Source organism: Callospermophilus lateralis, chromosome 3 (genome assembly GCF_048772815.1).
Source record: "Callospermophilus lateralis isolate mCalLat2 chromosome 3, mCalLat2.hap1, whole genome shotgun sequence".
NCBI lineage: Eukaryota > Metazoa > Chordata > Mammalia > Rodentia > Sciuridae > Callospermophilus > Callospermophilus lateralis.
The window spans coordinates 177,566,168-177,690,235 of NC_135307.1; the positions used below are offsets into that span (position 1 = coordinate 177,566,168).

Consider the following 124,068-nt stretch of genomic DNA (forward strand, 5'->3'; position numbering starts at 1 on the left):
AGGTTTCGATTAGCCATGTCTGCCATGGGTGCCAGAAATATGGGGTAGTAGGCGTCCTATATCTGCCATTCAGGCTGGAGCCCTGGGGCTCTCAAGGAGGCAGCACCGCCCCCTAGGGGCCATTTCTTGTTAACGCAGTAATTGGGTTAGCGCTATTCGCGTTTACAGGGCAGGGACAGCCTCTCACCAGGAAGAACTGTCCCACCCGCATCCCCCAGGACTTTCTAACGTCCTGCCAGCCATTCTCGTCAGGGAAGAAAAAAAAAAAAGACTTGCTTCAAATTCCTTGAGCCTGGAACCTGACTATATTTCGTAGACCAGCACGAAGCACTCCTGCCCACGGGAACACCCGGGAATGCACCTCACGCACACCCAGGGGAGGACGGGCCTGGTTGGCTCAGAACTTTGCCAAGAGCCGGTGGCCATTTTAGAAAGATCACCCCCTGTCCCTCGTGGAACTGATTCGTCTTTCTCTGTCCGCATTTTTAACTGTCACTGGTTCTGCATGTAGGTGCCCTCGTCTGCATGCTCCGTTATGCCGTCTGAGTGGGGGTTGTCCCCGCTCTTATGCCGCATAATATGTGTCATTGTGTAAATTCCTTCCTTCTCACTTCTTCTTTATTTTTGCTAGGACTTTGTTATTATTATTTTTTTTAATTATGTGTGTAGGTAGGGAACATCTATGAATTTTATTTCAGGCGAGGAAAGGGGGACATTACAAAATATTTGCTAGGACAATGGCATTTGGGGTCCAACGGGACTGGGTGGGTTGGAGAGCGACCGTGTCACCCCTCCTTGGAGGGCCCGAGGCTAGCCTCCGCCCGGGGAAGGGGTAGGCGAACTCACAACTTCACAACTTCAGGAAGAGCTGTCTCACTTTAGAGTGGCGGGGAACGCGGGGACAGGAGACCAGCGAAGGGCGGTGGCTGCGACCGACCGTGGGATGGGAACGGAGAGGCAGGCAGCTGCCACGGGGCTCCGGGGTGTTTTCTAGAGGAATCTGAGCAGCCACCTCGCTGGGAACCCCAGAGGGAATCAGGCCATCCGCAGAGAGGCCGGACCGACTGCGCTGCCTCCCACCCCAGCCCACCCCCACCCCAGCCACCGGAGACCCCGCCCCCACCCCCACCCCCACCCACCGGAGACCCCGCCCCGTCTGGCCAATCCGAGGCCCGGGGCCCAGCAAGCCCCCGCCCAAGCCCGGTGGCAGAGGCTGCCGCTCCTTCAGAAAATGATGTGTCTGTTCCGAGAAACCAAATATCCTGCAATGAATCCAATTCGATTTCACAGGCACATGGAAACGCGATCCATCTTAAGTGTCCTCTGCGAACCTCCAGCCGCAGATAAATATTTTATTCCATCCGGGCAGTCCCAGGCGGAATACCAAGCAGCACCCAGCTGCCTCCCCGGCCCTGCCAGACTGTTCTGGCTGAGGAGGGCTCTGAGACGTAGCCCTGGTGTGCCCTCTGGCAGGCCGCTTTTCCTTCCTGAGTTGGCCTGGCTTCACTTGCAAAAGGGGTTTGCGACACTCCGGCCCCCACCCCACAGTGCTGAGCGAGGAAGGACTGTTTTTATTCATCTGACATGTAGTCAACTGAGCAACTGCTATGTGCCAGCATCGGGGTTGGTGCTGGGGACCCAGCCTTGAACAAGACAGGCCCATCCAGGGGTTGCAGAGCTCACAACGGGAGAGGAGGGGCAGAAAGACCACTTTTGACAGCCAAGTTTTGTAAGAATGCACTCAGGCATAAAAAAAACAAAAACAACAACAAAAAAAAAAAAAAAAACACCAGCAGAAAGGCCTATTATAGACCAAAGGGTCAAGGAAAGTCTTCCCCTCCTTCCCCAGGAGACTTTTTGTCAAGATCTGAATTGGAAAATGGTTTCCAGGAAGGTGGTTCAGCAAGGGCAAAGGCCCTGAAGTAACCAAGTGCTTGGTGAGTTTGAGGCTCAGTAAACCAGCATTGCTAGATCTAAGTGGGGAGGAGCTGGAGACAGGCAGGGCAAGGGTAGGGGACTGGGTTCCTGCTACACCTCTTGTTCAGCAAGGGAATTAAGAAACCATTCACAGCTGCAAATGAGTGGCAGGGTCACCAAGTCCATTGTGTTTTGGGTCTAGATCCTTCCTGAGTTCTACTAATGGGAATTGGCTGGCAAAAAGCAACTAGCTGGCTCTTACCCAGGGTACTTCTCCACCTGAGCACAGTGGTTTGGGGTTCAAATCTCAGCTCCCCACTTAGCAGCTGGGTGAGCCTTCTCTGGGCTCAGTTTCCTTCTCTATAAAATGAGGTGGAATTTCTTCTACCCAGTAGATCTGTTAAAGGGTCTAATGTATGTCAGGAGGATTGTATGCGCCTAGCAAAAGACATAGTTGCTGTTACTACTGTCCTCATCATTGCATAACTCATTTGCTCCCTGGTGGCCCTCTGTTACCACCCACATCTTCCAGTGGCTCAGAGAGGGATGCAACTTACTCAAGTTCACACAGATGGTGGAAGAGCTGGAACTCAAAATCCTTCAGATTTTGTAGCTAGTGTTATTTCCTGCTTGCCACTCAGGTCTGTGATAATCTGGACCATGGTTTAAAAAGACAGCACAAAGTGGGTTAGAGCCCAGAGATTCATCCTCTGAGAGAAAAAGCCAGAGGAAGGGTGGCTTTGCCCAGGGCTGGGCAGCTGGCAGAGGAGGAGGCCAAAGGGCCATTGTGTGCTACTTTAACAGAACACTGCAGACTGGGTTACTTCTAATGAACAGAAATGTATTGGCTCACAGTTTTAGAGGCTGAGCAGACCAAGGTCAAGGGGCTAACATCTGCATCACACAGCAGAAGGGGGAGGAGGGCCCTCCTCGTGACAGGCCCCACTTTCAAATAGCATCACAGTGGAGTTTTGGAGGGGACAAATATTCAAACCACAGCAGGACACCATTCCTGCAAGGCCAGCCCAGAGCACAGGGAGTTTATATCTTCTGTAATCCCAGAGGGCACGAGGAGAAGGACTGACTGAGCTCCCCAGGGGTGGATCCAGCCGGCTGCTTCACCAGGTCCTGAGCCACCATCCCTGGAAGTACACAAACAAGAGCCAGCAAGTCTCCACAGGAGATTCCTACTGCTTATCTATTGCTGCAAAAATTACCCCAAAATTTATCAGCCTAAAGCAACAATAGATATTTATTACCATATAGTTCCTGTGGGTTTGAAATCCAGGAGCAGCTCAGCTGGGTGGTCCTGGCTTGGGATCTCTCATTAGGTTGCTGCTAGGATGTCAGCCAGGGCTACAGCCACCTGAAGGCTTGATTGGAGCTGGAGAATTTGCTTTCAAGCTCACATACAGAGCTGGTGGCAGTTCTACGTGGGGCTTCTCTAGCAGGGGAGCAAGAGACTCGAGAATAAGATGACAACTGCAATATCTCCTTTATTTATTCATTTGTTTATTTTTATTTTTATACACTTGGGATTGAACCCAGAGGCACTTTATCACTGAGTGATTTTTGTTTTTGATTTTGAGACGGGGTTTCATGAAGTTGCTTAGAGCCCCACTAAGTTGCCCAGGCTGGCCTTGAACTTGTGAATCTTTTTGCCTCAACCTCCCAAGTTGCTGGGAATAATTACTGCACCAGTTGCAATGTCTTTTATAACCTAGCTCTGAAAGTAGTGTACTGTCAAGTCCACAATATCCTCTAATTGCACAGGTCAACCCTAGTGTCCCTCTGGGAGGGGACTGACTAGGCAGGAGTGTGAATGCAGGAGAACTGCTGGAGACCATCCTGAAGTCTGTCATCACAAGACTGGGCAATGAAACTTGAACCGTGCCTTCTGCCTCAGGTGTCCCCTCCCCACCTCAGTTTCCCCAGTGTACCATGGGGTTGGAGCTGGGGGCTCCTGAGCTCCAGCAGGCCCGTGGTAGGGTGAACTCAACATTAGCACCTCAGGTGGGGGCACCAGGGACAGGGATATGGAGGGGACAGTAGAGGCCCATAGTCACCCCAGCATTCCTAGGGACACAGAGGTAGGCTGCAAGATGTTCCCTCAGAGAGTACCATCCCTCGGCACCAGGCCACCCCTGCTGTATCTTGGGCAGACAAGCTACAACCGTCACCATCCCTCTGTTCCCAAAAACGTTGCACATAGCTGGGATCCTGTGTCATCATCTCCTCTTCCAGAGAGGCTTTTCTGAGCGCCCCCTACACAGCAGTGCCTGGGGGGGCAGGTGTGAGGGGAGTGGGGAGGATTGGGCGTGCATTGGTGGAATTTCTGGGCGTGACACTGGTGTCCCCACAAGGAGCCCAGCCTAGCTCCCAGGAGGTATTTACAAATGTTGATGAATGAATGAATGAACAAATAAAACAGACAGTGAGGTAGGTGCCCCCAGCCCCACGGGGCCCACGACAGTTCATCCCAGTGCACAGGGTGGATGCTCTGGCAGGTTCTGCATGGCCCAGAGTTCCTGGCGCTGGAGATGGCTGGCAATGCCAGTGAGCAGAGCAAGGAGAGCCTTTGTGGGGGTGACGGAAGCTGGGCCTGCTGCAGTCCCCCGGGTGGACAAGGTCAGTGGAGGCCAAGAACACACACAGCAGCCTGGAGGAGGGCCACCTGGGGAGACCATGTGGGGTGGTGATGCTGCTGCGGCACCAGCAGGAGCCAGGGACCAGGGCCCTTGACCGGAGCTGGAGTGGTTCCTTACTAAAGGAGCACGTGGGTGGAGGCAGGAGGGGTGGAGAGGGGTCAGGAGCAGGGCCTGGGTTTGAATCCCCACTCTGTGACCTTAACAAGTTACCAGCCCCTGATGGTCGGTCCCCTCATCTGTAGACTAGTTCACCTTCATGGGGCCATTGGAGGTGAGGACGGGCTCATATATGCCCGCGCTCGGAACAGGCTGTGATGGATACACACTGAGGCTGAGCGCTCTGGCCGTCCTGTGCACACGCTGGGGAGGCTGGGGCGTCGCTGGAATACCACAGGGGGTGTCCCAGCGGGTGCAGCAGCAGGGGAGGGTTGCTATTTTTTGAGCGCATCCTGGGCATGTGCTATTTTAATAACAATGAGGAATGGGGCTGGGCCCGTTGGGCCAGAGCTGGTGAGGATCCACCTGCACTGAGGACACGGGCGGGAACAGGGCTCCATGGCCTGTTAAATGTGGGGAAGGGGGGAGGGTGGCAAGAGGACACCCCAAAGTTGACACACCCACATCAAAACATCCAAGCTCACAGGTGCTCCCAGCTGGGGGCCTGGGGGGGCAGGGAACTGTACCAGGCTAGTCCCAGAGAGAAGGGTGGAAGGTAGGCACAGCCTGGGGGCTCAGCCTCCTCAGAGGTGCTCAGGCCGTGAGCAGAGCCACGATGGGGGGGTGTCGGGGGCACCCACAGGCTCAGCCTGGAGGTGGCTGTTAGAAGCTGGGACCGCCATGGTTGCTCAGCCCCTGTGCCACCCATCAGCCCCTCACCTTGGCATGGAGTTGGGTGGAGGTGAAAAGTTCATCCGGAGGTCACGGTAGATGAGTCACCGCTGCTCCTGAGACACAGATGCTTGTCTCAGTCAAAGGCCTGGGGAGGGTGATGGGCACCTCCCAGGGCTGGCCCAGGGCTGGCCCCCTGGTGTTGACTCCCCTCTTAAAAGTGGGTGTGTGGCTCATGGCAGGGTGGCTGATGCTGTGGATGGCTGTGACCCTTGAACATTGTAATCACCAAGTCCTGTGAGTGACCCCTCTGCCCATCCCTGGAAGATGAGGGGCAGGACTCAGTCTCCTTCACCTAAAGACCCCTGTTCCAGCCAGCCCCAATCTCTGGGAAACGGTGGCCCACAGATTGGCAGGGGTAGCCTGAGAGCACATGGTGGGGTAGGGCAGAGAGGGGTGGAGAGCAGCAGGGAGCCCGCAGGAATCCAGCAGGCCCAGGTGTGAACCCCAGGTCTGCTGCTTGACAGTCAAGTTCCTTACCTCTGAGCCCTCGTCTCCTGTCTTTCAATCAGAATTATTAATACCTTGGTCTCAGAGTTCCGGGGAGGTAAAGTGACGTACTTTGTTAGAGGTGCCAGTGCCCAGGAGACCCTCAGTGAGTGGTGTTTCCCTTTAAAATGTGGTCCCCAGTGATTGTTCTGTGTTGTTTCAGCCATTCATTCATCTGGCTTTTATTAAGCATCTGCTGTATACCAGACCCTGTGCTGGGGATGCAGACATGACTCAGAAATGTCTTTGCCCTCAAGGGGCTCAGAGTGGGAAAGAAGATTCTGGAGCTGCTGGAGGGGTGACTCAAGCACTGGGTACCCCCAAGGGTCAGAGAAATATGGTGAAGGAAGTGGCATTTGGGCTGGGCCACAGGATAACCCAGAGTTCCCTTGTCAATCAAGGGAAAGAACATGACAGGAGAGGAAGTGGCAAGGGGGCGTCTGGATCATCGGGGCGTGTCCCAGGAGCCCCAAAGGGCCCTTTGTGTGTGGCCTCCTGGAGGGAGGCTGGTGAGGAGGGGCAGGCAGGGACAGCCCTGGGGCCCAGGTCAGGGCGGGTGTAGGGCTTTCCTCAGACCCTGAGACAAGGAAGTTCATTGGGGAGCTGTTCTCTGGAAGTGGGGAGGGGAAGAAAGGGGGTCAGGAAAGGATTGTGATCCAGGCAGCTGCCACTGTGGACAGCAGGGCTCAAGCCTACCAGGGACCCCTGGAAAACCCCAGAACGCACAGCCCAGGAAACAGACGCTGGGTGTTCATCCCCCAGCTCCCTGTTTGCCTTTGGTTGAGGGTGGCTCCTAGGGGCCTCAGCTCCCCAGGGTCCCCACTTTCCCTGGGCATAGCCAAGCTTGCTCCTATAGGGAGAACCACGGTTGGCGGTCTTTTGCAGCTCCCATAGCATCTGCAACAGGCTCCGTCCTTCCTTTGCCTCTTAGGGAAGAGGGGCCAGCAAATGCCTGTCTGGGGGAACCCACCCATCCTCATGAAGAGTTAGGAGCCCCCTGGAGAGGACTCCCTCTTCCCCGGGCCTCCAGGGCTGAGGCAGTGTCCAGGGGCCCCTGGGTCAGGGCAGGCCCACTCGGAAACCTCTGACGGCTCCCAGGAGATGGATCATTATTTTTTTTAAATAAATTTTTGCAATTAACAGTATATTTGCACAGATCAAAATTCTAAGGACTAAATGCAATGTCATATCCTGGATTGGATGCTGAAACAGAAAAAGGACATTAGTTAAATTGGTGAAAACCAAATAAAGTCTAGAGTTTAGTTAATAGTAATGTACCAATGTTAATTTCCTAGTTTTGACAAATGTACCATTGTTATGTAAAATGATAACATTAGGGGAAACCAGGTGAGGGTTACACAGGAACTGTCTGTACTGTCTTTGCAACTGGAAATAATCTAAAATGATTCCAAAATAAAGGTTTTTTTTTCTTTTTAATTCTAAAGAAACAAAGTAGAAAGTCCCCATCCTACCCTTTCTCCCACCCACCCTGTTCCTAGTTTCTCGGGCACCCGTCCACACATAAACAACTATGAATAATACCCTTTGCCCTCTCTTGTGGACAATAGGTGCCATACTGCAGCAAATGCCCTGGGTGCCCTGGCCCTGCTGCCTCCAACTCCCCCATCTGCTGTATGCCCACTGCTTCCTTCTGGAAGCACCTGGAACCTTCCAGCAAAGGGCTTTCTTTCAGCCTGAATGAGGCTGGTGAACGTGCTGGGTAGTTAAGTCCCAGGAGCAGCCCTCAACCATCGTGGAGGGAAGCCAAGAATATCAACCCCGGCTCCCTTGCCCCTCGGGGAACAGCTCAGATTCATATTCAGCCTGTTGAGCAGCGTCCCGCAGCCTGGAGCCTCCGTGCCCAAGCTCAGCTGTGCAGCCTCTCTTTCCTACCCCACCCCTAGCTACCCCACTGTGCTCTGGGAACCACCTCCCCGACAGACTCAAGTTCATGTCTAGAGGTCTGCTTCTTCGAGAACCAAACCCAGACAGTTACTGTGCCCTGTTCTGTTCCTCGCAGTTCTCATGACCGGAGGTTTGGGAGCGCCTAACTGCCTAGCCTTCCAGAGTGTGCAGGTCACAATTTACCCAATCCCCCAAGTACAGACGTTTGGGTCATTTTCAGGCTTTTGCTATTATAAACATTTTAAGAAAAAAAAAATCCACAAAAGCCCCCACCATTCCTGACTGCCCTGTGGTCAGCTGCTTCCCTCCACCACGCCCTTCCGCCACGTTGTTCTGCCTCACTTCAGGCCCAAAGCAACGGAGCCAGCCCACCATGGACTCAAACCTCTGAAAATGTGAGCCAAAATAAACTTTTTTTTTTTTTTTCTAAAAAAGAGAAAAGAACCCCACACAAGCCAGCCTGGAGCAACTTATCAAGGCTCTGTCATAGAAGAAAGAAAAGGAAATCCCCTCACGTCCACCATTCCCCATGTGCATGAGGCAAGGCTGCTGGGTGGTTAGTTCCTAGAAGTGGAATTCCCAGTGCAGTGGCCTCCCAGGTCCTGCTCTATCCTGACGGCTGATGGCCTCCAGTTTAAATTTACTCCAGGCAACTGGCCCTCCCCTTCCAAGCCCACGCTCACCCCAAGGCCTATTTTCTGTCCCCTAATCCTCCCTGTGTCTCTCACCCTTGACCATGAATTTGTCTGCTTTTCCCATTTAGAAAAATGCTCTTTCCTAGACCTTTACCTGTTGAAATCTAACTTGTCCCCAGAGATCTGGCTGAAATGCCACCTGGTCTGGGGAGTCCTCCTGGTGCCCAGTGTGACTCTCTCCCTTGGCTGGGCTCACCCTGGCTGGGCTGCTTCCTGGGATTTGTTGTTCTGTGTTGTCTAATGGCTGTGTGTATTTCTGCCTCCTGCACTTGGCCCCAAGCTCTTGAAGGGCTGGGACCATATGAGTCAGAGCAGGCCCCATAAATGCTGGAGGAATTGAATTAAATGTGCTGGCGATCGCTGCCTTCTGATCATTTTGTTCTCCTGTTTGCCAGCTCGACCTTCCAGGATGGTCCCTCAGTGGCGGCTGGAATAGAACAAGCCAAAGCAGGTGGCCTCTGGGATCCACCTGCCCCACAGTCAGTGCTCTGAGGTCAGAGGGCAGGCCCTGTGTCCTCTGCATGACCCCTCCTAATGGTCCTCTCCCAGCCAGGTGGTGGGTGATTTTGGGGAGCGAGGAGTTAGAGGTTGTGTCCCCTGAGCGCAGCCCAAGCCTGGAGCTATGTGAGGTGGTGGAAAATCGGCTGTGTTTCCTGAAAGTGGAGAGGCAGTGCAGGTTGGCAGTGCAGGCTCTGGAGCCAAACAGCCTGGGTTCAAATTCCAGCTCTGGCACTCGTGTGACCTTGTGCAAATCATTTCTTTCTGGGTCCCAATTCTCTCTATATAACACTGAAACTAATAAGACCCACTTCAGATGGCCGCCAGGGGTGTCCACGAGGTCATTCATAGCAGGTGCTCCTGTTCATGCAGGAAGCACAGCATAAGAAGCTTCAGAGACATCCTGACTCACAGGCTCCCGGGTTCCTGTAACGACCCAGCTCCTCTTTACTGAGCACCTGCCAGAACCTTCACTGGGTACTCTGCACACACCCTCACTGAGGCTCACGGATGCCCTGCAGGTGAGATATCTTTTTAAATTTACAAAACGACACTCATCAAATGTGCTGTTTGAACCTGTTTGAAGTTAGAATTTCACGCATTAAGAATCCTCCCGTGCTGTGCACCCATCCCCCACCCTCTGTTCCAGAACTCCCTCCTCACTCCTAACAGAGACCTCACACCTCTGACACTCACTGCCCACCGGCTCCTCCCAGCCCCTGGAAACTACTAATCCCCTTGGGGAGTCTTGTTGGCTTGCAGTGCTGGGGACTGAACCCGGAGCCTCAGCCTGCTGCGCAAGGGCTCTACCACTGAGCCACACCCCGGCCTTTTCATTTTTTTGTTTTGAGACAGGGTCTCGCAAAGTTGCTGAGGCTGGCCTTGAACTTGCTATCTTCGTGCCTCAGCCACCGGAGCAGCTGGGATCACAGGTATGTGCCCCACGCCCAGCGTGATCTACTTTTTGTCCTGTGGACTTGCCTCTCTGGACGGGTCCTGTAAATGGGATGGTACCGTCAGTGCTTTCTGTGTCTGTCTTCTGTCACTTAGCCTGGTGGCCTCAAGGTTCTTCCCTCTGGTAACATGTATCAGGACTTCATTTCTTTTCATGGCAGAATAATATCCTACTGCGTGGCGAGTGGAGCATCCAGACTTCTCAGGGGAGGAAACTGGCTCAGCGAGGTCCCCGCTCTGGGCAGAGTGGAGCGACATTTATCCCAGCTTGGATGGGGTCCAAACCCGTTCTCTTCCCCCACTTCAGCACCACTGGTGGCCAGTGCTGTCCCACTTGCCCCCTCACAAGGCCCCACACAGTTGGGAGCATCGTTTTCATTTTCAAACAGAAACCTGAAATGGAGGGGCGACTGGCCTAAGGCCACACGATGAGTTAGTGGACTAGATGTCCCAGCCCCTCTAGCACAGCAAATTCTGCTTTAAAATGGCAGGCAAAGGGGCCCTGGAGTCCAGCCAGACCCTGCTAGGACAGGAAGATCAGTGTCTGCCCCTGTCCCCTTTCCAGCCCACAGCTGCCCTAGGAGCTGTCCATGAGGCTGACAGGCACCCGCTCTGCGCTGTGGCCAGCTGCCCCCGCCAGCCCTGCTCAAAGGCCTCAGGAGCATCCACCCCAGGGTGGCTTTTGACTTTTATTCATCAGCAAAAATTTCTGCCAGCCAGCACCGCCCCAAGGTGGCCTGACTCTGGCTTTCCAGGGGGGCTATGGCGCCCGGGCAGTCATAACACAGTCATGACACCAGAGCCCTCTGCGGCCTCCACCTGGTGTGTGACCTTGGTGGAGCCCAGCCTGCGCCCACTTAGCAAAGGGAGCACAGGAGCTGGGACAGGATGTGACAGGTTTGGAGCTGAGCAACCTCCACAACCCAGAGGCTCTAGAAAGGCTTCTGTGGGGACTGTAGGGGGTGGAGACCCCATCCCAGTCCCCCTCCAGCTCCATGCGGAAGCCATGTTCTAGGCCCACAATGTCCCCAGAGCAGGCTGCGCTTAGGCAAATGACCTATCTGCACTGTCCCTATGGTCACTAACCAGACATGGCCATTGAGTACTTGAAATGTGGCTGGTATGACTGAACTTTTCCGATTTGATTCTCTTAAATCTGATTAACGTACAGCAGGTCTGGAAGATTGGGCCCTGGAAGCACATGAAGGAAAGAGGGCCCCTCAGAAAGTGCCTGTGGCCTTTGTCGGTGTCAGACCTCCAGTGAGCTCTGGCCTAGGCGTCCACTGCAGATGGGCTGGGCAGGTGCTCCTGTCCCCCTTGATTGTCCTGGAAACACTACCCCTGCCCCCCTGGGTTCCTGGAGCCCGCATTCTGGAAGCCCATGTTCCAGGCCTCCTCTTGCAGCAGCAGGACTTTCCCCAGCAACCCCCCCTCCCCCAGAAACGCCAGAAAGAGCTGGAGCAGGGCACGGGGCTTGGAGGAGGCGGGAGGGAGCTGGCCGCCGGCATCATCCTGTCACCCTCTTGTCCCCCCAGATCAGGCTCTTCCTAGGTAGATGTGGGGTGGCCCTGATTCCTCTAGGACTGAGAGGGCCTTTGCTCAGGAATCCAAGGAAGACGCTCAGACCCGACCCATTCACTCCCTCTCGGCCGCAGACCCCTCTTCCTCTGCCCTGTGTCCCACAGTCCTTCCTGCTTGGAGTGACGTATAGTCCCTCATCCAAACCATGACACCTTTGAGAATGAAACAGCAGTAACCACAGGGAACTCGGGACCACAGGAGAACACAGGCAGGCCAGGATGTGTCACCCTCTTCATGTGGCAGCATTGAGAGTGCCAGCTCTCTGCAGGGTCCTGGCTTCTGGTTCAGAGGGAGACTTGGGGCAGCCGGTGACTCCTCAGGATGGCAGTTCCCATCATGAGTGAGGCCAGAGGGGGATTTATCCCCCATTTTCAAGGTTAGGGAAGACGTCTTGGATGAGGATGTGTCTCCTCTGAGCTTCAAGGTGTCAAGCAGGGAAGGAGCTAGGGACAGTGTTTTCAGGAAGGTCCTGGGGAACAGAAACACCTGCCCAGCCCATCTGCAATGCAGACAAGGAGAAGCCAGAAAGGCACACGGTGACAACCAACCCCTTCTCTCCCATTGGGCAGCTCAGATCCTCTCCAGCTCCCTCCCTCTGACTACCTCATTCATTAAGCAGCATTTTTTTTCCTTGTGGTACTAGGGATTGGACCCAGGAGTGCGCGACAATGAACTACACGCCCAGCCCTTTTTATTATTTATTTTGAGACAGGGTCTCACCAAGATGCTGAGATGCTCTTGAACTTGAGATCCCCCTGCCTTAGCCTCCAAAGTCACTGGGGTTCCAGGCGTGCATCACCATGTTTGGCTTCATTGAGCAACTTTCTATTGTGCACCTACTATGTACCTGCTCTGTGCTTGGCACCAGGGATACAGTGGAAAATGAAACAGGCATGTGGTTCCTTGTCTCTCAGAGCCCACAGATCATGGAAGACACTAATCAAGAACATAAGGAACAAAGCAACATAACTAGAGAGCCTGATAAGTGTTTTGGAGGAAATCACTGAGAGCGTTTGGAGACAGCAGGATGGGATGGAGGAGCCTCCTTAGAGCCAGGTCAGGGGAGGCCTCTGAAGAAGTGATATTTGAATGAAGACTTGAATCAATAGAAGCAGCTAGGTGTGTAAAGAGATCAGAGGGAAATGTTCAAGTAGGGGGACAGCATGGGCAAAGGTCCTGTGGCCACAGGGAGCTGGGGATGCTGGAGAAAAAACTAATGAGATCAGCATGGCTGAGTGAGGATGAGGGGACTTTCACGGATTTAGAGGAAATGTGTAGGGATCCCATCTGGTTTTTTCAAGGACAACTTTATGATCGGCCTCCTTAGGCTCTTTGTTCTGAGGGTCTAGGAGCCTCTAGTCCTCGCCTCTGTGTTTCCTCACAGATGAGTGCTGAGCAAAACCTCAGCTGAGGCCAAGCAAGTTTAAATGGGATGTGGTCACAGATCGAGGTCCCTACTGTGCTCCTCACCCTCAAATCTGTGCCCTTGCCCCAAGGAGCTGCAGTGGCCACATCCTGGGCTCATGTAGAGTCCACTCTCAGGAAGGGCCCAGGAATCCTGCCCTAACTTGCTGCCTCCAAGCAGCCGAGGGACCCACACCAGGGTCAGTATCAGTCACACGTCCTGGGCAGCCAGTGCCTACAATCTGGTCAGCCAGACAGCCAGCTGACTGAATGTCACGCTTTTCAAACAGTTGCCATGGGCACAAACTTAGGCTGGAAACAAGTCAGACCTTGACTTTGTCAGAATGAGAGCCTGGGAGCTCCGCGGTGGGAGTCCACTCCTCCCGGCTGGTGACGTCACCACCAGTTTCTCCGCCAACACGGGAGCTTTAGTGACCTGCTCCCGAGCCCAGCCGTACGACACACATGTGTTCTCACGTCTTTCTGAGGGTGGGAAGCCCAGGAGCCGCCCCACTGCTCGGCCTAGGATCCCTCAGGACATTACAGTCGAGTTGGCAGCTGGGACTGGGCCCTCTGAAGTGGCCTCCTAGGTGGCTCACCCACGTGGCAGGCAGGGCAGGGCAGGGCAGGCGGCCTCAGCTCCTCCCACATATACCCCTCCTTGGGGTGCTGAGCACCTACCACCACAGGGCGGCCAACTTGCCCCAGAGAGCAAAGCAGAAGGTGCCGTGGCTGTCCTGACCTGGACTCAAGCCACACTCAGTCGTTTCCACAGCACCCTGTTGTCCCACAGGCCGCCCTGACGGTGCATGAGGACGTGCCTCCTGGAGGTGGGCGTCCCCGGGGCCAGGTGGAGGCGTGGGCTTACCTCCCACCAGCCAGAGCTGCCTCGAGGCCCAGCGTGCCCCACCATCGTGCCCGACGGTGCCCATGGTCGGCCCTGAGGGCAGGTCCTTAGGACTGGCTCGTTTCCTGGCCCCCTGAGGCCTGCCCCACTCTGTCATTTCAGGCAATCTTTAGGAACATCTACTACATCCAGGCCCTGTGCTGAGTGCAGCGCACCCGTTGTGCTGTCCCGGGCCACTGAGGGCACGCATCTGGTGAGATGGCAGCGAGGGACTTTGGGACTGTTGGTCAGTCGGTCGAGGTGGCCTCCCTGGAGGCAGCGGTGAGCTGAGGCCCAGATGAAGTGAAGGAGAGTCGTGTGGGTCGGCGGCCAGAGCAGGAAGGGCTAAGAGTGGGAACTAGTGAGCCACGTTCAAGGACAGACTAAGGCCCCAGGGAGAGCAGGTCGGCGCAGGGCCGGGAACGGCCAAGGAGAAGCTGGCTTTCCTCCCAGGCCCCGAAGGACCCGGGCGAGAGGGGGTGGGAGCCCGGCCCTGGTGGGCTGAGGGGCGGCAGGACATGGGGAGTGCTGGGGACATGCTGAAGGCCACGCTGGCAGTGAAGTATCTGTTGTTGAACGGGACGTGGGTGAGAGCCAGGGTGGGTGTGCGTCCTGCGGGTCTGGGCCCAGCTGGCTGGAGAACAGGGTGTCAGGCGCTGGCCTGGGCAGGCTGACATGTCACTCAGGAGTTAGAGAGATGAGTCTGGTGTTCGAGAACACGACTGGGCAGAAGATATGAGTTCAGGAGTTGTCAGACACAGGTGGCGTTGAAAGCCTCCGCAGGGAGAGATCAGCGCCGAGGGAGGGTGTGCCGAGCGAGGAAGAGCACCTCTAGCCGGGAGCGGTGTCAGGGGAGAGGCAGCGAGAAGCGGAGCAAGAGCTGGAGAGGAGGACAGGGGGCGTCCAGAGACAAGGCACGGCTCAGCCTGCCCCTGCCTTCCTGCACCCCTAGCCCAGGCAGCACCAGCCCTGAGTCCCACAGAACTTACCTTTGCCCTTCCACACATCATGTAGAGGTTCCTACATGGAACACTCAGCCGTTCCACTCCTTCATTTCCAGACCTCGTCACTCAGTGCACACCACCATGACCCGCTGTACTTGCCCATCTCTCCTCCACTGACAGAGCTCAGCATGGAGCAGGACTCTCCCCTCCCTTCATTTAGACTCTACCTCTGTTAATGCAACCTTAAACAGAACTAACCTCTCAAAGAGCGGCAAATAGAGAAGATATAAGTTGTGAATGGTTAAAGGACCTGAACTGCTTAAAGGAAAGAGCTGTAAAGAGGGAAGCACAGTGTGCAGTATCTGAAAAAATGATTTGGGGTTAGGTCGATGTGGGTCTTGTTTGCCGCACCAAGGAGTTTGGACTTGAGGAAGGAAGAGGGGGCCGCAGAGAGTTGTAAATCAGGGTAATGATGCAGCAGGTGAGTTGTGCTTCGGGAAGAGCCATGCTGGGCTCTGTTCCTGGCCTTGTCCCTAATTAGTGTTCGCTGGCCTACTCTGGCTCCAAGTCAAGGTGGGGCGGGGGGAGGCCCTGTGCTGTGGCAGGTGGTGAGTAGCTGCTGCAGACACAGAGGCACCGCAGAGCAGAGAGGCCTCCGGAGGCGCAGCTCCGCTGGTTCCTCCACAATTCCACGATTCCACAATTCCACGAGGGCAATGAGGCTTGTATTAATGAGAGGCAATTACAGGCACGCGGCCGGCCTAAGTATAGCTCATTGAAAAAGGCAGCCCGCTGTGCCCCGCAGGTCAAGGCTGCCTATTTTAAGACCTCCCCAAAGCTGAGGCTCCTGCCGCCCCTGAGTGTTGGGTGACAGAGGAGTTGGCGCCCAGCGAGCCAGAAGCCCCAACTGAGGGAACCAGAGTGACGACACTCAGACCATCTTCACACAAACCCCCGCTGCCTAGAGGGGGACACTGAGGCTCAGAGCGGGGAAGGGACTAGCCAGTGGCTACAGCAAGAAAAGAGCAGAGCCAGGATTTGAATCCAGGTCCCTGTGCTGTGCAGCTGCCTCCACCTGAAGCCTTGGGCTGTCCCCAAGAACACAGCAGAAGGTGGGGAGGAAGGGGTGGGGACTGACCTTGATCAGGCACCAAAGTGCCACAATTCGTCCTCAATATGATCTTGAGAAGGAAGATCATCTTGCCCATGTCATAGAAGAGGAAACTGAGGTTCAGAGGAAATCATAAGACTGCCAAATGTCCTGCAGGGAGGAAGCAGAGAAGCGGAATCCATTGCCATCGTGCCTCAGCAGGCTCCCCAGGAAGCCTGGGGGACCTGAGTCCACAGCAGACGTTCCCAGGAGGCCTCAGGATGCACAGGGGGAGATGCAGAATCGGGCAGGGGAGGCGGCGGGCCTCACTGCCGTCCCAGAGTCATTCAGGAGGAGACGGGCCAGCTACCCATCCTAGTGCCCAAGCAACCACCAGTGATGGGATCAGGCTGCCCCTGGGAAAGGAGTGGCGCCCTGGAGAGGCATCTCTCCTTTGGCTGAGAGCAATGTGCAGCAGGAACGTGGCCGAGAACAGTGGTCTTAGCAGCCAGGAGCTGGAGAGCATTAGTGCGAGGGGACCTGGGTGGCCACAGGCATCCCCTGCAAGTTCATCTCACTCCACCCAGGGAGCCCTCGGCAACATGGACTCAGGGGTGCTGGGGGAGGAAGTCCCTCAGGGTCAATGAGGCAGGAAAGAGCAGGTAAGTGGTCCCACCTGGGGAAAGGAAAACACCACCCAGAATCTGTAGGTCCAGGTGCGGGGCAGAGACGGCTGAGACAGAGTGTCCAAGTTTGAGCCCAGCCTGGGCAGCCTAGTAAGACCCTGTCTCAAAAGAGAAAATAAAAGGGCTTGGGGTGTAGCTCAGTAGTAGAGTACCCCTGGATTCGATTCCCAGTACCAAAACAAACAACAACAGAAAAAAAAAAAAAAAAAAAAAAAAAAACCTATAGGGAAAGAACAGGAGAAAATACTTGCAAATCATATATATGAAAAAGATTTGATATCCAGAATATATAAAGAACTCCTCAAACTCAACAACAAAAATGGCCAACAACCCAATTATAAAACAGGCAGAAGACTTCAATAGACATTTCACCAAATGAGTCATACAAATAGCCAATAAGCACATGAAAAGATGATTCACACCATGAGTCATCAGGGAAATGCAAATCAAAACTACACTGAGCTGGGCGTGGAGGCACACACTTATAATCCCAATGGCTCACGAGGCTGAGGCAGGAGGATCTCAAGTCCAAAGCCAGCCTCAGCAATTTAGCAAGGCCCTAAGCAATTCAGCAAGAACCTGTCTCTAAATAAAATATAAAAACAGCTGGGGATAGATAGGATTCAGTGCTTAAGCACCCCTGGTGCAAAAAAAAAAAAAAAAAAAAAAAAAAAAAGAAAGAAATTACAGCGGCTGGGAGAAAGGGGAAGATTACAATTGCTGCTGAATGCACACAGGGTTCCTGTTTGGGATGATGAAAAGGTTTTAGAAATAGATAGTGGTAGTGTTTGCATGACATTGTAAATGAACAAAATTGTACATTTTAAATGGTTAAAATGGCAAATTTTATGTTATTTATATTTAAAAATAAAACCTATGGGAAAAAGGGACTCCATGGAGACGGAGAGCACACTGGAGGCTGGGAAGGGGCCTTGGGGACGATTGCTTAGTGGGTACAGAATGGTACAGAATTTTCTGTGGGGTTATGAAAAAGTTTTAGAACTAGATGGAGTGGTCATTACATAGTACTGTGAATGTACTAAATGTCACTGGACTGCACACTGTAAAATGGCTAATTTCATGTTATATGATTATCTCCTCGATTAAATAAAAAGGGGGAAAACTATGGAGAAATAAAATCTATGAGCTGCAGCCAAATAGGCATTCAGGGGGAAACTTTTAGCCTTTCTATGACATATTTATTGGAATATAAGGATGTCAGAGAGTGAATGAGCTAGGTTTCCAACCCAAAAAGGTGGGAAAAGAGCCAGACACAATGGTCCACGCCTATAATCCTAGCTACACAGGAGGCTGAGGCTGGAGGATAGTAAGTTTGAGGCTAGCCTCAGCAACTTAGCAAGACCCTTTTTTAAAAATAAATTTTAAAAAAGAAAAGGCCATGCCTGGAATCCCAGCAGCTCAGGAGACTGAGACAGGAGGATCGAGAGTTCAAAACCAGCAACAGCGAGGCACTAAGCAACTCAGTGACACCCTCTAAATAAAATAGAAAATAGAGCTGGGTATGTGGCTCAGTGGTGGAGGGCCCCTGAATTCAATCCCTGGTACCCCCCACCCCCAAAAAGAAAGAAAATGTCCCGGACCCAGCTTTGACGGAGATGATAGGGAAGTAGTTTCCAGGAAGCAGTTTGAACCTCTAGAACTGCATTGTCCAATCACAGACAATAACCTAGCAAACAAGCAAGTGTGTAGGAGTTTCCAAGACTGAAGAGAACTATGAAGAAACTGAGCAGGGCAAGGATCCTGGCTGACAGGTGGAGAGCAGAAGGCGGGCGAGGCTGGCGGAGCTGGCAGGGCCCACTTTGCTGAGGCACCTGGTCCTGCCTTCCTGTCTTCCCTCCTGTCTGCACCTCAGCTGGTGGAGTCAGCCCCAGCACTGTCCTCTGCTGGGAAACCCTGGAAGCCAGCTAGTCCAACTTCCCCATTTTATAAGTAGGGAAACTGAGGCATGGTGACTGCACCCAAGTGCCACTGCTTTGTGAGGCCTTGCTCTGTTCTCAACTCTGAGAACTGTTCCAGGCTGTCAGTGCTTCATCTCAATTTGGAAATGATGGGCTGTGAGCTTATGGGTCTCGTCGGTCAGAGGCCCCCAACACCTGGCCTGAGTTCCATCTCAGATTTAGTGAGGGATAGAGCAGATTTGGACAGAGGGTTTATATTTGACATAAGGATTCCTCTGCTTATCCAAGTGAAAAGTTGGAAAACATGTTCCTACTGCAAGTAAGACAAGCCCCTGCCTGGGTCCCACACTTTTATTTATTTATTTGGCACCTGGGATTGAACTCAGGGGCACTCAACCTTGCTAAGTTGCTGAGGCTAGCTTTGAACTCATGATCCTCCTGCCTCAGCCTTCTAAGCTTCTGGAATTACAGGTATGTGCCACCACACCTGGCTTGGGTCCTTTTTTTTTTTTTTTTTCCAGCAGGGCTTGAACTCAGGGGCACTCAACCACTGAGCCACATCCCCAGCCCCATTTTGTATTTTATTTAGAAACAGGGTCTCACTGAGTTGCTAAGCACCTCACTATTGCTGAAGCTGGCTTTGAAATGACGATCGTCCCGTCTCAGCCTCCTTAGTTGCTGGGATTGCAGGTGTGCACCACTTCGATCAGTGGTCCTATTCTTTAAAGGCCTCTCTGACTCTCTGAAGGGCTTTGTTCTTTCCCATAAGACAAGAATTATTCAGGAGACCAGGGGACATGCCCACTGAAGCCCACATTCCCCCTCTAGGCTGCACCCTGGATACTGGGGACCCTGGGATTCTCTGTCTAAATGACCCTAAACTGCTCCCAGGGTCAATGTGGGATCTTCCCAGGGGAGACCAGATCTCCTGGGGACCATTCATGCTGCTGGAGCAGGTGTGGACAGGGCCTGGACTGGGTTCGGATACACTGGGCACTGCTCCTCATGATGAGAGACAGACTCCACGGTGGAAAAGGCTGGGGCGGGGGCTGTCCTGTTCCCACCCCGCCCTCTACCGTGGAATTCAGAGGATGGGGGAGCTCTGCTCACGGGCTTGCGGGTTATGATGGAGATCTATGCATCCGGCCGGGAGAGGAGAGGTGGTCAGCCATCACCTCACTGACACCAGAGGGCGTGGCCTCCGCATGGGTTCTCCTCCTCCACCCCACCTGGCAAGGGTGCCCCAATGCTGAGGTCCGTCCTTCCTGGCGCTGAGCCGCTGAGCCCCCTCTGTCTTCTCTCCCTAGGACAGCAGCCGCCCGGGAGCAGTGACCCGGGCGCCCCGCTAGGGCAACGGCCGCGCCCCACGGGCCGGGATCATGAAAGGCCTCGGTGACAACCGCCCCCGCCACCTTTCTGACAGCCTGGACCCGCCTCATGAGCCCCTGTTCGCAGGGCCTGATCGCAACCCCTACCTGCTTTCGCCCACGGAGGCCTTCGCCCGCGAGGCCCGCTTCCCCGGGCAGAACACCCTCCCAGGGGACGGTCTCTTCCCGCTCAACAACCAGCTGCCGCCGCCCAGCAGCACCTTCCCCCGCATCCACTACAACTCCCACTTCGAGGTGCCAGAGGAGAGCCCGTTTCCCAGCCATGCCCAGGCCACCAAGATCAACCGGCTGCCCGCTAACCTCCTGGACCAGTTTGAGAAGCAGCTGCCCATCCACCGCGATGGCTTCAGCACCCTCCAGTTCCCCCGAGGTGAGGCCAAGGCCCGCGGTGAAAGCCCTGGCCGCATCCGCCACCTGGTCCACTCTGTCCAGAGGCTTTTCTTCACCAAGGCACCCTCACTGGAGGGCACAGCAGGCAAGGTCGGTGGCAATGGCAGCAAGAAAGGTGGCATGGAGGACGGCAAGGGCCGGAGGGCCAAAAGCAAGGAGCGGGCCAAGGCTGGGGAACCCAAACGGCGCAGCCGCTCCAACATCTCAGGCTGGTGGAGTTCTGATGACAACTTGGACGGCGAGAGTGGCGCCTTCCGCAGCAGCGGCCCAGCCTCCGGGCTGATGACGCTGGGCCGCCAGCCTGAACGCACCCAACCGCGCTACTTCATGCATGCCTACAACACCATCAGCGGACACATGCTCAAGGCTGCCAAGAGCAACACTTCCGACCTGACTGCCCCACCACCCCCGCCAGCACCCCCCGCCACCTGCCCGAGCCTTGGGGTGGGCACTGACACCAACTATGTCAAACGGGGCTCCTGGTCCACTCTGACCCTCAGCCACGCCCATGAGGTCTGCCAGAAGACCTCGGCCACCTTGGATAAGAGTCTACTAAAGTCCAAGTCGTGCCACCAGGGTCTAGCCTACCACTACCTGCAGGTGGGTGTCTGCCAGGGTTGGGGTGGAATGTGGGCTGGGGATAGGGGCACTAGTTTTGAGGCCTGTCTTGTACTGCAGATTTACTTGGGAAGTTGCTTCATTCTGAGCTTCAGCCATGAAATGGGCTTCTGGTAGTACCTTCTAAAAGAGGATTCATTTGGGCTGGGGTTGTGGCTCAGCGGTAGAGCACTCGCCTAGCACGTGTGAGGTCCTGGGTTCGATTCTCAGCACCACATAAAAAAAATGAATAAAGGTATTGTGCCCTTAGAAGACAAATCTAGAAACTGTGCCACCTCATCCCCCTCCTGCCTCCTGCCCACCACTTCCATCAGACTGGCAGCTCCTTGAGGACAAGGACCACATCTGATGCAGCCATGTGTCCCTGGGTCAGGCATGGAGGAAATGCTCAGGAAATGTGGGAAGGGTAGACGGACAATTCTACGAACATAGTCCTGATGATCAGGATGCTGGGAGAAGAGTCAGAGTGGGAGGTGGCCCAGCACTGAGGGCTGCCAGCCCTGGGGGCCTAACTCAGCTGGGGGTGTCCCTTCTTTCACAAGCTAATGGCTATGGAGGCTGATGTACCAAGGCCACACAGCTTCAAACTGGCAGAAGGCTCAGAAACATCACTGCTGCTGCACAGTCCCAGGGGCTCTCAAGGGCAGGGCGAGTGGCTGTGAAATGCTGGTTGGGGGTGAGGGTGCAGAGCCACACCCAGGAAACAAATCACAAATGAAAGGCCCTGCCTCTGTAGGTAGTGAGCTGCTCATCCAGGGGGTGTGCAAGCAAAGACCTGGTCAGCCCTGGGGAAGTCATATTAAATGCGTTTTGACTGAGATGAACTTCAAGGTTTGACAGAGCCCTGAGTTCTTGTCATTCTGTATAAAATTCCAGAGACAGACTGGGGGAGGGGGAGATTTTTTCTTTTCAATAGGAGGAGATTGAAAGCTAGGCAGCTTTTTAACTGTATTGGGGCCTCTGGGGCTTTCAGTCTGCCTCCTTAGTTTAGACATCAGGGAGCATGGTGCATGGCCTGGCTCCCTCTCAAAACAGTGTGGTTGGATCTGATCAGGTGGAAATGCATCCATAACACCGTAACTGGGGCTTGTGCTGCCTGCTTGGGTGACAGTGAGCAGGTAGTTAGAAACACAGTCTGAACTTTGAAAAAATGCCTGAGAGCAATCACCTCAAAAGAGAAAACATACATTTTAGCACATAGTTTCGGAAGTTTCAGTCCATGATCATTTGATTCTCGTTTCTGGGCCTGTGGTGAGGCAGAGCATGGTGGCAGGGAGCATGTGGTAAAGCCAAGCAGTTCACCTCATGTTAGCCGGGAAGCAAAAAGAGGGAGGAGAAGAAAGGGGCCAGGGACAAAATATCCCCTTCAAGGGCACACCCCCAGTGATCACTTCCTCCAACAGCGATCACTTCCCCCACCTCCCAACAGTCCATTAAGCTATGAATCCATCAGTGGATGAATCCATTAATGAGGTCAGAGTCTTCATGGTCCAATGACGCCCAAAGGTTGGGGGACATTTAAAATCCAAACCGTAACAGATGCACAAGGCCTCATTCCTTGTGGGCAGTGGGTTTGGGGAGGTAGAATTTGCAGACCCTGGTGACTGGCTAGGCAGTCAGCAGGGGGAGTTATGAGAAGGCTGAGGGGGCCTCTGGGGTGGGGTCATCCCAGACGGGACCCTGTCACTGGCATTGAGGGCATAAAGAAGGTGGGTGCCTGTGTGGGAGTGTGCATCTGTGCCATGACAGAGGGTGTGGTTTGCTGTGTACCCTGGAACATGTGGTCTGGGTGTCTGGTGAAGTGTGCAGCCCTGGCAGTGGCACCTGTGTGTGGCAGGGAGGACACAGTGAGGTGGGAGCATGGTGAGAGGTGTGTTCAAGTGCAGGGGTTGCTGGTGAGAGTAGAAGTGTGCTGTGTGAAGTGCGCCTGCTCTGTGTGCTGGTGTGTCCAGGTGAAGGGATGCACTGAGTGAACCAGCTGCCGGTGTGTGTCACTGAGGAGTGTGTGGTGTGCTGGGGGCACTTACTAGGAGCCTAGAGAGGAGGGTGTGCCTGCTCTGTGTGTGTTGAGATATGTGGACACAACAAAGCCCCAGCTCTGAGTGCTGCAGCATGGAAGCGCTGAGATGTGCATATCAAGTCCTTTGTGTGTCCGAAACAGTGTCACAGGAGAGTTAGACTGTGCATTGCCCCAGAGCAGCCAGCAGAGCCTGCCCTCAGAAGGGCAAGAGGTCCCCTCAGCTGTTACCTCCACCATAACCTCTGGAGACCAGCCTGCCCTCAAGCTGTGACCTCACTTGCCTCTATCCTGGCCCTGTTCCCTGGGTGCAGCCCCTGGGCTCAGATGGTAAACAGCCCTTTTTCCAGCTTGCCATATGGCTGCCACTTCCAGGCAAACATTCTGTTCTCCACACCTCAGTTTCCCCATCTGTGAGGCAATGAATGTTGACTCTGGGTCCCCACCCCCATGCTGATGTGCCAGGGACCCCTGACCCCCATTCTAGGGTCAAGCTGTGCTTTTGGGTCTGGAGGCCTCTCTGCTAGTGACTTCCCTCCCTCAGGCCTGGTGTCATCCATGCAGTGGGATCACAGGCCATCCCCTGGGATGACATAATGAAATGATGGGAGGCAGTGACTGCTGTCGAGGCCACTGGGACCCCAGGGCCTTGGAGTAGTTTTGCTGGGGCAAACCCAGCCTAGGATCCATAGAGGGGTTCAAGACTCATTCAAGGGCATGCAGTAAAGCTGGGACAGAAGCGGTTCTTGAACCCAGAAATCCCTCCGGGCCCAAGGCTCTGCTCCGACGCTGTGGTTTCAACGACAGTAAAGCAGCATAGAAGACCCAACTCCCCGAGGTGGGGAACAATCCTTCGTGACCCATTTTCCAGGTGATGAGCCGGGGGCCAAGCTGTCCCCCGCACTCCTGCAGAGTCCTAACCCCCGATATCCCCAGGTGCCCGGCGGCGGTGGAGAGTGGAGCACCGCGCTGCTATCCCCCCGCGAGGCGGATGCCACCGCCGAGGGTCCCATCCCGTGTCGGCGCATGCGCAGCGGCAGCTACATCAAGGCCATGGGTGACGAGGACAGCGACGAGTCTGGCGGCAGCCCCAAGCCTTCACCCAAGACCGCAGCGCGGCGCCAGAGCTACCTGAGGGCCACGCAGCAGTCACTGGGAGAGCAGAGCAACCCACGCAGGTGACCGTGCCGCCCCGCCCCCTGGGGGCCCGCCCACAGGCGAGCCCTGCCCTCTCAGTCCTGCGCTCTAAAAGGACCACCCTCGTAACGGGAGCCCCGCCCACGTGCTAGTCCCGCCCCTTCAGGTGAGACCCTCGTGCCGCGAGCTCTCACCCGGGGAAGGCCTCTCTCAGCAGGTGCAGACAAGCCCCTAGGTGAGCCTCTGCAGGTATGCCCCGCCCCTGGAGCCTAGCCTCCCTCTCCTGGGCCACTCCAGGAGAGCCCAGCCCACAGTGAATCCTGCCCCTCCACCTCAGATCCAGGCAACTGCTCCTGTAAGATCCATATACTTAGGTTGCTCCTGCACTCATCTGATAAGTTGTCCCGGAAGATCCCCACTATGAACCATCCATGAGTCCCACCCACAGTTAAGCCCTGACCACAGGTGAGCCTCATCCTTTGGTAAACCCCGCCCATAATGAGAACCTCGCTGGGATGAACGGTCCAGGTAAACTCCGCCACAGGAGCCACATCCCCAGGTAAGTTCCACCCCACAGGGGACTGCCCCAGAGGATCCTTTCTTCAGCTTGGGCACCCCAGCCCTTCCTTAGTGAGCCCATCATATGTCCTAGCACTGCCCAGGGAAGGACCCTCTCTGTGCTGGGCTCCAGAATTGGGGAGGGGAGCGAAAACAGAGTCAAAGAGACATAGCCAGCCTCTGCATGTCCCAACACTCTGCCTGGAATTCCACCACTGGAGACTTGGGAGAATGAGAGGAAGCAAGCTTATTCTGGTCTTCAACTCCCGGGGCCTGAGCCAAGGCTTATTGGAGGAGGTAGCCTGGGCCTGAGGGAAGGGAATAGCTCAGGCAGGGGACAGTGAGACAGGAAGTGGGCAGTTTACTCAGAGCAGTCTGGAATCTGACTGGGGCAGAAGGCAGGAAATGGTCTCCAGGTTGCAGCCATCTCTGAGCCTCAGTTTTCCAGTGTTTAAGTGAGGGGCTTAGCAGAATGACCCTGAGGCCCTTTCTAGTCCTGAGAACTTGCGATTCTATGAGTGACCAGTGAACATTAAGGTGGAAGAGGTGGGCAGGACCAGGGCATAGGCCTCGAGTAAGAGGAAACCAGTAACAGTAACGGCTGCTCTCTATTAGCATTTGACTTGCTGGCCACTGCACCTACCCCAGAGCACGTGATGCACATCTCACCACAACAGGCAGGCAGTGTCGTCCCCATTTTATTTGTGAGGAAGCTGAGACTTAAGCAAGGGATGGTGACTCGCCCCGGTTCACCCAGTAGAGAAAGCTCGGTTCCAGTCCAAGCCCTCTAGGTCAGTAGTCTGAACCTTCGGATGCTTGGATGTTTTCCCTGTAGAGTAAGTGTTGGTGGAGGCCTGAAAAAGACTGAAGAGCTGAAGCCATAAGGGATTAGTGATGAGTCCTCTGGGACCTGGAAGAAGCCACCAGGTCATCATAGTGGAACTAGGTCCTTCAGGCAGGCCTGGTCAATGCTGTGGGTATAAAGACACTGTTCAGTCTCTTTAGTTGCCCCAGGTTAGGGGGAGCAAGAAGGGGAGTGGTGGAATTGGGCCAGGCTGAGCTGGGCCAGGCTGAGCTGGGCCAGGCTGAGCTAGCGATCTCCCTTAAAAGTCAAATATAAGCTTGTGCTGCCACCTAGTGGCATCAATGGGCATGACAGGTGAGGGTCACCTGCTCACTACAGGTAAACAGATAAGGTCCCCAAAAGCTGGGAGCTCTCCCCTTGTTCATCACCCCCTACCCTCTCAGGCTGGCAGGGACTTCCATTTTTCCCTCAGTCACTGAATGATCTTGGCCAGTCTTTAACCCTCTGGATCTCACTTTCCCAGGCTGAACAATGGGTGGGCTGACCTCCTATCCTCCCCTACCCCTTGCCCAGGAGTCTGGACCGCCTGGATTCAGTGGACATGCTGCTGCCTTCCAAGTGTCCAAGCTGGGAAGAGGACTACAACCCCATCAGTGACAGCCTCAATGACTCCAGCTGTATCAGCCAGGTGAGGTGGCTGGAAGCTCAGTGGGCTTGGGAGAGCCCCAGCTCCTGCCCAGGAGGATACTCGTCCAGGCCCAGCCCTTCCCATCTGGTCCCCGGATGTCTACACTGTGCTTCTGTTTGGCCTTTGTTCCTGAAGCCACCTCTGTATGTCTCTCTGCTCCACTGACTGTCCTGTGGCTGGAGAGCATTGTCACAGGGTCTGATACACATCTCCTGAGCTGGGGATCCAGGGAGGACACCTAAAACTGCTGCCAGTAGGGGCTCTAGCCCTATCAGCTCCTACTGGGTTCAGAGCCATGGGGATAGAAAACAGAAGGTTTGGGTTCAAGTCCCATTCTTGTCACTGATGGTAGGAAACCAGGTCAAGTCCCCTCCCCTCCCTGTGCCTGTTTCTTTTTTTTTTTTTTTTTCTAAAGAGAGAGACAGAGAATTTTAATATTTATTTTTTAGTTATCGGTGGACACAACATCTTTGTTTGTTTGTGGTGCTGAGGATTGAACCCAGGCCGCATGCATGCCAGGCGAGCGTGCTACCGCTTGAGCCACATCCCCAGCCCAGCCTGTTTCTTGATTTAGGACAAGAGGATGGTAATTCCTGTTTCAGTGTTGTGAGGAATAAATAGGATGAAAAACTTAATATGTTCAGCAAAGCACGGCTCTGTTTATGCTTATTATTATCATCTTGCTGTGTGACCTTGGGCAAGTTACTTCTCAACCCTGAGCCCACCTGCTCAGTGGGAAGCTTGACATCCAGGGCCCAGCCAGCTCTGCCATTGATGGGGAGAAGCACACTGCTGCACTTTTCACCTGCCTGCAGCATTCTCACCTCCCAGCCACCCCAAAGATGGCCTTTTTATCCATAACCCCATTGCCCACATGAGGAAACTGAGGTTCAGAGAGGTGAGGTCACACAGCTAGGAGGAGGGAAAGCTGAGCAGGGACCCAGTCCCTGCCATGTGCACGATACTTTAGTGCTTGCGGAGGGAGACAGCTGAGGCTGAGGGCTCCCCGCGTGCCATGGACAGGGAGATGAGCCCAGAGAGGACAGGTGTGTGGGCAGCAGTGCAGGCAGCCTCCTCTCTAGGAGGGAACAGGCCTTGGCCCCTCGGGTATAGGTCCAGAGCCAGGGCCAGGGGACCCCTTAGAAGGCTTGAGAGCCTGGCTTGGAGCTCGGTGGTAGAGCGCTAGCCTCTATGCCCAGCATCACAAAAAAGAAAGGGAGGAAGGAAAGCGAGAGAAAGGCAGGCTTGGGGACTCCCACCACTCCATTATTCTTGGCCTGGCCAAACCCTTCCCCTAACTCTCCAAACACCTGTCTGAATTTGGACATGGGAAGGGGTGGAGCACCGCAGCCCCTGAGCACTCTGCCCCTAACACTTTCATCCAGGCCCCAACAAGTCCCTCCTGCACAACTGTCCTGGCCTTCAGACCTGACCCTTCCAAGTGTTCTTAGCAGTCAGGAGTGGCTTCAAGCCCTCCCAGGGCTCCCACATCACCCCAAGGGAAAGCCACGGTCATCCCTTGGACCTGGGAGCCCCTCTAAAACCCAGGCCCTGTCTTCCTCCCAGGCTCTGTCTCATCCTGCTCCAGCCACGCTCGCCTCCCTTCTGCTCCTTGCACACCAGGGCCACACCTCTTCCTATCCAGGTCACAGTTCTCTTGCCAGGGAGTGTTCTGCCCTCAAAATCTTTGCACAGCTGGCTCTCAGATTAAATGTCACTTCCTCAGGAGGCCTTCCTGGGTCACCACAGTAGCTTCCCCCACCCCCATGCTGTTTCTGTGCCCTGCTGTAGCCTCTCAGTACAGGAATTATATTAGTTTATTCACTTAATGTCAGGTCAGTTCTTACAACTGGGATCTTCCTGTAGGCAGGGACCATGTTGTCCTATCCCCCAGCCGTGTCCCTCACGCCTGACACATGCTCAGTAGGTGTTTACAGAACAGGCACGTCCCTCCCTAACTCTCCCATATCGTGTTATCTCCTTCCTGGGCCTTCTGTTTCTCTGGGCCCCTCTGTTTTTCGGTCTTATCCCCATCCTTCACATTGTCCTCCAACTCTCTCAAGTGTGTATCCATCTCCATATGTCTCTCTGTGTCTCCATCCCTTACCTGTCCCCAGCACCTGGAACACCTTTTCCTTTTGACTACACAGAAAGTCTCAAGGAATGGGCCAGGCTGGGGACTCAGGCAGATCTCACCCATCGCTCCTTGCCCAACCCTGGCTCTCTCCTAGTCCAGGATCCTCTGTCTCCTCCCCTCCCCAAGCCCTGAGGTTTAACCACCTGAGCTGCATATGTAGCCCCAGAGTCAGAGATTATCCAGCCTGAGGAGGAGACAGCTCTGGGTGCCATCCCTAATCTGCATATCAAAGTGGGCTGCCTGCTCAGGGGGAGAGGCAGAAAAGTATCCATGGTCCCAGGGGCTAGACCAAGAAAAGGACTTATAAATAGCAGATCACAAGTCCTCAGTAATGTCCAGCCCCAGGAATGAGCCTCCCATCCCTAGAGGAAGCCAAGTGATATCACCTAGCATCTGGGCCCCAGCCATTCTGGGGAGGAGGTTAGATCAGCTAACCTTAAGTTCCCTGGCACCTGAACCTGAATCACCCAGCCCAGCCCCCACCCTGGCCCTCCCATAACCCTCACCCTCTCTTTCCTGCAGATTTTTGGACAGGCCTCCCTGATCCCCCAGTTGTTTGGCCATGAGCAACAGGTCAGTATATTCACTATTCTTATGCATCCAAATCCAAAGTCCAGGGCTAGGCCTTAGGTCTGCGTCTGAATGGGCCTAGCACCAACCTGGGCAGAACCATGACAGGAAAGCCCCTCCAATGCAGATGGAATTGAGACTCACATGGGTATACTGACCCTCCACTCACCACTGGTTGCTTCATTCCTCCGTGCCTTAGTTTCCTCTTCAGAGAGAGAGAGAGAGAGAGAGAGAGAGAGAGAGAGCGAGAGAGCGCTAGCGCTAGATCCTATTGGATAAGAAATAATTTCAGGACAATAGGAAGTATTCCTTAACAGTCCTCTGACTCCCTTCCTCCCTCCCTCCCTCCTCCCCTCCCTCCTCCCTCCTCCCCTCCCTCCTCCCCTTCCTCCCTCCTCCCCTTCCTCCCTCCTCTCCTCCCCCTCCCTCCTCCCTCCTCCCCTTCCTCCCTCCTCTCCTCCCCTCCCTTCCTCCTCTCCTCCTCCCTCCTCTCCTCCCTTCCTCCTCTCCTCCCTCCCTCCCTCCTCTCCTCCCTCCTCTCCTCCCCTCCCTCCTCCCTCCTCCCCTTCCTCCCTCCTCTCCTCCCCTCCCTCCTCCCTCCTCCCCTTCCTCCCTCCTCTCCTCCCCTCCCTTCCTCCTCTCCTCCTCCCTCCTCTCCTCCCTTCCTCCTCTCCTCCCTCCCTCCCTCCTCTCCTCCCTCCCTCCTCTCCTCCCTTCCTCATCTCCTCCCCTCCCCACAAGCCTGGGGAGACTGCTTTGTTTGGATAGGGGGCTGCTGGGTCCCTGCTCCCAGATTCCCTGACAGTCCTCTTCTCCAGAGCCCCAGCAGAACCTTTAAGGATTTGGGGGTGTTGAAGTGAATGAAAAGACTTTTCAACTTTACAAAAGTTGGCAGAGGCAGCACAGTCATGGCACTGCCTGGCTGCCCAGAGGGTCCCCCTCCCATGAACACTTATCCTGCTCCTGGAAGAGGTCCCCTTTCCCTACTAACCCCAAGTCCAGAAAGTGGGGCAGGAAAACTGCTCTGAGCTCAACCCCTCATTATAGCCAAGAGTGGACAAAGGGACTTGTCCAAGGTCACATATCACACAGAGCAAAGCTAGGATCAGACCATCTCCTGATTCCCACTGTAGATGCCTATGTGTCCCTCTCCCCATGTCATAGAAGCTATGTGTTCCTTTTGAACATATTATTCCAGAGAGTCTTCAGGGAGCCCACAGTGGGCCAGGTGACCTCTATATCCCCCTAACTGCAGTAGGTTTGTGATAAGAATGTGATGTGTTAGCATATAAAACCCCTAAGACAGTCCCCAGCACACACAGGCCAGCAGCACTAACTAGCTGGCCTCCCTCCCTGCACCCCAGCTTGAGAACATTTTTTTTTTTTTTTGGTTTGGGAGATTGATTCCAGGGTACTTAACCACTGAGCCATATCCCCAGCCCTTATTTTGTATTTTACTTAGAGACAGAGGCTCACTGAGTTGCTTAGGGCCTCACTAAGTTGCTGAGGCTGGCTTTGAACTTGCCATCCTCCTGCCTCAGCCTCCCAAGCTGCTGGAATTACAGGCGTGCACCACCATGCCCAGCGCTTAGGAGCATCTTAACCAACATTTGTAAATCCTTGCACACAGCCCATGTAGCTGCTTGTGTTTACAGGTACAAGTGGCCAGGTGCTTACTCTCCCAGACTCTGTTCTAAGCACCAGTTAGTTCACTGGATCTTGACACTAGAATCAACCCCATTTTATAAATTAAAACTGAGGCACAGAATGATTTAAGTGACTTGCCTGTGTTCAAATTGCAAGGAAACAATGGACCCAGGATTGAAACCCTGGCAGTCTGGTTCCAGAGCTGTGCTGTTATGGTGTAATCCCAAAGCAAGGCCTCCTTGTTTGCCCTTGGCATTCACAAAGGTCTCCCAAAATACCTCAGTTTGCAGCTTCGGTAAATAAACACAGTTGCTTTAATACCCCCTCCAAGTGAATTTTACATGCCGTGTGGTCTGTTTTAGCAGCTCTGTTCAGTAGAACTGTCTACAGTGATGGAAAATGTTCTACAATCCATGCGTGTCTAAGGTAGCCACTGGTCACTAGTCACATGTGGCTTTTGAGCAAGTGAGAAAATGTCACTAGTATGACTATGGAACTTTATATGATTCTAAATAAATAAACCTAAATAGCCACATGTAGTTAGTTATATTAGCACAAATTTAGACCTTTGCAAATACCTTCCAAATTGGTTGAGGATCCACTTAGTTGGTTTACCTGATGCACACCCAGACTAGTGCCCAGCCCAGACAGTTCTGTTGCATGCAGGTAATAAGGACTGACCCAGAGTGCACAACGATGGCCTGAGGTCACACAGCTACTCAGCTACTCCATTGATGAGATCCATCCTTTCCTCCACATGATGCTACATCAGCTGGAACTCTCTCCTCCTGGAGCCCTAGGCTCCCCTCAGGGCCTCCACCTAGTGTTTATGTTTGGCCAACTGACTCCCCAATTTATATTGTGGTCCCCACTTACCAACATATCCTGAGACACGTGTCCTGAGTCAGAAAACCATTCCAGAACCCTCAGAGAGTGCATGTATGAGAGCCCTCTATGCTCATGCCCCCAGCGTCAGATGTACAGGGTCCTAGATGACCATCTCTGGAGGAAATGGACCCATCTGTTGAGGTTGAACTAGATGTGAGATGGCAACAGCATATCCATCTTCACTCTCAATACTGTCCCTGGCAGACGTCACTAATCAATCCTCACTGCTACCACCTCATTCCAGACTTATCTTTACTCCCCAGGCTATTGCATCAGCTTCGTTTCTGGCCTCTGCCTCCATTCCAGACACCCTCCCCAACATCCATTCTATATCCTGGGGCTAGAGTAACTTTCCCTAAATTATATTTGGAGGGTTGCTTCTGCTCCTTCCTCCCTGGTGCCCCTGAAAAATGTCTTCCCTTCACTGCCCCTCATTTTCATTTGGGTTTGCTTTTGGCATTTTCCCCCCTTGTAAAATGAATAAATCCAACAACAAAATGGTAAATATCCAGCACACCTACTGCTGACCCCATGCCAATATCCAAGGTAGACATTACTAATTGATGATAGATTTCTTTCACCCTGAATTGATATAAACTTAAACTGGCTGATCAATATGGACATGCTAGCAAGCTAGAATCCAGTTAACATCCTGCAATAGTCCCACTTTCTCCTTGCTGTAGGCACAGGGAAATTGAGGACCACAGAGGTGAGAGGAGCTGTTCATTTCTTAAGGGCTCAGAGTGAGGTGGGAGGAGGGGTGGGCTGTGGTGAGGTCCACCAACTGCCCAGCCCTGCAGCTGAATGACCAGCAAGCATCCCTTCCCCCATAAGGAGCAAAGCTGGACTGACGCCTGCCTTTGCCTGGACAGGTACGGGAAGCAGAGCTGAGTGACCAGTATGAGGCAGCCTGTGAATCAGCCTGTAGCGAAGCCGAATCGGCAGCGGCGGAGGCTCTAGACTTGCCCCTGCCCAGCTACTTCCGCTCCCGCAGCCACAGCTACCTGCGGGCCATCCAGGCAGGCTGCTCGCAGGAGGAGGACAGTGTCTCCCTTCAGTCCCTCTCCCCTCCGCCCAGCACAGGCAGCCTCAGCAACAGCCGCACGCTTCCAAGTGAGTACGGCGGTGATGGGGGGTGTTGTATTTTGTTTTTTTCGAGAGGAACCACGCCTGGTGGGCCAGTCTGGGGGACTGCGTGGGAGGAAGCCACAGTGGGCTGGCCGCCCTGGGAAGCATGGTTGGGAGTGAAGGCAGAAGGCCTTGCCCTGTGCTTCTGATGGATTGGTGAACTGGAGCTCAAAGGAAGGGTGGCAGAAGCAGACTGGGTGGGGTTGGGGGTGCTTAGACTCCTGGCCTTGGTGGCTTCCCCGCTTGGAGCAGCCGGATGCTGGTAGGCAGGCTAACTGAAGTGGGCCTGCTGTTGGGATTAATTAAGGAAGCAAATCTTTGGGAGAGTAGGACCTGCAGAGAGGGCAGATCTGTGTGGAGCCTTCTCATAGGGAGTTTCAGGTCTCTCACACAATCAGGGAGAAGCCACTCTTCCTGATTCTTGTTCTGACTCCTCTGAAGATAACCCATGTGTGATCGGAGGAAGAAGGAACACTGTGTGACCGAGCAAGCCGTGCAATAATAGAAAAGTCAAGACCAAGAAAACACAGCAACATTTCTGGTTTAATAGAGAGAAGAGAGAGATTTGAGCTTATTCTAGGTAGGCAGTTCTCCTCCCTGAGCCTTAGTTTCCCCATCTATAAATTGGGGATATAAGCCAGACCCCCAGAGAGCTCTTAGGTAGCTAAAGCTCACTGTCACCCTCCTATCATGTAGGAGCCAGGAGGTTCTATCTAAACACTCTGTGGTAGGAGTGTGACAAGTGTGGCCCTGGTTACTGGATCTTAGTCAGACTTGCTCCCTGACAATCAGGGCAACTGGGGCTGGATTGTTGTAGAAGAGATGGCCGTTTCATGGGCTCAGTCAGTGTTTGATGTCGGTTAATGAACTTGAATCCCACAGATATTCTACACACAGGTAACCAATTTACTGATTAAATGAGCTGATCTCTGTAGGGGGCACAGCAAGAAACAACTTGCCCTGACTATTGCCCTTTAAACCCTTCCGGGTCTTCCTGCCCTGTCCCTGGGTGATATGTGGAGCAAATCCCTGAGCTCTTCTGGTCACTTTAAGAACTTTAGGATCAGTCTCCTTTTCAGTTATTAAGAGTCCTTTCTGATCCAATTTTACAACTTCAGCTTCGTCCAACTCAAATGCCAGCTACCTGTGGCTAGGGCCAGTCATGGGCTGGGAAGCCCCCAGTGGAAAGCTGGATGGTGGTCAGTGTCTTCTCTCTGCCTTGTTCACCAGTGCTTACTTCTGGTTTCTCCAGGTGGGATGGGAAGGAAGGAAAGGCAGATGGGGCAGGTGTTGTGTGGCGCTGGGACTCTCTGAATGACAGGTGCTGACCCATGGCCTGAAGGGCCTTCCTTGGGTCTTCTTTCCTGACGCAGGCAATGCCCTTCACTCCGCTCCTTCTTATTTTCCCTCAGCTTCTCTCTCTGGTCCCCATCTCCCCACTCAGCTTTTTTATTTTATTTATTTATTTATTGGTACTGAGGATTTGACCCAGGGGCACTTTACCACTGAGCCACACCCCCAGCCCTTTTTATTTTTTGAGACAGGATCTTATTAAGTTGTTCAAGGTCTCATTAAGTTGTTGAGGTGGGCTTTGAACTTGCAATATTCTGCCTCAGCCTCCTGAATCACTGGGTTTACAGGTGTGTGCCACCATGCCCGGTTCCATTCAGCCATTTTGCTAGGGACCCTGGCCTGCTAGCCAGGCATCTGGGGCAGAATCCTCTGACAACAATTCCAGTCCTACTTTCTCCCTTCATGATCACTTAACCATGTGAAGATAAGGGCCCTGTCCCTGTGGAACACTGAAGTATGGACTGGTCTGCTATAGCCTTCCTTCTAGACCTGCTAACAGGGGTAGCCCTGCCAGCCTCTCCTCTTTAGGGGGTCTCCAAGCCAGAGCTGAGACCATAGTTCTATGGCCTCCAAATCCAAGGAAGCCCTGTCAGTCTCTCCCAGGCACTCTGATGCAGTCCCATGAGAGCCTCTGGTAAAGAATCACATTCCCCACATTTTCACATACCTGAGAAGCTCTCTAAACATAATGTTAGCCTGAAAGGACAAACAGCATCCCCAGAAGTTCCCTGAAAATAAGCCTTCACTCACCAATTCCCTCAAACCCCAGTTACTCATGAATGGACTGAAGGTACATGATAGGCTACATGTCCCGTAACTGTTTAGGCCCCTCTATTGGTCAGCTTTTGCCTCAATAATGCTGCATAACAATCAATCACAAACTCAGTACAACACAATGACATTAACTTCTTGCTTGCAAGTTTGTCAGCTAGGATAGCTGTGTTCCACATCTCCCATTCTCCTCCTGGGACCAAAGAGTTCTCCTGGGATCAGTGGCCTAGCCAGGGCATGTTCTTATAGTGGTAGCAGAAGGCAAGAAAGCAAGCCTAACCAGCTGCACAAGAATATTCAAGGCCCTGACTTGTCTAACATCTGCTAACATCCTAATGGCTAAGCAAGTCGTATGACTGAGCTCAAAGTCAAAGGATGAAGTACCCTCTCAGCCTTGTGTGAGACTGTACTTACATGGCAAAGGATGTGGATACAGACAGGGGTAAAGAACCAGGGTCAATAATTCAATCTGGCCAGGCATGGTGGTGCAAGCCTATAATCCCAGTGACTTGGGAGGCTGAGGTGGGAAGATCGTGAGTTCAAAGCCAGTCTAGCAAAAGCAAGGTGCTAAGCAACTCAGCGAGACCCTGTCTCTAAATAAAATACAAACTAGGGGTGGAGATGTGGCTCAGTGGTCAAGTGCTCCTGAGTTCAATCCCCAGTACCCAAAAATACAAAATAAAAATAATAATCCAATCTGCTATAGTCCACTCTCTTGGCCACAGTTATTCACACCCTCCCACATAGAAAACACTATCCACAAACCCCCCAAAGTTTCATCCAATCATGGCATCAAGACCTCATGACCTCTGTCAGGTCTGGATGTGGCTCCTCTTTATCAGTTGACCTATTATCTAAAAAACCAAGTCATCTACTCATAGCCCAGCCTCCCGCAGGCACAACATACTTTGGTAAAACAGGGACAGTCTAACTACAGTTCATACTCCTGTTCACTGCTTCATGGCAAGTCAGAAGTAATTCTCAACAAATTGTCAGGAAAATACTGTGGGATAGGGTATATTCCTAGAATATCTCCTGTAATGGAAAATATGCTCTTTGGGGCAGCTGAACCCCTTCCATATCCTGTTTCATACCTGAAATCTAGAGCTAAATGTTTTTTCACATCTAGAGCGATCTCAGTTCCTTTAACCTAAGCTGATCAGTGTTATCCATGCACCTATCTCAAATATTATGTGTTTTCTTTCTTTCTTTTTTTTAAGTAAATTCAGTCATATTATATATGTGTGTGTGTGTGTGTGTGTGTGTGTTTATTTTATTCTTTTTTTTTTTTTTTTTTTTTTGGCTAAGGATGGAACCCAGTGCCTCACAGGTGCTAAGCAAGTGCTCTACCACTGAGCCACAACCCCAGCCCACAGTATAGGTTTTCTATGTTCTCCATGTGCCAAAGCCACAGCCACAATTAGGTCTGAATCATGACCACGCCCTCTTGACTTAATTATGCCTTCTTTAGGTATAGTAGACTTCTTCGAGACCATTCCCTTAAGCTTTCTGGGTGCTCTTTTGACCTGATGGTACTAGTGGTACCTGGAGAGTGTTAATAAAAGGTGTTATAACCACACCCTGAATTTGGTTTGGTTCCCATTATGTATCTTAACCAGTATCTTAACCTTAGTTTGATCTTTGTCCCCAGGCTGTATCTTAATTTGAGAATGATTTACTGGCTGGAGAAACTGCAGTTAACAGACTTATTTACCAGCTCAGCAAGTTCTGGGCCTTCTCTATTTAAATACTCTCTACAGATTGGCCATTTCTTTTGTGAATTCCTCTCTTTCTTGTGCTTATCAAAAGCAGCTAAAAGGAGTCAGCTCTTGCTTTCAACATTTTGCCTGGAAACTATCTTTCCCAAATCTATCTGTTCTCCTCAAATTACTGTAGATGACAGTGTCACCAAGAGTTTGGACCCACACATAATCCCGAGGATCTTTTTTCAAGCCCCTTATCACACTTCACTCACTGTTTACTCACCACTTGGTCCTGGAGCTAATGCAACATAGTTTCGGTTTTTATTGCTATCACACTTCACTTTGGGTACCAATTTGTATCAGTCAACTATTATCACAGTGATGCTGTGTAACAAGCACATGATTTCAACGGCACACAATAATAAGCATTTGTTCTCATTCATGAGTTTGCAGGTCAGCTGTTTTTGCTCTATGTGTCCTACATCTTGGGACCAAAGGGTGCTCTGGAATCAGTGACCTAGCCAGGGCTTGTTCTTCCCATAGTAATGGCAGAAATATTCAAGGCAACCTTATTGTGCAAGCACATTTCAAGTTTCTCTCTGATCCAGGTGATCAAAGTAAGTTACATGAGTCCAAAAACAAAGTCCAGTAAAATATATTCCACTCTTAATGAAAGCAACTGTGGTAACAGCAAACAACGTGACTACAAATAGGAGCTGAGAATTGAGGCCAATAATCCAATCAATCACAGCACCCCAGCACATCCCATATGTATAATACAGCTGTGGACACTAAATTTAGAAATGTGGGGCTCCAAGTATTCTCCATTTGGGGGCTTTAGCCCAAATTAAGGTAGTTAAGAAGGTATCATTTAGCAATGTCTCATGGCTACCCAGACACATGTGCCCATATGGACCTACTTATAGACTTATATCAAGTCTTGTACTCCTCAATCTGTATGTGGTATGAAAACAGATGTAAAAACATGTGCATACTGATATTCTTATATGTACACATATATACCCAACATGAACATACACCTGCATGCACACTCCTGTACATGTGTCTCCTCCAAGGCCCATGCCCCCCTTCCAAACCTTGAGGAAAGCATGCCTTTGGTGTACACTGGAACCACCAAAAAATTTGCCCTCCCAGGTTCCCCTCAGCACCCACTGCAGACCACTGCAAACTTGCCCTTCCTTCCTCTACCCTCTCTTCCCCTCATGCAAACAAGTGAACTCACCTACCCCACAGGGTAAACCAAAGCCACCACATTTTTAAGTCTGTGACCGGAACTGCAGCTGGCTCATGTGGCAGTTATGTACTGAGGAAAGAAAGGGTGCTCTTTCTTCAGGCACTTCACTGCCATCTGCCGAACAGGGGTCATGATATACAGTTTCTGTTATAATTAGATCCATTACTTCCATCTGCCAGGAATTTGTCATCATCATTCTATAACTTGATTATGTCTCTATTATGGATGGCAACCCCCCACCCATACATGGCATCCTTAATCAGCATAAAACTTATACAACTATACCTGGCAGTCCTACCCATAACCACCTTCTTCCACGCAGGTAATCAACACACACAGGTCCACCCTCTCTCAGCCACTATCTCCCTGCTCAGAAGGCCCCCTTCCTCAGTACGGTCTCCAGGGAGTCATCCCTTAGCCCACCCCCCACACACACAGGGTTATTCTGAGCCCCACACTGCTGAGTGGAATGAAAGTTCTTTGTCTCTCTCATGTGAGCACATACGTGCACAGACCAGACGCAGGCAGTTGGAGAGACGTGGGTGAGGACTGGTTATTGAGGCAGTGACAACCTGGCAGAATGTGAGCGCCCACCCACCCACTCAGAGCTGGCCGGCTTCCCAGCTGCCAGGGCTGCCACTGCCACCCCTCCCTCCCTGTTTCTGACCCAGATTCCACATTCCAGAAATAGCTCTGGCAGGTGACTGGCAGGCGGGGCAGTTCCAGCTGGGACAATAGGGAGAAGCAGCAGCTCAGCTGCTGTCTGTGCCTCTCCCCAGCCAGAGGACCACCTGGGAGGGAACACAGGCGCTGTAACCCACAGTCTACCCCCATCCTTCCTCTCCTCTCTGTAGGCCTCGGAGAGGAAGAACAGAGAAAAGCCTCCCTCCCCTTACTCTGCCATCTTCCCTCCCCACCTCCTCCCCCTCCCCATCCATCTTTGCCTTCTGTCTCTCCCTTGGCCTGTTTCTCTCCCCAACTCCTCTCTTTCCAGCCCCCACCCTCTCTTCCTTCCTTCCCTCTCAGTTTCTGGCCCTCCCCACCCTCCTTTCTGTGTCTCTCCCACTCCCTCTGAATCACACTGGAAGCTGAGACATTACCCAGGGGCCCGACAAGCATGATGTTGGAGGGCTGCTGAGTGGCACCCCGGCTCCTGCTAATAGCATCCTCTGCATCTGTGTATGTGTACACTTGTGCACATATGTGAACACACATACACACAGGTGCACACACTTGGGGTTACTCCCTGGCCATAGGAGTCTTGAAGCTGAGCTGGGATAGCTTCCAGGCCCAGGAAACACTTGTTCCCTGCTCAGGGGCCCCGAGTTCTAGTTTCAGCTCTTCTCTGCCACTCTGAGCAGATACATCCCCCTCCCTGGCCTTACATTGGCTATTTGTGTTTGTGTTTGTGTACCTATCTGTCACCAAGTCACAGGATGATCTGCCCTCCCTTTGTCCCTTCTCCCAATCCCCAGAACTCTCATGGTTTCTTCTCTGACTCACTGCCCCTGACTCCCAACATTGATATTACACTGGAAGGGAGGCTGACAAAACCCCTCCAGTCAACCTCCTCCCCTAAGTCTACCCTGCAGCCCGCCCTCCCCAGTCTCGGGTTATTACCTTGCAGGCTCCTGTCAGCTCAACCCATCTGATCCTCGAGTGCCAGGGCTAAAAGGAACCTCAAAGACCATCATGACCAGAGACTGCAAACGGACTTCAATTCTTGTGTCATTTCTGATCCTCAAAGCTCAGGACTGAGATTTAATTTAGTTAAGCAGATAAGTGTGCCACCATTGATTAGTGATGTCTGCTGTGGCCAGAAACTACCCATATCTGCCATTCCTGATTTAACCCAGTTACCCCAACATACAACCAAGGTGGTCACTCACCAAGTAGGTCAAGGAGCTGTTTCCTCTTGAGTCTGCCTGATTTCAAAGCCTTTTCTCCCTTGTCCTATAGAGCGGGGCTCGGATCCAAGGTCATGGTAAATCAGTACATATGGTCATGTAGCAACTTGGGCAGGATGAATTAGAGAGGCTGGTGTTCAGGCAAGGAACAGTAAAACCTGGGGAGAGTCCATAGGGTCAGAGGGGAATAGGTGAATCCACGAGGCCTTCCCAGAATGAGTGATGAGGCACCAAAATTCCTTACTGTTGAAAAGGGGCACTTCTCCACAGAAAGCCCAAGAGCAAAAGATAAGACTTCCTCACTGGGCTCCACCAAGTCTTGGACCCGGACGCTTCTTAGTGCATACTGGGTGCTGAGTACATAAAATATGACTCTTCTCTCATTTTCAGCACATCGTAGGGGGGAAATTGTGATAGTGGGCAGACCTACTGTAGGAGCGACCTGAGGTATGCAGGGAAGCAAAGGACCTGGACTGCAAGAGGAGAGGGACGCTAAGGGCACGAGGAACTGGCTGATGTGGGGGCAGTAATAGACACAGCTGTTATTTTTGCCTTTTTCTTTTAAACGAGGAGGATAGGAAAGAGCAGGGAAGTTGAATGGTTCAAGGTCACATTGGCTTCAAGTGGTTGAGCCGAGATTGGAGCCCAGGGGACCCCATCTCCACGATCCCAAGTGCGCACAGCTACCGGTGGAGCGGAGTGGGCAACTAGATTCACCTAGGAAACAAAGTATAGGACTTGAGGGCTAATCTGACTATGTATGAGGGCCGAGAACGCCACCTTAGGCGGTTTTCTGTGAGCCTCGGTATTCCCGGCCACACCAGGACGAACTAGTGTGCCTTTCCGCCCGCTCCACCTCCAGCCCTAACAACGCATCGCGTTCCAGATGGAACCGGTTTGGCTGGGCAATTCGAGGGGCGGAGCCCCCAGCTCGGGCATGCGCATGCCGACGTGGGTGCGCGCTCCCTTCCAGGCCCGGCCGGCCTGGGCGTGGGCCCAGTTGCGCGCCTGCGCACCGCCCCGCCGCGCGCGCGCGCGCTGGGCCACCTGCCGAGAAGGGGCGCGCGCCCCCGGCCAGCCCGGGAGTCCCGGGCGACGCGCGCGCGGCTGACGCGGGAGGCGTGGTGGGGCGGAGCCGGCGCGGGGCTTTAACCCGGAGGCCCCGCCCCTCGGGCGTACAAAACCGGAGCCTCGGGCCGGGCCGCGTGAGGGAGGAGGGTGAGTGCCCGCTGCTGGCCGTAGCTGCCGCCAGTCCGTCCGTCACTCCGTCCGTCTGTCCGGTCCACGTCGCCGCCGCCGCCTCCTCAGCCCGGACGCCCGGGGCCCGCCCAGCGCCGCCCGGAGCAGCCGCGGCCCCGCGAGGAGACGGGCGCCGCCCCCGCCCGGCCCTGCCCTGCCCCCGCCCTCCTCCCGTCTGTCCGTCTGTCCGCCCGTCCGTCCGCCGCCCCCCCACGCGCTTCCGTCCTTCTGTCCGGCCGCCAACCCCCCGGCCCGTGTCCCCGCTGTGCCCGCTTTGTCTCTCCCTGGCTCGCTGTCTCTTTGTCTCTGCCCTCGCGCTCGCACCCGGCCCCTCCCTCGCTCCCGGATCTCGGGTCCCCCTCAAAGCGCTCCTCTCATCCCCCAGCCTCCCTTCCTGGGCGCCCCCAGATCTTTCGGGGCCTCTCCTTTAGAACACTTCCACTGTCCCCAAGGCTTCCCCTGAGCTTCCCGCACATCCTCCGGGGGTGCTCCCTTCAATCTGTACTCCCATTCCCTGGGGTCTTGCCTGCTCTGAGCCCCTATTTCCCCCGGAGCTTTCCCTCTTCTGGGTGCCCCCCATATCCGGCAGGGCTTCCTAGATCCCTTGGGCTATCCTTGGGACCCCCAATATCTTCCCAGCCCGCTGACTTGAGAGCCTGTCCTCCCTGGATTTGTTCCCTGTTGCTGTTTCTCCTTGTTCTCTCGGGCTTCTGAGCACCCCCACCTCTCTCTCTGGACCGGGGTCCCCTGCTTCGCTCTGCCTGCGCCCCACTTCTGCCTCGGAGTTCTCACCACGCTATGTCTCTGGCGCTGAAGGCCCCCCTCTGAGCCGGGGCTCTTAGCCCCTCTTGCTTTCTTTCTGGTCCCCTGTCTCCCCTTTTCTCTGCTCCCTGTCTCTCCCTCTCCCTTCTTCTGTTTCTGCCGGGTCTCTGGGTCTCTGACCCCCATCCGGCCCTCATGGCTTTGTGTCTGGAGCTCTTGAAGCAATGTGAGTGGTGGGGAGTCCGTGTCGGGCCAGAGTCGGAGTCGTCCCGCAGGCTGGCCGCGGCTGAGGCTCCTTGGGGTTGGCGCTGGGGCAGGGGCTGGCGCTGTGGCAAGAAGGCTCTGTGGCCTTCGGCAAAGGGGTCAAAGAGGGAGGGGCCAGACTGTCTGGCAAGGAGGGAGAGGGGGCCTTCTTGCTCTGAGGCTTCTGCTTTAGTTGCTTGAGTGTGTGTGTGGAGGGCGCACCGGGCTTGGCCCTGCATGGCCTGGCACTTTTGATCGCTTGTGGGCAGGCCTGGGCTATTTTGAAGCCAGCAGGATGTGATATCACTTGGGCGTTTATTTAGATCGACTGGGGGTGGGGGCTGCGTTCTTGCCAACTTGAGTAATGAAGTTTTGCAGGGGGGTGCGGCCTCCTAGGCAGCTGGGCTGTGGCGTCAGGTTTGTGGCCAGAACTTTGCAGGCCACCAGAATGGGTAGAAGAACAAGGATCTGTGAGACTTGGTCTTGCTGAAACTTGATTCAAGATGAATAGGGGGAGGAATTGTTCCTAATTGGGCAACCTCTGAGTACTGAGTTTGTCTAAGACCTCTGGAGCCTTGGTTCTGCCAGCTTCAGAAGGTGTGACCTTGAGTGAGACCTTTGACCTCTCCAAGCCTCAGTTTCCCCATTTCTAAAAAGGGAATCATTGTGTGTGCTAGACTCACAGGGTTGCCATGAAAAACAAATGAAACATCTGACATGCTTTGTGAACTGTCAGCCTATCTTTAAATGGAGCCCCAGAGGTGGGGAGTAGCTTGCTCTGAGTACATAGCTAATATCTGCCAGAGGTGGGACAGAGATCTAGCCCAGGACCCCACAGTCCAGGGTTCTTTATTCACCACTCCACTACCACCTGGTTGTTCAGAAATACATCTGCTCTCTGAGAGCAGAGAAATGTCTGTCCCTTATTTATGCCTCAATTCCTGGTTGCTTTTCACTGGTTTGTAAAGATAGGAGGATGTGTGTCCAGATAGATGTCTTTGCTTGGGACAGTTGGATTGTCCATGTGCCATCTCATTATTGTTTAAGAATGGGACAGTTGCACTTGGAAACAAACTTTGTGGTTGGGAGCCATGGCTACTTTTCCTTCTTCCACTGTAGAGTGAGAGAACAAAGGCCCCACAAAGAAAGGCTCCACAGAGGGCTGAAGTTTGCTGTCAGGGACCCTAGGATGTCCTAGAACTTTAGAGCAGGGAATCAGACCAGCTATTGTAGCTCCCTAGTCTTAGAGATGAGGCTATGAGGGCCAGAAGGGCCAAGGACCCATAGAGGTTTCAGTCAGTACCTTCCCTTGGGTGTTGGCTTCCTAATCTATAATATGGGAATAGGAATGCTTGTCCTAAGACTGACTGAAATTATGGAATCCCTAAAATTCTGTCAGGCAGAGTGCCAAGGTTCTGATCCTGACTCTGAAGCCAAAATGCTATGTGACTCTGGAATTCTGTTTTTTCTGCTGAAAATGAAGATGTTGGGTGGCATTGCAATGGTGCCTCATCTTACATTTTTAAAGTATGCTTGATCACAGAGCAAGGAAAATGTGCTGAATGATGCCACGTGTATGCTGATGCCATGCTGTAGGGTTTCGGAGGAGAGGTCCTGTCTGGGCAAAGGGATCAGAAGGACTTCAAGAAGGATGTGGCAGTTGTGCTGAGTCTCTATACAAGGCATGCTCTGCCTCTTACACAGCTTTTCCAGAGAGGAAATAGTATGAGGTTTAGAGCCACAGACACCTGGTTTTAATCGGTCTCCACCACTCACTGCCTCTGTAAACTTGGACAGGTTACTTTCTTTGAGCTTCAGTTTCCTCATCTGGATTCCAGATAATCATTTATACTCAAGATTGTGCTGAGACTCAAATGAAATTTATATATATATATATATATATATATATATATATATATATAAAATAAACATACCTGGTACCCAGTAGGCAAGTGATAAATGTGAACTCTCCCCTCCCAATAATATCTGGGTTACTTTCTTCTTTGTGGGAATAAAACAAAGGCCCAGCCTCTCTCCTCCTGGTGGTTGGGGCTCAGGTAACAGGGAAAGCACTTTCTGACTCTTCTAGTAATAATAGGAATAACCCTCTAATCTGTCTGGCTGTGTACGGCATTGTGTAACCTGCCCGGCTCTTTCCTGACTACTTTTCCTCAGCAATAGTCCCAGGAGGAAGTCAGAAACCATTGGATTCTCCCTCTTTCACAAGTGGATGGAGAATAGAGGGCTCTGCGTGGGATAGGGACCTACTCTGGATCCCACTTAGGCTCAGGGTAGGCTTGGAGCCCATACTGCTTGTGTGTTTTTCTCTGCAGCCCACAGCTTTCCTCCAAGTTTACTGCTCCTGCCTGGTAGCCTGTCCCTCAGGCCGCCTTCTCTGGCGTCTGTTCCAGACATTTTCCTGGTCTCTGAGCTCATCTCAGATTTAAAGGAGGCTAACTTGAGGCTGGGTGGGGACTGAGTCACCACCTCCCCTAGCTTTCTCATCCTGAGTAGCAACCAGATGCACCCTGAGGGCCACTGCCAGATATATATTGGTTATAGACACCACACACTACAGGCTTTCCTCCCAGAAGCTCTGATGGGTTCCAGAATGTGTCTTGCTGGGCTCTTGGGAAAGGTTACAGTGGGGTTCTGAATGAATTTCTTCACTCCCCAAGGAGTGAAAGTGAAGGTTTTGCAGCAGGAAAGCAAGCTTTATTTGTGCGATATCCTCCCCTCTGTCCTCTTTTCCCTTGGAGTCCCACACTGTCAGGAAGTCTCACCTGGCACTGGGATCCAGCTGTCAGTTCAGTCCTAGGCTCTTACCTGGCTTACTTAAAGTTTCACCTTAGCAGATTACTTCACTTCTCTGCCTCAGTTTCCTCTTATTTAAAGTTCAGAGTCCTTGTCTTTATGAAGTTAAGGTTCTTGAGCTCTATCTCCAGAGATTCTCATTTTGCAGGTTTAGGGGCATGTATCAAATTTTTATAACAGCCCTCTAGAGTATTCTAGGCTGAGAGCCTATTGGCTGCACTCTGGGAAGAATGGCACTGAGGGTATCCTGGGTTTTTATGACAGCTTGACTTGTCCCTGCTGGGTGACCTTGATTGGTTTCTGTACTTCAGTTTTCTTCTCTGTCCAATTGGAGGAATGGAAATACCTAGCTCACAGGTTGCTGTGAGGATGGGAATTCATGTAATAAGGAGCCTCAAGAAATGGCAGTTATCATTATCCTTATCTTTGTTTTGGGTAGAAGCAAGTCTCCCTTCCCTGGCTTGGCCTTGGCAGCAGACACTGTCAGACCTGGCCAGAGTGAGGGTTATGGAATGGAACACTTGAGCAGGAGTGAAGTCCATTCATCAGCAGGAATTTAATGAGGCTGCTCAGGTGTGTGGTGTGATTACCTCTTGGCTTCCTGCGTTATCAAGTCCTGGTTGGGGCTGCCTTTCCTCACTCAGCCTGAGCTGGAATCAGCTGTGTTCCTCACCCACCCATTCCAGAAACCAAAGCTGCCTTAACGACAAATAAAATTCGAATTCTAGAGTTAAAAGATGATTGTTTCTTGCTTCACGGTAAGAAAGCAGGCCTGGGTAGGGATTGGATTCTCCCTCAAGGGACATGGCTTGGATCACAGAATAAGATCATGCCAGGGCCAGGCTAAAGCCACTGCTCGGCCTCCCTCAGGTCTCCTTGACTCCTGTGCATTGCTAACTTGGATCACAAGGTGGGGAACTGGAGCTCGCAAGTCTGCTTTGGCCAGTGAAGTTTCCTCACAGGACAAGAGAAGTGGTCCCAAGTGGCTGGAGCTAGGCTCAACCCAGCCTGCAGTAGAACTGGGCTTGGGATGCACTCTCTTACCAGGAGCCTGCCCTTCCAGCCTGGGCCAGCTTCTGAGAGAAAGGAGAACAGACAAGGCTTCTGCCCCTGGGAACCTATAGTCTGACTGGAGACAAGGCCTACAATTATGAGAGACTGTGTGACAGTCTGTAATTAAGCGTCTGCTGAGGAAAGACATTGTCTGAGAAGGAAGAAGTGAGTGTGAGCCAGAAGAAACAAGAGCCCTTTGAGGGGGCTGGATTTGCAGAGACAGAGGGTGGAGCTGGCATTCTGGAGAATGGTTTGTTGGAGGCAGAGGGAGGAGGGGCTGGAAGGTAAGCCTGGATTTGGAGAACTAGAGTGTGCTAGTTTTGCTGATGCCTCACAGCACTGGATGGAAAATCTAGGCGGAACCAGGAGATTGTAGGCAATGTTGAACATCAGCAGAAGAGCAGAGGCATTGGGGAGCCATGGAAGGTTTTAGAACAGGAGTAGAGCAACTGGAGGACTTTTGATTACATGAATCAGGATAGGTGAATTGGAATGAATAAAAATGACGACAGGGAGGAGGCTTTGCAAGCATCCAGGAGGACGTGGTTCTGGTGGGGCCCACTGGAGTGGGAAGAGGCAGATGGAGTAGTACTAGAGGATCTTGTGCTCCCTGATAGCCCTGGGCCTGATGGGCCAGAGAGAAAGATGTTGAGTGTTACTGGTTTGGGGCAGGAAATGGTAGTCTGAGTACATTTCTTGTGCACCTGCTCTGTGCCGGCTCTATGCCAGGGCTTCTAAAGGCATTCTCGTGAAATCTGTACAACAAGCCAGAAGCAGGTGGACTTATCTTCCCTGTTTTACAGATAAGAAAAATGTGGCTCTGACCCAAGGCTGACTGTCTTCAACCCTGGTTCTTTCCACAGTTAAGCTCTGCTTCCTATAGAGGAAACTTCTGGGGTTAGGTTCCTAGGGATTCTGAGCATTCTCGCCTGTTGGATAAGGGGCACATGAATACCTCCCTTAAAGCCCACAAAACTACTCTCTGAAGATCCTGAAGATTAGAGTTGGGTGCCAGCTTAAAATTTCTTCAAGGTGAAAAAAATCAAAGGAGCTGGAGGTCCTCATACCAGCAGGCTTGTACCGCAGGCTGTGTGTGAAGCCTCCAAAGCTGTGTTGCATGTGTGTCTAGTCCAGTAGTGGACATGTCCACCACTGGGCCTGGTGGAATTCTTGCCTAGTGCCCAACAGAAAGGGTGTTCCCTAGCTCAGCCAGGGAAATCAGTCACCCATAGAGGCAGGAAGGGACTTGTCCCAAGGTGTTTCGTAAGGAAGAACCAGGTGATGGAGCCCAGGTCCGATTTCTCAGGCTACAGCTAGGCATTGACAGAAGACAGAGAGGACTGGTACTTACCAAGTAGCTACTGTGGAAAGCAGCAGTGGTTGGTCACAGTGCACAGCCAAGAAATCGATGGTTTGGTCAAGCTCTCCCAGCTAGCCATTCTCTTCTTTCTGTGCAGCATATGCACCCCTGAGCGTGAACTTGGTCATGAGGCAAAGCAACCACATAGTAGGCCTATCCCCAGGGCCCCCTCATTCCTTTCCTCCCTTGTCTTCAGAAACACCCCTAGCATCCATATGCCAGTCTGCTTTGGCAGGTTCTCTTTGAGCCCAGCTGTATGCAAAGTACAATTGTAACTGTAACCATGTTTTCATACCAAATTCTCTTTTTTCGGGGGATACCAGGGATTGAACCCAGGGGCACTCGACCACTGAGCCACATCTTCAGCCCTATTTTGTATTTTATTTAGAGACAGGATCTCACTGAGTTGCTTAGCACCTCGCTTTTCTTGAGGCTGGCTTTGAACTCACGATCCACCTGGCTCATACCAAAATCTTTTTTTTTTTTTTAAGTAGGTAATGGCCTTTTATTTTATTTTTTTTAATATTTTTTTTAGTTGTAGTTGGATATAATACCTCTATTTTATTTATTTTTATGTGGGGCTGAGGATGAACCTAGGGCCTCACACGTGCTAGCAAGTGATCTACCTTGGAGCCCCAGCCCCAGCCCCACATATCAAAATCTTAACAAAGGTTTTGAAGAGGAATAATTTGCCTTTGGAACAGAAACAGCCTAAAAAAATATCATTTGGACATTGGAACAGTAGACTAGAGTGATCTGCACTTCTCTCAATTGTGGTAATTCATTTGATTACCATTTGCAAGATGGTTTCTCATAAATTTGCTCATTCTTTTTAGCCCATTTTGTTTTACAAATAACTTTTTTGGGGGGATGGATGGTTCTGGGGATTGAACTTGACAAGTGTTGTCCACTGAGCTACATCCCTAATCCTTAGCCCCCCCCCCTTTTTTTTTTTTTGGAGACAGGGTCTCACTGAGGCTGGCCTATAGCTTGCAATCCTCCTGCCTCAGCCTCCTGAGTAGCTGAGTTTACATCATGCACCACCACATCCAGCTGCAAAGCTCTTTTGTCCACATTATCTCAGTAGATCCTTATATAACCCTGGGAGGTCATTACTATTCTTGTCATCTTCATTTTCTAAAAGAGGAAACTGAGGTTCATTCATAGAAAGTGGCTTACCCTAGCTGAGCTGCTCATTTATTCAACATTTATCAAGTGCTACTGTGTATGGTGCTCCTGAGCCAGCCCTGGGGATACACTAACAAGCAGAGTAATCTTGGAATCTTGAAGAGGTATCTGACCTCTCATAGTGCAACTACATTGAGCTGTGGCCAGGCTCCACCCATGGGTTCCTGACCTCTACCCTGGGCTCTTTCCCCTGCACACTCCTTTGGCTTGGGCTTGTGGATTTAGACTGTGAACCCTCAGCCTGGAGTATGATGGCAAAGTAAGCTGAAGTACATTTCTAAAAACTGAATTTCAAAAGTAACAGAAGAGGTTTTCAGTAACGACTTAATTATTGACAAGAAGGTGATGAAGGGCATCTCAGCAGAAAGCCATCTGCTCCTTTTCCCTGTGGGACATCACCCAAAGGCTCCTTTGCTTAAGATCCTTGCCTGACTTTTCTGCAGCCTCAGAATATTTGATTACGGTCTGCACAGATGTGGAGCCCTATGGCCATGTGCTGAGCTGGGGACCTTCCCTGCCTCCTTTAATATTAAATGAGATGAAATAAAGGTGGGTCCTCAGATAGCGAGTCTGGAAAGGACTCTGGCTTAGCTCCCTCCCTTCTCAGGAATGGAAGGAAACCTAGGAGGAAAGGGACCAACCAGGATCCTGTAGTAGAGACATTCCTTCCCCTTTCCTACCAGCCTGACTTCATTTTCCCAGTCCCTCCTGGTAGGACCCCTTTCATGTCAAATGTACATGTTCAGCATTCAAAGCCACCTTCAAGGACTGGGAATGTGGCTCAAGCGGTAGCGCGCTTGCCTGGCATGTGTGCGGCCCAGGTTCGATCCTCAGCACCACATACAAAGAAAGATGCTGTGTCCGCCGAAAACTAAAAAAAAATAAGTAAATATTAAAAAAATTCTCTCTCCCTCCCCCTCCCTCCCTCCTTCCTTCCCTCTCTCTCTTTTTTTTTTTTCTTAAAAAAAAAAGCCACCTTCAAATCCTTCTGTCCTCAAGGCCATGTTTGCCTTTAGAATTTTCCTTGACACCCCTGCTCAAGCCCTACAGTGTTTGGGCTGCCCAGTATACTCTCAGAGGACACTTAAAAATCTAAATACGGGGCTGGGGATGTGGCTCAAGCGGTAGCACGCTCGCCTGGCGTGCAGGCGGCCCGGGTTCGATCCTCAGCACCACATACCAACAGAAATGTTCTGTCCGCCGAGAACTAGAAAATAAATATTAAAAATTCTCTCTCTCTCCTCTCTCTCACTCTCTCTCCTCTCTCACTCTCTCTTTAAAAAAAAAAAAAAAATCTAAATGCTTTGGGGCTGGGGCTCAGCAGTAGCACACTTGCCTGGCATGTGTGAGGCACTGGGTTTGAGTCTCAGCATCACATATAAGTAAATAAAATAAACGTCTATCAACAATTTTTTAAAATATTAAAAAAAAAAATCTGGGTGCCTGAGTCCTGCTCACTAGAAGTCTGATGCCAGAGATCTAGAGGGAGGTATTTCTGGGTACATTTTTCTAGAGTTCTTTTTTGTATGTAGGAGTCAGATTTTTATTGCAAATAAATATATATATATATATATATTTTGAAAATTCAAACTATTTGTTATTGGTGCTGGGGATTGAATTCCAGGACCTTGCACAGGCTGGGTAAGTCCTCTACCACTGACCTGTTCCCCAACATAAATTTCAAACTTTAAAAATAATCTACCTGATGAAAAAAATTAGTGTCCATCCCACCCAGATGCCTGTATAGTCACTGTCACCAGATTTGATATTTCTTTCCAGAAATTTTTTGCATACATTGGGCAGCTATGTCAATAGAATCCCTTTTTATTACCCAACTGACAGCATCTCCTCTACCTGCTGCTCTGTATCTTGCCTTTCCCACCAACATATGTCTCCATTGCAGCTTATTCCTCTGTGGGCACACCCAGGTCCATGACCTTTTTCATAAGCATGTGCTTTTCGTTGATAGTAGACTACTGCTTACTTGTTGGTTCCTTTTCTCTGGGACCTTTAGGTTGTCCCCAGCCTTGCTGCTATAAACAGTGTTGCAGTGAGCACCTTCCCTACATGTCTATATGCATGTGTAGCTGCAAAAGCCATTCCTGCAAGTGAGATTGCTATTTCTGAGAGTCTGTGCATTTAAAATTTTTTCCAAAATTTTCGAATTGCTGCCTTTTCCATTCTGAAAATGCATATGCATATTTTTAATTTTTATTTTTTAAATTTGTTTTAATTAGTTATACATGATAATAGAATGCATTTTGACACATTGTACGTAAATGGAGCACAACTTCTTATTCCTCTGGCTGTACATGGTGCAGAGTCACCCGGTAGTGTAATTATACTCGTATATATGGTAATAATGTCCATCTCATTCCATTGTCCTTCCCATCCCCATACCCCCTCGCCTCCCCTCACTCCCCGCCTCCCCGCTTCACAATCCAAAGTTCCTTCATTCTTCCCCACCCCCACTCTCACCCCCACCCATTATGCATCAGCATACACTTAACATAAGAGAAAACATTCGGCCTTTGGGTTTTTTTTTTTTTTTTGGGGGGGGGAGGGTGGCTTATTCCACTTAGCATGATATTCTCCAGCTCCATTCACTTACCTACAAATGCCATAATTTCATTCTGTAAGACTGAGTAGTATTGCATTGTGTATATGTACCACATTGAAAATGTATATATATTTAAAAGCACTCCACCAGATTCAAATTCATTTCCTTGGTTAAGAAACCACTATCCTGCTGGGGATGTGGCTCAAGTGGTAGCGCGCTCGCCTGGCATGTGTGCGGCCCGGGTTCGATCCTCAGCACCACATACAAACAAAGATGTTGTGTCTGCCCATAACTAAAAAATAAATATTAAAATTCTCTCTCTCTCTCTCTCTCCCTCTCTCTTTAAAAAAAAAAATAATAATAATAAAGAAACCACTATCCTTGGGCTGGGGATGTGGCTCAAGTGGTAGCACGCTCACCTGGCATGCGTGCGGCCCGAATTCGATCCTCAGTACCACATACAAACAAAGATGTTGTGTCCGCCGATAACTAAAAAATAAATATTAAAATTCTCTCTCTCTCTCCCTCCTTCTCTCACTCTCTCTTTAAAAAAAAAAAAAAAAAAAAGAAAAGAAACTACTATCCTAATCCAGCCCACAGTTTTACAGGGGGAGCAAGGCTGGAGAAAGAAAGGAGTTTGCCAGTGTTGCTCAGCAGCCCATATCCAAGGAGATTACTCTCCCTAGTAAGGTGCCCGGGGAAGGAAGTAAGCAACAAAAGACAGAAATAGATTGGAGCAGAAGCAGGAGTGGAACCAAGATAGGGAGTGAGGGGACTCTGTTATGGGTACCTTGGGACCTGTTTTGATATTTGGAAATATCAAAACTGTTGATAGTGACTATACAGGCATCTAGGTGGGAAAGACACTAATTTTTTCATCAGGTAGTTTATTTTTTAAGTTTGAAATTTAGGTTGGGGCACAGGTCAGGAGGCTCCAGGGACAGACCCTCCTCCCTCCCACTAGTAGTCTTTCATGAGCCTCTCATGTATGTGTTGTACTTGCTTGGCAACAGCTAGGCAGGTGAGACACTTAAATATTTACCAAGCTCCCGAATCCCCATGCTGGCTTGGCCACTGCCCCTGCCTTCCTCTGAGTCTCAGTTTCCCTCAGCTGAATGTTTGGGAGGCTGTACTTGCCATTTTCTTGTCTCTGGGCTCTTACAAATATTTGATAAAGCAGCCAGTGGGGAATATCCTAAAACAGATTTCCATGCAGTGGTCCTAGCTAGGTGTACCATGTAGATACTCTAGGGTCAGTTTGAAGTTTGGACCGGTCCCAAGTGGGCTGCAGATGGCCTGATCAGCCCTGAGGCTGGGAATTCAAGGGCAGCCCATAGCAGGTGTCCCCTCTCACTGTGCCAACACATGGTCCCCTGAATTTGTTCTGCCTTCTGAATTTGCTCCACCCAGTTTGCCCGAACCTTTGAGTGTCAGCACAGGATGAAGGAGCTCATATGGCAGATAGGGGAGAGGTAATCCAGGAGACCAATAGGATGTCTACACTGCTGCCAGAGTTTGCCTCCTCTCACAGGCTAACAGTGTGCTTTGGGCCACCCATGGCTCATCTCTGCAGCTCCTGTTTATCCCCCAGTGGTGTTAGGACTGAGGAAGGGAAAGTCTGATGTTTAAAGTCCCTAGCTTTGTTCTGCCCTCCCATTTTGTCAGTGTGAAAACTGAGGCCTGCCCTCTTGTTGGGATTAGAAGCCAGGTGTTCAACTCTCCCAGTCCTTAGTGCTCACCATCTTTTCCACGTTCTCTCAGCCTTTAGTTTCACTTTGGAGTCAAAAACCAAAGTGAAAGAAAACAGCAAAGCAGGAAGCAGCAGCTTCAGACCCAGTCCAGGCTGGGGAAGGGTTAGGGAACCAAGGCCAAGCAGGCCTCACTAGGAGTGGAGCAGACCTCATCCCTACCCACTCCTGCCCTGGTTCGGGAAGCCTGGCGGGGCTGGGTGGGGCCCCTCACGGAGAGGCGCCAGGCTACAGACAGGCGGTGGCGTCCTGGCCGGGCAGCCTGGGAGTGGGCCAGTTCCTCAGTGAAGTCAGCCTCACCCGGGTGTGGTCCCACCCCTGGGCCCCCCAGGTGGAGAGCTGCTGCCTTTTAAACTCCCATTTGGCTGTGAGGACTGAGCCAAGCCTGGCCTGTGTTGACCAGGGAAAGAATCCCAGCTTCCACAGAACAGTTCACTGTCCCTGAAGGTAAGAGTGAGTGCACCTCTCTACTGTGAAGACCTCAACTCTCCGTCACTGTGGCCAGTGTTTCTTCTCAGGACCTAGCTGTCCCGAAAACCTTTCTACCCTGGTCCTGGTTTCAGTCTCCGGGACTTAGAGAGGACAGGGATGGGGGAGCACGCACTGTGGCTTCTCACCTTTCTCTGTTTTGGAATTGGTGGTGGCCTCAGGTAGGATCTCCTGGGCTCTATCCCTTAGAGTCCCCAGTCATTTCTTGGCCAGGGATTTCTTCCAGCTCTGCTCCTCAGTTGGTTCCAGGAAGCTGGTGTATTGAAACTCACCAATTTGTTTGGTCAGCCTGTGTATTTCAAAGATTAGCTGTTATCTAACTAGCAGGGGGTCTTAAGATCCTATTCTTTGTGCTTTATCTAAGGAAATTCTCAAGACTTCCCTGAACAGATATGGTATCTATTTGGTTGCTTTAACAAATAAGATTTTTATTTTTCTCTTCTTTGCACAATTACAAGGTCCCTAATACTAACAAGCACAGAGCTGATGTTTACTCCCTGAGAGCACCCACTAAGCTCATAGTGGGTGATTTGGAAGCCTTTTATTGAATGGCTTGTATTGATAATTCACACTGGCCATGTTGCTTCCTTGGAATGCAAAATAGCATTTATTAAGCCTACATGGATGTGGCTGAGCTAGGCACAGTGAGAAGCCCACACCCCAGAAGTCATACAGACCTGTAGTTAGAGCATAGTTCAGGATCAGAATGCTGGGGTTCAGACCCCAGGCTGCCATTAGAGCTGTGAGACTGGACTAGGTGCTAACCTCTCAGTTTCCTCACTTGCAAACAGAAGTGGTGATATCCTGACTATAGTCTTAGCAGGAAGAAAGGTGTACCTGGTAGGGAGGAGGCATTAAGGGTCAGCTGCTGCTATTACTGACATCCGTGGGGAGAGAAGACTTAAAAGTAGCTAAAGCCTGCCTGCATCCCGTGCCTGGAAAGATGTAGGTGGACTAGATGGGCTGTTTAGAGGATAGGACTGTGATGGGAATATGGAGGGAGTCAAGGCAGGGATGAGATGACCTTCAGGATATCCAAGCTGAGCAGGCTCAAGTAGACAGAATTTTTAAGGGGAGACAAGGGGCAGGCTGTCCAGGAGTCAAGATAAGCAAGATCAGCTGAGAGGATCGTCCAAGGCCAGAGTCTGCTGGGCACCGAGAGCTGGGGTTTGTCTCTGGAGGGTCATCACTCATGTGGGCAGTTTCCTGCTGGGAGAGAACAGAAGCTTGTGATTGAGTGTGCTGTGAATAGTTCCAGACTCTCCTGGAACTTTCTTGTCTTTCCAAGCTTCCCACACTTCTTGATGTGGCTGTTGCCCTGCACAAGGGCGTGGTAGTCAGGAGGTGTCTGTCTTCCTGCTGCCAATCCAGGGTGACTGGGGGAGCAGAGCTTGCCTGACAGCACCAGTAGAGGCAGGGCTACCACCACTCCTGCTGTCCCAGCACTTCGTCAAAAGGAGTTTGCATGACAGTGCTTGGGAACAGTCCTTGAGAACAGTCAAGGAGAGAGGATCGAGGTTCCTTAGAATCATCTTCTCTCCTGCCCCACCCCACCTCCACTTCTCTTTCAAACAATCAGCCATTTGTATACCTAGAATACCAGGTGCTGTTCCGGGAGCCAGGGAGAATAGAGAATAAGATTGATTTCCATCCAGCTTGGAGTCCCTGTCCAAGGAGTTAACAAAAAACAAAATACCATCTAATGGCAGTAAGACCCCTGAAGGAAACAAATAAAAGCGGAGAAGGACCTAGTCAAAGAGATTGGGAGGGCATCTGGGAAAAGTGACTAGAGAGTAGAAGGAGGCAGTTCAGAGAGGACTGGAAACAGCAGGTGTGGACCCTGAGGTGGGAGTGGCTGGTGTATTGCTAGAACCCAAGAGGTGCTGTTACATCTGGATGGGTTGGTAAGCCCAGTTAGGTCTGAGGAGAACAGCTTTGCCCATTCTGGGGGAGCCCCAGGGCATGGAGTACTGTGGTTTCTCTTGTTGCTGAAGAATGCAGGTCACAGTTATTAATTCATAGGTAATGGAACAGAAGTAAAGTGACTTGCCCAGAGATACCCAGCTTAGTCAAGATTTGAAGTCCTGATTCACTGTTCTGTTCTCCCTTAATCGCTGTTTAAGAAGGTCATAGCAGAAGTTTCTATTTAATTTTAGCAAGATTGCCATACAAAAATGGCAATCTTGGCTTTAGTTTAAAAGTCAGTTTAAGAGTCACTGTGTGGGCTGGAATTGTGGCTCTTAAACCAGGGGTTCGATCCTCAGCACCACATGAAAATAAAGGCATTGTGTTATGTCCATCTACACCTAAAAAATAAATAAAATTTAAAAAAAAAAAGAGTCACTGTGTTAGGGCAATGGGATTAAAATAACCTTTTTTTCCCCTATATTATATAAAATCATAAATTTATGGTACATTTTTTTACTTTTTGTTTTTAAAGATTTTTGGTTTTTATTTTCACACAGTCTCTTATCCTGCTCCTTTCCAAGGTTCCAGGATACTAACATATATTACTACCCTTAAACACCTCCACCTCCAATCTTTTTTTTTTTTTTTTTTAAAGGGAGGTAACTGGGAATTTAACCCAGGTGCGCTTTACACAGAGCAACATCCCCAGTCCTTTTTTTCTATTTTTTATTTTGAGACAGGGTCTTGCTAAGTAGCTGTGGCTGGCCTTGAACTTGCAATCCTCCTGCCTCAGCCTCCTGAGCCACTGGGTTTACAGGCTTGTGCCACCATGCCTAGCTCCAATCTCTATTTTTTATTTGAATTATTTTTATTTTTATTTCCTAAATTTCATGAAAGAGAATGTAGGCAGATTATAAATCAGCCCCTGCTCACAAGTACATTTAACTCAAATTAGAAATAAAAAAATTTCTGCCAGGTATGGTGGCACACACCTGTAATCCCAACAACTCAGGAGGTTGAGGCAGGAGGATGGCAAGTTCAAAGCCAGCCTCAGCAACTTAGTAAGAACCTAAGCAACTTAGTGGGACCATGTCTCAAAAATAAATAAATAAATAAATAAAGCTTAGTAGTAGAGTGCCTCTGGGTTTAATCCTCGATACTGGAAAAAAAAAATGCTTAAAGTGGTTTTAAATATTTTATTTTGTGACTTAGGGATTTGCAGTGAGAAAAACCAAAGTAATTTGATAACTGTTGGGGCTCATTGTAAAATGAGCTTCCCATGCTTCTTGATGTGACTGTTGCCCCTCACAAGGGTGTGGTAGTCAGGAGGTATCTGTCTGACTGCAGCCAATGCAGGGTGGCTGGAGGAGCTGCTCATTAGTGAACTGCTCATTAGTCTGATTTTTAAATAGTATGGCAAAATATACATAACAAGATTTACCATTTCAACCATTTTAAGTGTACAGTTCAGTGGCATTAAGTATTTTCTCTTGTGGTACAGCTGTCACCACCCCAAAGTGAAACTGTATACATTAAACACTCTCCATTCCCCACACCACACCCTGGCAAGCACCATTCTGCTTTCTGTCTCTGTAAATTTGATTACTCCAGGTGCCTCATTCACTAGCCCTTTTTTTTTTCATTTATTTATTTTTGTATGTGGTGCTGAGGATTGAACCCAGGGTCTCGCATGTGTGAGGCGAGTGCTCTACTGCTGAGCCACAACCCCAGCCCCTCACTAGCCCTTTTTAAGGATATGTATTTGAAAAGCTGTTGGGGGTATCTCTGAGTAATTAACTCTTAGGAAGATGATTCTCCAAGTTAATGCACACTGCAAAGCTGAGCTTGAGTGTGGCTGTATTCCAGCAGAACTGCTAAAGGACTGATGATCTCTTGGGAGGGCTTCCTCCAGAGGCAGCCTTGCTCCCAAAGCCCTTGGTGCTGTGAGGAACCTGTCCGCAAACACCCACCACCCCAACCCTACCCTTCCACCCCCGCCACCAATTTTTTGGGATTGGCTAATTTCACCACGGAGGCAGGAGATGGGTTAGGGAAGACCATGGATCTAATCGTAGGACCAGGCATAATACCTCCAATTGCCACTTATTTGCTGTAGGATTTAGAGCAAGTCCCTCTACTTTTAGCCTCAACTTCCTCTGCTGGGAGATGGGACAACACTGCCCAGAATCAGTGAGACAGTAATAAACTTCCCTTTGCAGCCTTGAGAATCCTCATTTAGTGTCCAGTGTGGTAAAACGCAACGAAACTAGGAGACAGAGACTGAGAAGTAAGGTGACTTGTCCAAGATCATGTAGCACTTAACGCCAACACTGGGTTGAAACCCAGCTACTCTTACTCAGTAGGTTTAGTATTCCTTGTTGGTCAGTCTTTCAAAGAACAGTGGACTTTTTAGTGGTTGCTTTCCCATCATTATTGTATTTAAAACATTGCCTGAGAAGCTCCTGCATTGTTGAACCTGCAAGGCAGATGGGGGCAGAATTAAGGTTTTGATAGGGATGATGATTCTGCATCAAAGGAACAGCATCTTTTTAAAATTTTTTAAAATTTGCAAAATTCTGACAACAGAATGCATTATTCATATTACATATAGAGAGCACAATTTTCCATATCTCTGGCTGTACACAAAATAGTCACAACCTTTGTGTCTTCTTACATGTACTTAGGGTAACGGTGACCATCACATTCTACCGTCTTTCTTACCCTTATACCTCCTCCATTTCACTCCCTCCCCCTTTCCCCTTTATCCTATCTAGAGTTCATTTAATCCTCCCATTCTCCCCGCCCACACAGCATATTATGAATCAGCATCCTTAAATCAGAGAAATCATTTGGCATTGGGTTTTTTGGGATTGGCTAATTTCACTTAGCATTATATTCTCCAACTCCATCCATTTTATCTGCAAATGTGCCATGATTTTTATTCTCTTTTAATGCTGAGTAATATTTCATTGTGTAATATACCACATTTTCTTTATCCATTCATCTACTGAAGGCATCTGGGTTGGTTCCACAATTTAGCTATTGTGAATTGTACGATAATAAACATTGATGTGGCTGTGTCCCTGTTATGCTGTTTTTAAGTCTTTTGGGTATACACCAAGGAGTGGGATAGCTGAGTCAAATGATGGTTCCGTTCCCAGTTTCCCAAAGATTCTCCATACTGCTTTCCATATTGTCTGCACCAATTTGCAGTCCCCCCAGCAATGTATGAGTATACCTTTTTCCCCACATCCTCACCAACACTTACTGTTGTTTGTATTCTTCATAGCTGTCATTCTGACTGGAGTGAGATGAAATCTTGGAATAGTGTTGATTTGTATTTCTGTAATTGCTAGAGATGTTGAATATTTTTTCATATATTTGTTGATTGATTGTATATCTTTTGAGAAGTGTCTGTTCAGTTCTTTGGCCCATTTATTGATTGGGTTATTTGTTTTTTTGGTGTTAAGATTTTTTAGTTTTTTTTTTTTATACATCCTAGAGATTAGTGCTCTGTCTGGCGTGCATGTGGTAAAAATTTGTTCGAAATTAGTAGGCTCTCTATTCACCTCACTGATTGTTCAGAACAGCATCTTAAAGTGTTTATGTGGCGGTTATCTTGCCTAGTGATAGCAAGTACATTGCACTTGGCAATTACTCTTAATATTGGACCTATGGTAGCAGCACCAGTCACTCACAGCACTCCCATGTAGCCTGGTCACACTTTCAGGAGTCTTCTCAACACAGGCAGGAAACCAGAAGTAATGTGCCAGGTGGAATCTGAATGCCATCCCCTGGTGCCACCCCCAACCTAATGCAGCTCCTCACTTTTACCAATGGGTGGCAATCCTGAGAGGGGAACAGACTGTTTAAGGGGCAAGTGATGTCACAGGTCTCTTTGTGAGAGTAGAAAAGGGTCTGACAGGACAGCCTGAAGCTTGGGAAAGTGTGTTGGTAAAAATATCAGGGCAGACGACCTCCTTAGAGGGATAGAAGTTGTTAAGGTAAAATCCACTTTCTTTAGGTGCCCCTCGAGATGCTGGCTTGAGCTTAGGGTCTTTGTGAAAGTGTAATGTTGCCACATCCCACCTGCTTATAGGAAGGGCAAACTTAACGTTTTAAGACTTCTAAGCTCTGTAGGATTGTGTGTGTCAGTCTTACTGACATGAGCTGGTATTTTTGCTGCTTGTGAAACTGAATACCATGAAGATTGGGTCCTGGAGGTTGAAACCTGTAAGGTTCACTTAACAGATGGAGTATGACTTTGCTGTGTGATGCTGAGCAGAGCCCTCAACTTCTCTGAGGCTGTTTCCTTAGCAACATAAGGGTAGATGGTGAAACTATCTTTTTGTGGGGATCAAATATAAGATGCAGTATAAGGACTTCAGATAGTGACTGGACGTCTGCAATAGTCAGTTCTTGAACAGATGGCAAATACCTGGTAACTAGGCTTGTTAGTCAATAATATTTAGATAGTTCTTAGGGTGTGGCTAACACTGTGCCATGTCGGGGCAGGGTATTATTGACAGGAGGGGTGATTAATGATCTTTCAAAGAAATGTTCCTTAATGCATCGTGTTGTGCTTTCAGAAGTGTTTGGGAGGAGAATTGAGCAGTGAGGGATATGGGGGCATGATGGAGTAGCACAGTCACGGCTCGATCATTCTCCTCTGTCTTCTGCACACCAAGCCCCCTCTCACAGGCTTTACTTGCTGAGTCCTCAGAGTCTTCCAAAGCCAAGTTAGAGATGGAGTCCTACCTCACAATTGTCAGCAAGCATTTACCTGGTGCCTCTTCTGGTCCAGGGGTGGAGTTGGAGATGTGAACCACATGGTCCCTGCCTTCTGGAAGCTCAGGGTCTAAAGGCAGATGCAGGAACATAAACAGGTATAAACACACAGTGATGGACAGGGAGCTGTGGGTCATCTAAACACGGGTGCTAGCCCAATGAGGAGCCACAGAGGGTCCTGGGGAGACTGTAGGAAGGCTTTTTGGAGGAGTGATGCTGGCACAGATCTAGAGAAAGAAGCAGAATTAGTGAGGAAGAAGGCTGTTCACAGCCTGTGCCAATACCTGGAAGCTGAGAATATAGTGTGTTGGCATGAAGAGGGTGTTGACAAGAAGCTGGAGAGATGGTTGGCAAGGCCAGGAGGCCTGTGGTCCCTACACCAAAGTGTTACAAGCATGGTGTGGTGGGGTGGGGTGGATAGCTGTGTACTCAGGCAGGACACTGAACCTTCCTCAGCACAGCCCATTGGAGAGACTATGACCCCTCACCTCTGCCCAGGCCAAGAATTCCTGGTTTCTGACCTGCCAAATCCCCAGCAGCTATGGGGCCCCTGAAGCTATCCTAGTGTCGGTTCCTCACCCACCAGGCCCTTTCCCACCTGACTGTTCAGGAACTCTCGCAGGAGCTTTAGATAGTTCTTGTGGTAGGCCATATCACTTTCATTTTATAGATGGAGGAATTGAGGCCCAGGGAGCCCAAGTCAGATGCTGAGTGAACATGGGAAACAGGGACTCCAAATCTTCAGTCAGTAACACATAACCAAGTATTTCCTGGGGGCAGGGAGGAGTGAACAATGTGTCAGCTGATCTCATTCTGGGGTTCAACTTAAATAGGGGCTCTTGTGCTGTGGATTCCCCAAAGGTGTTGAAGCCTTGATTTTGCTGTCTGAGGTCCTAATGTCCTCATGTCATTTCCCTTGTGACTAGGCTGCATAAACATTCTCCTTTTCTGCTTGTTGGCAGCAGTTCTCTGGAGGCAAAAAAAAAAAAAAAAAAAAAAAAAGTTTGAACTATGAATGTCACATACACAAAGATGATGTCCAATATCACATCCAGAACTGGATATGAAATAAGAGGGCAAAGAAAGCATCTCAGGGCTGGGAAGAATCCTGAGGGTCACACCTGTGGGGGCCTGAGTCCCCTTCCAGCATCCACTGTGCTTGTGTCCTGCCTTGCTGGCCATCTTCTAGGCCCCTCTTCCATCTTTGGCCAGCTCCACTCTTCAAAGTCCCCTCTTTATAGGAGCAGTTGTCTGCTTCCCCTTAACAGCCCCTTCCCCCGGGGCCACATGCATGTGATGCTCTTCTAGGTATTTGAGGACAGTAATCATGCCTTTCCCAACCGGCCCTCCTCCAGGCTATCCAGCCCAGTCTCTGCAAGCAACCCCTCCCATTTATACCAGGCATGACTTGTCACATGCCCCCTTTGTGATAAGTATGTCACAGATGTCACTTGTTGAATCAGTTCCAGGCTTTCTCAGGCTGCTTCATATGGCTGCCATGGTGCCCAGTTAGGAGGAGAAATGTCATCGTCATCTCTGCACTTTACTATGAGTTTCTTCAGGACAAGAACTACATATCCTAGTCCCTGATGCCAGCCCAGGGTACAGTGCATGATGTCCCCTCTGCAAATAAGCTCTTGCTACAGTGGAATGGTGGAATGGATTGGAGACTCCTCCCTGTGCAAGTTACCCTCTTCTCTTCAGGCTCCAGTTTGACCACATCCCCTGTCCTAGAATTGCCAGCAGCACTACAGTATTGTCCAGAATTCAGTGGGGACAGCCCCTTTCTGGTCCTGTGCCTTCCTCTGTCAGGGTAGCCTCAGATGTGTCTGTGATAGCAAAGTCACTAAGGCACTTTTCCACATACTACTTTTCTTTTTTTAGTGGCTTTACTCCTAAACCTGGGATCTTTTTTATATATCTGTATATCACAACTTTTTAAAATTGTAGATGGACACAATACCTTTATTTTTTTTCTTTATTTTTATGTGGTGCTGAGCATCGAATGCAGTGCCTCCATGTGCTAGGCAGGTACTATACCACTAAGCTACAACCCCAGCCCCAAACCCAGGATGTTAATGTAAGATCTGAGGAGGTGGCCTCTCCCCTCCTGTGTCTCTGGGTCTGGGCCTGAATGACACAGAGCGAGCAGCATTGCTTGTGCTGACCTGAACTGAACTCATGGTTTTCCCCATCCAGTCCTGTGCTGTTCTTTTCAGTGCATCTCTCTGGCTACCCAGGGTTCTTGGCTCTTGCTTCTGTCACCTGATATACCACCTGTCACTCCAGGCACAGTGAATGAGCCTATTAACACCTTCTCTCTATTCTGGGATGCACTTGGTCATTCAGAATGATGAAAGAGGCTAGCAATCGAGGTGCAAAAGCTGGTCTGGCCGTATGGTCTGGCGGTGTCTGGCTTTGCACACTGGACACAAGGTCTCCGGCAGCTTTTGAAAAGCCCAACTTTTGTGACCCCATCACCAGGGTTTGACATCAGCTCTCCAGAAGTGTGGTATTTTTTTGAGGCTCTTTCCAAGTAGCACTTACCAGCCTGGGCTCCAGGGACCTCAGGGCTTTAGAAAGGTAGCAACAAAGCTGACCTTTTAAAACCCATATTTGAAAAGCCCAATAGTATTTAAACAGCCAAATCTTGCCAGGCACAGTGGCACATGCCTGTAATCCCACCACTCAAGAGGCTAATAACAAATTTGAGGCCAGCCTCAGGAACTTAGTGAAGGCCTGCAATGTAGTGAGACCCTGCCTCATAAAAAAAAGGGGGAGGGGACTGGGGATGTGGCTCAGTGGTTGAATATCCTTGGGTTCAATCCCCAGTTCCAAAATAATAACAACAACAGCAAAAGCCAAATCTTACAATCTCTTCCCATCACTCCCTCAGCAGGCCAGATGTACTGTACATGTCCAGCTTTTGCACTGGGCTGGAGCCGAGGCAGCTCATAACTGTGGACATCTTCTACTCACCAGTGGCCCCACACGTAGTTATAGCTTTGATATACAAGACAAAGCCCACAGCTTAGGAGCTGGCATCACCAGGGGTAGTGATAAGAAGGTGTCCCAGAGGGTAGAATAGACACTGCAAATAGGTCTCTGAGGATAACTAAGCTGATATCTGGCAGGTTCCAGCACTGGATGGGTGAGGGGTGAGTGTTGTCCCTTGAGTTGCTTACTGGATATGGTAGAAGTAGTGGTAGAAATGGTTTTTGGAAAACAACTTGCTATTTGGGGGTCCCCAGTCAGTGACTGGAGGAGGCAGGGCTCAGCTACAAGTGGCTGCCCCTCCCCCCAATGCCTGAGCTGGTGTTCTCAGTTTGGAGGGAACAAGGAACACCTCACACTCAGAGCCCAGGCCAGGGTCCCAACACTTCCACCTGATCCTAAGTGAGTGCATTTGCCTCTCCCGAATTTCCCCATGTGTACTATGAGAGGTTGAATTAGTCTAGTGGGCCTCAGAATACCATATGAGGGGCTGGGGCTGTAGCTCAGTTGCAGAGTGCTTGCCTAGCTCATGTGAGGCACTGGGTTTGATCCTTAGCACCGCATAAAAAATAAATAAATAAAGTGGCTGGGGTTGTGGCTCAGTGGTAGAGCGCTTGCCTAGCACGTGCTGGGTGCTGGGTTCAATACTCAGCACCACATAAAAATAAAATAAAGCTATTGTGTCCAACTACAACTAAAAAAACAAACATCTTAATTAATTAATTAACTAATTAATTAAAGGCATGCTATCCATCTACAACTACAAAAAAAAAAGTAACCATATGAGGATTTTTTTTTTTTTTTTTAATGGTGGAAAAAAGGAAAATGAAGCTACTTCACAGGACCTGGAATAGATGGGAGTCTTCCTGAGGTTCCTTTGGGGAATCCCTAGAACCTGATTTGGAAATCACTGTAATTACTCTATTAGTTCTGAGTCCTCCACCCCCAGCCCTGGAATTCAGAGGTTTCTTGTCCTCTTTCCAGTCTAGCACCCTACCAACTGTGTGGCCTGGGACACGTGACTCCACCTCTGTAGGCCTTACTGTGCAGGCTATGGTGAGACTCCACCAAACTGAAGAAATCTTCGTTGGCTGGAAAGCCCATGTCAGGGTTCCTGGTGTTCCTGGCCAAATAGGGCAGTAGGCAGCAGTGTCACAGGCAGGAAGTTGCTTTTTTAGCCATGTCCTGGGGGCAGCAGGCCCCTCTCCCCATGGCCAGCAAAGCCAAAGGCTTTCACCATCCAGCCACCAAGGAAATAGTGAAACCCTGCTTAAGGACCCAAGGAATAAGGGCCCATTTGTTCCCTTATGGGGGACCTGGCCTGACCAAGATCTCAGATAGGCCCTGGCAACTAGCACCTAACCCCCTGCCCGGAAGTGTGGCTAAGCAGTTGATAGAAGTACTGGCTCTGTTCCAAAAGCCTGGGCTCCGAGCCTGGTGATTCCGAGTATGGGCTGTGCGACCCTGGGTGATTCACTTTTCTAAGCCTCAAGGTTTTTTTCCTGTGTGTAGTGGGAACACTAGACATGCTGAATAGTTAGCGACTGACGTAGCTGAAGAATTTTGTGCCAGGCCAGTTCACATCCAGTCCCAGGCAACAAGAGAGGCCCTGGAGCTTCTGGAGTCTCTCAGCCAGCAACCCCCGATCCCCTGAGCAGTGGCCCTGAACTGTGAGTCTGTCTAGAGGGCACTTTTTAACCCTCTCCCCCACTTCCTCTGGCTTGAGAATGTCAGGAAAGCCCCTCACACCCTTGACCCCAACTGGGATATGAATACCTCTCCCAATGAGCAGCTGGCAGGGGGTGGTGGGGTAGGGGCACTGCGCTGGGAACCAAGCAAGTCCCTCTCAGGCAGTTGTTCCAGGCTATGAATGGGGATAGCCATCTGCACTCTGGAGGGAGCTGTCCTGTCACTGTGGTACCCTAATGTCAAGAGCCTGAAACCAGAGTTGGCCTGCCAGAGGGGCTTTCCCTGCTTCACCTAGTGGGAACTAAGCCATTACCAGAAGTGCTTCTGGCTGCCCCCATTATAAGATTCCCTGAGGATCCTACCTTTTCTTTGAAAGGGAAGGCTCTTATGGCCGGGCTTCCTTGGGAGCAGGAGAAGGGGGCTAAAACTCCAAAGGAGATGAGAGGTCTGAAGGCAACTGCTCCAGTGGTCACAGGCTGTGTGCCACTGTCTGTTAGCTGGAAAGACATACCTGCACAGTATTTCTTGAAACTGTGAACTGACTTCATTAGAGAGTTCAGAGGTTTTATGTATTTTTTTAAATCCAGATTTCTAGCTTCTTTTGCACATTTGGCATCTCTTACAGTGCTGTGCCCAGTCTCCACATGGCAGATATGGGCCAAAGGGGTTTGATGACCTGTAGACATTTGAATTTGTGAGCCCCATTCAAGGTCAGCCCACTTAGCGTATAGCTGAGGACACCAAGGCCCAAAAGGGTTGCTGGCCCTGCCCCGGGTACATGACCCATTATGGCCATTGTTGCCTTTAGGACCTGGCAGCCTGGCCTCACAAAGCACAGCTAAAAGTGTAATGCCTGTTCTCTCACCTATAAAACATATCATTACCTCCCTTCCCGGAGCTGTCTGGATAAAGTCATACCCAGCCCAGGACTGGCTCACTGATGGTTCTTTACAATCTGTGCACATGATGCCTCTTGCTTGCAAAGTGTTGCTGAAAGCCCGCTTACTTTCTTTCAAGAATGGTAATTTTTCAAATAATTTCCGACTCCCCGTTGCTTAGGGTTTGTTGAGCTCTCGTTCCCATAGCCTTGTTGCCCGACTTAAAGTAGAGCTATTCAAAGCTCTACCTCCTATCAAATTGTGCTATTGTGGGGGAGGATGTGAGTGTGTGCTGGGGTCTGACCCAAGGGAGGTTCAGAGCCCTGGCCTAGGCCTTACTAATTCCAACTCAGAGCCAGGAATAAGTCATTCTGCTTCCTGAAGCCTAGAGATTTATTCATTCTTTCAATTTACTGAGCCCCACCATGTATTGGCCTTGGTGCTGGGAAAACATGATAATAATATAAGATACCCAAGGTACTTGACCTCAGGGACCTGTTAGATACTCAAGTTCCCTAAATGGTAGGGGGGAGACAAAAGACAAGAGAACTGGTAAGTGATCAGTGTCTGAATGAAACAAACAGTATCCTCAAACAAGGAGGCAGGGCGGTCAGGGAGGCCTCATTGAAGATATGACCCTTGAACTGAGGTCAGGTTAAGAAGCAGACTTGCACAGATGAGAAGACAGGAAGCAGCAGGCTAAAGGCCCTGGGGTGGGAGCTACCTGGAGCATTTTATATATATATATATATATATATATATATATATATCTTTAGTTGTAGATGGACACAGTGCCTTTATTTTTATGTGCTGCTGAGGATCGAATACAGGGCCTCAAACATGCTAGGCAAGTGCTCTACTACTGAGCCACAACCCCAGCCCACTACCTGGAGCATTTTAGAAATAGCAAAGAGGCTGCTGTGACTGAACAAGGGCAGAGGCTGGAGAGGGTAGGCAGAAACCAGTTTTTGTAATGGCTAAGGTCAGCCCAGTGGATTTTGTTCATCATGAAGTGGGGATGAGCTTTAAAAGGGGAAGAAGTAATCCAGTTTGCGTTTTTTAAAACTCGGGATTCAGCCAGGCTCAGTGGCACATACCTATAATCCAAGCAACTCAGGAGGCTGAGGCAGGAGGATTGCAAATTTGAGGCAGCCTCAGCAACTTGAGACCCTGTCTCAAAAAATAAAAAGGACTGGGAATGTGGCTCAGTGGTAGAGGGCCCCTGGGTTCAATTCCCAGTACCCAAAACAAAAACTTCAGGACTCAAAAAGTGATTTTGAGTTAGTCAGACCACAAATAAGAGGGGGTAAGAGGGCTGAGGCCACAGGCCTCTGTAATAATATTGGTTTCCTGGCAAGGGATTGAGCTGCCAATGGAGGAAGGGTAGGAATGTGTAGCTGAGTACATGAGGTCCCCTCTCCCCGGAGAGCAAGGCTAGTGTGGGGGAGGAGAAGATTCAGATTCATTCTGGACTTGCTCAGCTTGAGATGGCCTTGGACTTCCCTGCCTAGTTGCCAAGTACACTGGAGCTTTTGTGATAATAGGTGATAACATCCTCACTGTTGTCAGGGCCTGTGTGCTATAAAATATTCTGACCGGGCTGGGGTTGTGGCTCAGTGGTAGAGTGCTCGCCTAGGACATGCGAGGCCCTGGGTTCGATCCTCAGCACCACATAAAAATAAATTAAAAAACAAAAATATTCTGACCACAGCCCAAACTGGAGGGACTTTTAAGAGGGATGCTGTGGACAGGAAGAAGCTACCTCTGTTCCCATTTTACAGATGGCCCCAGGAAGCTGAGGACCCCCGACTGAAAAGAGGCAGTCCACTCTTATTCTCCTTGCCTTGATCCCCAACTCTCTTCCACCAGCTAGACTACCTCAGTTCCACTTGGCCATGCTGTGCTCTGCTCAGCATCTGTCTTCCCATGCCTTAGGCTGCTGATCTTTTGCTCACAGAGATCCCTTTACCACAAGGCCGCAGATTGTCTCCCAGGAGGTGATCACTCTCCTTCATCCAGAAATCATGGTAGCAGGAGTGGCAGGGTCACCCCATGATTTACATCTTTCATCTATTTGGCTCCTTCCATCTATTTGGCTCCTTTACATCTTTCATCTATTTGGCTCCTTCCCAGAACACACTGGATATCATACCCCATTTTGTAAGTGGCCAAGGCTGCTACCTTCCTCGATCCTCCTGGAGTTGGTACCATGGAGCGGGCAGAGGGTAGGGCTCAGCCTTTGGGTAGCCTGAGTTCAAGCCCCAGCCTAACACTGCCTTGCTGGGAGTTGAGCAAGGCGAATTTCTTCATCACTCTGTAAAATGGGATAGTGACAGAACCTACCTCTTAGGTCCTGGTTTTGAGGATTCGGTGAGTTTGCATGCAGCTGAAGTTAGTGCTCTGTAGTCATAGTGAATATCATTGTTCCCATGGACAAGATGGAGTCGCTGCAAGCCTATAGTCACATTCCCCAGCAAACCTTTACCTTGTTTTATATGTGTTTCTGCTTAAAGACTCTTTACTTAATATAATAGATGGTTCATTAACATTGAACTTGTGGCCAACAGTGCTGACTCAGCCCTGAATGAAACATATCTAGCTCACTTTTTTCCATAAGACACATTGCAGCCTTCTGTACTTGGAACACTAGACAGCATTTCATCAGTAACTTGGAGATTTTAAACCAACAAAACCACAAAAATGGTAGAAGTGTAGCCCTAAACAGACTATGAGAAGGACACTGACTTACATTATGAAAGCTAAAATGAAAATGGGAAGTGTCACATTATTCCACCTCGGCTGTGGATGTGTGTGAGTGACTGCAAAAGCCCCTCAAGTATGGGTCTTGTGGTTACAAGTAAATTTAAGTGAGTAGGTAAATTCCCACATACAGAGTTCATGAATAATGAGGATCAACTGTACAAGAAGTACTTGCCCAGGCCTGGCTCCAGCCAGTAAGGTCAGCTGTTACCCTCAGAATCATTATAAACAGGACTGCATCTTGGCTTTTGTGCAAGCCTCACGGGACAGGGCTGGCTCCCTGAGCATTGTGGCCATTTTCACCAGTGTGACACCTTTGTAACCTATTGAGCTATAGACATTAGGGCCTAAGGCAGGTGCAGATTCTGGAGGCCCTGAATACCCCCATTGAAGGGGTATTCCAGAAATGAGAAAAGCGTGGTTCCTCTCTAAGGTAGAGAGGGCAGCAGTCACAACCTGGAGGATTGGGAGCCTCCCAGCTCCAACATCTTGGATCTTTGGGCACTTACTTCCCTCTAAAAGCTTGTTTTTGTGGTACTTGGGATTAAACCCAGGGCCTCATGCATGCTAGGCAAGCACTCTACCACTGATTTACATTACCAGTTCTATTTGTTTATTTTATTTCAAGACACTGAGGCTGGCCTTGAACTTGAGAATCTCCTGCCTCATCTTCCCAGGTAACTGGGACGATAGGTGTGTACCACCACGCCTGGCTCCTCTCTATAAAATTTAATTGACAGATGATGGCTATGTGCCCTCTGGGCCAGGCACTGGGTCACCAACACACAAAGGATGTGCTAAGTCAGGGGCATGACCACAGCCCAAGTGTTTCATGATGCACAGAGAAAGGAGGGGGACTTGCTATCTGGACCAGAAAGAATTGGGGTAAAGAGGCTGGCAGAAGGACAAGAAGTACTAAGAGCAGGGAGAAGTGTTCTAGCAGGAAGAGGTGCATGTGCAAAGGCCTGGGTGCATGAACCTGTGGTGTGTTTTGTTCTCTGAATTTGGAAGGGGCATGCTGAGGGGTGGGCAAGTAGAAGATGAAGCTGCAGAGATGTGTGGGTGGGGACCAAGCCAAAGGGACTCTGAATTGAGGAATGGGTCTGCAATCTCAGATGCTAAAGTGTTAGGAGGCTTCCCTGTCACCAAATAATCTTGATTTTTGGCACCTGAAGGTTTTTTGTAGTGATAATGAGGTTTACTTTCTCATTCAACAAATATTTATTGACAGCCTTCTGTGCTTGAGTCATTACCCTGGGCCTCTGCCAAGACAGTTTCCCCCTACTTTCACACACCCCCCACACACATACACGCATGCCCACTACTGCTCCTGGCCTGTACCTGGCAACAGATTCTTAAAAGAGCAGATAAATGATGGCAACTCTAACAGAGGTTCCTGGGTGATGAAGAAAGAAGCGTAGTCAGGGAAGGGCTCTCAGAGAAAGTAACACCCTGCCCTGGGAGTGGGTCTCAGAGCAGAGATGCCCACTCCCAGGGAGGCCTCATCCCCCCAAACCCTCTTAATTGCACCATTTATCTGTTTGTGACCTGAACCCCAGGAGACAGAGAATCCAAGATAAGTTTACTTTTATCACATTTGGCCCTTACTGCATCTGACCTGGCCTCTCACCAGTCCACTTTCCCTCCAATGACTGCCTACTTTGCATGCTTCAGCAGGACCCTGGACCTTGTCAGCTCTGAGAGAATAGTTGGAGCTCTACCTTCTGTCTGGACTGCTGACTGTGAGCAGCCCTGTTGTCTCCCAAGAGAAGGGGTACCTCTTCCCTACCACACCCTGGAGACCATCACACATACTGACTCCTTATAGCCTGTATTAGCCCCACCTCAGAGATGGACACTAGGACTTTGACTGGGATCACACAGCCTCAGCCAGGCTTTAGTTCCCGCACAGTAATTATTACACTCTTACAGGGCAGATCCATTTTCATTTTGAGGAAATTGGGGCTGGTTTCACTGGGTTTTTTGTTTGTTTGTTTTGGTTTTGTTTTTGGTACTAGGTATTGAACTCAGAGACACTTGACCCCTAAGCCACACCCCCAGCGCTAGTTTGTATTTTATTTTTAGAGACAAGGTTTCACTGAATTGCTTATTAACATCTCACTTTTCCCAAGGCTGGCTTTGAACTTGAGATCCTCCTGCCTCCACCTCCCAAGCCACTGGGATTAGAGGTGTGTGTCACCGTGCCTGGCAGCTTCAATGTTTTAATCTAGTGTGGAAAGCCTCTCCCCCCATCACCAGCACCCAAACCTGGGACTTTCTAGACCAAACAAATCCATTCCTGAAATCCCAGTGAACCGGTGCTGTAGGTTGGGCTCTGTAGTGGTTGGCTTCAACTGCTGCTATAAATGTCCAATTCTTGGGGGGAACTTCCCCTGGGCTGATCAGAGAATCAGTAGCTAGGGAGTGGTAGAAATCTGGCCCAGTTCCCTCTGTACCTAACACCAGTGGGATCAGGCCAGGCTGAGCCTGACTTCTGTGATACAGCCCAATTCATTACTCCCTTTCTAGAAGGAGATAGGGCTACACACTGGCAAATGACAAAGCTGGGATTTGAATCAGGCTTTTCATGTTCATAACCACCAAAGGAGTATTCAAATGATAGAACTTCAAGTAAGAGGGAATGAAGGGATCCTGTCAGCGATGGGAGGCTCTACACCTGTCCTTGAATGAAAAAATGTATGGAGATAGGCATGGTGGCGCACACCTGTAATCCAGCAACTCAGGAGACTGAGGCAGGAGAGTCCCTGAGTTTAAAGCCAACCTCAGCAACTTAGCAAGGTCATGAGCAACTTGGAGAGACCCTATCTTAAAATAAAATATAAAAAAAGGGCTGGGGATATGGCTCAAGCCGTCACGCGCTCACCTGGCATGCGTGCGGCCCGGGTTCAATCCTCAGCACCACATACAAACAAAGGTGAAATAAAATATAAAAAAGGGGCTGGGGTTGTTACTCAGTTGTTAAGCACCCCTGGGTTCAATCCCCAGTTCCAAAGGAAAAAAAAGAATGAGAAGATGAGTTTGCCATGGGCTCTGTGAATATGGTGTGCTCTTACCCAGTTAGAACCACACCCCCATCCTACCCACTGAATAGATGAGGATACTGAAAGGGCCAGAGGGCAAGCGGGCCTTCTTGCCTGAGAAGAGACAGGCCTGGAAACCAAGTCTCTGCCTTTCAGCCCTTCCTACCCCAGCAGTGAGATCTTAGCTCAGGCATGGCCTTGCAGCTGGCCCCAGAGCCCAGCTGTGGGAACATAGTGAAGGCCTCAAACACCTACAGCCCCTGCCCAGCTGGGAGGGGCCTAAGGCCTGGGGAACAGAGTAAGGTAGCTGTGCAAGTCAAGCAGATGTGGTTGACATGGACTAAGGCATGTTATTTAGCCTTTCTGAGCTTTGTGTGCCCCATCTGTAAAATGGGCATGATTGATACCTAGCTGGGAGGGGCCTAAGGCCTGAGGAACAGAGTAAGGTAGCTGTGCAAGTCAAGCAGATGTGGTTGACATGGACTAAGGCATGTTATTTAGCCTTTCTGAGCTTTATGTGCCCCATCTATAAAATGGGCATGATTGATACCCCACCTCATAGAATCTCTGTGCATCTTAAGTTACAAAGCCCCAAAGCTGCTGGATACAGCTTAGTAAATGACCCAAGTTTGGGCCATCAGCCTGTGTATTGGGGTCAGCCAGGAACAGACACTCTTGTTCCCTGAGCATGTCTGCCTCCTTTTGTGCAAGGTTGTAAGTAGAGGATCATCTGATGACCTAACCTTGCCTTCTACTCCACTGTGGACTTTCTTTTCTTGACCCAGAGATGAGGCTGTCTTGCCCTTTATAGGTTGGTAACCAGAGATTGTAAGTGTGTCTGTCTGGGAGGTCCCTGAATTTCATCAAGGCCTAAGCAGGGCTAGGAAATTTTGAACAGAATGGAAAGTGTTCTGGGTCAGAGCTCCTAGAACATATCACCTCCAGATTAACTTGGGCACAGGACCTAGATTCCAGCTCCCTGGGCTTTTCTGTTACTTTAGAATTTCTCATTTCATTCCCATTTCTCTGCTGATGAGGGTTTTTAGTTTTTGAAATCCAATACAGAGCCTGGCTTCATAGATGTCTCTTGGATGAAAGGTGGATTTTTTTTTTTTAACTGAATTTTTCCACCCATGCTAGGGATTGAACCTAGGGCCTTGTGCATGTGAGGCAAGCCAACTGAGCTATTTCCCCAGCCCTTAACTGAATTTTTCATATTTTGGTAATTGTAAATTCACATGCAGTGTAAGAAATAATGTGAAGGGATCCCTTTAGCTGCATGCAGTGGTGCACAGCTGTAAAGTAGCTTGGAAGACTTAGGTGGGAAGATCACAAGTTTGAAGCTAGCCTGTACAACTTAGTGAGGTCCTGTCTAAAAATTTTAAAAAGTAATAAAAGGGCTATAAATGTAGCTCAGTGGTAGACCACTTGTCTAGAATGTATGAGACTGTGGGTTCAGTCCCTAGTATGGTACCAGAAAAGGTACGGCGGACAGGGTTTCTGTGTATTGACCTTTACCCAGTATTTTTCTATGGTAAAATCTTGCAAAACTGTAGGACCATCTCACATCCAAAATATGGTCATAGGTACAGTCCACCCAATCTATTTGTATTTCCCCAGTTTCTGTCATACTCACGTGTGCACGTTTGTTTAATTCTGTGCAGTTTCATAACACATACAGATATAATGATTCCCAATCAAGATGCTAAACCAGGCCATCACCACATAGGGTCCCTCTTGTTTTTAAACCACACCTACTTTTCTCTTCCTCATCCTGTCAGCTTTCCCCCTCAGTTCTCCTACCCCACTACTGGCAATTACTAATTTCTTCTCCATCTCTGAAATTAAGTCATTGCAAGAATTTTATAGCTAGGCGTGGTGGCACAGGCCTATAATCCCAACAACTCAGGAGGCTTAAGCAGGAGGATCATGAATTCAAAACCAGCCTCAGCAACTTAGGCCCTGAGCAGCTTAGTTAGACCCTGTCTCTAAATTAAAAAATACCAAATAGGCTGGGGATGTTGCTCAGTGGTTAAACACCCCTGGATTCAATCTCTAGTAACTTTTAAAAAAAAAAAAAAAAAAAAAAGAATTTTATCAAGATAGAATTAAATAGGATGGAACTTTTTGAAATTGCTTTTTTTCACTCAGCATAATTTGCTTGTGATTTTTTCCAAATTGTTGCTTATAACAATCATTCATTCATTCTTATTGCTGAGGAGTATTCCATGGTATGGGTGTACCACAGTACATTTAACCATTCACCCACTGACGGACATCTAGGTTGTTTCCAGCTTTTGGCTGTTATAAATAAAGCTGCCCTGAACATTCTCGCTATAAAATTCCTGTGAGATGAATGCTCAAGGGTGCAGTTGCTGGGTTTTATGCTAATTGCATGTTTGATTTTATAAGAAAATGCATTCTGTTTTCAGGGTGGTTTGTGCCATGCAGTCTGTCCACATCCACATAACATTTAATGTTATCACTTCCTTTTAGCTCTTCTGATAGATTTGTGTAGTGATACTGCATAGTATGTGCAATTTGCAGGAAGAAGGATTTTGCTCTCCCTTATCCGTGTCCCCTATGGCACTGGGGCCTTGTTTTGTGAGTTGCTGTTGGGCCATCACCATCTGTGTGAGTGGTAGCTTTTGAAGGCAGGGCTTATCTGGCTGCCACTCCCAGGATGAGGCAGGGCTTGTTTTGATCCCCACAGGGCAGAGGGCACCTGCAGTTAAGGTGCTGAGAAAGGACAGTGGGCAGACCCAGCCCTCGCAGGGGCAGCACTCCTGGAAGAGCACCTTCTGTTTCCGACAGTGCAGCCTCCAGGAAGCAAGACACTGGCCTGTGGTATCCTATGCCATGCTGAGTGCCCTACCCAGGCGGGGCTAGGAATGTGATTCAGAAATTTCTCAGCCCACTTTTGGTAGCTTCTGATTCCCTGAATCTTAGCAGAAGACAGGGAGTTGGACCAGGCGTGATGGAGTCTTGGGGATGGTAGGTTGTTGTGTGGGTAGTCACATGAGGAGGAGGAGGTGGGGTGATAAAGGCAAGATGGAAAGGGGTTAGCCAAGTCCTGAAAGATAAGTTCATCTTTGAAAAGATGGGAAAGCACATCCACACAGAAGGAAGAGATAGGGCGAAAAGAAGAAGGAAAAGACCGGGGAGGAGTAGGTGTCTCAGCAACTGTGAGGAAAGCAAAGTCAACCATTCCTCAGCTGTCTTGAGCGCCACTGCTACCACCACCTCTTCCCGGCATGGGTCAGGCTCTGTCCCAGCCTTGGGGCTTTGAACTTAAGTGCACCTGGCCATCTATCCTATGCCCCAGCTGAATAATACCTTTGTGTGTGACTGAGGTAGACAGTGTCCTTGGTTAATGTTGCATCCCCTCCTAGCCTTGGCCTCAAATGGTGGTGGGCAGGGCCTGTGAGTGTCTATCTTGGTTGTTAGGGACCTCATATTCTTGTTCCACAAGTCCTCATAGAGGTAATGTCTGAGGCCGGAGTTAGGGCCAGGTCAGGCAGGGTCTCAGTCTTGAAAGGGGCTTGAGAGGGTTGGAGGCTTCACTTTCTCCTCTCACCAACCTACAGGTTCATCATGCCTAGTGGCATATAAGAAGACCCCACCACCGGTCCCTCCACGTACCACATCAAAGCCGTTCATCTCCGTCACAGTCCAGAGCAGTACCGAGTCTGCCCAGGACACCTATCTGGACAGCCAGGACCACAAGAGTGAGGTGACAAGCCAGTCGGGCCTAAGCAACTCATCAGACAGCCTAGACAGCAATACCCGACCACCAAGCGTGACGCGGGGCGGAATCACCCCAGCCCCTGAAGCCCCAGAGCCACCTCCAAAACATGCAGCTTTGAAGAACGAACAAGGGACACTGACCAGCTCCGAGTCTCACTCTGAGGCCATCCCCAAACGGAAACTGTCATCAATAGGAATACAAGTAGGAGCCCCTTTTGCACTGTGTCCTCAGTCCATTCTGTGCACCTGCCTGTGTGTAATTACATCTGGGCGGAGGCCCACTAGGTCTCTTGAGAAAAGGTGGTTTATCTGTAATTTTGGGGGTCTCCTCCAAGGGGCTGAGCCAAACTTCACTCAGGCATGCTCTCCTCGTGTCCACCCCACCGTGCTGCAGAGCCTGCGCAGTGGGCATATATTCCTGCTCCTCTGGTGGGTTATCCCAGTGAATGTAGTTACACTCAGCCAGCCATCTCCTGTCCACTGTTTGCTGTCCACTGTCTGTCTGTCCACTCCACCCTTTGCCCTGCCAGCCAACCCATGGGAGGCAGGACTGGCCTAACAGTTCTTTAATCTAAGGTCAGCTCGGGTACGGAAGCCATAGCCCCGCTTGGCAGTGGGAACAGCGTGGAACATTAACACCGAAGGGTCACGGGCCCAGGACCCAGGGCCCTTGAGCTGTGGGGGTTGCTCAAGGGGATCTTTGCCCAGAGCCCTCTCGGGCCTTGGGGACAGGTAGGTGGCTTGAGGCACCAGGCTCATGTCAAATTGAAAAGTATGATGCCGGTCCCAAAGCCTCCATCAGTGAGATGGTTCCTCAGGGCCATGTGGCCCAAGCCAGAGGGCCCTGCCAGAAGCCAAATGCCACTACACACTCATATCCATGGCAGCCAGCAGGAAGGAGCACCCGTTTTCCCCTTCCCTGCCTTCTGGAACCTCCTGCATGCACCCAACATTAGCAGTGTGTCTTCTGTTAGCTGAGTGGGGCAAACGTGGGCTGCCTAATAGTTTTCAGGAGTTGCTTTAAATCAAGAATGAGAGGACTCTCTCTGCCTTGGGCCTTCAGACTAAAGGAGAAAGTAGGGCACATTCAAGGCAGGGAGAGAGAGGCTGCTACAGTGGGCAGAGAGCTCAGGGAGAGGTAGAACCCTTCCAAGGGTGGATCAAAGTGGTGTGTGCTGGGGCTTAGGGCTGAAGGGATTTCTATTTCCCCAGCCACCCCTGTGCAAGTGAATGTGGCCAAGCTAATGAGAAAACGCTAGCATGGAAAAGAACGTGGGATATAAAGACATTGAACGGAATAGAGAAAGCCTACGGGGCAGGTCCTTTCACTGGACTAGCTTGTACCTGCCAAGAGGCATCTCCAGGCTTTGGTTTCCCTGTGTGTAGACAGGAAGGAAGTTGGCCAGGAGACTCTCCTGTTTTCTGTGCTCCTGCTGGCTCCATCCAGCTGGGCATCTTCATAAGGACTCACCCCCAACTTTGTCCAGCCTCTCCAGGTGGGATTCTCGGGAGCATGGAGTAACCTGTAATCCCAGCCACCATCTTTAGGCAGCCCACTCTCTTTTTGGCCAGACCAGATCCTCCTATCTTCCCAGAAGGCCCAAGAGAACTAGGACATCCTTGTCCTTTTACATAAAACAGGACAAAATTGTTCTTGGGCTCATTCTGGGTGTCTCTTTCCCTGGCTTCACCCTGTCCCTTGTTCTCACTGCAGCTCCGTGAAGATACAGTGATGCTACTCCCCCTCAGCTGGCTCTTGCCAGGGGGAGATATGACTGCATCCCCATGTCAGAAAGCTTCCCTGGTCCCTGTTCTGTTCATGAAACGAAGTGACTGGACAGTTCCAGTTTCTGAGGCTACCCTGACCCCTCATTCTCGAGCCATGATGAGAGGACTAGTCTGGATGCTCCTTTGTCCCAGAAGAGATGGGCAGGCCCAGGGCACTGCTCTTGCCACATTTCCTCCCCTTTACAAAACAAGTGTTGGCGTGGCGTCGGCTCTGCTGCCCACTCATGCTGAAGGAGGCCTCACTATGACCAACTGTGATTGAGATCCAGGGACGGCATCTCATACTGTTCCGGGCTTCACTAATTCTTGCTTTGGTGGCAGTTCTCAAACCCAGTACCACTGTCCACAGTTTGCCCTTGGTCCAGGGTCTCCAACCTGCCCTTCCAGGCTTCAGCCTCAGGGTTGGGGGAGTGATCTTTGCCTCAAGACAGCCCCCAGCTTCAACTGCACCAGATAACGGCTGTGGCTTTGTGTGTGTGTGTGTGTTCTCTTTCTCTTTCGTTGTCCTTTTTTTTTTCTTCTCTCTGATGCGTGTAAAGGAGAGGACTAGAAGGAACGGTTCCCACCTCTCGGACGACAACGGACCCAAAGCGATCGATGTGATGGCACCCTCCTCAGAGTAGGGAAAGCCAGTCATCTCCACCCCATCCCACCTCCCGCCTCCGCGCGAATGAGCAGTGCCCGGCTTAACCTGGTCCGGCCTCGGGCCTATGTGCAGTGTCCGCATGCCTCGTGTCTGTCTGTCCACACGTCCGTTTGCGTCGTCCCACTAATGTGAATTTCAGCAGCAAGTGTGGTGTTTGTTTTTTATTTTTGTCTTTGTCTCCGTGCCGTTGCTGTCGTTGTCCTTCAATAAGGTTGACTGCATTCAGCCAGTGCCAAAAGAGGAGCCCAGTCCCGCTACCAAATTCCAGTCCATCGGGGTTCAGGTAGAGGACGACTGGCGGTAAGTTGGACAGAGGTGGTGGCCGCTTCTCCCCCTCCTCTCCCTCCCTCTGCTCTCACCTCTCCTGCTCTCCCTAACCCACTTCTCCTTGCTGGATTTCTAGTAACCAAGCTGGGTTTGGGGTGCTGGCGTGGCCCAGGCGTGGGAGGCTGGGCAGGGGGTGGGTGAGTGGACAAATGAGCACTTGCTCTGTGAGACCAGTCAGCCCACGGGGGCCAAGGCTGGGCTGGGACATGGCCCCAGCTAACCTGATGTTGGTGGTCTTCCTGGCCCCACTGCAGTAAACAGGCAACCTTATGACCTTGTCCTCGTGTGTGTGTGCGTGCGTGTGGGTATGGGTGGGATGGGGCAAGGGCTGAGCAGAGAATGAGACGGGGGCTGTGGGACCCGCTTCAGGCGCATGGTGAGCAGATGATGCATCCGTTTCTCTGTCTCCCGTGTGTCCGGGTCAAGTGGCCTCTGGTCTCTGGCCCTTTTGGTGACTCGCTCCTTCCTGTCCCTACCCCATCCACCCCCCACCCACAGAAGCAGCGCCCCCTCCCACAGTATGTCCTCCCGACGGGACACAGACTCCGATACCCAGGATGCCAATGACTCCAGCTGTAAGTCATCTGAGAGGAGCCTCCCGGACTGTACCCCACACCCCAACTCCATCAGCATTGATGCCGGCCCCCGGCAGGCCCCCAAGATTGCCCAGATCAAGCGCAACCTCTCCTATGGAGACAACAGCGACCCTGCCCTTGAGGCATCCTCGCTGCCCCCACCTGACCCCTGGCTCGAGACCTCCTCCAGCTCCCCATCAGAGCCAGCACAGCCTGGGGCCTGCCGCCGAGATGGCTACTGGTTCTTAAAGCTACTTCAGGCAGAGACAGAGCGGCTAGAAGGCTGGTGCTGCCAGATGGACAAGGAGACCAAAGAGAACAACCTCTCTGAAGAAGGTGTGTACTGTAAGAATGACCCCCTGGGGCAAGGGAACAGGGGCACATGACTGTTCTCCAGCTTTTGGCCAGCCTAGGCCTCTGGGGAGAATCTCTGATTCTGTTCTTGGGCCAGTTTTACTTTCATTTTTTTCCTTTCTGCCATCCATCTTTACCTACCAACTAAATGTCTTTCTAGTTAGGACTAAGACTAAGGCAACAGCTGCTAGTCGTGTAGGCTGTGGGCTCAGCCACACATGAATTTGCATCCCAGCTCTTCCCTACTAATGACGTGACTTTGCTCAGGTTACTCTGAGCCTGTTTCCTAATCCTCCTCTTGAACTGCATAGGCGTGTTGTGAGGATTGAATGTGGTGGTTGGTGTGAAGGGCCTGATGGAGTGCGGGTCACAGAGAAAGTTGATACCATAATTGTTCCATCAACAGCTCCTTATTGTTTGTTGTGTGCCAAACACCAGAAATCTGACAGAGCCTTGATAGGATGTGAGGAACAGAAGTTTTCTACTTTTCCACTTACCATCTCTATCTATACCATGCCTAAAAAAAAAAGAAAAAAAAACTAAGAAATGAGTTTAAGAAAGAACTAGATCGAGCTGGAGTATAGCTCAGTGGCAGAGTACTTGCCTAGCAGGAGAGCAAGAAAAGGCAGGCCCTTGGGAAGCTCCAGCCTATTGCCCTGCACTGACCTCATTCAGCCAAAGTTCTGCTTCCCATTCATTCCTCCTCCACAATAGTTCAGGAAAGACAGGTCTTCCTAGTGTCCAATAGGATAGATTCACATTCCAGGGACCCTGCCAGGGTGGCCCGAGGAGTGTGCCCTTTGATGATTTAGAGCGTGCTTTGGTATCAGTTTTTATGGTCCTCTAGGCCAGTTCCCAGCTTTGATACACCCACTGGGAACTGTTGTGGGGTATGTGCCTAATAACTTTTTACAATGAGGTATTTAAAAAAATCAAACCAGAGGCAAGGATCAGAAAACACCCAAGGCGTCTGACAAACTATCCAGCCACTTCCCACTGCAGTCTTCCCCACTGCTAGCTCTGATCAGATGTCTGTTCTGGTATTTGCTTCCATGTTTCTTTTTCTTTTCTTTATATAATTTTATTTTATTTATTTATTTTTTATGTGGTGCTGAGGGTTGAACCCAGTGCCTCACATGTGCTAGGCAAGCGCTCTACCACTGGGCTACAGTCCCAGCCCTTCATGTTTCTTTTTTAAAATGTGATTACTTTCTATTTCCTCTCTAAAATTAGTCATCATTATGTGGTAATTTCATGTTATAATAAATGAGTGTTAGACCTATCAAAAGACCTCCACCTCCTGCACCCCACCCTCCACATATGACCTCATGTGGATTTTTGCTAAGTAACAGCCAATGCTTCTGTTTACTATGAATATGCAGCTATTGTTTACTACATTCTAATTTATTATTTCAGTTTCTTTTTTAATACATTTTGTTTTTCCTAGAATGATTACTTCCTTTGTGATACATTCTGTTTTCTAAATTTGTCAGGGCAGGGGTTACTGGTGATTGAACTCTGGGCTTTGCACATGCTAGGAAAGTACTGTGGCACTGAACTACATCCCCAGTCCTTTTTATTTTTATTTATTTATTTTGTGTGTGTGTGGTGCTGAGGAGTGAACCCCAGGGCTTGTGCATGCAAGGCAAGCAGTCTACCAACTGAGCTGTATCACCAGCCCCACTTTTTATTTTAATCTTTTTGAGATTAATCATTCTAGTTAAGCTGTTCAGATTGGCTTCAAACTTTAGATCCCCCTGCCTTGGCCTCCAGAGTAGCTGGAATTACAAGTGTGTGCCACTAGGCAATTCTTTTTTTAAAAAAATATTTATTTATTTATGTATCTTTTAGTTTTTAGGTGGACACATTAGTTTGTTTTTATGTGCAAACCCAGTGCCTCATGCATGCTGGGTGAGCACTCTACCACTGAGCTACCATCCCAACCCCATTTTTTCTAAATTCTTATTTGTAAATTTCTCTACCTGCTCCACCAGATCCACCAACGCTCATCAATAGTATTTTTCAAATCATCAGATTAATCTCATGATTTCATATTTTTCCTGCCCCCTTGTCCTCTGCTTGGGCCTGGTTTATTGTTCTGCTATTTAGTTGCTGTCCCTGAGACTTTTCCTTGCAACACCAGGGATTGTCCTTGGCATTTTTCCATGATGGGCACCCTGCTTTTTCGACCACATGGTCTTCTGCTTTCTTGGGTTTTGTCTGTCATTTTACTGGAATACATTAGAAAGAAATTTTTGGAAACTGTGCATGTCTTCATTTCACCCTATTTGTGATAGGGTCTCTCAAATGCTAGCAAGTCCACTCTTACCATTGAGCCACACCCCAGCCCTGTAACAGCTTTATTGAGATATAATTCACATACCATAAAATTGACCCTTTTACTGTGTACAATTCTATGACATTTAGTACATTCACATTGTTGTGCAACCATTATTTCTACCTAATTCCAAATCTTTTTTTTTAGTACTGGAGATTGAACGCAGGGGCACTCAACCACTGAGTCACATCCCTAGCCCTATTTTATATTTTATTTAGAGACAGAGTCTCACTGAGTTGCTCAGCCCCTTGATGTTGCTGAGGCTGTCTTTGAACTCTAATCCTCCTGCCTCAGCTTCCCAAGCCACTGGGATTATAGGTGTATACCACTGCGCCCAGAACATTTTAATCTCCCCCAAAGGATACTCCATATTCATAAACTGTCTTTCTCCCACCATCAGTAGGCAGCTACTGATCTGCTTTCTGTCTCTATATAATTTGCTTAATGTAGACATTTCATATCAATGGAATCATATGTAATCTTTTGTGTCTGACTTCTTTCACACAGCATGTTTTCAAGGAAAATTCATCCATGTTGTAGCATGTTTCCATACTTCATTCATCTTTTGTTGCCAAATAACATTCTATTTTATGAATATACTACAATTTACTCATGTATTCATCTGTTGGTGAACATTTGGGTTATTTTTAATTTTTGGCTGCTATGTATAATGTTGCTGTAAACATTCAAGTACAATTTTTTTTTTTTTTTTTTTTTTTTGTACTGGGGATTAAACCCAGCAGTACTTACTACTGAGCTACATCCCCATCCCTTTTTTATTTTATTTTTTATTTTGAGACTGGGAGGGTTTCATTAAGTTGCTTAGGGCCTCACTAAATTGCTGAGGCTGTTCTTGAATTTGGCCTCCTGAGTCTCTGGGTTTATAGGCATGTGCTGTTGCTCCCAGGTTCATGTGAGGAGGTAGCAGGGGCTGAGGTTTTGGGGAGAGCAGATCTGGAGCAGCCATCTGGGGAGAGTGGGAGGCTGCTCTGGGTAGGCCAAGGCATGAAAACTGGAGGGGGAAGGGGCGTGTGTTCCAAAAGAGTAGCTTTTTTTTTTTTTTTTTTTTTTTACTGTTTTCTGTGTAATTGCTCTGTATTTTAGGGATGTGTCTGTATCACACCATTTTCTGTAAGTGGCGAATTTATCTACTTATAATTCTGTCACATTGTCTTTATTTTGAAGGTATATTAGCTATGTCAAGTTCAGAATTATTATATTACTGGTGAATGTTTAGTGATCCACAGTATTCGCTGGAATGTATTTTGTTTTGCCTGAGCATCTCTGTGTTTTTTTTTTGTTTTTTTTTGTTTTTTTTTAAGAGAGAGTGAGATGGGGGAAAGAGAGAGAGAGAGAATTTTAATATTTATTTTTTAGTTATCCGCGGACACAAATCTTTGGGGTTTTTTTGTATGTGGTGCTGAGGATCGAACCTGGGCCGCACGCATGCCAGGCGAGCGCGCTACCGCTCGAGCCACATCCCCAGCCCCTCATTCTGTGTGTTTTGAATATCGCTGACCGACTTCCTTTGCACGGTGTCTGTTGAGCTGTGTCTCTTTCCATCTGTTTTAATTCCAACCTTTCACCATTTTACTGTTTTGCTTTTCATGGTACTGGGTGTTGAAACCAGGGCTTTGAGCATGCTAGGAAAGCATTCTACCATTGAACTACAGTGCCTAGCCCTTTTATTTTTATTTATTTTTATCTGGGGATTGAATCCAGCGGTGCTTTACCACTGAGCTGCATTCCTAGCCTCACCACGTCTTTTTTTTTTTTTTTTTTTTTTTTTTTTTTGGGACAGGGTCTTACTAAATTGCTGAGGCTGGCCTCAAATTTATAATCCTGCTACCTTAGCCTCCTGAATCACTGGGATTATCAATATGCACCACTGCTCCTGGCTCCTCACCCTTTTTAAATTTTTATTTATTTATTTACTTATTTATTTGGTGCTGGGAATTGAATTCAGTGGCACTCAACCACTGAGCCACATCCCCGACCCTATTTTGTATTTTATTTAGAGACAAGGTCTCACCGAATTGCTTAGGGACTTGCTAACTTGCTAAGGCTGGATTTGAACTTTCGATCCTCCTGCCTCAGCCTCCCAAGCCACTGGGATTACAGGCATGCGCCACTGCGCCCAGCTTAAAATTTTATTTTGATATAGCATCTCACTAAGTTGCCCAGGCTGCCCCAATAGCTGGATTTCAGGTGTGCACCACTGAACCCTAATCACATTTTGTAATTAGCATATACTGTAGATGACTTGGAATTTTATCTAGTTGGTGCTTTTTATTTCAAAGTTAGACAGCATAATCCCTTTACAATGTGATTCCTATATACCTGGGTTTATTCCTACTAATTGCTTTGAACTCCAGTGATATATTACCTTCTTTTCCAAGCAGTAAGTATTGTCCTAAATTTTGTGTTAATTATATCCTTGCTTTTCTTTATAGTTTTACCACATGTATATATATTCCTAAGGAATATGTTGTTTTCCTTGTTTGTCAAATTTATATTAATAGAAACATTTTTCTGAGACTTGACTTTATTATTCATCTTTTTTAAAAAATTTTTCCATGTTAATGCCTATGCCTGAAGCTGGTTCTTTTCATTGATATGTAGCATTCTACTTGATGAATATACCATGGTTTATCCATTCCACTAATGAGCAGTTGAATTGTTTATAGTTTTCAGTTCCAAACATTTGTTTAGTATGGTTCTAGAGATTGAACCCAGGGACAGTCTGTTGCTGAGCTACATACATCCCCATCCCTTTTTTATATTTTTATTTTGAGACCAGGGTCTCACTACGTTGTTCAGGCTGACTTCAAAACTGAGGTCTTCCTGCCTCACTTTCCCAAATCACTGGGATTACAGGAGTGTACCACCATGCCTGGCCAATTCAGAACATTTTTAAATTTTTTTATTTGTTCTTTTTAGTTATAAGTGACATCCATGGAGTATAACTTCCTATTCTTGTGGTTGTACATAATGTGGAGTTACACTGGTCGCTTATTCATATGTGAACATAAGAAAGTTATGTTCCATTCATTCTGTCTTTCCTAGTCTCATCCCCCCTCCCTTCTCTTCACTCCCCTTTGTCTAATCCAGAACATTGTTTTTTGTTTTTTTTAATATTTTATTTTTTAGTTTTAGTCGGACGCAGTACCTTTATTTTATTTTTATGTGGTGCTGAGGATCGAACCCAGGGCCTCATACGTGCTAGAGAGTGCTCTACTGCTGAGCCACAACCCCAGCCCCAGAACTTTTTTTTATAACAGCATTATTGAGATATAATTTGGAAGGGATGCTGGGGATTGAACCCAAGGCCTTGTGAATGCTAAGCACATGCTACCAGTGAGCTACACCCCAGCCCTGAGATGTAATTTACATACTATAAAATTTACCCCTTTGGGGCTAGGCTACTAGCTCAATGGTAGAGAATGCTTGCCTAGCATGTGTGAGGCACTGGGTTTGATCCCCAACACCATATAAAACTAAATAAACAATGGGCTGGGGTTGTGGCTCAGTGGTAGAGCACTTGCCTAGCATGTGTGAGACACTGGATTCGATCCTCAGTACCACATAAAAATATAAATAAACAAAATAAAGGTATCATGTCCATCTACAGCTAAAAACATTTTTAAAAAAATTTACCCCCTTAAGGGAGACAATTTAGTGAGTTAGTATATTCATAGAGTTGTAGAATGATCTCTACGCCCTAATTTTAGAAATTTTCATCACCCCAGAAGGAAACCTTATACCCATCTAGTTTTTATTCCCCATCACTTCCCTCCAATCCTCTAGTCATAGATAAGCACTAATGTGCTCTACTTTATTCTCTGTAGAATCCCATATTCTGGACATTTCCTATAAATGAATTCATGAAATGCATGATATCTTGTGTTTAACTTTTTTTTTTTTTTTTTTGTACTGGGAATTAACCACTGAGCCACATCCCCAGCTCTCTTTATTTTTTTATTTTGAGACAGGGTCTAACTTGCTTAGGGCCTCGCTAAACTGCTGAAGCTGGCTTTGAAGTTGGAATCCTCCTGACTCAGCCTACTGAGTCACTGGAATTATAGGTGTGTGCCACGGTGTCCAGAGTGTTTAGCTTTTTGTATTTAGCATAAAGTTTTGAGGTTTACCCACGTTGTAGTATATATCAGAAATACGTTCTTTTTTATTGCTGAATAATATTCTGTTATGTGATAGGTCATATTTTGCTCATTCATCAGTCAATGGACAATCAGGTTGTTTGACTTTTTGGCTAAATTTTTAATTTTTTTGTTTAGATTTTTGTGGTCCTAGAATCAGACTCAGGGCCTTGCGCATGCTTGGCATGTGCTCTATCACTGAGCTGCACCCCCTAGCCCCAAGTTTTTAATTTTTTTTTCCTTTATGGATACAATGTCTTTGTTTATTTATTTTTATTTGGTGCTGAGGATTGAATCCAGTGCCCCACATGTGCAAGGCAAGTGCTCTACCATTGAGCTACAGCCCCCGCCTGCAAGTTTTTAATTTTAATGAAGTATAATTGATTTATTTGTTTCTTTTGTCACTGTGCTTTTCGATGTCCCATCTGAGAAACTGTTGTCTAATCCAGGTCATGAAGATTCCCTCCTGTTTGCGTCTAACAGTTACAGTTTTAACTGATACATTTAGTAATCTTCAGTTAGTCTTTGTGTGTGGTGTGAAGTATGAGTCCAGCTGCATTCTTTTGCATTTGGATATTCAGCACCATTTGTTAGACACTATTCTTTCCCCCCTTTGGCACCCCTGTCAAAAATCAAATGTAAGGACTTATATTTGGACTCCCAATTTTATTCCACGGCACTGATACATATGTATATACTTATGCCAGTACCATTCTGTCAGATTTGCTGTAGTTTTGAGGTAAGTTTTGAAATTGGGAAATGTCCAGTTTTGTTCTTTAGACAAAGTTAGCCAGGCACAGGGGCACATACCTGCAGTCTCACTAATTTAGGAGGCTAAAGGAGGATCACAAGTTCAAGGCCAGCTTGGCAACTTAGTAAGAACCTGTCTCAAAAAATAAATAAGAAGGGCTGGGAATGTGGTTTGGTGGTAGAGTACCTCTGGGCTCAGTTATTGGTACTGCAAATTAAAAATAATAATAATAATAATAATAATAATAATAAGTAAAAAAGTTCATAGACCAGGCTGGGTACAGTGGTATATACCTGTAGTACCAGCTACTGAGACTGGAGGATTGCTTGAGTCCAGGAATTGCAGACAACATAGTGAGACCTCATATTAGGGGAAGAGAAAAAAATTATAGCCAACAGTCAGATTCTCACTAAAGGAAGTCCTAAAGGACATCCTTCATTGTATTTCCATATAAATTTTAAGACCAGCTTTTCAATTTTTGTAAAGAAAAGCAACCAGGCTGGGCATGGTGGTGCAGGCTTATAATCCCAGCGGCTCAGGAGTCTGAGACAAGAGGATAGCAAGTTCATTGATAGCCTCAGCAAAAGCAAAACCCTAAGCAACTCAGTGAGACCCTGTCTCTAAAACACAAAAAAGGGCTGGGAATGTGGCTCAGTGGTTGAGTGCTCCTGAGTTTGATGCCTGGTACAAAAAAAAAAAAAAAAATAGTTTGCTTTTTTCTTTCTAATCTGGATTCTTTTTACTTCATTTTTTGCTCAAGTCCTTGGCTGCAGTATAATGTTAAGTAGGCATCTTTGGTTTTACCTTCCTGACATTAGGGGGAAATTATTCTGCTTTTCACCATTAAGTAGGGTACTGGCTATTGATTGTTATGAACATAATGAAGTGTGGCTCCTGGTGCACATGTACAGGAGTTTTCTAAGGTATATTCTGGAAATAGAAATGCTTTAATTACGGGATATGCACATGTTCAGAAAGTACCCAGTGCCAAATTGTGCTCCAAAGTGGTTATGCAAATTATATTCCCTTCTGCACTCTTTGAAAGTACCCAGCGTTCTACATCTTTGCTTACACTTAGTATGTAAAACGTTTTTTTCTTCCCCTAATCTATAGGTATGAAATAGTAGTTACTTATGTTTCATTGGTTACTAATGAAATCAAGCATCTTTTCACTTATCAGCCATTAATATTTCCTCATTTGTAAAATGCCTGTTTGCATCTGTTCATTTTTTAATTTTTTTTTTTTTTAGTTATAGACACAATATTCTCATTTTGATATTTATTTTTTTATGTGGTGCTGAGGATCGAACCCAGTGCCTCACGTGTGAGGCAAGCGCTCGGCCATTGAGCCACAACCCCAGCCCTGTTGTTCATTTTTTTATTAGGTTGCCTTTTTCATATTGCCTGTATGTAAAGATTACCTTTTGTAGGTAATCTTTACATATCTGGATTCTGGAACTTTTGTTAGTTACATATACCATAGATATCTCCTTCCAGTTTATGACTTGTCCTTTCAGTTTCTTTATGGTGTCTTTTTTTCTTCTTTTTTGGTGGTACTAGGAATTGAACCATTGAACCTGGGGGTGTGCTACCATTGAATTACATCCCCAGCCCCCTTTTTTTTTTTTTTTTTTTTTGTGTGTGTGTGTGTGTGTGTGTGGTGCCGGGGATTGAACCCATGGCCTTGTGCATGTGAGGCAAGCACTCTGCCAACTGAGCTATATCCCCAGCCCCCAGCCCTTTTTATCTTTTATTTTCAGACAGGATCTCATTAAATTGCTGTGGCTGGCCTCAAACTTGCAGTCCTTTTGCCCTGCCTTGAAAGTCTCTGGGATTATAGACATGTGCCACTATGCCCAGCTATAGTATCTTTTAAATTAACAAAAAGTCTTAATTTTAATGTAGTTAGCTTTTTAAAATACTTTTTACTTGTTGATGGACCTTTATTTTATTTATTTTCATGTGGTGCTGAGGATCGAACCCAGTGCCTCACACATGCTAGGCAAGCCACTGAACCACAACCCCAGCCCCTAAAGTAGTTAGATTTATCAGTGTTAACACACATGGTTTGTTCTTAAGCTCTCTTTCTGCCAGGCACAGTAATGCTCGCCTGTAATCCAGCTACTCAAGAGTTGAGGCAAGAGAATCATGAGTTCAAGGCCAGCCTGGGCAATACAGCAAGGGTCTCAGAAAACAACCCCCACCAAAAAGGAAAAAAAAAAAAATCTTTCTCCCCAAAGTCTGAAGAGATATTTTACTATTTACTTTTAGTAACAGTTTTTCAAGTTTTGCCTTTCACATTTAAGTCCCTGATCCCCTGTAATTGATTTTTCTGTGAAATGAGGTGAGGCTCTATCATTCATTTTATTTTATAGGATAATAATTTATTATTGCTATTTATTCAAATGCTCTTGACCTTGGGCTAGGGCTGTAGCTCAGTAGCAGAGCACTTGCCTAGCTTGTGTGAGGCACGGGTTCGATTTTTTTTTTTTTTTTTTTTTTTTTTTTTTAGTTTTCAGTAGACACAACATCTTTATTTTGTTTTTTTAATTTTTATGTGGTGCTGAGGATCGAACCCAGTGCCCTGCACATGCCAGGCGAGCACACTACCGCTTGAGCCACATCCCCAGCCCACGGGTTCGATTTTTAGCATGTATTAATAAATAAAATAAAGGTCCATTGACAACTAAAACAATATTTTTAAAAAAGGCTAAAAAATGCTCTTGGCTTTTATATTTATTTTATATCTGGAAACCTTGTTATATTTTTACTAATTTATTTGTAAATAAGAAATTGCTTTTAACATTGTACCATTGAGTAGTATATGATACTGTAGGTTTCTATATCTATTTATAGCTATTCTAATTCTGGTAAAGAAAATTATTGATGCCAGGTGAGGTTGTGCATGCCTATAATCCCAGCAACTCATCAAAGCACTAAGCAATTTAGGGAGACCCCCCATCTCAAAATTAAAAATTAAAAAGACTGGGAATGTGTCTCAATGGTTAAGCAATCCCTGGTACAGGAAAAAAGAAAGAAAATTGTTGCTCGGTATAGGAACACATGCCTGTAATGTCAACTATGCTAGAGGCTGAGGCAGGAGGATCAGAAGTTGGAGGCCATCCTGGGCAACTTAGCAAGATCCTGTTTCAAAAATAAATATATACACACACACACACACGTAACATACATACATATATATGTAATTGGAGTTTTTACTTTATTTATTTAGATAATTATATGGCTTTTCTTTAATCTGGTAATGTGATAAATTTTATATTTTATTTAGATACTGGGTCTCTCTGAGTTGCTTAGGTCCTTGTTCGGTTGCTGAGGCTGGCCTTGAACTCTTGAGCCTCCTGCCTCAGCCTCCCAAATTGCTGGGATTACAGGTGTGTGCACCACACCTGATGCTTTCTTTTTGAATTATTTAAGTATTTCCACTTTTCTGTTTTTAGAATTCCTGTAGTAGTCACCGTAGGGATTACAACTTGCTTCATCCTTGATTTTGCAAAAAGACTAATCTAAATTTGTACTTTGAACACTTCCCAGATTATGAGAACACCTTGATCCTATTTATTCCTTTCCTGTGTTTTGTACTTCTGCTGTCTATATGTCTATATTATAAGTATTTTTACAGTCAGTATTATAATCAATATTTACCTTTAACCACATTTCACTTTTTCCTCCTTTCTTAATTTCTATGCATCTATCTAGAATCAGTTTCCTTCTTCCTAAAGAACTCCCTCTAGTATTTATCTTTAAATATTCATGGTTTTCTTTCATTTTAAAAAATATTTTTGGCTGGACATGGTGGCATGCGCCTGTAATTCCAATGATTTGGAAGGCTGGGGCAAAAGGATTGCAAATTCAAGACCAGCCTCAGCTATTGAGCAAGGCCCTAAACAACTTAATGAGATCCTGTCTCAAAAAACTTAAAAGGGCTAGGAATATGACTCAGTAGCTAAGTGCCCCTGGGTTCAGTCCCTGGTACCAATCTGTTAAACCCACCTGCTATATTATTTTTTCCTCCTTTTATGGTATTGGATTGTGCCCAGGGCCTCCTGCATGCTAGGCAAGAGCTCTACCACTGAATGACTTTCTCAGCCCTCTTCACTTTATTTTGAGGCAGGTCTCACTAAATTACTAAGGCTGGCCTCAAACTTGGCAATCTTCCTGCTTAGCCCCGAGTCAGTGGAATTACAGCCTGTGCCATTCTGCGTGGCTCCATTAATTACAGTTACTAAATTTTTTTAGTGCTAAACTTTCAATTTGATAGTCTGATAAATTTTGGTTCTCTTAAGAAATTTTTTTTATAACAGGGAATGAACCCAGAAGCACTGAACCTTGAGCCACACCCTCGGTCCTTTTTATGTTTTATTTTGAGATAGGTTCTCACTAAGTTGCTTAGGGGGCCTCACAAAGTTGCTGAGGCTTGCTTTGAACTCTCTGTCCTCCTGCCTCAGCCTCTTGAGCTGCTGGGATTACAGGCACATGCAACTGCACCCTAATAAAAAAATTTTTTTCAGTACTGGGAATTAAACCCAGGGGGGCTCTACCACTGATATCCCCAGCCCTGTTTATTTCTTATTTGAGACAGGATCTTGCTCAATTTCCCAGACTGGTCTTAAATTTGCAATCCTCCTGCCTCAATCTCCTGAGTCACTGGGATTATAGGTGTGCCACCACACTTGGAATTCTAGTACTTTTATTTGCATTTTTTAAAGAATCTTGATCAATCTGGTATGGTTTGTTAATTTTATTAGTCCCCTAATATTTGCTCCCCTTGGACTAATTGTTCGTTCTTTTCCAGTAGCTCACGTCAATGCTCAATTTGTTTTTCAGCCTGTCCTTTCTTTACAGGATTTGAAGCCTGTGCCTTTCTCTCCAAGTACAACTTTAGCCATATCTGACAAGTTAAAATATGCACTTTCTTTGACCAGTGGGTTATTTTAAAATGTATGTTTTTGTTTTTAATGCATTTAGAGATTTATTAATCACATTTTCATTACAGGTTTCTGACCTAGATGTATGAATGTTGAAAACATTTCTGTGTGCTAGCCAGTTCTTTTTTATTTTATTTTGTTGGAGTGGGGGAGTGCGGGGGATTTAGCCCATGGGCACTTTACCACTGAGCCATATCCCCCACCCTTTTTATTTTTTATTTTGAGACAGGGCCTCTCTAAGTTGTTTAGGGCCTAAGTTGCTGAGGCTGATCTTGAACTTGTGATCCTCCTGCCTCAGCCTCTGAGTCACTGGGATTATAGGCATGGGCCACCGAAGTTCTTTAAAATGTGTTGTATACTTTATTGCTGAGCATGCTCTCAGTTTTAATGAATGGCCCACATTGTATGAGAATAAAGCAGATTTTTATATAGATATTGTGTTTAGAGTTCTATATTTTATCCTTTGGATCAAGCTCATTAAGTATTCTCTGAGCCTAATCCTTTGGGGGCCACTTTACCTGTTAGCTACTGAAACAAATATGTTGTATCCTCGCTCCGGTGGTAGACACTGCTTCTTACTGTCTCTCACTTTTCACTTTACATTTTTTAAGTTATATTATTAGATACTTATGAGTTAAGAAATTTTTTCCCCATTTAAGTAATTGGGAGTTAAGAAATGTTTTAAGGCGTTGGGGTTGTGGCTCAGCGATATCGCTTTCACCTAGCACATTGGAGGCCCTGGGTTCCATCCTCAGCACCATATAAAATTAAAGATAGAAAGTAAAAGGTTAATTAAAAAAAAAAAAAAAGAAGAAGAAGAAATGTTTTAAATTTCCTGGTGAATGGAACCTTTGGCCAATATGTAGGGACCTGAGTTTTTTGGCTCAGAATCCACTCTTACATATTGGAGCTCTGTCAGTGTTCCTTTTTTAGTGTTTACCTGGTATACCGTTTTCTTATTTGTAAACTTTCTGTGTCCTTAGGTTTCGGTGTGTCTCTGATCAACACAATACACCATGTGTCTTTCCAGGGGTCTTTTCTGCTCCGCTCTCAGCCTCTTAACCACTACTTTTCTGCTTTGCTTCAATGAAGACACGGGGCCTCCCAACATCCCCACCCCAAGTCCTAGGCAGCCAGCTTCCCTGTCATAGAGGGGTTCCATCCTCTGGCCTCGCACCCTACCTGGGACCCTCCACTCCTCTCAGAACCTCTGTGGGTGGCCTTTTCACTTTCTTCATAGTGTCCTTTGAAGCAGAAACTTTTTTTTTTTTTTTTTTTTTTTTTTTTGGTTTCAGGGACTGAACTCAGGGGTACTTGGCCACTGAGCCACATCCCCAGCCCTTTTTGTATTTTATTTAGAGACAGGGTCTCACTGAGTTGCTTAGGGCCTTGCTGCTGAGGCTGGCTTTGAACTCATAATCCTCCTGCCTCAGCCTCCCGAGGTGCTGAGATGATAGGCATGTGCCCCGCACCCGGCTGCGAATAAGACAGTTTTTGTTTGGGATTCTTTTGACTTTCTAGCTCTTTGGACTAGTGTTATTAGCCATTTCTAGAAAATTCTTAACCATGATCTCTCCAAATATTTCTTCCATTTTCTCCATTCTCCCCTTTTTGTACATTTGATAGATACATATTCTTTCTCATCCATGTCTCCCGATATTTTTTCTTTTTCCTTTTTTTTTTTTTTTTTTTTTTTGGTTGGGGGAGGTCTGGGAACTGAACCTAGGGGCACTTTACCACTGAGCTTCATTCCTAGTCCTTTTTATTTTTTATTTTTGGGGCTGGCCTTGAACTGTGATCCTCCTATCTCAGCCTCCCAAGTCACTGGGATTATAGGCATGTGCCACCACTCCCAACAGTCCCATTCTCTTTTTCATAGTACTTTCTAGTATATTTATTTGCTGCTTCTGTCTCTTAAAGGCGCCCAGGTGCAATCTTACAGTCAGTTTTCTGCAGGGTGAACCCTTGTGCCACCTGCAGCCCTGGCTCTGCGTTTCTCTTGCTCTGGTGCTGCAGAGCTCCTTTTACCGCCTTCCGCTGTCCTATCATCCATCACTTTTTGAAGCGCCTCTGTCTCAGCTTCAGACCTCTCTTTTACATATTCATAGCTAAATATCCCAGTTTTCATCTATTTCCTGGCACCAGTTTTCTGGTAGACGTGCTGTGACAGTTCCTGGGGCGTCTGCTGCCCTCCTGTTTTGGTTCTTACGACCTTCACCGTGAGGCACGTCCTCCCTCAGTGTGCTCTGTGGGAGAGGAACCAGGACCATCCGAGGCTGGCAGGTGGTGATGCCCACCCCCGGCGTTTGCCTTTTCCTTGCCACAGAGCCACACGAGGCAGAGCTCACCCTTTCTCTCCTTGGTGTCACTTTGACTTCTGTGTCCTTGGCTTTTCAGGGCCTCCTGGTGGGGTGAGGGGATAATATTGTCTTTATGCTGTGATTTTAAAATTGGAAGTCACACTAAAAAATCAACTTCATGCTCTTGAGCTGAACAGTTGGTGGTTAGGATGTTTATTTTTGAAACTCTTTGGTTGGATTCTATTTGCTTATGTTTTATTGAAGGCTTTCATATTTATGTTAATAATCAAAGTGCTCTTGGCATGTTGGATGGCCCACAGCGTTTCTGAAGTAAGTTATACTATTTTCCGTGTAGTCTATATGTAAGGTAGGATTTTCTGTTCCTTGAAGGTTATGTAAAAACCTCGCTGATAGGGCTGTTCCTTCTCCTGAGGAACCTACCACATACCACACACTAGGGCTGCACTGGCTGCCTTCATACTGACCCAGACACTGAGGACAAACAAGCATGTTTCTTTTGAGGGGAAGATTTTTAACTTCTGTTTCAACTTAAAAAAATACTTAGTAGTCTAGCCAGGAGCAGTGGCACACACCTGTAATCCCACTGACTTAGGAGGCTGAGGCTGGAGGATCACAAGGTGGAGGCTAGCCTGAGCAACTTGGCAAAACCCTGTCTCAAAATAAAAATGGGCTGGGATGTAGTTCAGTGGTCAAGTGGTTGCCTAGCAAATACAAAGCCCTGAGTTCAAGTTCTGACTTCTGAAGGGAAAAAAAAAGTCAAATTTTCTATTTCTTTGAGTCCTTGGTGGCAATTTATATTTTTTATGAAAATTTTTCCATATCAGCTTAATTTCCGAATTTATTGCCATAAAATGTCCTTAGGAAGTAAGAAATAGGGCTCACTTTATCTATATTGTTTGCATTTTTCTCAGAATGGATTAATGTGTAAATAAATGAAAATCCAACCCATCGCCAGATACTGACTTATATATATGTGTTCCTGACCCACCCCAGCAACCCTGTGCTTGGCTAAGTCGGCTTTTCCCCCTTTCTCCCTCAGTCTTAGGAAAAGTCCTCAGTGCTGTGGGCAGCGCCCAGCTACTGATGTCCCAGAAATTCCAGCAGTTCCGAGGCCTCTGTGAGCAGAACTTGGTGAGTGTGACTCTTGTGCCTTCACACAGCCTCTGTAACCTCCATAGCATGGAGAAGGTCCTGGCCTCCTCATGGCACTGGGAAGATGGTCGCAGTGTATTCCCGTGCCTAGCACAGGACAGAACCAGGAGTGGCGCTCCTGAAAGATCATTGACCACAGAGTCAGAACAGCCATGTGAGCATTGGTCGGTCAGCACTGACCGACTTCTCTGTAGTCCTCTCTATGCCCAAGACAGCATGCAAGGTAAGAACTGAAGGAACGCCCCCGCCAGCCTCGGTGGGCCTCCTCTCCAGGTCACCTGTCAGAAGGACAGAGTCTCTGCGGTGAACCAGCAGGAAGAACTTCTAGGAGTGGGGCCTGTGGCACTTGTGGGTTGTATTTTCATGGAACAAAGTGACAGGAGGGAGAGAGCATGGGTCCAGTAATCAATGTACCTGGAGTGAGTCCAGCGTGTCCCCACCTCACTGGCAGACCCCAGTCAAGAGTGTTTCTTCCCTGTAAAATGAGAACCCCTGGGTCTGCGTCATCCATGAGGAAATAAGTACCTTCCTCACGTGGTCCTGCAGTGGTGACGATGGCCTCGGTCCACAGGCGTGGGCCGGGCCTGTTCTTGTGATTAACTGGTTTCCTCCTTCCAAGGGCCCACCTGCCTCTGGGGCTGACACCAACATGGAGCTGGCTCTGTTTACTCACCCAGCTACTGACACAGGCACTGGGAAACCAGGGAGCAGGACTAGACTCAGAAGCCCCTCTAGGACTGGCAGGGCCAAGGGACCATGTGTGGGCAGGAGGACAAGCTTCTGCCTTGCCCACCCACTGATCACCTTCTGCTCCACAGAACCCTGATGCCAACCCACGTCCAACAGCCCAGGACCTGGCAGGGTTCTGGGACCTGCTACAGCTGTCCATCGAGGACATCAGCATGAAGTTTGATGAACTCTACCACCTCAAGGCCAACAGCTGGCAGCTGGTGGAGACCCCCGAGAAGAGGAAGGTGAGCATGGAGCAGTGCGGAGGGGAAGTCCAGGGACAAATTCCTGGTCGACAATAACGCTGCCCACATCGGTCAGTGCTGCTTGGCTCCCTTCTCCGTGTGTCGTCTTGAGCTGGGGCTCACGTCCATCACTGCCGGGGTCCATGCTTGGCACTTGTCCAGCCTGCTGCTCGCTCTGTGTAGTTGAGGCTGCCCCCTGAAGCATGCCAGCCTGCCCTGCATGTTCAGAGAAGGGGAGTCCTGGGAGAGATGTGGCTGTTGGAACTTTGCAATCAGCCAAATGGTCCCTTCTCCTGGGGCCTTACTGCCAGGAGTGCTGGGGTCTGGACCTGTACCTCCTCCTGTGGCAACAGCCTCTTCCCTGAGGCTCATGCTTCCTTTTGTAAATCAGTAGGACTTGCCGTGTTGGGCCGTGGGTTGTATTCTCCTGTAAGTTCTGATCCCCAGGAGAGCATGCAGAGTGTGACCAGGGAGTCAGAGGCCTGTCTCTGACTGGAGGACTTAGGCTGGTTCCTGCCTGAGCCTCAGGCTCCCAGTGGCTCAGAGCAGGGTGGGAACAGGTGACCTGTCTGTCCTTTACTGCTAGAACATTCTAGGATTCTGGCTTGCTTTTTGCTCCTCTGCCTTGTGCTACTCCCACTATCATCGCTTCTTGTGGCTTCCTGATTCCAGGTGTGTTGCCTGTGCCCAGTGCAGGGAGGCTGGGGTGGGAGATCCAGCTGTAGCATTTAGTTGGGGGCAGCGCCACACAAAACGTGGCACCTTTATTTTATTTTTGTTCCCTCCTCACTGTCTTACTAAAGGAAGAGAAGAAACCACCCCCTCCGGTCCCAAAGAAGCCAGCCAAATCCAAGCCAGCAGTGAGCCGCGACAAGGCCTCAGACGCAGGAGACAAGCAGCGTCAGGAGGCCCGCAAAAGACTTCTGGCAGCCAAGCGGGCAGCTTCCGTGCGGCAGAACTCGGCCACAGAGAGCGCAGACAGCATCGAAATTTATGTCCCTGAGGCCCAGACCAGGCTCTGAGACCATAAAGAAAGAAGGAAGGAAACAATTTTAAAGTGTTTAAAAAACACAAAAAAAAATCTTAATGAGAATGGAACAAAATTTTCTCAACCTTTAGTATGGTTATTCTCTTTAGAGACCCTGAGCCAACTTTCAAATTGACGCATACAAGGGCTCACGATTTGGCTTTTTTGGGTCCCTCCCAGCTTTAGGTTATGGAGACTTCACACACACAAATTCAACAAAGCTAAAAACTCTCTTCCCTCCCGCTGGCCGTGGTGGACTGGACAGGTGGACTTCGGCAACTCCCGGCCCAGCCTCAGACTGCGGTCTTTTTACTTGTTCTATCTAATGAGAACTTCAACTAGCTTGTTTACAAGACGACGACAGTCCAAGGGCAGCCTTGGGCACCTGCCATGTCCCTCCTTTTCCCAGCTACCCCGCGCTGACCTTGGATTTTTCATTCTTACATTTTTCTTTTCCCTTCAGAGCTCACACGGGGACGCCACCATGGCCAGCGGCTTCTGCGTCTCCACCTCTGGGGTCGAGGCCGGGAGAGCAGAGAGCCCGACGGCTCCCCCCCACCAAGTGCTCACACACAGTCTCCCACGCACGCACTCACGCAGCACGCACAGGCGGAGGGCCTCCCGCTGCCCCAGGCGACGTCGGACAGGACTTGCCTCTGAGCAGATGAGGAACGCGCTGGTCTCTGGGGGAATGAGGCACAGCCACGGTTGCGCATCCAGACTCCAGTCTTTCCTTCTCTCCAGCCCCTTCTTCCTTCAGCAAAAGAAAATTTAGGACTCAGAGTGGCTTCCAGGGGCTGGCTGTCCTTGGCCGCGCCTCTGTCCAGTGCCCAAGGGCAGGTGGCGGTGTCTGTATGTATGTGTACATATGCACATAGACCTTAGAGTGTATATTTAACAACGCCCTCTGCCCACCTGCCACCTGCGCTACCACCGGCTCTCGGGGCACCTGGCAGGAGGCGGGTGTGTGAATAGCATATATTTTTACATGTACTATATCTAGGTGTGTGTACAAGTGTGTGTAAAAATATAGACCTTGTGTGTAAGCAGCCCCCCCCCCTTTTTTTTTTGTCCCTCCCACCCACCCCCGCCAGCCCAGCCTCTTGAGTTTTCCGTCCGTTCTGTTTTTTTAACCCAATCCTCTCCCTGCCCCATCCCTTCTCCCGGGTGTCAGGAGCCCTGAGCTGCAGAGGCCCGGGCCTACAGGGCGGGGTGGGGCAGGCCAGGCAAGGGCAGCGGGGCACTGGGCATGCCAGGGGCTGCTCGGTACTGGGCATACAACTCCAGGGCATTGGAGACATCCTCTTGTCCGGCGCGTGCTGCAGGGGGTCCCCCTGGGTGAACCAAGGGCCTGCTCTGGGGCCCCAATCCAGCTTGGCCGCCGTCTGTGACCTTGGGCAAGTCACTTGACCTCTGTGTGCCTCAACTTCCTCCTCTGTAAAATGGGGACAGTCCCTGCCCCTCCCTACCTCACAGGCATGTTGTGAGAATAAATGAGGTAACGTGTACCCCGGCTTCCGGTGTTATTGCAGTGCGTGGGCCGGGGAGGGGAGTGGCAGTAGACGCCCCAGGAAGCAGACAGGCCACGGTTCCGACTGTCTAGTGCCAGCTCTCTGATCCTGGGTGAAAAGGCGAATCGCAGGTCTGGCCTGGGAAGCTAGAGTGCAGCATTTGCCCTGCAGCTGCCTGTGAGGAAGGCTCCCTGAGGAGCTGCTCCTACAGAGCTCCGCGGGCTGGCCTCGGATCCGACTCTGCACACCTTCCAGGACAGGCTACCCAGTGCCCAGTGCTGCTTCCCCCGGGCAGCACGTGTACCAACACACTTGCCAAGCTCAGGGTCCGGGGAGTCAGCTTGGCCGCCTCCTCTGCCTGACTCACCTTTAAAAGGTGCAGGGCTGTGCAGGCCGCACAATCTCACTGGGCAGGAGAGACCCCAATAGTGTGGCTCTGGGGGTATAGCTCAGTTGGTAGAGTGCTTGCCTCAAATGCCCAAGGCCCTGGGTTCTAATCCCCAGCACCACAAAAAAAGAAAAAGAAAAAAAAAAAAAAAACTCAGTGATGAGTTCAAGTCTACAACAGAGAAGGGTATGCTGTGGAAGGAGGCTGCGGGAACCGGAGCTGGTTCCTCCAGGTTGGGCAGGAGCGTTCTGGTCCCCACCAGAAGATAGGGAACTGAGCAGCTTTGGGGGTAAGAAAGTGCATTCCAGGCAGAAGGCATGGTAGGTGCCAACCCTGCCTACCAACTGAGGGAGAGAAAGTGCCTTTAGAAAGCCCTCAGGCCAAGCCCTCAGGCCAGACTGTGGAACCACAGTCACCATTTCCTCTCGGTCCAGCCAAACCAGGCTACCAGTGACCACAGGTCTCCCTTTCCCAAGAGCTTTGTCCAACCCCATGAGCCCACCCAACCCTGTAGCCAGTCCCCCTGTGCTCAGAGCACCTTGCCCTCATTCCTGGATCCCAGTGTCTGGTAGTGGTGGCCGAGTGTCAGTGACCGTGGGAGGCTCTGATGAACTCCTGGAGCTTGTGCCTTCCCAGACCTACTCCTGCCCTGAGACCAACCAGAGTGAGCTCAAGGTGAGTGAAGAGGGTCCCAGCAGCCAGCCATGAGTGAAGGCAGGTGAGGAATCAAGCTGGGCTTCAAGGCCACCAGCAGGTAGCAGCCCAGCTGCCCCTGTGGGCCTGAGGGCCTAGGGTGGCCCTTAGCTCTTCAGAGACTGAGGGTTTCTGCTACAGTGAGAGGCCCAGGAAGGACCCTGCTGCCCATATCAGAAGCACCAGCTGATGAGGAGCAACATGCAGAATCTGGGCCTCTACTCCTGGCCCTCCTGGCAGAGTGGCACCAAAACATGTTGTGCAACTCCCAAGAATGAAGACGTTTCATGCCTGGCAATCCTACCATTATCACTCTCAAATTCCACAGAAGAATGTTCCAGACAGGGCCTCCCTTACCCAGGAGAGCATCAAGAGCCCAGGCACTCATGTCACCTAAAGTGCCAAGCTCCAGGTGCCCGCATAATGCTCCCTAGGGCTCTTCCCTGTCCATCAGGGTCCAGTTAAGGTTGGCTCATTTTGTTAGCATGTTTCTCTAGTATCTGAATCAAAAAATTTCCCTGCCTTTCTTTTTGTTTTCCTGATAATTATATGTTAAAGTAGCCAAGCATCTCATAGAATGTTGCATAATTTGGATTTATTATGTTTTCTTTTGACTAGATTCAGAGTAAACAGTTTTGACAAGATTATGACTTAGATGATGTCCCACCTTCCACAGATGGCACACTCTTCCACTAGGAAGACGTGTCACCTTGGGAAAGGCTAAGAGCAGCTTACCAGAGAAGCTGGGAAAGAGTCCTTGGCTTCAGTGGTTCCAAAGCCCAGTCTCTGCCAGGACAGAGGGGAGCCCAGGCAGAGGCAGGAAGCACCCCTGGAAGGCTACAAGATGGCCAGGAAAGGGGCCCATGGGAAAAGGAGGCCATAAGCCACTCATGAGTCCCTGGAACCCCCACACAGGGCTGCGCACCTGAGAGCAAGGAGGCCCAGCTTTCCTCTCTAGAACTCCAAGCTCCCCGAAGATTGCAAGTCCCCAGAGTCCTGCAGAGACCTCACCCCCACCAGGATCAGCACTGGGCTCAGGGACCTTAAGAACAGCAGGACAGAGTCATTGCTCCCCTCCATGTATGGCCCATGCAGGTGAATGCTGTTGCCGCAGCGTCTGGGCTGGTTCCAACTGTGGCAGTGTCTGGCAGATGCTGCAAACCAGCCAGTCTCCACTGCCACTCCAGCCCCTTCCATGTGGCAGCCAGGGGGAGCCTTTCAGAATACCCGCGGGGTTGCCCAAGTGGCGCACACCTGTAATCACAATGGCTCAGGAGACTGAGACAAGAGGATCTTGAGTTCAGAGTCAGTCAGCCTCAGCAAAAGTGAGGTACTAAGCAACTCAGTGAGACCCTGTCTCTAAATAAAATACAAAAATAGGGCTGGAGATGTGGCTCAGTGGTTGAGTGCCCCCGAGTTCAATTCCCAGTACCCCCCCCAAAAAAAATAAAAGTACAAATGGTTGAAGGCTGGGGTGTGGCTCAAGGGTGGAGCACTTGCCTAACATGCATGAGGCCCTGGGTTCAAGCCCCAGTACCAAAAATAAAAAGCAATGGGGCACTTGCCTAGCATGTGTGAGACACTGGGTTCAATTCTCAGCACCACATATAAATAAATAAATAGATAGATAAATAGATAAATAAAGTTCCATCAACATTAAAAAAAAAAAAGGAGTGGGTGAACGTTTGAAGAACAAAATATTCACAGTGTCAAAATAACTCCCAGCAAATTATTTGGTAATAAAAATGTTCATTACAAAGGGATTTAGTAGTAACTTTCTGAGGGAAACCTGCCTGAACAAGGTGGTCAAAGTTAATATCACTTGCCTGCACAATGGTGCACACTGTAATCCCAGCTACTCAGGAGGGTGAGGCAGGAGGATCACAAATTGAAGGCCAGCCTCCACAATTTAGCAAGACCCTATCTCAAAATAAAAAATAAAAAGGACCATTGGGGACCCTCAGCTACTTTCTGGCTAGACTGACAACTCCTACATTTAAATCCACAGCCTGAGGATATAACTCAGTGGTAGATGCTCTGGGCTCAGTCCACAGCACCAAAACAAAGTTAGTATCGCCTACAAAGAGGACAACAGCTACTACAAGTCTCCGGGGTGAAGCACTGAGAAGGGCACCCCACATGGTGGTTGTATCCCTGTAAAAAAAAAAAAGTAAAATCAGGAGCCCAGCAGGGCACACCTGTAATCCCAGCTCCTCCAGAGGACCTCAAGCCCAGGAGCTAGAGACCAGCCTGAGCAACATAGCAACATAGTGAGAGTGTGTCCCCTCCTCAAAAAAAAAAAAAACCTGAAGCTAATCAAGTGAGCACAAATTAACAGGCCTGGGCTCTCCGAATATGTGTCAAGAAAGAGAAAGAAGAGCTAAGACACACTTCCAGATCAAGAGACTAAAGACATCCGGATACTGAAAAAGCGTGACAAAAATATATGACAAAACCTCACCTACCCACTCATGGTAAAAAACAGCCAGCCAAGTAGGAACGGAACAGAATTTCCTCAAGCTATATAGGGCATCAAAAAAAGCTTCAGAGTGCTCACCACCCCACTAGTAAAAGTCTGAGGCTTCCCCCTAAGATCAGGAGCAAGGCCCAGAGGGCCTCCTCACCACTTCTACAAGGTCTTGTGTCTAACTACAACTAAAAAATAGATTTTTTTTTTAAATTGTAGTACCAATTATTTCCTTGCCTGATTATCTTGGCCAGAACCTCCTGTGTATCTATACTACTGGAGGTTCTGGCCAAGACAATCAGGCAAGGAAATAATTGGTACTATAATTTTTAAAAAAAATATTTATTTTTTAGTTGTAATTGGACACAAGACCTTTATTTTATTTATTTTGTTGTGGTGCTGAGGATCGAACCCAGGGCCTCGCATATGCTGGGCCTGCGCTCTATGGCTGAGCCACAACCCCAGCCCCAATACTACAATTTTTTAAAAAAATTAAAATAAAAAATTAATAAGCATAGACAAATAAATGGTATCCAGATCAGAAATTAAGAAGTAAAACTATAATAGTAGATAAACACAATTTTCCATATAGAAAGTCCTTAGGTATCTACAGAAGAACTATTAAGATGATAAATGACTTCAGAAGGCACCAGTATGCAAAACCCAACTATATCCCTGTGCATTATCGTGATACAAAAAAAAAAAAAGAAATGTTCCTTGCACACAGCTCCGAGCTCCTCAGAATCTCTAGAGTCATTTGTATGTATACTAGTGAGATGGGGGTGATGGGCATTTCCAGGGCAGAAACTGGTCACCAAACCACCAAGACATGACCACAGGGTGGGCCCTCAGTTCCACTTAATCATCCAGCCCTCTGCATGGAAGCCTCCACAAGACATGGCAGAATCTGGAGTGCTTCTGGGGTGGTGAGGACATGGTTCTGGACGTGGCCAGCTGGAGAGGGGTGCCCTATCCCCCAACACCCTGCTCTGTGCATCGGTCTCCTCTTGGCTGTCCTGAGTCTACTCTTTAAAATGTCCCTACAACAGTAAGCAATCTGTGTTCCTGAGTTCCAAGAGCTTGTGAGCTGCTCTAGCAAATTATTAAATCTGGGGCTGGGGCTGGGCTGGGGCTGAGTGGTAGAGCACGTGCCTAGCGTGCCTGAGGACTGGGTTTGATTTCTGGCACTACATATGATAACCAAGTAAAATAAAGGAATTGTGTCCATCTACAACTACAAAATTTTTTTAATTTTATTTATTTATTTTTTTAAAGAGAGAGAGGTAGAGAGAGAGAATTTTTTAAAATATTTTTATTTTTTAGTTATCAGCGGGCACAATATCTTTGTTTGTACGTGGTGCTGAGAATCGAACCCGGGCCGCCCGCATGCCAGGCTACCGCTTGAGCCACATCCCCAGCCCTACAACTACAAAAATATTTTTTTAAAAATCTGGGGAACGGCTGTGGGAACCGCTGATGAAAGCCAAGTTGGACAGAAGTGTGGGTAACCTGGGATCCTGATACTTGTGTTTCAGGACAAAGGCACTAAGCCTATAGGAGTTTTTCTTTTATTTTTATTTATTTATTTATTTATTTTTGTAGTTGTAGATGGACAGCATGCCTTTTTTATTTGTTTATTTATATGTGGTGCTGAAGATCGAACCCAGTGCCTCACACATGCTAGGCAAGCACTCTACCACTGAGCTACAGCCCCGGCAGGCTGGCTAACTCCAGTTTCTGTCAGTATTGAACTGAATTGTAGAACTCCCAATAGGTATCCCGAGAATTGAAGAGTTGGTTGGTGTGAGGGAAGAACCCTTACACTTGGTGGAAGAAGTATCATGAATAAACGCAGATCAACTACCAATGAATACTCTGAAAAGGAAATTAAGAAAACAGTTCCAGGTATAATAGCATCAAAAAGAACAAAATACTTTGGAATAAATTTAACAAGAAACTACACATTTTAAAAGATGTAATTTTTTTTTTTTAGTTTTCGGCGGACACAACATCTTTGTTTGTATGTGGTGCTGAGGATCGAACCCAGTGCCCTGTGCATGCCAGGCGAGCGCACTACCACTTGAGACACATCCCCAGCCCCTTGAAAGATATAATTAAATGGAGAGGCATCCTGTGGGAGACCAACCTTACACGTGACTGGGTCACATTCCCCGGCTGGGTGCTGAGGCGCTCAGTCACAGAAATGTGATCAGTGTCTCTCGTGCATGGGTGTGTCTTGCTACAGCCCCATAGGTGGAGCTACGCTCACCTGTTCCTTTGTAATATAACCCCTTGCCGTGTTTAGGATAGAATCTTCCATGGAAATGCCTTGTGTGTGTCCCCTTCTCATACTGTGCCCTTGGGTGTGGCCTACCCAGGTGTCAGTCAACCTGCTGACTGAAGATACTCAGCCCCCTGAAACCTGACCCCTTGCCTCATTTAAATAACTTCTCCTCAATAAAAAGGGTCAGTGCGTGCGCTCTCTCTCTCTTTCTGTGGACCCTTAAGGCCAGAGGAGCCGTCACAGTGACCCCAAAGAAAAAGGTATTTGTGTCTCTTGTGTGGTTATTTTGCGCAGCCCAGTCAGCCCAGTTCAATTGGAGTGACCCCTGAGCCTTTTAGTCACGAGAATAGAAACCCGGCAGCATCCCATGCCCCACTCCACACCAAATGATCTACCTGCAGATGCAAAGCAATCCTTATGAAATCCCAGCACCCTTTTCTGCAGAAATTGATGACCTGATCCTAAACTCACATGGGACGGCAAGGTACCCTGAAAAGCCAAAACAATCTTGAAAGGGAAGAATAAAGTTAGATGACATGCTTCACAATTTCAAAACCCACTATAACACTAAACAAGATTATGCCCTACGGCCAAAGGGTAGATGTAGATGTACATGTCAATGAATTAGAACTCAGAGTCCAAAAATAAACCCATACATTCATGGAAACTGACAGTGCCAAACAATTCAGTGGAGAAAGAAATCTCAGCAAATGGTCTGGAACCAGCCACCATTGTGGTGCACGCCTGTGATCCAGCTGCTCTGGAGGCTGAGGCAGGAGGGTCACAAGTTCAAAGCCAGCCTCAGCAAGATTCAGCAGGACCTTGCCTCAAATAAAAAACAAAAAAGTTTGGGCTGTAGCTCAGTGGTAAAGTGCCCCTGGTAAAGACCAAAAATAAACAAACAAAAACAAATGGTGGGGCTGGGGTTGGGATCTGCAGCACCACATATAAATAAATAAAATAAAAGATCCATTGACAACTAAAATATATTAAAACAAAAACAAATGGTGGGGCTGGGGTTGGGGCTCAGTGGCACAGCGCTTGCCTAGCATGTGGGAGGCACTGGGTTTGATTCTCAGCACCACACAAACAAAATAAATAAATAAAATAAAGTTATTTTAAAAAGTGCTAGAAAAACTGGATAGTCAAACACAAAAGAAGGAAATTGGGTTGGACAGGTGGCACATGCTTGCCTTGGGCTTGCAATCCTCCTGCCTCAGCCTCCAGAACTGCTGAGCGGAGGTGGTGTTTTGTGGTACTGGGGATTGAACCCAGGGCCTTGCACATGCCAGGCAAGCACTCTACCACAGAGGTACATCCTCACCAAGAGCTAGGATTACAGGTATGTGGCAAAGCAATAGTTTTGGATAGTTTCTTGGATATGGCACAAAATACACAAAGAGCCTGCCTGTAATCTCAGATACTTGGGAGGCTGACACAAGAGGCTCACAAGTTGAGGCCAGCCTGGGCCACTTAGTAAGACCCTGTCTCAAAAAAGAGTACAAGATGGGGTTGGGGTTGTGGCTCAGTGGTAGAGTGCTCGCCTAGCATACACAAGGCACTGGGTTCAATCCTCAGCACCACATAATGTAAATTAAAGATATTGTGTCCACCTAATGCTTAAGAATAAATATTTAAAAAAAAAAAGAGTAGGGTCTAGGGGAGGCCTCTAGGTTACTGATAGCATACCCTTGAAGGGACTTTTGGGACCTGGGCCTCTCTTTGCTCTCGTTTGTCCCTGCCTCACAATGTAGTAAGTCTACTCCAGCACACGCTCTCAGAATGATGTGCTGCCAACTGATCCTGAACTGCAACTTCCAAAATTATGAGCCAAAATAAACCTTTTCTCTTTATAAACTGATTATCTCAGGTAATTGTTACAGTTACAGAAGGCGGACTAACACACTTAGTGATCTTACTCTGAAAATCTTACATTCCTAAAAATATGAACACATATATCAACACATAAACTCATATGCAAATGTCTGAAACAGCATTTCTCATGACAGGTAAGAAGAGGAAACCAACCAAGTGTCCATTAACTGATGAATGCATTAAAAGATGGATTTCTAGCTCCGTCCAGTGGTACACACCCGTAGGCTGGGGCATGGAACACCTGAACTCAGGAGTTCAAAGCCAGACTGGGCAGGTATTGTACATCCATGTTCATAGCAGCATTATTCATCCATTTACTCTGTGTGTGTGTGTGAGTGTGTGTGTCTTGTTGGTTATTTGGAATCCAACCCAGAGCCTCCCACATGCTAAGCAGGTGCCCTACCACTGAGCTATACTCCCCCCAATTGTAACAGCATAATTTAGCCACAAGGTAAATATCCATCAGCAGAATGAATACAAAAACAAAATATGGCATAAAACATGATAGAATTTCATACAATTCGACCTTAAAAAGGAAGGAAATTCTGACATATATTGAACTTGGATGAATCTTGAGGACATTATGCTAAGAAAAATAAGCCAAAATAAATAAACAAATAAGCCAGTCACAAAGGGACAAATACTATCTGATTCCACTCATATGAGGTTCCAGAGTCATCAGATTCATAGAAGCAAAGCTGAATGGCATTACCAAAGCTGGGAGAAGAGGGGACCTGCAGTTAGTGTCCAATGGACACAGAGTCCCAGCTGGTGGCTGCACTACAAGACAACTACTTAACAGCACAAAACTCCACACTTGAAAAAGGGCCAAATGGCAAGTTTTATGTTATTTTACCACAAACATCAAACAAAATAACCAGGGAGAGGAATAAGCAACACAAGCTCTTGATTGGATCCTTGGTTGGAACAAATTTCTATAAATGACAAATTGAGATAATTAGCACTACTGGGATATGGATTGTAAATTCGGTAATTGAATCAATATGATTTTTTTAGATTTTTGCAATTGTACTAGGACATGTAAGACAATACTCTTTTTTGGATGATACTGAAAATTTAGGGATAAAAGGGCATGATGTATACTGTTTATTTTCAAATGTTTGAGATGGAGATAAATATATGTTTTATATATATATGGAGAGAGAAAAAAGAAAAGCCCAAGGAGAACCTAGATGAAGGTATACAGGAGTACTTTGTACAATTCTTGTAACTTTATTGTAAGCCTGAACTTCTTTTTAAAAAATAAAGTTTTTTTTTTTTTTTTTTAATATGTCTAAATGAAAATCACTCCCAAAACCTGCTCCACCCACAAGTGTCCCACCCGCATCTCAGGAAATAACAGCTCTATCTTTCCGGTTGCTCAGACCCAAAACCTTGGAGTCAACCTTGATTTTCCCCTTCACCCCACCCCTGTGCACCCGCAGCCCTATTGGCTGCACCAACAGAAACACGCCCGGGAGCCCACCCTTCTCCACCCGCACTGCTCGGCCTCCCTACTCTCCCAGCTTCGTCCAGGACCCCCTCCTCTATCCAAGGCAGGCTGCAGGGGGACCGGGTGCAGACACATGCAGGTCGCCCTCCCTTCTGCTCACACTGAACAGTTCCTCCTGCTTCTCAGACCCCGTCCTGCCGCTCCCTGGCCCGGAGCCCGGGGAGCTCCACTCGGGGCTCCACCACTGCAACCTGCTCAGAAGTCACTTCCCGGGAGGTTGCCTGCACCGCACCACACACCCCAGTCACTCTGCCCTCGTCTGCTTTTTTCTCCATCCAGGCTCCTCGTCCTCAGTCCTAGACGCTCGGAGTTAAGTGCTCGTGGCATCGCCCTCCACAAACACAGCGCGTCCTGGGCGGGCGGCCGTGGCGCACCGCGGCGTCCCCAGCACCTTGCCAGGCGGATAGCAGGTGCCCCTTACTGCTTACAGAGTAAGTATCTGGGTGCTGGAAAGTTCCCCAGGAGGCTGTGTTGGCCCCTGGCCTGAGGATGATTGGTCCTTTGCGACATGCAAGTTGTCCAGCTCAGCCTCCGACTGGAAAAGGCCATACTTGGCCTGCTGGGAGCCACTCCTCCCACGGGACTCGCGCTGGACAGCAGGGCCTTCGGGAAAAAATGCGGGGAGGAGTCTGAGAAACGGGGACCCCCGGAGGCTCTGCCTCCCCCCCCATCACCTGCCCTCCCTGTACCCAAGAAAGGCCTTGTCGCCTTTGGAGACAGGAGCAGCAATGAAGTCGGGTGACCACCCCCGCCTCCCCGCCCGCACGTGAAGGCCAAATAAGGCCGGGGGGCTGCGCGGCCCCTCCGCCCGGGCCCCGCCCGGCCCAGCACGCACATTCTTCTGCCTTGTAAGGCGCGGCCGCCTCGCCGCCTGGCCCCGCCCCGGCCCCGCCCCCGGGCGCAGGCCCCGCCCCCGCCCCGGCCGGAGCGGGAGCCCCAACCCCGGCCAGAGCCAGAGCCCCGGCAGAGCGCATCGCCAGCCGCGCCTCTCCGCGCCCCAGCGCCTCTCCGCACCAGGTGGGAGCCCGCCCCGGCCAGCGCAGGGTGTCTACAGTAGGTGGTCGGACTGGCCGGCGACGCGGCCGTCACCGGCTCTGCACAGGCCCCAGGGACAGGGAAGGCAAGGGTCTGCTGGGCGAGGACAGCGGTGCGGGCTGGGCTGCGAGTTCACTCGCTCCCACGGGGGTCCGAGCCTGGGGCTGGGCGGCAGCGGGACTGACCCTGGATCTGGGAAACATGGTCCTTTGGCGAGGGAACAAGTTGTCCCGCTCTGCGTCTCCACGCCCAGAACTCGGGGGTCCCAGAAGGGTATTGAGGTGGCCGGCACTCCCTGTCTCAAGAAGCCAGGTGCCTCTGGGATACTGAGCCCTGCCAGCCTCCATGCCCTTCCAGAGCACCCGTGTCCCCTCTCCTATCCCAGTCCCACACCCTGGGCAGGAGACAGGGATGGTGACCAGGAGTGTGTGTGTCGTCTTTCTCACACACACACACTCACACCAAGTGCTGTGTGTTTTGACCCTGGAGCTTCCCCCGTCTGGACCATCTTCTCAGCCTCCAGCTCTGGCAGCTCTGAGGGAAGTCAAGTAATTCACCCTCAGATGAGGGGAGCCCTTAGCAGGGCCCCTGGCATCGCCCAGTCACAGCAAAGGGGCACAGGCCTGATCTGGCTTCTACCCAAGTCTTTGCTGTTATTGTAGAATTTCAGACACTATAGGAGAAAGGTGACATCTGGTCACAGCCAGGCCCAGTATCCACTGTCTGGTCTTTGGTGACTGGGACCTTGGGGAGGAGGAAGTGTTGGCTCCAGGGCCCAAGGCCCCTGGCTTGTGTCTGACCCTGGTCTCTCAACCTGCTTGTGGCAACAGGCCTTGGCCCCTTGGGGGGAGCTGCATGGTCAGCCTCTTTGTCAAGGCCTCAAGGACCTCGGGGCACAGTTTGCTGCCCCCCAACCCAAGCCTGCTAGGGTCTTGGCCTCCCCTGGCCCTCACCCCTTAGGGGCACACATTCACCTTCTCCTGCCTGTTGCCTGAACCGTGCACCTGGAGCCGCTACCCGCTTCCTCCCAAGGTCACGCCAGTGGACAGAGGGGCCTGGTGCCCTCACCATATCCTGGCTGCACACCTTATTTGGCCTTCACGTGCTGGTGGCCTCAAAGGCACAGTGCCCCGGTGGGCCCAGAGAGAGCACGGGTGAGCCTGGGCACACCTGCCCTAGAGCTCTGCAGGCAGATGGTGACATTGATGATCACCTCAGCCTTGGAGGGCACAGTGGACTTCTGTGGCAGCCTTTGGTGCTCACCATGAGTCCAAGTTCCCAGAGAACAATGAGCTTAGGAAGAATTGGGCCCTCTAAGCCACAGAGAGGAGGGGGCGGGCTTCTGGGGACAATGGCACTCCCTACCCTCAGCACTTTCCCACTCCCACACAGGTGGGCTACAGGCAGCCAGTCTCAAGACTTCAGGCAACTATGGCCCCAAGGACATGCTGGACTGGCCAAACCCCAGCTCGGGCATAAGCTTCCATAGGCCCAGGGCCAGCTGGACATGGTGGTGTGCATCTGTAGTTCCAGCTACTCAGAAGGCTGAGGCAGGAGGATCACAAGTTTAAGGCCAGCCTCAGCAACTTAGCGAGACCCCCATTTCAAAATTTAAAAAAATAAATAAATAAGAACTGGGGATGGGGCTCAGTGGTAAAGCCCCCCTGGGTTCAGTCCAGTACAGGAAGGAAGGAAGCAAAAGGTCAAGGTCTGGGAATGACTTGAAAGGTGTCCTTGTGGGATCTTGGATGAAGAGCAGTAACACAGGCAGAGGAGACCCTGGACCGGGGCTCAGAACCGGAACCGAGGAGAAAGGAGCAGCCCCCCTCCTGGGGCCTCTGCCTGCTGAGGGGAGCAGGACTAGGTCTTCTGGCACATAGTCCCCACAGCTGTGACAAAGACTCAGGGAGGACCTTAGTTTCCCATCTGTGCAGCAGACCGCCCTCAGACAGCCATTCACTCACGAAGCATCCCCAGCCCATGGTGGCCATGGCTGTGCCAGTCGGCTGGCCCCAGGCTGAGGGAGAGAGGGCTTCAAGTGTGGATGTCAAACAAGGGTGGGGAGCGCAGCTCCCTGCAGGCCCTGGCCCAAAAGAAGGGGCCCTGCAGGAGGGCCTGGGAGGAAGCCTGGGGCCTGGGCGCAAGATGGAGGAGGGAGGGATGCAGAGGATGGAGGGGTGCGGGCTGGGAGAGGCGGGAGGGCTCTCACGGCCTTGAATGCCAGGCTGAAGGTCACAGGCTTGCTTAGGGGCTGGGGGCAGCAGGAACCTCCTGGCGCTTCCAAGTGGCCAGTGAATGGGACAGAAAAGATGCTAGGCTGGATCTGCACAATGAGAATAGGACCTGGCCACTCAGCCTGGGGACCTCAGTCCCCTGTAAGCACAGGACAGGGCCCAAAACCAGTCTGTCACTCACCCAGGGGCTGGCAGACTGCCTTGGGAGGACGTGCGGTGTGGGGGGTGGACGCCAGAGTTCCCAGAGCCTCCCACAGGCAGCACGTGGGATGGGGAGGGCTGAGGAATGTCAGGCATGCAGCCTGCTGGTCAGGCCCCTCCTGTGGGTCCCAGGGCTCCTGGAAGGAGGCCCAGCAGAACCCCCCTCTGCCTCCCCCATGGAGCCCCATCTTGCCACTTGGAGGGAGAGAGAGCTGGGCAGTGAGTGCTGTCAGGATTAAAGGACATACATGTCTAGTCCTACCTGCTCAGAGCAAAAATACCTGACTCTATGCCGGGACCATTTCAGGTGCTTTTCAAGCACTTGGTTAGTTTATCCCCATTCCCAGACGAGAACGCTCGGGCTTGGAGAGGAAGTTGTTCAAGATCACAGAGCCCAGCTGGGTGCAGTGGTGCACCCCAGTAATCCCAGCAATTTGGGAGGCTAAGGCAGGAGGATCAAAAGTTCAAGGCCAGCCTCAGTATTTAGTGAGACCCTATCTCAAAATATGAAATAAAAAGGGCTGGGGATTTTAAAAGGGCAGGATGGGGGTGGACTGAATGGTTAAGCACCCTTGGGTTCAATCCCCAGAACCAATAAATAAAGAAATATGGCTGGAGGTGTGACTCAGTGATTAAGTGTGCCCACACCCTGGGTTCAATTCCTAGTGTCTGCCTTTGTGAAGAACTGGGTATTGGGAGGCCTGAGCCTGTGGGAGGCTGTGAAGGCCAGGCCTGCAGCAGAGAGCCATCTGGGGGAGTCAGGGAGAGCCCCTGACCCAGGTATGCCCTGCACCCCCTCCCTGTAGGGAAGCTCCACCCACCTCAAGCCAAGATGTCCAGCAAGCGGGCCAAGGCCAAGACCACCAAGAAGAGGCCACAGCGGGCCACGTCCAATGTTTTCGCAATGTTTGACCAGTCCCAGATCCAAGAGTTTAAGGAGGCCTTCAACATGATCGACCAGAACAGGGACGGCTTCATTGACAAGGAGGACCTGCATGACATGCTGGCCTCCCTAGGTGAGCAGGGACCAGGCCAGCGGGTGGTGTGGGCTCCCAGGGGCCGCAGGGCTGCTCCGCACTTCCTGAGCACTTCCTTTGTCACAAGTCCTGTGGTAGCCGCCCTGAGGGCAGCTGCTCGTGCTTCACGCACTCTGTGGACAGGTAAACTGAGGCAAAGAGCAGTTCCGGAATGTGTCTGGGGTCCAGCACAGGATTTTCAGGCTGACTGCAGAGTGGGGCCGTCTTGGGCAGATGCATGAATCGGACACCCAGTGACATTTGATTTAAAGAAGGGGGTTGGGCCAGGAATGGTGGCATATGCCTGTAATCCCAATGACTCAGGAGGCTAAGGCAGGAGGATTGCAAGTTTGAGGCCAAGCTCAGCAACTTAGAGACCCTGTCTCAAAAAATAAAAAGGGCTGGGACATGGCTCAGTGGTAAAGCCACCCCTGGGTTCCATCCCAGTACCAGATAATAGTAATAAGAAACAAACAAGTCATTTTAAAAACACAAAAAAGTAAATAAAAATAGAGGACTGGCAGCTGAATGAAAGAGTGAGCTGCGGGCCAGTGTGGGGGCACAAGCCTGCGACCCCAGTGACTTGGGAGGCTGAGGCAGGGGGCAAGTTCAAGGTCCTCCTGCGCAACTTGGTGAGACCGAGTCTCTGAATTAAAGAAGAAGGAAGAGGAGTTTGAACTGCAGGCTCCATTGTAGGTGGAAGCTGAGCCACCGGGGGACAGGAGCCCCTCCCCCACCCCAGTGACCTCTCCAGTCAGCATCTTGGCACCTGAGGGCCCAGGGCTCACTTCCAACTCACTCTGCTCAGTGAGGAAACCGCGCTCCAGAGGCCAGGCCGCTGCTCCGCATGTGCTGGCCGTGGGCAGCCGCTCTTGGAGCGCCATCGACCTGGTGAAGGCACCTGGGCCAGAGCCAGGCAGGAAGTCGGGCATCACCGGGCAGCGTGTGGTCAAGCCAAGAGCGTCAAGCCAACAGCCCCAGGAAGGCCTAGCGCGGCCCATTCCTTGCCTCTGTAACGGGCACCTGGCCTCCCACACCCTCCTGAGGCAGCTGGTGAGAACAGGCCACCTGAGGGGGGCTCACCTGGACGCTGCTTCCCCTGGCAGTGTGGCAGTGTGGCCCTGGACCGGCTCCTTGCCCGTCTGTGCCCTGGCTCCTGCCTGCCGAGTAGGAGTGACAGGTTCTCTAGAGGCCAGGCTCACTTGGAGCCTCCCTCTCCCAGGAGGCCGCCCAGCAGGGCTCTCACCTGGGGCCCTCCAGTTTCATCCAAGGGGGGGACAGAAGCCAGGGGAGCGGGTGGCCCTAGGTGCTCTACTCAAGCCCTGCAGGTCCTAGCTCTCCTAAGCCTCAGCTCCACAAACCGTCCCATAGGGACACAGCAATATGTTGAGGAGGACGTCGAAGGCTCCTCCCCATCTGGTAGACATGATTATCATTCCTAAAGGAGGAAACTGAGGCTCAGAGAGGTTAAGTAATTTGTCCAGTGTCACACATCTAAGTGGTAGAGCTGGATGAGCCCATAAGTTCAGTCCAGTGTGAGGGCTGTGCCTGTCATCCCTACAGGTGTTTTGCAGCCGTTACCTTATTCATCTTCACAGTGCTCCTAAGAGACATGGGAAACTAAGGCACAGAGCTGGGGTTCAAATCCAGGCCTGCGTGACACCAAAACTTGCTACTCTGACCACTTTTGAAATTCTGTCTGGAGCTCAAGGTCAGGCTACCTGGGTTTGAATGGTTTGGTGTCATGCTCCCAGTTTGCTGGCTGTGTGGCCCTGGACCAGCCTCCTTGCCCGTCTATGGAGTGGGAGTGGCAACGGCTGCCTTCACAGGGTCACTGGTCCGCAGATGCTCCTACCAGAGGGGCAGGGTGACTGGTGGTGGCAGTTGGGGACCATGGCAGCTGGGCCAGGCCTCAAATCAGAAGGCCGCCTGCCACAGCACCGTGCTGTCCATTGCCTAAGCTGGCCACCGGTGGGGCGGGGAGGGCAGTGCCAGGCGGGCCTGGACGCAGCACCGATGGCCCCCGCCTGTGCAGGGAAGAACCCCACGGACGAGTACCTGGAGGGCATGATGAGCGAGGCCCCGGGGCCCATCAACTTCACCATGTTCCTCACCATGTTCGGGGAGAAGCTGAACGGCACTGACCCCGAGGACGTGATCCGCAACGCCTTCGCCTGCTTCGACGAGGAGGCTTCAGGTCAGCCGCGGCCGCCAGGCACCTCCCCCGTCCACTGCCAGAGCAGCCAGAGCCAGGCTCCTCCTGCTCTCTCCAGGGCCACTAACAGGACAGCCCAGGCCCACCAAGCCGCCCCACTTCCTCGTCTCACCCCCACCCCCACCCCCACCCCCACCGTCCCTCTGCTGTAGAGCTTTCCAGAAATCAAGTCAGGCGCCCTTCTTGCCAACAAGGAACAGAAGCAAGTCCCAGCCAGCCAGATCCTCTGTACCGCAGATAGCTGTCCCCAGGGACATGCTGAGTGAAGGTGGCAACAGTGGACTCTCAGTGGCTCCAGGTCTGCCTTGGCCCCAGCATGTCCAGAACATTTTCCCATCTTTACAGTTCTCTTGCCAGGTTGGGATATTTTCAGCCCTGTTTTCCAGATCAAGTAGGCACAGAGAGCTTAGGGACCTTGCCCAAGGTCACACAGCAAAGATTGGAGATTACCATTCCAACTCAGGCTGTGGAACTGCAGAGCTCACTTGTAAAACGGTGTGCCCAGCACTCCCTGCACCCACAGCCCCACGCCCTGCAGACAGGACTAGGGCAGAGCTCTTCCTGGTAGACCCGGCAGGCTCCTGGGCCCTCCGGCCCAAGTCCCCTGTTCCCTGAGCTGAGCACACTAGGGTGGCATCTTCCTGGCCTCTCTCCGGCCATGAGGTCGGCAAGGACGGTGGGCTGGTGAGTCGGGGTCTGGTGCGTCCCAGCCCTGGTCCCTGCCCTCACAGACCCTGGCCCGGCCCCCAGGCTCCATTCATGAGGACCACCTCCGGGAGCTGCTCACCACCATGGGAGACCGCTTCACCGACGAGGAAGTGGACGAGATGTACCGCGAGGCGCCCATCGACAAGAAGGGCAACTTCAACTACGTGGAGTTCACCCGCATCCTCAAGCACGGGGCCAAGGACAAGGACGACTAGCCCCGGGGGCCCTCGGCCGGCCCTCCCTCCGCCCCACACACACACGCACCGCCGGGCCGCCCAGGGGTGGTCCAGCCCCGAGAGTCACGGGCCGAGGACCCCTGAAGGACCCCTGAAGGACCGTGGTCCAGGGAGACCGAAGGCCTCGGGAGCGAGGGCTGCCTGTCCCTAGGCTGCCCCGGGGATGCGGCCCTGGGTCCTGGTGTCAACAGCACTTCATGAGCACCCATACACGCACGAGCTCGCCACGTCCCCAAGAGGACAGCACCAGACCCCCGCCCCTGCCCGTCCACCTCTCCTGGGAGTGCCCAGGTCACCTGGGCACCCCTGCCCCAGGGAGGCAGAGTCTCCAATAGAAGGCTGAGCACTACTCAGGGTCTGTGACTGTGCTTTTGGTAAAATCAGGGTCCTGGGGCCCCAAACCCTCCTTCTCCTCGCCTCCCCCCACCCCACCCCCACTCCCTGGCTGCCCTGCTCCCCCTCTGACCAGAAGTCCCCAGCCCTGTGTCCCTGACACCCCAGGGCCAGGACCCCTAAGTAGGGCGGCTATGCGCTGAGCTGAGGCAGACCAGCAGAGGGAGCAGCCTTGGAGCAGGGATAAGGCCAGTGTCCCAGAAGCTCAGGGAGGAGGTGGGGACCTGATCACCTGCCCTGGGTGACCCCACCCTGTCACCCCAGCAGCCATAGGGTGGGCTCTGGGCTGCACCCTCAGCAGTGGAAAGGAGACGCCACCCCAGGACACCAGCCAGCCAGCCAAAGCCTCCTGCACCAGCTGCTGCTTTGGAACACTGGGGACGCTGGGTGGAAATGGAGGGTCTGGGGACAGAGGCTGCACCCACCATGGCCCTGTGACCTGCTGTAGAGGTCACTGACAGGCAGACGACAGTGCAGGGCAGTATGAGATCAGGGCAAGCGGGTGTGAGCAGCACCCAGAGGCCCTGACTAAGCCTAGACTCGACCCACTCAGGTCCCAGGGGAGCCTCCTCTCCCAGTTCCAAAACAAGCCCGAAAGAGCCTCACCCCCAAACCAAGGCCAAATACCGTCCCAGGCTCAGTTCCAGTCACTCCCCACCCTGTGCCCACCCAGGTCCTGGTGGGTCTCTCAGGCAAGGGTGTGCACTGGTCATCTCCCCATGAAAGGGTCACAGGTCATCTGGGCAGGACTACTGCAGACCAAAGGCCTTCCTGGAGGAAGGTGGGGACTCATCAGGAATAGCCCTGGCATCCTAAGCCTCAGTTGAGGACCTGGAACTACCCCCACTCACTACCCCAGGAACGCGCACAGGGGCTCAGCCCAGCCTCACGGGTCTCAGAGCTGGCCTGGGGCTGGCAGGACCCAGAGAAAGTGTTCTGTAGAGAACAGGCAGGACCAGCAGCTAGGAGAAAGCCCAGGAGGAGGGAGGAGCAGGCACCAGAGGAAGAGACGGGCTGGGCAAGCCACACAGGCATGCTTAAAGTGGGGGAGAGTGGGGCGCAGTGGTGCACATTTGTAGGCCCAGCTACTCAGGAGGCTGAGGCAGGAGGATCACCAGTTCAAGGCCAGCCTGGGCAACTTAGGAAGATTCAGTCTCAAAAAGGGCCGGGAGCCTGGGTGTGGTGGCACATGCCTGTAATCCCAGTGACTCGGGAACTGAGACAGGAGGATTGCAGGCCCTAAGCAACTTAGTGAAACCCTGTCTCAAATTTTAGAAGAACAAAAAGAGCTGGGGATGTGGCTCAGTGGTAAAAGCACCCCTGGGTTCAATCCCTGGTACAAACACACACACACACACACACACACACACACACACACACACACACACGGCATTTCTACCCAATACCGCTACAAAGGCAAACATACCAACTAAATGTTGTATAAACCTGCATACACATCCTTGCTGGGACACCGTGTCACTTTGCCACTAGAGGTCACCCAAGGTCACTGAGTAAATTTGGAACAGAGTACTCAGAATTCCTAGCCCAGTCTGCTGTCCACAGATGCCAGGTACCCTTCAGGGTCTGTAAGAGTCCTCCAGTTCCTCTCTTTCCTTGTTTTTCTTGGTGCTGTGGGTCAAACCCAGGGCCAGCCCCAGGTCCTTCCAGGTCTAAGATGCCAAGATGTCATCCCCTGGGACCAGCAGCCCCAGGTCCAGGAGTCCTCAAGAGCCTAAAGAGGGCTGGGGATGTGGCTCAAGCGGTAATGCGCTCGCCTGGCATGCGTGGGGTGCTGGGTTCGATCCTCAGCATCACATAAAAATAAAGATGTTATGTCCACTGCAAAATTAAAAAACAAATATTAAAAAATTCTAAAAAAAAAAAAAAAGAGAGAGCCTAAAGTATGGCTGTGTGTGGTATTACACACCTATAATAATACACCTGTAATATATAATAAACACCTGTAATACAGGTGTGGTATTACACACCTATAATCCCAGCAGCTCAGGAGGCTGAAGGAGTTCAGAGCCAGCCTCAGCAAAAGCAAGGCACTAAGCAACTGATTGAGCCCCTGTATAGGGCTGGGGATGTGGCTTAGTGGTTGAACGCCCCTGAGTTCAATCCCCAGTAAAACACACACACACACACACACACACACACACACACACGGTAAATCAACCTGTCCAGGATCATGCTGTTAGAAATTTAAGCCCTGGTTGAGGGAGACCCTGTACCAGCCTCGTCCTTTGCTCACTATGGTCAGCTGCAGGGAGGTCTGGGAGAGGAGGGCATCTGCAGAGGGTGAGGGCGAGGGTGAGGAAGGAAGAGCTGCTTCCTCCCAGGCTCTCCTTCCTGCCCAGCTTCCCCAGGACACTCAGGACAGGTCTGAGGCTTCCCTTTGGCGCCCTCCCTTGCAAGAACCCCTGGAGTTTACTTTGGCAAGAGCTCCTGCGGTCAATCAGAAATTCTCAGTCTCAGTTCTCACACCCACCTGGATTGGTCCCGCATCCTCTCTCCTCCCCAGTGACTTTCCCCGTCTCTCTTCAAACACTGTGGGTTCTAAGAGCAGAATACCACCCGAGCCCCAAGTTCCACCCGAGCAGAATACCACCCGAGTTCCCACTCTGGCCAAGAAGTCCTTAATTCCATTTTGGACTTTATGTAGTGCCCCGCCCCTATTGGGCATTGAACCCAGGGGCGCTTTAACCACTGGGCCATATCCTCAGCCCTTTTTTTTTTTTTGCATTTTATTTAGATACAGGGTCTTGCTGAGTTGCTTAGTGCCTCAATAAATTGCTGAGGCTGGTTTTGAACTCACGATCCTCCCACCTCAGCCTCCCAAGCTTCTGGGATTACAGGTGTGCGCCACTGCACCCGGCCATGATGGTCTTTCTTTAAAGCTGAAATATTTACATAGAGGAAATTGGATCCCTTTGAGGCGCACAGCTCCAGGAACTGCCGGGCCTCTGCAGGGCCTTGCTGCTGCTTCCTCAGTGTCCCCATCCACCTTCCACAAGGCAGTTTCTGGGACCTGAAGGCTATCCAACCAGGATGCTGCCCTGGCCAAAACCCTCAAAGCTCCCCTGCTCTTAGGACAAAGACCTAAGCAACAGAATATGAGTACTCGCCTCTGAGCAGGAAAAGCAAAAAGTCAGATCCATATCTGCCTGTAAGGAAGGAACCCACTTAAGTTAACGGGAAACTCTTAGGTTCAAGGTACTTGGACCTGAAAGGATTTTGTTTATTCAGTGTAAAATGTGTCCATCTCTAATGATGAGAAGGCAAACTTAACCCACAGAATGGAGAGTATAATTAACTGATAATAATAATGAGCTGTTGGTTGACTTAAATTTGATGTGTGATTAAGTCTGACCACTTGTGGTTACTGAATTTGCTTATCTTTATTATTGCTTTATCCATGTCCCAGAGTGGTGTAGGTATTTTTTTAAAACAACATCTTTTTCCCACTTTTAAGTGCATAATAAAATTAGTTCTGGCCAATGTTCTTTTATAACCTTCTCCCCAGCCCCCCTCCCACTTTCACTGGGGACTGAACCCAGGGACACTTTACCACTGAGACACATCCCCAGCCTTTTAAATTTCTTTTTAAATGAGCCACCACCCCAGCCTATCCTTTTTTATTTTTTGAGACAGGGTCTTCTAAGTTGTTGAGGCTGGTCTCAAACTTAAGTCCCCCTCCTGTCTCAGCCCCCAAATTGCAGGTGTGCACCATGGGGGGCCAGACTTCCTTTGCCAGTTGATAAACACTTGGGTTGCTTATAGATTGAGGCAATCATGAATACAGCTACTCCGAATATTTATGCACAAGTGTTTAACCAAGCCAGGTGGCACATGCCTATAGTCCCAGCTACTTGGATGGCTGAGGCAGGAGGATTACTTCAGCCAAGATGTCAAGGCCAGCCTAGACAACATGATGAGATACCAACTCACAAAAACAAAAACAAAATGTACATTTACAAGTGTGTGGCACATGCTTTATTTGCTACCAAAAATGACATTTCTCTGTGGTGCTTCCTGCTATTTCAGGCAAAAAAAATGAGCATTCTATTGCTGTCGAGGTGACTAAGTACAGAGCCAGACTTTCCCATATGAAACTCTCAAAAGATTTATGAAACACTAATGAAATAATTGCAGGAAGTCATAAAATGTGACTAGCAAGATATTTTCTATAACTTTCTCTTACTAGTTGCCAAACACTCAGCAAAGGATGGACCAAACATTTTCTCTCTCTTTTTTTATTTTTTGGTGGTGCTGTAGATTGAACCCAAGGCCTCCCGCATGCTAGGCAAGGGCTCTCCCACTGAGCTGCGCCCCAGTCCCATTCTGTCACTTCTCTCTCAGGAGAATGTTGTTATTCCCATTTCCCAGATGGGAAGCTGGGCTCAGGGAGGGGAGGGAACCCAAGGTGCGCCCACCTTGGGCTCACTGGAGTCCAGGTGCACCTCAGGACAGGGGCTTGAGGAACCTGCTCCACCATGAACTGATTGAACCCCTCCTTTGACCTCTGTGAAGATGGCATCATTAATCTCTTCAAAGATTTGGTCCCAGTTGGGCAAGGTGGCAACACATGCCTGACTTGGGGGCTGAGGCAGAATTGCAAGTTTGAGGTCAGTCTCAGCAGTTTTGCGAGACCCTAAGCAATTTTGTGAGCACTTGTCTCAAAATAAAAAATAAAAAGGGCTTGGAATGTAGCTCAGTGGTACAGTGCCCTGGGTTAAATCTGTAGTACCAATAGATAGATAGATAGATAGATAGATAGATAGATAGAAAGAAAGATAGATTAGCTGGGTGTGGTGGTGCAGGCCTGTAATCCCAGCAGCTCAGGAGGCTGAGGCAGGAGGATTGAGAGTTGCAAGCCAGCCTCAGCAAAAGCGAGGTGCTAAGCAACTCAGTGAGACCCTGTCTCTAAATAAAATACAAAATAGGCTGGGATGTGGCTCAGTGGTCGAGTGCCCCTGAGTTCAATACCCGGTATCCCCCACCAAAATAAATAAATTAATTAATTAAAGGCATCATGCTATAGCTATAAACGCACATCCATGTTTATAGCAGCACAAGTCATAATAGCCCAACTATAGAACCAGCCCAGGTGTCTGGCCATCAATGGATGAATGGATAAAGAAAGTGTGGTGTATAAATATATACACACACACATACATACATACATATACAATGGAGATTTATTCTGTTACAAATAAAAATGAAATTATGTCATTTGCAGGAAAATGGATAGAACTAGAGACCATTAGGTTAAGCAAAATAAGCCAAACTCAAGGTCAAGAACTGTATGTTTTCTCTCTAGCTAGAGCAAAAATTGGAAAAGAAAGTGTATGTGTGTAGGGGTTGTCTCGTATCTACAACTACAATGCACTAATAAAAAATGTGGAAAAAAAATTTTCTAAATTTTGCAATAAGGTTTTGCTAAATTGTTCAGGCTGGCCTCAAACTTGCAATCTGCCTCAGTCTCCTGAGCTGCAGGAATTATAGGTGAGCACAAGCATGCCTCTCTAGAAAAAGGCCTGTTTTTACAAAACAAAGGGAGAAAGATTTCAGCTGGGTGTGGTGTCCCTTGCCTGTAATCCCATAATCCTAGCTATTTGTAAATCTGAGACAAGAGGATCCCAAATTTGAGGCCAGCCTGGGCAATTTAATGAGACCTGTCTCAAAATGAAAAAAAAAAAAAAAAAAGAAAAGAAAAAAAAAAATGGCTGGTAGGAGCACTTGCCTACCCCGAGGGCTATGGCCAGGCCACACAAAAAAGGTTCCCCTTCCAAGGCAACCACCCTGTGTAACACCTGCCCAGTCTGCAGCCAGCCTGGTTAGTACCTTGGCCCTGACAGTGACACAGTGCTTGTGTTCAAGTAGCCCTTACTTTACTTACTAATGGCCCCAAAACACAAGAGGAGTGATGCTGGCAATTCAGATATGCTAAACAGAAGCTGTGAAGTACTTTCTTTAACAAGAGGAAAAATTCCTATGCTGGGGTTGCTGAGATTCATAGTATGTGGAGGAGGGAAAAGAAATCTAGTACTGTAGTCACACCTCAATCTGCAAAAGTTCTGGCCTTATAAGTCTTATTTTAATCAAAATCAAGTTAAAGGCCAAGACATTTTCATTTTCCAAAGGGCTGGAGGAGACAAGTTGTAACCAGGTCTTCCAAAACAGAGAAGCTTAATCTTTGCCAAGATAGTCATCCTGAGGGCTGAAGGCAGATCCAGGTTCTGTGGGACCTGAAAGGTACATTTTGTTTTTTGCAGTGCTGAGGATGGAACCCAGGGCCTCATGCATGCTAGGCAAGCGCTCTACCACTGAGACCCAGCCCTAGCCTTTATGTAATTTTTGGATCTCTCATTAAGAAAAAAAAAATACACATAATCTGGCACAAACAGACTATTTATTCAAAATAAGAAATCATAAGTTTGGGGTGGAAGGTACTGGGAATTGACCCAGAGGCACTTTACTACGAGCTATATTCCCAGCACATTTTACTTTTTATTTTGGGACAGGGTCTCACTAGCTGTTTAGCAAATCACTAAATTTTTTTCCCTCTTTTTTTTTTTTCCTGGTAATGGGGATTGAACCCAGAGGGACTTTACCACTAAGTGACATCCCCTGCCCTTTGTATTTATTTTTATTTTGAGACAGTCTTGTTAAGTTGCTTAGAGCCTTGCTAAATTGCTAACGCTGCCTCGAACTTGCAATCCTCTTGACTCAGCTCCCAAATTGCTAGAATTAGGGGTGTGCACCACAGTGCCCAGCAGAAATCATACTTCTTTTTTTGGTACCAGGGATTAAACTCAGGGACACTGGACCACTGAGCCACATCCCCAGTCCTATTTTGTATTTTATTTAGAGACAAGGTCTCACTGAGTTGCTTAGGGCCTCAATAAGTTGCTGAGGCTGGCTTTGAATTCTCAATCCTCCTGCCTCAGCCTCCTGAGCCACTGAGATTATGGGCACGTACCACTGGCCTGGTGAAATCATACATTTTTAAAAGCTGACAAATGCCATATCACAAACTCAAGAAAAACAACATAGTATTATCTTTTCTACTTTTGGGGGGCCTGCTCTTCTTGTCTTCTTTTTTTGAGATGGAGTCTTGTTCTTTTGCCCAGTCTGGCCTCACGTTCCTTAGTAGATGGGACTATAGGTGCAGGCCACTGTGCCCAGCTGGGTATACTCTTTCATTGTCCTTCATAATACAATGGTTTTGTAATATCATTTTATGTGGAGAAAATAACGATAATTCAGTCTTCTAACATGTCCAAGTATACTAGTATTCACTGTGTTATCAAATACATTCCCGGGAGCAGAAAACTCCCCTTCTTAGTGAGCATTGGTAAGAACTGAGTCCTCAGGGCTGGGGATGTGGCTCAAGCGGTAGCGCGCTTGCCTGGCATGCGTGCGGCCCGGGTTTGATCCTCAGCACCACATACAAACAAAGATGTTGTGTCTGCCGAAAACTAAAAAATAAATATTAAAAAATTCTTTCTTTAAAAAAAAAAAAGAACTGAGTCCTCCATTTCCATTTGTATAGTTGTCGTGGTTTGAAGAATCTTCTGAAGACTAGCTTCTAACTCTAGTCCTTTCAAACTCTGTTTATCTTCCTTCACTTACGCGCCTCCATTATACACTCACAAGATGCCTTTGCACTGGAACTCTGTTCCTGAAACTTTTGAGCCATGACAGTCTTTCAAATGCGAGGACACTTAGCCATATATGAACTGCCCATGGAGGTGAGTACTGACCACGTAGAGAAACCTAAATCAAATATATTCATAACTCAGTCTTTCCAGATGCACAAAAATGTTCAGGGCCAATACAAGGTCACCTGACAGAAGGGAACAGTGAGGAGGAGAAATGGTAGAATAAAACAGTGGTCTTAACTGATTGTTATTAAACTTTTATCTTATTTTAAACACAGGGATGCTTACCACTGAGCTACATCCCCAGCACTTGTTAAATTGATGAGGCCTTGTTAAGTTGCTGAAGCTGCTTGAAACTTGCGGTCCTCCCACCTTGGCTCTGGAGCTGCTGAAATTACAGGCACGCACCACCACACCTGCTAAAATTTCTTAACTTTATAAATTTTATAAAAATATATAACAACTCCCAGGGCCTTGGAAGAGAAAGAGGGGTTGTTAAAGTGCAAGCTTCATTGCTTCCTGTGGGAGAATTTGTGTCCACTACAGAAACTCAAAATGTTCCTTCCCTCGACAAAATCAGTCTGTTGTCCTCTAAAGAAGTAAGGATACTGCTCCTAAACTGGACATGGTGGCGCGTCTGTAATCCCAGCTGCTCAGGAGGCTGAGACAGGAGGATCACAAATTCAAGGTTAATATTGGAAATTTAGTGAGACCCTGCCTCAAAATTAAAATTTTTAAAAAGTCTGGGGATGTAGCTCAGTGATACAGCACCCTTGATTTCAATCCCAAGTGCTGCACACACAAAAATAAATAAATTAATTTTTAAAAATCCATGTCAGACATACACAGTTTTAGTAATACTCCTTATGAGTTAAACTGACAAAGGTTAAAATAGGGAGAAGGAAAGATAAACCCCAGTGTTGCCTACACTGTGGGTAAACAGACACACCTATGTGTATGTGTGTACATACATCCACATATACCTATATTTACAGACTCTCGAGTCTATACATAGAAACTTTCAAAGACACCTAAACTGGTCTGGGGTTGTGGCTCAGCGGTAAAACACTTGCCTTGCACGTGCAAGACCTTGGGTTCGATCCATAGCATCACTTAAAAATAAATAAGTGAAATAAAGGTATTGTGTCCAACTACAACTAAAAAAATAAATATTAAAAAAAAAAAGGGGCTGGGGATGTGGCTCAAGCGGTAGCGCGCTCACCTGGCGTGCGTGCGGCCCGGGTTCGATCCTCAGCACCACATACAAACAAAGATATTGTGTTTGCCGAGAACTAAAAAATAAATATTAAAAAATTCTCTCTCTCTCTCTCTCCCTCTCTCCCACTCTCTCTTAAAAAAAAAAAAAAAAAAAAGACACCTAAACCTCAATTGGGTATGATGGCCAAAATTTTATTTTGAGATATGGTCCCACTTCAATGCCAAGATGGCCCATGTCTGTAATCCCAGAAACTTTGGAAGCTAAGGCAGGAGGATTGCAAATTCAAAATCAGCCTCAGCAATTTAGCAAGGGTCGTTAACAGCAAGGCTCTG

At 49.4% G+C, this 124,068-nt stretch overlaps 2 protein-coding genes across 6 annotated transcripts; both read left to right on the forward strand.

Annotated features, from left to right (window-relative positions):
- The first annotated feature begins 19,883 nt into the window (after positions 1–19,883).
- On the forward strand, positions 19,884–97,589 carry Dlgap4 (DLG associated protein 4). Of its 5 annotated transcripts, none has more exons than XM_076851802.1 (11): positions 19,884–20,882; positions 23,854–24,095; positions 25,991–26,105; positions 28,765–28,815; positions 32,220–32,460; positions 74,566–74,927; positions 77,053–77,132; positions 77,985–78,397; positions 93,968–94,059; positions 94,899–95,054; positions 95,858–97,589. In XM_076851802.1, exons 1-11 carry the CDS (start codon positions 19,884–19,886, stop codon positions 96,074–96,076), a joined length of 2,970 nt encoding a protein of 989 aa, XP_076707917.1. In that variant the 3' UTR covers positions 96,077–97,589. The 5 variants fall into 5 exon arrangements, with proteins under 5 accessions (XP_076707917.1, XP_076707915.1, XP_076707916.1 ...); XM_076851800.1 differs by lacking the exon at positions 77,053–77,132 and adding an exon at positions 77,371–77,459; XM_076851801.1 differs by lacking the exons at positions 28,765–28,815; positions 77,053–77,132 and adding an exon at positions 77,371–77,459.
- Positions 97,590–107,737: 10,148 nt separating this feature from the next.
- On the forward strand, positions 107,738–114,807 carry Myl9 (myosin light chain 9). Its single transcript, XM_076849073.1, has 4 exons — positions 107,738–107,829; positions 111,089–111,298; positions 113,334–113,495; positions 114,264–114,807. The coding sequence occupies exons 2-4, from the start codon at positions 111,115–111,117 to the stop codon at positions 114,434–114,436; spliced, it is 519 nt and encodes a 172-aa protein (XP_076705188.1). The 5' UTR covers positions 107,738–107,829; positions 111,089–111,114; the 3' UTR covers positions 114,437–114,807.
- The last annotated feature ends 9,261 nt before the right edge of the window (positions 114,808–124,068 follow it).

What these genes read in the sequence shown, in the direction of transcription:
- Dlgap4 (XM_076851800.1), top strand. Translation starts at nt 19,884, where the DNA reads ATGAAAGGCCTCGGTGACAACCGCCCCCGCCACCTTTCTGACAGCCTG. An exon ending in TAGCCTACCACTACCTGCAG is followed by an intron (nt 20,883 to 23,853) that starts GTGGGTGTCTGC and finishes CGATATCCCCAG; the next exon opens with GTGCCCGGCGGCGGTGGAGA. An exon ending in CAACAGCCGCACGCTTCCAA is followed by an intron (nt 32,461 to 74,565) that starts GTGAGTACGGCG and finishes ACCAACCTACAG; the next exon opens with GTTCATCATGCCTAGTGGCA.
- Myl9 (XM_076849073.1), top strand. Translation starts at nt 111,115, where the DNA reads ATGTCCAGCAAGCGGGCCAAGGCCAAGACCACCAAGAAGAGGCCACAG. An exon ending in TGACATGCTGGCCTCCCTAG is followed by an intron (nt 111,299 to 113,333) that starts GTGAGCAGGGAC and finishes CCGCCTGTGCAG; the next exon opens with GGAAGAACCCCACGGACGAG. An exon ending in CTTCGACGAGGAGGCTTCAG is followed by an intron (nt 113,496 to 114,263) that starts GTCAGCCGCGGC and finishes CCCGGCCCCCAG; the next exon opens with GCTCCATTCATGAGGACCAC.